Here is a 135,836-nt window from a genome sequence, read left to right on the forward strand (position 1 = left end):
ACTGCGTGAGCGAGGGCCTCCCTGTCCACCACCCATCCCAGCTCCCCACAGGTGGAATCCACTCTGCCTCATGCCAAGGACTGTCAGTACTCCTACCACCAGTGTGGGGTCCTCATGTTACCCAGCTGGAAGGTGATCAGCCCCAGAATCCCCCCTCAGCAGCTGACTTCTAGGACCACCCGTGGTACCCACTGTCTTAGGTCCTAGAAACAGAGCCTGAGATGAGGATCCTGTGATTTATGAGACAGTGGTCTCAGGATTAGGCAAAGGTACAGGTTCAGCTGAAGTCGAACCACGGTCTGACCCTGCAGGGAGCTCTGGAGCATGGATGACATCGCAGGGTTGTCTCTCTTAGGCAGGGGCCAGCTCTTGTACTCCTACATTAGTCAGTCACTGGCTGGGGGTCCCTGGGTGGAGGCTAAGGCTGCCATATTTAGCAAATAAAAATTCAAAATGCCCAAGTAAATTCGAACTTCAGATAAACTATGAATAAATTTTAGTGTATGTCCCAAATATTTCATGACATGCTGCATTTTCTCTGCCAACCCTAGGAAGGGCATAACCTCCCAGGTATTTTTGTGGAGGTGACTTCATAGATCGGGGCAAGTCCCAGGAGAAGAGTACAGCTGTGAGCTGTTAGCAGTCAGCCGTGAGCAGTTGGGAGTGGGTGCAGGCAGGACAGAATTTGAAGTGAACAGGATTGTTAAGTACGATATACAGATGCACCCATGATTGAGTTCTTAAAAGTTAAATAATTAGGTAGTTGGTGTTTAAACTGCTTTATGTTATGTGGAAATTCTTGGTGGATTGGTATATTTAGAGTTTTAGTGATAATGGGGAATTAGATAGGATTTTCAGGTGGGCATCATACTTTTTCTAATTTAAAACCATGGAGTATCATAATCCTATAGAGTAAAATCATGCTATTGATGATCAGCCTTGCAATACATTTTCAAAGTGGCTGTAAAGGTCGTGAGTGTGGTTCACCCACCCCAGGAAATCCAGGGGGGCAGCATCAAACCAAGTTTAGCTAATTGGCAGTTAACGCTGGAGCAAGTCAGAGGCTAGAACAGATCACTTCCTTCAACCCTTCTCAACACAGCCCGGCCACCCAGTCTGCCATCCCCCCAACGAGAACCACAGTCTCTCACAGGTGGGCAACATGGCCCAGGTGGATCTCAAGGGACAGAAGTCGAGGAAATTCTTTGATTGGAGGCAATTGATGGAGCAGAGAAGTCTCTGGGGAGAAGTCCCTGCAGGGCAGAAGATGGGGGGATAGCTGTGGATGATTCTATGAGCAGATCCCAGGATCTAAGGGCAGTTCAGGAGGGGTGCTGGTGCTGTCTCTGGTCACCTCCCCCTTCAGACATCAAGTTGGAGTGTTTGCAACACAGAAAGAAGCAAACACAGATGCTCAAGGTGCCAGATTCCAGCTCCCTCAGTCGGGTTAGGGGAAGGAGATGGGAGCTCTGGGAGCTGGTGAGACTTACTAGCGACCTGACCTTGGACGAGGAACTCAATCCTCCAAAACTTGTTTCTGCCCTAGAAAACAGGGATAAGATGCCACCCCATCCCACAGAGTGTGTGGGGATTAGATGAGAAATCCTGCTGTTCAGACAAGACTCTCTGTTGTTACAGGACCAAGGAGATCTGGGCCCAAGAGGAGAAAGGTCTGTCTTTGGATCAGGAGAACCAGGGTTCCCAAAGTCCTGTGCCCCAGGCCTCAGGTTGCCTTCTGGGCGGCATGTGAGAGCTGGAATGCCACGGAGCAAGGTCGTCTGGCACAAGCCCAGCCTCCCCTTCCTTCCTCTTCAGGTCTCAGCCCAAACGTTATTTGGAGAGCATCACTGTCAGAAACCACCTGTGCTGTCTGTTTCCTGCCCTCTAAGGGGCAGAGCCCAGGACAGCAGGTCTCCAAGCCCCTGTTCCCAGCCCATTGTGGGGTTTCCCTGCTCGGTCGCTGCTCTGCCATCTGGAGGGTAGCATGGCCTGGAGCTGCTCCCTGCAACCAGGCTCTGGTCTCACCAGCCCATTGTCTTGAGATCCCTGGGTCAGCTCCTAGACCATGCCAGAGGCAGAAATGTGTCAGTGGTCTATGTGTGCTCTAGGGGTGGGGACAGATGCTTTCTTGCCCCCCACCAATAGCCAGTTTCCCCAACTTCTTGCTCAGGGAGCCTCCATTTTGTTCAGGGGTCAGGTGGCAATGTGCCCAACGAATGTCCCTGCCTGACCTAACCCACCCACCCTCTTCTGCCGGAGCCAGGTTCTGGACGCAAGAAGCCAGAAGGGGAGATGCGGCAGCAGAAGCCCCACCCCCTTTTGCTTCTGGAAACTTGTTGGGCCTGTCTGTACCTCTTGTGCCTGTGCCAGCCATGAAGGGAAGGCCAAGAGAATCAGAAAAGCTAACCCAGAGCCTGACATCAGGCCGAGACCACCTGCCTTCGGACTATTTATTATGTGAGATCATAAAGCCTACCCATGAGCTCAGTTTTAGTTGAGTATCTGGCACAGTGTAAACAACCCTAACCAACACAGCGGGGTTGACCAGCTGTTCATCTCAGCTTCAAGTGAGAGGAGCTCTACAGTGGTGGAAATGGGTGTGGGGACACAAAACCCAGTTGCTGGAGACAGAGTGGGGCTCAGGAAAGCAGGCAAGGCAGGCGCTGGGCAACAGTCAACCTGAGAGGCGACCAAAACCCAGTGCTGTGCTGGAAAAGGGCTAAAACTGGCTCTCCAGGGAAAAGACCTGAGTGGCTGTTTGCTTCTTTCTAGGTTGCAAACACTCCAACCTGATATCTGAAGGGGGAGGTGAACAGAGTCAGCACCAGCACCCCTCCTGAACTGCAGCTCAGACCCCGCGATCTGCTCATAGAATCATCTAGAGCTATCCCCCACCACTTCCCCTATCCCTGAGACTTCTCCCCAGAGACTTCTCTGTTCGGGCAGCCGCCTGATATCTCTCTGCCCCTCATTCAAACTCCTGACTCTCTCCAACCTCATCCTCTACTCTTCTTTTTAAAATTAAGATATAATATACATACAATAACATTCACTTTCTTAAGTGTACAGCTTGATGAGTTTTGTCAAATATACATGGTTATATAACAACATCAACATCACCATTAAGATAGAATCTTCCCATCACCCCAAATGCCCTCAGTCCCACCCCTTTGCTGTCAATGACCTCTCGCACTCCAGCCCCTGGAAACCATTGGTCTATTTTCTGTCCCTTTAGTTTTGCCTTTTCTAGAATGTTCTACAAATGGACTCGTTGAGAATATAGTTTCTGTGTGTGGCTTCTTTCACTTAGCCTAATGCTTTGCATGTACCAGCAGTGGGTCAATCCTTCCATCCTTTCCATTGCCAAGCAGTGAGTACTCCACTGTAGGGATGTGCTACACCTATTTATCCGTGGATTCATTCACCAGACAATGGGCATTTGGGTTGTTTCCAGGCTTTGGCTATAATGAATGGAGCCGCTGTGAACATTCGCGTACAGGTCTTGGTGTAAGACACGGGTATTCATTTTGGGGGAATAAATATCTAGGAGTGGTGTCATGTGGGAAGTGTACGTTTAAACTTGGAAGAAATGGCCTGACTGTTGTCCGCAGTGGACTGTACCATTTTGCAACCCAGCCAGCTATGTCTGAGGATTCCAGTTGCCCCAGCACTTACTTGGTTTTGTCCACTGTTTAAATTTTAGCCATTCTGATGGGTACGTAGTGGCATGTCAGTGTGGTTTCAATTTGCGATTCTTTGACTAATGACATTGCACATATTTTTGTATGACTATTAGGCATTCTTTGGCAAGGTTTTTTAAAATTGGGTTGTCATCTTATTGAGTTGGAAGAGTTCTTTATGTGTAATGGATTCAGGCATTTTATCAGGCGTGTGTTTGCTGAGAAGGGAGAGGGGCTCTACATGGACTGGACCCTAATGAGAAGCCTGGATGCAAGGCCACATGTGTGTCTGTGACCTGGGTCCACAAGCCCCTCCCCCCACTGCCTACACCCCTGCAGCAGCACTCACCCTTGGTTGCTGCCCCCTATAGTGACGTCCCCCTCCAGCTCCTCCAGAAGCTCAGCGATCAGAGTGGGCCCTGGACACAGCCCCTGGCTTTGAACCAGGCATTTGCAGGGGCAATAAGGAAAAGTAAGTTAGTTTATCCCTCTGTGGCTTTATTCACTGAGTAAAGTGAAGAAACATCACAGGGCTGCCATGAGCATTAAATAAACTAATCCATGTAAAGAGCTCAAGACAGGCCTGGGACAGAGTTTACATGAGCTGTTTTGATACTGTTCTCCCGCTCCATCCATCCCTCTGTTGTCATAAACAGGACAGCCTTGCACCTTCTGCAGGACTCAGCTTCCCGGCCCTGTGTAGCCAGCAGGTCCCACCTGTCATCACCACATTCAGTAGGCCGTGATTAAGCCTCATCAATGGCCAGGCATTGCATGGCATTTCCATATCCATATTTAAAAAAAAAAAAAAAAAAAACTAGCTGGGCTTGGTGTTCTTGTTAGGGGAAGGTTTTTCCTCATCTATTAACATTTCTTCTATTGTTTCCATCTGCTCAGGTTTTTCTGTCTTCTTGAGTCAATTTTGGTAATTTATATTGTTTTGAAAATTATCCATTTACTCTATATTTTAAAGATTTATGGAAGTAAGCCTTATATATAATTCACAAGATTTTTTAGGCTCCCCTATATCTGTCTTTAAGTCCTTTTCTTGTTCCTGAAGGTGTTTATTAGAGTCTTCTCTGTTATTCTTGATCAGATTACCAAGTGTGCGTCTATTTTATTGGTCCTTTTAAAAAACTGGGTTTGGGATTTGATAATCAAGTTTACTGTTGTTTTCATTTTTGTGTTTTCTGTATAACTAGGTTTAGCTATTATCATTGTTGATTCCTATATTCTAATTTTCCTCTCATTTACTTTATCTTCTCTGTGTTGGGGTTTTTAGCATCTCGTGAGAAATGCTTTGCTTGTTCATTTTCCGTTTTTTTTTTTTAGTAAGTGCATTTAAGGGTGTAAATGTTTTTCTGAGTACTGCTTCTGGCTGTTAGCCATACTTTGGACATTTGGTACACTCATGGGTATTCATTTACAAAGAGTCCATGATCCGATACAGATTTCCTCATTGGCCCAAATGCCATTTACAGCAGTACTTTTCCCTCTCCAAGTGCACAGAATGTTTTGGTTGCCCTTCTGCCATGCGCTTCTAGGCCACCTTGGCCTCTTTTGCTAGGTGCACCTCTGTACGCTTTAAGTTGGAGCCATTCAGACATATACATGTTTTTCCAAACACCTCTGACGCTGTCCTGCTGGCCGCTCTCTCTGGCGTGTTCTCTCTCCCCTGCCAGTTCCACTCAAGCACCAATGGCTGCAGGAAAGAGTCTTAAGAAACCCTGTCCTGTTGCCTCCAGAAAAAACCTATCAGTCTCTTTTATGCTCCCCAAAGTCTCTGTAGCTTTACCATTATCAGTTTGTATCACGTTGTTCATTTGTGTCTTCTGCTAGATGGCAAGCTAGGTACTCAAGAAACATGGAATGAATGAGTAATCCAGTGTCCCTTCCAACCTATTTTTGGTCATTGATATCATCATGGTGAGTACTAATTGGGGCACAAACCAATTAGGGCTGTGACCAATATACCAAAACATGAAATACACCTACATAGTAGAATTGTATTTCTCACCCATGTAATTATAAAGTATATGCAGATTTTGGCCACCTGGGAGGTTCTCCTCCATACAGTCATTCAGGAATCCAGGCTTCTTCCATTCCGTGGCTCCACCCTCACCTAAAGCCTTAGCCTTACCTGCATCTAGCCTCGGAAAATTGAGAAAGAACATGAGAGAGCCATGCTCTTCCTAAGAGCCCAGATGTGGAATTGGTATGTGTCACTACTGCTCAAATTCTATGGAGACTTCTCCATGCAAGGGAGGCTGAGAAATACACAAAGCTGGCCAGCCAAGCACCAGTGTTGTTGTCATAGTGGACATGGAGGACACAGGTTTATGTCCACAGCTAGCAACCTGTGCCACAGCCCACTCCTCTGGCCATCCTTTGCCATGTGCACCTTTCTTTTTACACCCGGAATAGACTTCATCTCTCCCTGAAAGAGATCCCCCATGATCCCATGTGCCCTGCATCCAGGTCAAAGCCCAGGGTCTCAAGGTAAGGGGAGCCAGGTACAAGTCTCTCTATCATCTCAGATAATGCTGCTCATGGTCCAGTGGTCTGTGAACTAAAGATGAGCTACCTGTCCATCATGGAAGCCAGGATCCAGGAGAGGGAATCCTTAATAAAAATTCCTGTTTGAAAGGAGAAGAATGCAAAACAAAGATGTGTCCATAGCAATGATGAAATCTCACCAAGCAGGGACCGGGCAGCCCTCCTCACCCCAGCGTGGCCATGTTCCTTGCTAGGATTCTGGTTCTGCCCTCAAGGGTAAAACCCAACCCTACAATGTCATCTGCAGCCTCAGGTCCCACCCTTCGGAGGTTATTCCTGGACAACCATCTTTTATGGCCTGTCTGAAATGGGTAATACCCTTTCACAGCCCACTTCCCACTGATAAAGTTTGGGGTCCCACAGGTTACTTTTTGGCTTAAACAATCAAAGGTTTTTTCAAGCCAGGCTCATGGATTTTTTTCCCTCAAAAACTCAGTAGGCCTCTCATCTACGTATTTGCTCACAGGCAGCAAAATGCACCAGTAACTACAACCAAAGTTCTCTCCTAGACATGGATTTTTTATCTATTTTCTTTCTTTCTTCTCAATGCCTGTCCCCTTCAACTTAATGGCAGGGGCCTTGAGGCATCTGAAACAGATGGGGGTGAGATGGCCCTGTCAAATCAGCCTCTGCCACAGGGCTGGGATGTCTGAATGGCCTTCCCAAGACCTTCCTCAGGCTGAATGGTCTTCCCAAGACCTCCTCCAGTTTTGGAGGAGTCCAGAAGCAGTAAATTTCTCTGACCCTGTTTACAGGCCGTGTGATATCCACATGTCTACAGCTATGCAAGGCACCTGCTGGTAAAAATTGTTGAATGAACGAATGCACATGTGTAGCTGAGTGGTAATTACACTTGGGGGAGGGAAAATCTTGCTTTTACTAAAAGATCAGATAGTTTGTCATTCTCTCTTTTTCTCCTTGAAGTAAACTATGCATAACATAAAATTTGCCATTTTAGTCATTTTTATATGTACAGTTCAGTGGAGTTCATTACACTTACAACATTGTGCAACTATCACCACTATTTCTAAAACTGCTTCATCACCCCATACAGAAACTCAATAACTCCCCTTCCCCCTATATCCCTAGTAGCCACTATTCTTCTTTCTGTCTCTGTAAATGTGCCTGTTTTGACATTTTATGTAAGTGGAATAATACACTATTTGTTCTTTTATGTAATGCTTATGTCACTTGCCATAATGTTTTCAAGGTTCAGCCATGTTGTCGCATGTGTCAGAACTTCATTCTTTTTCATGGCTGAGTAATATTCCATTGTATGTATATGCCACATTTTGTTTATGCATCCACCCATTGATAGACAGGTTGTTTCCACCTTTTGGCTATTGTGAATAGCGCTGCTATGAATGCTGGCATACAAGTATCTGAGTCCCTGTTTCCCATTCTTTAAGGGAATATACTTAGGAAAGCAATTGCTGGGTCATGTGATAATTCTACATTAAACTGTTTGAGGAATCGCCAAACTGTTTTCCACAGCAGCTGCACCATTTTACATCCCACCAGCAATGTGTAAGGGGTCCAGTTTCTCTGAATTTTTGTCAACATTTGTCACTTTCTGTTTTGTTTTTTTTTAAAATACCAACGCCCTAGTGGGTATGAAGTGGTATCTCATTGTGGTTTTGATGTGTACTTCCCTAATGACTAGTGATGAGAAGCATCTTTCCATGTGCTTATTGTCCACTTCTATATTTTTTCCGAAGAAATGTCTATTCAAATTTTTGCCCATGTTTAAATTGGGTTATTTGCCTTTTTGTTGTTGAGTTGTAGGAGTTCTTGATATTAAGCCCTGGATATTAAAACTTTACCAGATTTGCAAATATTTTCTCCCATCCTATGGATTATCTTTTCACTTCTTGATAGTCTTTTTGCACAAAATTTCAAATTTTGATGAAGTCCAATTTATTTTTTCTTCCATTGCCTGTGCTTTTGGTGTTATATTTAACTTCATTGCCAAATCCAAGGTCATGAAGATTTACCCATATGTTTTCTTCTACGAGTTGTATAATTTTAGCTCTTAAATTTAGGTCTTGATCCATTCTAAGTTAATTTTTGTTATAGTGTGAGGAAAGGGTCTGACTCCATTCTTTTGCATGTGGTTATCCAATTTTCCCAGCACCATTTACTGAAGAGATTGCTCTTTTCCCATTGAATAGTCTTGGCACCCTTGTTGGAAATCAAATGACCATATATGGGAGTGTTTATTTCTGGCTCCTATTCTGTACCCCTTGGTCTGTATGTCTGTCATTATGCCAGCATCACACTCTTGATTATTGCAACTTTGTAGTAGGTTTGAAATTGGGAAGTGTGAATCCTCCATGTTCTTTCCCCCCACCCCCAAAGATTGTTTTGGCTGTTTGGGGCCTTTTGAGAGTCCATATGAATTTTAGGATAGGTTTTTCCACTTTTACCAAAAAAACACCATTAGGATTTTTGTAGAGATTACCTTGAATCTGCATATAATTTTGGGTAGTCTTGTCATCTCAATAATATTAAGTTTTCCAATCCATGAACAAAGGATGTGTTTCCATTTATTTAGGTCTCCTTTAATTTCTTTCAGCAACATTTTGTAGTTTTCAGCATATAAGTCTTTCCCCTCCTTGATAAAGTTTATTCCTAGTATTTTATTCTTTTTGATGCTATTGTATATGAAATTGTTTTCTTAATTTCTCTTTTGGCCTATTTGTTGCTATTGTATAAAAGTACACTTTTGTATGTTGATTTTTGTATCCTGCAACTTTGCTAATTTCACTTATTAGCTCAAACATTCTTGTGGATTATTTATGGCTATCTACATATAAGATCATGTCATCTGAAATAGAGATAGTTTTACTTCTTCCTTTCTGCTTTAGTCTGTTTGGGCAGTTATGACAAAATGCCATAATTTAGGTAGCTTATAAACAACAGAAATTTATTTCTCTCACTTCTGGAGGCTGGGAAGGCCAAAATCAGGGCCAGTTAATTCGGTGTCTGGTGAAGGCCCACTTTCTGGTTCATAGATGGCCCCTTCCAGCTGTGTTCTCACATGGTGGAGGGGCTAAGGGAGCTCTCTGTAGCCTCTTTCATAAGGGTATTAATCACCTCCTAAAGGCCTCACCTCCTAATGCCATCTCATTGGAGATTAGGATTTAACATATGAATTTTGAGGGGACACAAACATACAGACCATGCACTTTCCAATTTAAATACCTTTTATTTATTTGGCTTTCCTAATTTCCCTGGTTAGAAATTCCAGTACTATATTGAATAGAAGTGGCAAAAGTGGGTATTCTTGTCTTGTTTCTGATCTTAGGGGAAAAGCTTTAAGTCTTTTATCATTGAGTATGATGTTAGGTGTGGAGTTTCTATAAATGACCTTTATCGTGTTGAGGAAATTCCCTTCTAGAGTGTTTTGATCATGACAGGGTATTGGATTTTGTCAGATGCCTTTTCTGCCTCAATTGATATGACCATGTAGTTTCCTTCCTTTATTCTATGAATGCAGTGTATCACATTGATTGATTTTTGTATGTTGAACCACCCTTACATTCCTGGGATAAATCCCACTTGGTCATGGTGTATACTCCTTTTAATTTGCTGCAGAATTTTGTTAGCTGGTATTTTGTTGAGGATTTCTGCATCTATATCCGTAAGGGATATTGGATGTCTTTGTCTGGTTTCAGTATCCAGACAATGCTGGCCTCATAGATTGAGTCAGAAGTGCTCCTTCCTCTTCAGTTTTTTGGAAGAGTTTGACAGGATTGCTGTTAATTCTTCTTTAAATGTTTGAGATAATTCACCAACACAGCCACCTGGTCCTGGAATTTCCTTTGTTGGTTGGTTTTCAATTACTACTTCAATTTCCTTACTACTTGTTATTAGTCTAATCAAATTGTCTATTTCTTCCTGAGTTGGTTTTGGTAGTTCATGTGTTTCTAGGAATTTTTTCATTTCACCAAAGTTATCCAATCTGTTGACTTACAGCTGTTCATAGTATTCTCTCATCATTCTTTTTATTTCTGTAAAGTTGGTAATCATGTCCACTATCTTCTGATTTTAGGAATTTGATTTGAGTTCTTTCTCTGTCTCTCTCTCTCCTCTCTCTCTCTCTAATAATCTAGCTAAAGGTTTGTCAATTTTATCTTTTCAAAGAACCACTTTTTGGTTTCATCAATTTTTCTCTGTTGTTTTTCTATTCTGTATTTCATTTATATCCACTTTAATCTTTATTATTTCTTTCTTTCTGCTAGCTTTGGGTTTAGTTCGGTCTTCTTTTTTTAGTTCCTGATGGTGTAGAGTTAGGTTATTGATTTGAGACTTTTCTCCTTTAATAAAGGCATTTACAGCTGTAAATTCCCATGTGGACACTGCTTTCACTGCATCCCATACATTTTGCAACCTTGTGTTTTCATTTTCATTCATATTTTCTCATTTCTCTTGTGATTTCTTCTTTGACTCATTGGCAATTTAAGAGTGTCTCATTTAATTTCCATACATTTGTGAGTTTTCCTTCTGATATTCCTTTCTAGTTTTATTCAATGTGATCCAAAAAGATACTTTGTATAATTTAAATTTTAATAAATTTGTTAAAACTTGTTTCATGACCTGAAATATGTTATCACTGAGAATTTTCATGCACACTTGAGAAGAATGTATATCCTACTGCTGTTAGATAGAGTGTTATATCTGTGAGGTCTAATTGGTTTATAGTATTAAGTCCTCTCTTTATTGATCTTGTGTCTGGATTTTCAATCCCTTACTGAAAGTGTTGTGTTAAAGTCTCCAACTATTATTGTAGAACTGTCTACTTCTCCCTTCGTTTCTGTAGATTTTTACTTCAGATAATTTGGGTCTCTGTTGTTTATAATTTTTATATTTTCTTGATGGATTGAACCTTTTATCAATATATAATGTGCTTCTTTGTCTCTTAAGACCTTTTTTTTAACTTAAAATCTATTTTGACTGGTAACAATAGCCACCACAGCTCTCTTTTGGTTACTATTTTTATGAAATATCTTTTTCCATCCTTTTGCTTTCAAACTTTGTGTCTTTATATCTAAAGTGAGTCTCTTGTAGACAGCATATAGGTAGATCATGTTCTTTGTATCCATTCTGCCAGTCTCTGCCTTTTAATTGAAGAGGTTAATCCATTTACACTTAGAGTAATTACTAATAAGGAGGGGCTTACTTTTACCACTTAGCTTTTTTTTTTCCTTATGTCTTAAATTTTTGTTGTTGTTCTTTCTCAGTTCCTTCATTACTGGATTTTCTTTTTAGCTGATTTTTTGTGTTGTTACATTATAATTTCCTTCTTTCCTTTTCTGCATATATTTTTAGTTATCTTCTTAATGGTTGCCTTGGGGATATAATTAACATCTTAGACTTGTAAGAACCTAGTTTGAATAATACTTAATTCCAACAGTATACTCCAACAGTATACTCTACTCCTACACATCCCCATCCCTCTTCCTTTATATTGTTATTCTCACAAATTATTGCATGCTCATTAACATAGATTTATAATTATTGTTTTCCACATTTGCCTTTTAAATCATATAGAAAAACAAGAAGAGTTATGAACCAAAACTACACTGATTCTGTCAGTCATATTTACCTATGTAGTGACCTTTACCAGTGGCCTTTATTTCTCCATATGGCTTTGAATTACTACCTAGTGTCTTTTCATTTCAGCCTGAAGGTCTCCCTTTAGCATTTCTTTTTTCCTTTCATTTTTTTTTTTTTTTTGCGACTGGCCTGGTACACAATCTATTTTTTTTTTTTTTTTATGGTATGATTTTTTCTTTTTTTCTTTTTCTTTTTTTTTTTTTTTTGAGATTTTAAACATATTAGTTTTCACAGTGAAGGACTGGAATAAGGTAAGTATAAATAAAAATATTTATAGTCTAGTAAACTATGCATTGTAATAGGAAATAAAGATACTCAAAAGCCATTAGCAGAGTATAAAGTTATGACATATTAACTTGTATATTAAAGTTGTGTTATATTTATAGTTGTGCTATAAAGTTGTACTTATTTAACCTGTCATATGCTATATCTTTTATACCCAAGGGAGAAATTCTGTTGTTACTTTGGTTTTTTTTTTTTTTTTTTTTTTTTTTTTATTTTATTTTGTCGATATACATTGTAGCTGATTAATGCTCCCCATCACCAAAACCTCCCTCCCTTCTCCCTCCCCCCCCCCAACAATGTCCTTTCTGTTTGTTTGTTGTATCAACTTCAAATAATTGTGGTTGTTATATCTTCTTCCTCCCCGCCCCCCGGTTTGTGTGTGTATGTGTGTATGTGTGTGTGTGAATTTGTATATTAATTTTTAGCTCCCTCCAATAAGTGAGAACATGTGGTATTTCTCTTTCTGTGCCTGACTTGTTTCACTTAATATAATTCTCTCAAGGTCCATCCATGTTGTTGCAAATGGCAGTATTTCATTCGTTTTTATAGCTGAGTAGTATTCCATTGTGTAGATGTACCACATTTTCCGTATCCACTCATCTGATGATGGGCATTTGGGCTGGTTCCAGCTCTTGGCTATTGTAAAGAGTGCTGCGATGAACATTGGGGAACAGGTATACCTTCGACTTGATGATTTCCATTCCTCTGGGTATATTCCCAACAGTGGGATGGCTGGGTCGTATGGTAGATCTATTTGCAATTGTTTAAGGAACCTCCATACCATTTTCCATAGAGGCTGCACCATTTTGCAGTCCCACCAACAATGTATGAGAGTTCCTTTTTCTCCGCAGCCTCGCCAGCATTTATCGTTCATAGTCTTTTGGATTTTAGCCATCCTAAGTGGGGTTAGATGGTATCTCAATGTGGTTTTGATTTGCATTTCCCGGATGCTGAGTGATGTTGAGCATTTTTTCATATGTCTGTTGGCCATTTGGATATCTTCCTTAGAGAAATGCCTACTTAGCTCTTTTGCCCATTTTTTAATTGGGTTGCTTGTTTTCTTCTTGTAAAGTTGTTTGAGTTCCTTATATATTCTGGATATTAATCCTTTGTCAGATGTATATTTTGCAAATATTTTCTCCCACTCTGTTGGTTGTCTTTTAACTCTTTTAATTGTTTCTTTTGCTGTGCAGAAGCTTTTTAGTTTGATATAATCCCATTTGTTTATTTTTCCTTTGGTTGCCCGTGCTTTTGGGGTCGTATTCATGAAGTCTGTGCCCAGTCCTATTTCCTGAAGTGTTTCCCCTATGTTTTCTTTAAGAAGTTTTATTGTCTCAGGGTGTATATTTAAATCCTTAATCCATTTTGAGTTGATTTTAGTATACGGTGAGAGGTATGGATCTAGTTTCATTCTCCTGCATATCGATATCCAGTTATCCCAGCACCACTTGCTGAAGAGGCAGTCCCTTCCCCAGTGAATAGGTTTGGTGCCTTTGTCAAAGATCAGATGGCAGTAAGTGTGTGGGTTGATTTCTGGATTCTCTATTCTATTCCATTGGTCAGTGTGTCTGTTTTTATGCCAGTACCATACTGTTTTGGTTATTATAGCTTTGTAGTATAGCTTAAAGTCAGGTAGTGTTATGCCTCCAGCTTTATTTTTTTTGCTGAGCATTGCTTTGGCTATTCGTGGTCTTTTATTGTTCCATATAAATGTCTGAATAGTTTTTTCCATTTCTGAGAAAAATGTCTTTGGAATTTTGATGGGGATTGCATTGAATTTGTATATCACTTTGGGTAGTATGGACATTTTCACTATGTTGATTCTTCCAATCCAAGAGCATGGAATATCTTTCCATCTTCTTGTATCCTCTCTAATTTCTCTCAGCAGTGGTTTGTAGTTCTCATTATAGAGATTTTTCACCTCCTTGGTTAACTCAATTCCTAAGTATTTTATTTTTTTGGTGGCTATTGTAAATGGGCAGGCTTTCTTGATTTCTCCTTCTGCATGTTCACTATTGGAGAAAATAAATGCTACTGATTTTTGTGTGTTGATTTTGTATCCTGCTACTGTGCTGAAATCATTTATCAATTCCAACAGTTTTTTTGTAGAGGTTTTAGGCTGTTCGATATATAGGATCATGTCATCTGCAAACAGGGACAGTTTGACTTCATCTTTTCCAATCTGGATGCCCTTTATTTCCTTCTCTTCTCTTATTGCTCTGGCTAGTACTTCCAACACTATGTTGAATAGGAGTGGTGAGAGTGGGCATCCTTGTCTAGTGCCTGTTCTTAAAGGAAAAGCTTTCAGCTTTTCCCCATTCAGGATGATACTGGCAGTGGGTTTGTCATATATGGCTTTAATTATGTTGAGATACTTTCCCTCTATACCTAACTTATAGAGGGTCTTTGTCATGAATGAGTGCTGAACTTTATCAAATGCTTTTTCAGCATCTATAGAGATGATCATATGGTCCTTGTGTTTGAGTTTATTAATATGGTGTATCACATTTATTGATTTGCGTATGTTGAACCAACCTTGCATCCCTGGGATGAATCCCACTTGATCGTGATGAATAATTTTTCGTATGTGTTGCTGTATTCTGTTTGCTAGTATTTTAGTGAGGATTTTTGCATCTATATTCATCAAGGATATCGGCCTGTAGTTTTCTTTTTTGGTTATATCTTTACCTGGTTTTGGTATCAGGATGATGTTTGCTTCATAGAATGAGTTTGGGAGATTTGCGTCCGTTTCAATCTTTTGGAATAGTTTGTAAAGAATCGGTGTCAATTCCTCTTTGAATGTTTGGTAAAATTCTGCTGTGAATCCATCTGGTCCTGGGCTTTTCTTTGTTGGGAGCCTTCTGATAACAGCTTCAATCTCCTTTATTGTTATTGGTCTGTTCAGATTTTCTACATCTTCACGGTTCAGTTTTGGGAGCTTGTGTGTGTCCAGAAATTTATCCATTTCCTCCAGATTTTCAAATTTGTTGGCGTACAGTTGTTTATAGTAGTCTCGAATGATTCCTTGTATTTCAGATGAATCAGTTGTAATATCGCCTTTTTCATTTCTAATTTTTGTTATTTGAGTCTTCTCTCTTCTTTTTTTTGTTAGCCATGCTAATGGTTTGTCAATTTTATTTATCTTTTCAAAAAACCAACTTTTTGATTCGTTGATCTTTTGAATTGTTTTTTGGTTTTCAATTTCATTCAGTTCTGCTCTGATCTTAATGATTTCTTTCCGTCTGCTAACTTTAGGATTGGATTGTTCTTGTTTTTCTAGTTCTTTAAGGTGAAGTGTTAGGTTGTTCACTTGCCATCTTTCCATTCTTCTGAAGTGAGCATTTAATGCAATAAATTTTCCCCTCAATACTGCTTTTGCAGTATCCCACAGGTTTTGGTATGATGTATCATTGTTTTCATTAGTTTCAATAAACTTTTTGATTTCCTGCTTGATTTCTTCTTGGACCCATATGTCATTAAGTAGAATGCTGTTTAATTTCCATGTGTTTGTATAGTTTCCAGAGTTTTGTTTGTTATTAATTTCTAGTTTTAATCCATTGTGATCTGAGAAGATACATGGGATAATTCCAATTTTTTTGAATTTACTGAGACTTGATTTGTGACCTAATATGTGATCTATCCTGGAGAATGATCCATGTGCTGCTGAGAAGAATGAATATTCTGAGGTTGTTGGGTGGAATGTTCTGTAGATATCTGCCAATTCCAATTGGTCTAGAGTCTTGTTTAGATCTTGTGTTTCTCTACTGATTCTTTGCCTAGATGATCTGTCTAATATTGACAGTGGAGTGTTCAGGTCCCCTGCTATTATGGTATTAGTGTCTATTTCCTTCTTTAGGTCTAATAGAGTTTGTTTTATAAATCTGGCTGCTCCAACATTGGGTGCGTACATATTTATGATTGTTATGTCTTCTTGATGGATCAGTCCTTTTATCATTAAGTAGTGTCCCTCATTGTCTCTTTTTATGGTTTTTAGTTTAAAGTCTATTTTGTCAGATATAAGAATAGCCACTCCAGCTCGTTTTTCTTTTCTGTTTGCATGGTAAATCTTTTTCCATCCTTTCACTCTTAGTCTGTGTGAATCTTTATGGGTGAGGTGGGTCTCTTGTAGGCAGCATATAGTTGGGTCCTGCTTTTTGATCCAGTCAGCCAGTCTGTGTCTTTTAATTGGGGAATTTAAGCCTTTAACATTAAGAGTTGTTATTGAAAGGTGTTGATTTATTCCTAGCATTTTATTGGTTGTTTGGTTGTCTTAGGTGTCTTTTGTTCCTTGCTTTCTGATTTACTGTTTGGTTTCTTTGTTTGTTGGTTCCTTAGGTTGTAGATAGTGTTTTTGTTAGCTTGTTTTCTCTTCATGAATGCCATTTTTATTGTACTAGCGGGTTTAGATTTTTCTTAGGTTTTTATGGCTGTGGTAGTTATTTTTCAGGAACCAAACCCAGTACTCCCTTGAGGATTTCTTGTAAGGGTGGTCTTGTGGTAGTGAACTCCCGCAGTTTTTGTTTGTCTGAGAAATATACTATTTGCCCCTCATTTCGGAAGGATAGCCTTGCAGGGTAGAGTATTCTTGGCTGGCAATCTTTGTCTTTTAGTATTTTGAAAATATCATCCCATTCCTTTCTAGCTTTTAGGGTTTGTGATGAAAAGTCTGATGTTAACCTGATTGGGGCTCCCTTATAGGTGATTTGACGCTTCTCTCTTGCAGCTTTTAAGATTCTCTCTTTGTCTCTGAGTTTTGCCAATTTGACTATGACATGTCTTGGAGAAGGCCTTTTTGGGTTGAATACGTTTGGAGATCGTTGAGCTTCCTGGATCTGAAGATCTGTGATTTTTCCTATACCTGGGAAGTTTTCTGCCACTATTTTTTTGAATATGTTTTCAATGGAATCTCCATTTTCTTCCCCTTCTGGAATACCCATGACTCGGATATTTGAGCGCTTGAGGTTGTCTGATATCTCTCTCAGATTTTCTTCCATGTCCTTGATTCTTTTTTCTTTCTTTTTGTCTGCTTGTGTTATTTCAAACAGCCCATCTTCAAGTTCAGAGGTTCTCTCTTCAACTTCGACAAGCCTGCTGGTTAAACTCTCCGTTGTGTTTTTTATTTCGCTGAATAACTTCTTCAGTTCAGCAAGTTCTGCTACATTTTTTTTCAGGACATTGATTTCCTTGTATATTTCCTCTTTCAGATCCTGTATACTTTTCCTCATTTCATCATGATGTCTAGCTGAGTTTTCTTGTATCTCATTCAGTTTCCTTAGAATTATCACTCGAAATTCCTTGTCAGTTATTTCAAGGGCTTCTTGTTCTATAGGATCTAGAGTATGAGATTTACTAACTTTTGGTGGTGTACTTTCTTGATTTTTTGTATTTCTGGTGTCTTTTTTTTGGTGTTTATTCATTGTTGCAGGGGGTTTCACAGTCCACCGGTTTAAGACTAATGACTAATAGGATGTTGCTGTGGTTGCCAATTTGGTATGGCTCCCACCGTGACTGCTCAGTTGGCCTCTAGTGTCTTGTGTGTGTGGTTGCCTCGGGTCTTGGGCTTCTCCGGGGATCCACCTTTTTGGTCAGCTTGTACTCTGCTGGGCTGGTGGATCACGTACCACAGGGTGTGTGATCTCTGTTGAGCTTTCACTTTCTGTACAGGACTTCTCCCCGTTCCGTGTGCTCTGGCCCAGGCTGTTAGATCATGCAGTGTCGACCCCACCGGGTGTGTGGTTTCTGTCGAGACTCCGCCTCCCTGGCCGCACGTCTCCCCCCTCTGTGCACACTGTGCTGGGCTGGGGCGTGTCTTCTGCACCCCTCGTCTATCAGCTGGGCCTTCAAGACCCTGCTCAGCACCGCCTCGCCCAGGAAGTCTACCAGGTTTCTGCTAGGCACAGACGACCGGTCTCTCTGGGTGCCTTTGTAGCACTGTGTAGATCTTTCTCGGGTCTTATTCACCTTTGTATCCCCCCGGTATAAACCGAGTCTAGTGCCCGCCTGCAGCCTGCTCTCCGGCAGGTTCAAGCGGACCTGGGAACTCTCCTACCGCACTATTCCCAACCAGAAATTCGTTAGGCTTTTTTCCAAACTGGTGGTCGCAGAGATGGTATCTGCCTCCCAGTAACAGGAAGTTTACCGGGGCTTGAGTCCAGGGTGTGGTGGAGTGACAGTCGGCCCGCCCGTACTTCCTAGCCCTCCCAAAACTGGTCGGGACGCCCCACACCCCCAGTCCTGCCAGAGAACCGCGGAGGGAGTGGGAGAGGAGGCCGGCCCGCAGGGTCCGGAAAGCCCCGCGCCAGGCCAAGCAAATGGGCTCAGTGATGGCCGAGCAGGGCGGAGCTGCCTGCACCTGGGCAAATGGAGGCAGCACCGGGGCAGTGAGTGGCCTGGTGGTGCAGGCGGAAGCCGCGTGGGCATTCACCCCCCGAACAGAGCTGTGCCAGGGATCACTCACAGTGCTGTGCCAGGTCGGGCGCTCGCTCTGTCTCTGGTTTGTTGCCTTCCGTGTTCTCGGCGCTGCCGCCTCGGGCTGTTCAGTCGCGGCGCCGCTCGGGCGCTCCCAGGAATCTTCTTTAATGCCGGCCTGAAACCTCGAATCCTGAATAGGGCAGCTGGCCGCCTTCAGTGCGGCCCCAGCCTCCGGGATCCTGGCTGCATCCACAGCAGCCCTGGCGCCGTGTTCCCTGTTTCAAGACTCACTTTTGCAGCTAAGAATCAGTTCTTTTCCTGCTCCACACTTCAAAGCTGTTGCCTGTAAATGAGGCAGCCTCTCCTGCCGGGGGCAAAGTGGCGTTGAGCCCCCACGACCGGCCAGCAGCAGCAGTCCTCCCTTAAGAGATGGCCAGAGGAAGGTCCACAAGTTTCCCGGCTGCCTGAGGCCCAGTGGCCACCTTTTCCACCTCAGCTACTCCGCGCCAGCCGCCGCAGCCGCCGCCATCTTGAAACTCTCCCTGGTACACAATCTAAACCTATGACGTTGGTGTTACCAGCACCATGCTCTCCCAAGTGAGCTAAATGGCCAGTCCTCCCTTCAGCATTTCTTGTAAGGCATGCCTACTGGTATAGAATTCTGTCAAGTTTTGTTTATATGAAGTGTCTTAATTTCTCCTTTATTCTTGAAGAATAGTTTTGTTGGTCACAGAATCCTTGGTTGACAGATTTATTTTTTTCTTTCAGCCCTTTAAATATGTCATTCCACTGCCTTCTGGCCTCCATGGTTTCTGATGAGAAATAAGCTGTTAATTTCATTGAGGATATTTTGTATGCCATATGTTACTTCTTTCTTACTGCTTTCAAGATTCTCTCTTTGTCTTTGTTTTTCAACAATTTGACTGTAATGTGTCTCAGTGTGATCTCTTAGTTTATTCTGCTTGTAGTTCATTAAGCTTCTTGGATGTGTATATTCACATTTTATATCAAATTTGGGAAATTGTTTCACCACTATTTCTTCAAATATTTTTTCTGCCCCTTTCCATTTGTCTTCTATTTCTGAAGTCCTATCATACTTATGTTGGTATGTTTGATGGAGTCCCACAGGTCTTTCAGATTCTATTCATTTTGCTTCTTTCTTTTCTTTTCTTTCATTTTTTTTCCTGCTCCTCAGACTGGATAATTTCAATTGCCTTATCTTTAGGTTCACTGATTCTTTCTTCTGCCTGCTCAAATCTGCATTAAACCCCTCTGGTGAGTTTTTCATCTCAGTTACTGTAATTTTGGGGTCCAGAATTTCTATATGCTTCCCTTTTAATCATTTGTATCTCTTTATCGTCATCCCCTATCTGTTCATATGTTGTTCTCCTCATTTACTTTAGTTTTTTTGTCCCTGGTTTCCTTTAGCTCATTAAACATATTTAAGACAGTTGATTTAATATCTTTGACTACTAATTCCAATATCTGTGTTTTCTTAGGGATACTTTCTTTCTAATTCTTTTTTTCCTGTGGTTCAGTCATATTTTCCTGTTTCTTTGTATGCTTTGTAATACTTTGTTGAGAACTGAATATTTTGATAAATATAATGTGGTAACTCTGGAAGTTAGGTTCTCCCCCTCCTTAGGAATTGATTTCGTTGCTTGTTGAGGTCTGCAGTTGTTCATTTTTATAGTGACTTTTCCAAACTATTTTTGCAAAGTCTATATTCCTTCTTGTGTGTGGTCACTGACGTTTCCATCCTGTTGTCTCTGCAGTCATCCTGTGACCTGAAAGAGAAATCCTTTAATGTATAGATCAAAAAACAAGCAAAAAAACACAGCATTTATGTCTCTTTAAATCTTCTGACAGATGCTACTAGGAAGACTGCTACAGCCAGAGGGCATAGAAACAAAGGCAAGCTTACTCTGGGCTCTCAGAAACCACCAGATCAACCAAAATGCACAACTCCAAATTTCTGGAAGACAGGTCCTTTCTTCCCACCCTTGCTCCAGCCACCAGCTCTAGGAACATGGGTACTGTCCCCATGGCTATGGGAGGGCTGAGAAATGGGGAAAGTAGCTGGTTCACCCATGCTGCTCACTTATGAATCATCAGAAGCCTCTCCATCAAGCACTCCCATGGTTGCTATAAGCATCTGGTCAGGTTCCAGAGTTTTGAAATAGTTGCTTGTCATAGTTTTTTCCCCCCCGTAACTTGATGGTTGTTTAGGTAGAGGAAACAAGTCCTGAAACTTCCTACTCTGCCATTTTCCATAACATCATCCCATAGACATTCTCTTTTCAGACAAAAAGCTTCAATGATTTAGTGTAGGACTAGCATCTGAGAGGCTGTGCCACCTGGTCTGTCTTCTTAGAACACTCTGAAATAATCAGTAGGAATAGGGGTGGGAGCCTGGAATTAGATCTGCCATAGATCAAGAGCTCAGGACAGCCTGTGTTGTAAACTCTGATCCAAGAACTACAACATCCTTTGGAAACAACAGTAACTACAAGCTATTGAACAATTTGTATGTGCCAAGAGTTTTATCTGTATTATCCTGTTACATCCTCTCAACAGCCCTGTGAGGCAGGTGAATCGTTACCCCATTTTACTGATGAGGAAACTGAGGCCTAGAGACATTAAAGGACTTGTCCAAAGTCCCAGAGCCAGTGAGTGGCAGAGTCAGACTCAGGCTAGGGACATCGTTCTCCTGTGTTACCAGATGCTATCCAGCCTCTCCACACAGGGTTCTGGATGATCCTCCCACCCCCTCACCCTGTCCCCACCCAGTACACAAGACTACTCCCTCCTCCTTCACCAGTACTCTGCCCTTATCCCTTACACGGTACTGGCCCTTAGGCTTCACCCCTGATCCCTGACCCCAGGCCTCCATCCCCATCTGCTGTCAGAAGCCAACACTGGGGCAGAGCAGACCTCGGTGGCTACCACTGTTCCAACCGCTGCCAGCTGGAGCTGAAGCTCGTAAACATCTCCAGCTTGGAAGCAGCCCCAAAGGATACTTTCTGTTCCCCAGCACGTGCTTGGCCCTGAAGAGTTCCTCATCTAGTCATGAAAGCTAAACAGTTAACAGTCCTGGAGTCAGACTGACATGGGGGTGAATCCCAGCCAAGTCCCTTATAGCTGTTGCATTCTAGTAAGTCCCATAACTCTCACGGGCCTCAGTTTCCCCACATATAAAATGATGGCTCCCAGATCAAGGGCCAGTTGTAATCCCTGTAGAGGGTCTGGCACAGCACATGGCATGTGGAAGCCACTGAGCACACACCAGCTGTGTCATTTGACCTTGGCGTGCTCTGTGGTCTCTTGGATCATCTCCCACTTGTCCCTCTGTCTCTGATATCCTGGCCACAGGCCATCACCATCCCGCTCCCCAGGCCTGGGCCTGCCCCTTGGCACAAGGGCACAGCCAGTCTAGTGTCTACCCTGCTGCGAGCAAATACTTGCAACACCGTGCTGACCTGCAGTCCCTATTGCATCAGTGTGCCCATGTATGGTGACCAGCTGGTGCTGAGGGCAATCGGGGGACAGGCTGTGTAGCAGGGGCTGCACTTTGGGCCCCCTGGCATCCTGGCCTCCACTTTCTTTCCCACTGGCATATGGGGCCTGGCATTTGGCCTATTTTACTGTGATCCTCTATCCTTTAGAATCTGGGTCTCAGAGCTTCTGTGCCAAAATAGCAGATAAGGCCCAACCTTTCCATTTTTTTTGAAACTGATTTTTAAATATTACTCCATTAATACACATTCATTGCAGAACAATGTAGGAAATACAGAGAAGCAAAAAAGAAAAATAAATTAAAATCACTCATATTTTCACCATCAAAACAATTACTGTTATCATTTTGCTGTATTTCCTCTGAGGTGTGACTGGTTTTCCCGTGTTAGTCATCTATTGCTGTATGACAAATTACCTCAAATGCAGTGCCTTAAAACAACAAATCTTTTTTTTTTTGTGACCGGTAAGGGGATCGCAACCCTTGGCGTGGTGTCGCCCGCACCGCACTCAGCCAGTGACCGCACCGGCCATTCCTATATAGGATCCGAACCTGCGGTGGGAGCGCCGCTGCACTCCCAGCACCGCACTCTCTCGAGTGAGCCACGGGGTCGGCCCCAAATCTTTATTATCACACGTGTTCTGTGGGTCGGGAGTTAAGAAGCAGCTTAGCTGGAGGTCTGGTTTGGGGTTTCTCCTGAGTTTGCAGTCAAGGCAGGTGGTGGCTGGGGCTGCCTCATCTGAAAGCTTGACTGGGACTGGCAGGTCTGCTTCCAAGGTAGTTCTCCTGATGCCTGCCAAGCTGAAGCCCCTTGTTGGCAGGAGTCCTCATTCTCAGTGGACCTTCCCATAGGACTTGAGTATCCTCACAATGTGGCAATCCAAGAGAGAGCAAGGCAAAACCCATGACATCTTTTATGGCCCAGCCTCCAAGTCACACTGCAGCATGTCTGCATTATCCTACTTGTTACACAGGCTGGAGCTGTTCCACATGAGAGGGGACTATACTGTGGGGTGAATTCCCTAGGAGGGATCTTGGAGGGTGGCCGCCACAACCCCCTTAGATGGTATGTCATGAGCATCTTTCCATGCCAATAGAGGCAGAGCAATCTTACCAGTTTTAATGACTGCATATAAATGTAGTATAAGTTACTTAACCAATCCCCTATAGTTGGATACGTGGGTAGTGTCCCATTTTTTTTTTTAATTGGGGGCTGGTCGGTACAGAAATTGAACTCTGGATCTTGGTCCTCTCAGCGCCATGCTCTAACCAACTGACCAGCCAGCCCATGTGTCCCATGTTTTGATACTAGAATGAATAATCTTGAGGATCCATCACTGAGCTTGTCCTATTATTTCCCTGTGATAAATAAAAATCAAGCCATGCCTGTCCATCAGCTCCTTGAATGCGGATGCCAGCTGGGACACAGAGCAGGGTCCCTTCTGACTCTACCCTTCTTTTTCTCTCCCCATCGAATGCAGAGTTCACCATCTGCTGAGACATCCTAGCCCACCGTTGCACAGCTCTTTTTTTCTAGAAAGCTCCAAGTAGGAACAATGTCCATCCATCCTCCTCGGGACAGCCTCAACCTATTGAACACAAGTGCGTCCCGGGAATCCCTCAGAAGCCATCGTCTCTGAGGCCCTCTCCTTCCTGGCCCCCCTTGTCTGCACAGGTCTGGACAGGTTTGTCCATACAGAATTCTTTGAGGGCAAGGACTGTCTCCTGGTACGCCGACACTTGGCTGTAGTGTCATGTAACCCATGGGAGTCACTTCTTCACCTAAAGAGGAAGCACTGAGACAAGACCAGGAGGGGACTCAGGAGGGCTGGCCTGAGGCACGAGAAGCTGGTCCTGGTGGACTGACCGGTGGGGAAGTGGGGCTGTTGGTCCCCTTTCTGCCCTCACAGGAGCCAGTGAACCGAGGAGGTGACACCAGGAAAGGACTCCGGAGAAGGGTGCTGGTTGCTCAAGTACAAGCTAGAGGGCACTGGCATCCAGCCAAACCCAGCAGGGGGTCCGTTGCCTCTGCCCCGCCTTTGTCCACACCCTCCGCACCCACTTCCCAGGTGACAGAGCTAAAAAACTCTGACCCTCCTTACCAGCGCTATGTGCTTGGCTCAGGAGAAGGGCAGGCCCCCTTGGGCCACTGCTTCCTGGTCTGGCTGGTCCAGAAGAGCACCCGCCCTCAACCCTGGCATGAGCCCTGCCCACGAGCAAGCAGCGGCTCACAGCCAGGGGCCGGCCGGGTCAGTGACCCTCGCGTGGGGTCTGGTGAGGCCACTTTTGCTCTATTTTGGGAAAGCGATCGATCGTTTCAAGGGCTCTCTCAGGGGTGACCACTCTGGCCATTGACGGGAGAGCCTGGCATCCTGACAAAGCACCCTCCATACCTGACCCACTGCAAACTCCAGCTAATTTTAGCAGGGCTTGGCAGGTGCTGGCGAGTGCAGGGCATGTGGGGGTTACTGTCGGGTGAGCCCAAGGAGGGGCCGGGCCAGGGAGACATGGTCTGTGCCCCACGGATGCACCTAAAGCGAGCCCTAGGCCTGCACTAGGCTGTCACAAAACCTAAGCATGACCTCCCCACTTTCTTGTTTGTTTCTTCTTTCAAGGCATCTTGAGGTGGGTTGATAATTTACAGTTGAGGAGTCCTGCCTAAAACATGTATTTTTTACTTGTGCGGGACACATTGGAGTGGCTGTGGGGATCTGCACCTGATCGTGGCTCTTCCATCAGCTTAAACCTGGCTCTCATTGGCCCAACGGGGTGATAGCCACGTGTGCATCGCTGCGCCAACCTTGAGGGACATGCCCACCTCCCACCTCTACCTTGAGCATCTTGAGTCCCCGCACCCTCTGCTCACCCTTCCCAAGTCCTGCAGTGGTCAGGCCTGTGTCCTTTTCTGCAACAGCTTCGGACCTGGCCTTCCTGCCACTGGCATGCCCCTGCTCACCCAAGTGCCATACAGGATTTCCCCGACCCCCCATGGTATGAAATGCAAATTGGACCTTTCCACAGATGAAAATCCATCGGGGATCCCCCTTACCTCCCAGAGCAAGTCCAAAGCCTTGCTGGCACAGGCCAGGCCTTATCGGTACCCCTGCCCTGTTTGAGGGCATTTCAGCTAGAACTTCTGCCCGCCAAAGCAGCCAGGTTGACTTCCCACCCTCACAAGTCCAAGGAATGGAAGATGGATAGGCTGGTTCCACAACTGCCCTCCACCCTCTGGGCAGCAATCCAGGCCCTGTCCCATAGCCCTAGTCAACCTTGACCTACGTGGGCCTCTTCTGTCCTTCTGGCCCTGCCCCCGACCCCATGGCAGTGGGCAGAGTATTTCAGCAGCTGCCTGCTGAGCCCTTCAGTGCAGAAGTGGGGGCTGCTGGCCTCAGGCAACTCTCTGGCCAGGCAGCCCTCACCTTGCCCTCAGACTCCAAAGCTGCAGCCACACTCTTGGCCACAGCAGGCAGGAACATCTCCACTTCCCAAAGAACCTACTTCTTAACCCTCAGAGAGATGACAAAGGATGTGACAAGCAGCCAGGTCCAGACAGCCTTGACTCTGGTAAGGGTCACTCCAAAGCCAGGGGGCCTAGGATTGGGACAGTAGCCCTCAGGGACATGCCCTTGGTTTTGCAGATTACCAAAACCAAGGTTGGGTACCAGGGGTGGCGAGCAGACCCTGGACCCCTTGAAAGGAGGCACACGGGCCTCTGGGGGTCCTGGCTAAGGCAGCTGTGCCTGTCACTGGACCCTCTCCCCACCACCCCCTCCTTGCTGTGGCCACCCACTGTCCAGCCTCTCCAGAAGTTCTCAGGAAATTGCTCCCAGGCTGACAGTGACCCAGGCATCTGGCACCTAGCCTCGGGCTTGGCAGGAAGTGGTGTCCAGCACTCAGGGTCTCCTCATAGCAGTCTGGGGGTTGGTGGCTCAGGGACTCTCTTCCTCAAGAGTTTGTGGGTGGCTGGCCCAGGGTCGCTCACTACTGTGTGCACAGCTGCCCCGGGGGCCCAGGAGCAGAGGGGCTGGGCTGCAGGTGGACACATGGCACTGCGACGGGCCTGCAGCATTTGTCCTCTGGGGCCTGAGGCTCCACCAGTGCTGAAATGGAAGCTCCTTCGGGCCCTCCTTGGTCCATCAAATGCAGCACTGAAAGGTGCCTGCCCTTCTTCCTGTGTTCTGGGGATGGGACCTCAAGCACTGCTCACTGCGTAAAGGGGACAGCCTTCCCGCCAGCTGTGCTGCAACCTGCCCCCATGGCCCTGCCCAGCCAGTTCTGCCTCCCCCATTTTGCCATGCAACCTATACACCCGGTGACCTTGTCCAGGCCTGTGGCCTTAAGGACTGTCCCATTCTGATGGCTTCCAGATTTGTATCTCCAGCCAGACTTTCCACTGAATGCTGGCCTCACATGGCCCTATGCTACCTGGGGCCAATCCCCTAGCTGGCAGGCATGCTAACATGCCTAGACCAAGCCCTGCTGCCCCCACCCCAGCTACCCCATGTGGGTGTGTGTAGCCCCTCCCTCCCAGACTCTGCTCTTCGTCCACCCCCCCACCTCAATCTGTCAGCGAACGTGACTTGCTGTCCTCCCTTCCGAAAAAGTGTGGACTCTTACCACCTCTCACCGCCCCTGCACCCACTGTCCCTGCACTCAGACTGCTGGGATAGCCTGGTGCCCGCACTTGCACCCACCCATGCCTACAGGCCTACCTGCCCTGCACCTTGATGTGATTCTTTCCTGTTGCTCCCACGCAGTGCCTGGCACGCAGCAGGCATCTGCTGAATTGATGAAGCCAGTGCTGTTGGGAGAGTCCTGGGACAGGAAGAGACCTCTGTTTGGTTATCGCTGTGGGCCCTGACTATGTGTGTGCCCTGTGACCTCTGGGGCAAGGTCAGCGAGAGAAACTTCTGCGGGCCACTGGGGTTGCCTCCCAGAGGCTGCCGGGTCATGGCAGTCTCTGTGCTCTGTTCTCCTGGGGATACATGTGGGGTCCTGCGGCTTCTTGGGCCCCCCAGCAGCACCCACATTTCCTAGGCTGCTCAGGAAAGGCCTGCAAGTCTGCGCAGATGCCCAGCGTGAGATGTGTCAAAGAAACACCTGTAGCTGGGGTCTGGGCTCCAGGAAGGGCTGGGGCCAGCCCTGAAATGGGGCCAGAGGCAGCCAAGTGGGGACTGGGGAGGGGTGGGCAGGCTCGGAGTGGCGTCTGAGTTTAAACCCCAGCTCTGTGCCCCCCGATGCTGAGGGATTGGAGAAGGGTTTGCACCTGTGTGTTCAGTTTCCTCGCTTGTGGAGTGGAGAGAATAAAAATACCTGTGTCCCGGGTTTTGTAGGAATGACAGGGGGTGCCCAGGGCAGGCCAGGTGCATGGAAGTGTGGCTCAGCCTGAGTCCCTGCTCCTGCGAAAATCCCTGGGGGCCTGTGAGGCAGACCTCCACCCCACACCATGACCCCGGGGCTGTGAGACAGAGCCGGTGGGAGTTCCCTCCTTGGGGTCATACATTGACCCAGGGCCAGGAGTGCAGGCATCTGAGGAAGGGGCTCATGCCCACCGAGGATGAAGCTCACCTTTGGAGCATGCTCCCCACAGCAGGAGGCGAACCCCCATGTCAGCCACGCCCAGGTGGCTCCAGCCAGCTCCACCACCACGAGGACAGGCTCCCCACTCCACGCACTCGCTTCCCCACACCCCCATTGAGAATGGAGGCCTACTTTTACAAAAACCCATCAGAAATCCTGATTTTTCCCTAAAAATGTCTTTATTTTAAATAGGTTTTAAAGGTTGGCAGCAAATTTAAGCTTCTGAGGATATGACACAGGACATATCAGACCCACAAGCCAGATGCAACTGGATTTACAAAAATGGGTTCAGGGTTGGCCTAAGTTCCCATCTCTCTTTTTCACTTAGCCCGGATGTTCCTCCCAGGCTCCACCTCCTTTACTGTAAGGGCCACAGAAGGCCCCATGGTAAGGTGTCCCAGCATTGATGCTGAGTCCCCGCGGGTGGAATGGGGTCTCCTGTGGCAATAGGAGACACTTCATGTGCTTCTTGTGAAGTGCTTGCTGGACTCTTTCTGCAGAACAGATTCTTAGGAAAGAAACCACTAAGTCAAAATTAAATATTGATAGAAACTCCAAATTGTCCTCTGAACAGATGGCATCCATTTGACCTCATGCAGTGCCCGGGATTCCTCAGGGGGCATGTTCTGGCCCAGAAGGCAGCAGAGCCAGGGCATCCCCAGTCAGTGGCTGGCCCATGGGCCTGGACATGGATGTTGAAGACTTGGGCTTTCCCAGGCCCTATGGGGTCCTTCCAGTCCCCCATACCTGTGACAATAGAAACAACAGCCGCCATTTATCTCCTTCTCTCTGTGTCCCTCCCAGGGCTGGGCCAGTTCTCCATGCAGCCCTGCAAAGGAAGGTCACTCAGGAGTCCTCAGCTTTCTGACACTATAGCCACACTCTGACCAGCCTCCCACATGGGCTCCCAAGCCATCTTTCTCCCCCAAGACTGAAGTGTTGGCTCCTCCTGTGAACAGCCCTAGGCCAGATGAGCTGCCCCAACAGAGGGGCGGGATGGAGCCATTGGGGCCTAATGGCTTGACCCTGCAAGATCAGCATCTCTTTTGTTAAGAGCCCACAGATGTTTTATAATCAGGTCCTTGAACCTGAGGGGGGATGTGGACATGCTGGCAAGGACTTCCTGCAGGCAGCCCTGGAGTGCATGGGCCCCACTGCATGTGCTGGATGTGTGCACCTGCACAGCTGACTTCCATAAGCTCCTCATCTAGAAGGTGGGCAGATGCTGGCACCTCATCCCTGGTGCTGCTGTGACAAGGCTGGGAGGCAGCTGTGTGAAGCACCCAGCTCCCGCCTGGCATAGTGGAGGAATTCAGCAAACATTGAATGTTACTACTGCTAGTTCCTGGCATATTCTACATTTGAAAGTGTAGGAAAGAGACACAGAGGCAAAGGTTGGAACCGTGGGCCTTTGAGGACAGCCTGCATTGTTCCACAGAGCACAGCGGACCGCCAGTAATGTGGTCCACAGGGACAGCCATGGGGGCTGTCCTCCCCTCCACCCCCACGCCCAGAGCTGCAGAACAGCGCCTGCTCAGCCAACACGGGTGCTTGATTCTGTGTCTTTTGTCACAGCCTTTGTCAGCCCCATCCCTTTCTGACCTTCCCTGAGTTTAAATTTTAAGGGTGGGATCTCATTAGGAGAAGTGGTCTTAACTAAGGATCTGTATCTGTCAGCAGTGATTTGGGCTGCAGGAAACCAAACACCTGAGTACCTGTGACATAAGCAGTTAGATTTTGCTCCCATAATCAGCCTGTGGAGGTAGAGGGTTGGGCATCCATCTCTTATAGGCATACTACTAGCAGCTTTTCCCTTCAGACTTGTTTCCTCATGGTTGCAAGACAGCTGCTGCAGTGCCAGTCATCACATTCTTATACAGCTGTGTTTACTTACAAATATAGGGGGGCACTGAATTTTCCCTTCCTGCCGAAATCAGGCTTTTCTTCACCTGCCATGGACCAGAACTGGGCCACATGCCCAACTCTAAACCAACTACTGACAAAAGGGGATAGAATCACTGTGCTTGGATTAGCCCAGTCATGGGCTATAATCTGCTATACCCACTCCCCAAAAAACTTGGGTTCTAAACACAGGAAGAAGGGGCAGCAAATGGCTGTGTTGCCTCTGGCTGGAATTCAGAGCAGCTCCAACCCCCTGAGCTTATGCATAAGACCGCAGGCAGAAGAATGTGAATTTTTGTAAAGAGTGGACACACGACTTTTATCAGCATATCTTTCCATTTCCTTTTTGGTTCAAAATGAAAATATCTTTATGATTATTTTTCTCACCACTGTCCAGATATAACCAGTGTATCAACATGAATATGCACTTTGTGAGAAGGGGACAGACACACACCATCCACCTGCAGCTTACTGGGGTCGCATGGGCAGAGCCACAGCTGCTTTCACGGCCCGTCCCCCTGCCCCCGTGTGGAGGGTGCACTGCCACACCATGGGCCGTCCATACTTGAATGGCAGTGTGGAATCTGCACTGCCTGGGCACAGGCCTCTCTCAGGCCAGTGCATGGAGACCCTTCTCCCTCCGGGGCCTCAGAGCTGTCCACTCTGGGGCTGATAAGCAGACACCCTGATGGGCAACAATATCCCCTCCTGACTGGTGTGGCCGAGGCCATGCCCTGTGCTCTGTTGCACTGGATGGCCCGTTCATTTCCTTGGCATTAAGTTGTAGAAGTAGAATGATGGGATCTTTTAGACAGCAGTGCCAGGGGCACGTCACCCTCCGGTCCTGCCACTCCAGCCCTGTCTCACCAACTCTCCCCTCCTCCTCCCCTTGCCCCAGAGCTGGACCAAGGGAGGTGCTACGAGACCTTGTGCCACAGGGATATCATCAGGGACAAAAGCCACTGTGCCTCTACCGCTTGCCCTTCCCACACTCCCCAGGCTAATTTGTTGAGGGGGCTGGTCTCAGAAGTCTGCCTTTACCATTTTTCAGCTGGTTTTAACTGTGGTCAAGAGTTTGAAATGACCCAGGGTCAGAGGATAAAAGGAGATTCAGGATGTGTGTGGGCGATGCCCCAGGAGACCCCCAGTGTGTGGGCACCTGGTGACAGCCCCACCCGTCCCCGCGCAGGTGGAGCAAATCCTGGCGGAGTTCCAGCTGCAGGAGGAGGACTTGAAGAAGGTGATGAGGCGGATGCAGAAAGAGATGGACCGCGGCCTGAGGCTGGAGACGCATGAGGAGGCCAGTGTGAAGATGCTGCCCACCTACGTGCGCTCCACCCCGGAGGGCTCAGGTGCCGCAGGGATGGGACCCTCACCCCAAGGCGGCTGTCAGCCAGGCCTTAGCATGAGGAACGCCCAGGCCCTTCTAGGTGGCTCGGCTGTCCCCAGCCTTCCTGAGACAGGACACCATGAAGTCCCCAATGTGCTGGGCCGGTTTCTGCCCTCGGCTTCTCTGGTCCAGCCCTGGGCACTCAGGCCCACCCTGGAGCCAGCAAGCCTCAGGAAAACTGGCTTTTCATTTCACAACGAGAGATGGCTCCCTGGGGTCACTTAGGAGACCCCCAACCCAGTCCTGAATCTGGGCCATTGTGCTAGGTCCTTGTTAGGCTCCAGGTGACTCACCGACTTCTCCCCAGTTCACCTTGGCCACTTCCCCTTCTTTGCTCTGGCATCCCCCAGCCTGGCATCGGCAGACCCTTGTCCAGCTCTCTCGTTCCCGTCACCCAGATCCCGCCCAGCCCAGGGCCTGCCAGGGGTTGTCCATGAGGCTGACGTGTTTCTCCCTGTGCCTGCAGAAGTTGGGGACTTCCTCTCCCTGGACCTGGGCGGCACCAACTTCAGGGTGATGCTGGTGAAGGTGGGGGAGGGCGAGGCAGGGCAGTGGAGTGTGAAGACCAAACACCAGATGTACTCCATCCCCGAGGACGCCATGACAGGCACCGCCGAGATGGTAAGAAGCTGGGGGGGGGGTCTGGGGGGTGAGGAAGGCTGCCCAGGATCATAGGGCTCAATGAGTCCTCATGGGAGGGTCCATCCATCCATCAGTGGCAGAGGGAACTGTGGGCAGGAGGATCACCAGCCTCAGAGGGCCCCAGAAGGCAGCTCAGAAGCCTAGGGGGACAGCCACCAGGCACAGCCAATGTGTCCCTGAATCCCACAGTTACCATCTGGCCAGCATCACGGATGGGAACGGGCTGAGGAGGGGTCAGTGGCAGGAGGTCCAGCTGGTTGCACCCTGGCCACTTTCCCAGAGGAAAAGCCCACGTGTAAGGACAGAAATGTGACCTGCCAGCTGGAGAATGTGCCACTCACCCCTTCCCATAGGCGGTCCTTGCCCTCTACCAGTGTGCACACAAAGTGGGGTGACAGCAATCACAATGTCTGCTCAGGCAGCAAGACTGCCGACCATGGCGAGCCCTGGGGGAGGTGGGCAAAGCCAGAGCCCCCAGCACGGCCAGGCACTAAGCCAAGGCTGATTCCCAGAGGGAAAGGTCTCCAAGACAGGAGGCTGCCCGAGGCCACCCGTGGCCACCCGGCCCTCACCACACCTGTAGCTCACTGCCCTGTACATGAGGCCTGGCATGAATCAAGGCAGCGAGAATGGTGTGGGTACCTCCCTGGGCCTCAACACCCAGCAGGGTCAATCTGCAGAGCATTCAGCAATGCCCAGTTCTGTGGACAGGCCCACGTGAGCGGGACGGGGTGGCCAGGACACCTGGAAGTAGCAAAAAAGACTGGGAGCTGAAGATAGAAATCTCAGTGACAGGCAAGGATGTACTTCTGTCCAGAGCCTCATGGGACAGCAGGGCACGCCTGAAGCCAGACTTCCTTGGCTCCATCTGGGAGGGTGGGCTGGGACCAGCCCATCCTGTGTCACTCTGTCCCAGAGGCTGATGTCAGGGGGTTCTGGCAAGGCCCAGGGCCTGAGTCCCAACAAGCACCAGCCAAAGAGGAGAGGGCAACTGCGGGCAGGCCTGGCGTGCGGTGGCAGGCACAGAGGCCAGCGCTCCCCTGGGGCCTGATGGCTCAGCACCCGCTGAGGAGCACCTCAGCACGGGCCCCAGGGAGGGCAGCCGGGCAGCCCATCCCCTGTAGCCCAACAGCCACCGTGGTGCGCCTCTTCCAGCTGTTCGACTACATCTCCGAGTGCATCTCCGACTTCCTGGACAAGCATCAGATGAAGCACAAGAAGCTGCCCCTGGGCTTCACCTTCTCCTTCCCCGTGAGGCACGAGGACATCGACAAGGTGGGCCAGGTGGCGGGTGGCGGGGGGGAATGAGGGTGGACGAATGGGTGGAAGCCCCCTCCAGAGGAACTCTACAGCCCCCACCCCATGTTGGGAAAGATCTCTGAAGGGAGATCTGGATTCCAATCATGGCCCTGTCACGATCACGAGGCTTTGGAAAATAAGCGTAATGTTAGCTGATTCTTAATACGTGCCCTAAGGCTCCCACAACCCTATGATGCTCGTGCTGTGGTCACCCCACGACAGGTGAGGAAACTGAGGTTAAGCAACTTGCCTACAGTGGGTAGTGGCAGGTGGCAGCGTGAGTGGGGCTCCGACTCGCCCATGGACCATTGTGACACGACAGTGCCTCTGGTTGATTCAGAAATGGGAAGGGGCTGAGATTTTACCCTACTGCAAGCTAGCAAGTCAGACTGCTGGCTACACCTACACACACATAAATTATACATACACATACATAAAACGGGAGAACTCTGGGTTAGAGACAAAGCAGCTGGAGCAACATCTTATGTGTTTTTCCAAGTCCCAGCTCCCACAGAGACGCAGTGAGGGCCAGGCAGCACCCTCACTTGCAGCAGGGTGCATTACAGCAGAGAAACCCCGATCTTATGCAGGGCTTCTCCCCTCAGCACCTATCTTTACTCTGGGATGATGTCTTTGGGCTTTATTGTACAGACATTCTTAAATTGGCTGGGACCCAGCCCTGCAGAATATGAGCTATTCGTGGTGAATCATCCCCACCACCCCTCAAAGCTACGTGGCTGCTCCGAGCCTGTTCCTCAACTGTAAAGTGGGGTGCATAACCCTGTGGCCCTGGTCAGGAGCTAGTGAAGGGCTGCAGCCCAGCCCCAGCAAGGGTCAGCAGGCTTCCTCTTCCCACAGGGCATCCTTCTCAACTGGACCAAGGGCTTCAAGGCCTCAGGAGCAGAAGGGAACAACATCGTGGGGCTTCTCCGAGATGCCATCAAACGGAGAGGGGTGAGCGAGCACCTGTGCCTGCCCGGGGGCTGCCTTGGGCCCCCCACCCCAGCACCGCCAGCCTCTCTCCTTGGTCCCCATCACTGCAGTCTCTCTGTATGTTTCTGGGCAGGACTTTGAGATGGACGTGGTGGCGATGGTGAACGACACGGTGGCCACAATGATCTCCTGCTACTACGAAGACCGCCAGTGTGAGGTCGGCATGATTGTGGGTAAGGGCTCCTGAGCCCCTGCCCCTTCCACACTGCTGAGGCTCCTCTGCCTACAGCAGGCTGCATGGGGACCCCACAGGCTGGCGGCCGGAGCAGGGCCCAGTGACAAGCCCAGCTGGTCTTGGGTGTCATGATGCGGGGGCCGTGTACAGGTAGGAAGCATTTCAACATGCTGATGCAGATGGCAGGCCAGCTGCACGTCACCTGGCCCATCAGGATTTAATTAAAACACTGTATCTGGTAAATTGACCAAACTGGACAGATCTGTCCAAGTGGAAGAGGATAAGTGAAAGTGGCGTCATCCCTTCCTGGACGGTCTTACGGCCCGTCCCCTGCCCCTGCCCAAAGTGAAGGCAGGTGCCAGGAAAGGGAGCAGCAGCCCTCCCCTTCCAGCAGAGGGGTCTCACAGCAACCTGGGGGCCTTCTCAGAAGTTCCCACGATTGTCGAAACAAGCGTTTACTGAGGAGCAAATCAATCGGATTAGTTATCTGCTGTGCACACAGGCGTGTGGGTGTTTTTCTGGACTCTCTCAGCCCTGGTTACTGAGAAAATCAGTTTAAAGTTATTTGCTTCTGTGGGCTTGCGGAGCCAACTCTGAAAGGTTCTGTGTTTGTGCTCTTAGTTACCCACCGTATTATATCCCCATCCCCAAATATACACATGTCTTATGTATATCATATGTGGATACTCAAAAAGTTCAGGAAAAATAGAATTAAAAGATAATGCAAATCTTTCCATTAACTTTTTGAAGTACCCTTGTACGTATTTATACACATGCATACATGTCAACATTATAAACATAAATATATCTTTTAAGCTCCAGCCTGAACTTGCTGTCTCTCTTCTCATTTCCTATTTCTTTTACTTCCATTCTCCCCTTTCGGATGGAAAGGTGTCTTTAAGTACAACTTTAATCCCTGGCTGTGCTCCCCCGGCCCTCTCGGGTCCCCAGAGCTGCCTCGGGCTCCCCAAGACTCCCCAACATGCACTCTCCCCAGGCCAAGCTGTAGCTGCTGGGCCCAAGCGCACCCTCCCAGAGCAGAGGTGGCAAGAGATGAGCAAGGCTCACATCTGCCCCACAAACACTCTTGGTGCCTTTGCTTAGTGTTTAAAAACATGTTTATAATTTTAGGATCTAAAAATTGGGAGAATCCATATCAAAGTCTAGATTTATGTTTTTTCTGCAAACAAACTGGAAAGCCAGGCATCATGGGCCCTGATTCCCATTTGGCAGTGACACTGAGCAGCACCTGAGCTGTGTCCCTGGCAGTGCCAGGGGTGTACATCTCATGTAGTCACGCCCCGCTGGGGCTCCGTCCTCACCATTTTGAAACTCATCATAACTTACAAAGGGCTTGACAATTGTCACTTTGCACCAGGCCCAGCAAATTACAAATTCCATAGCCAGTCCTGCCTGTGATAGCCTCTGGGTGCTCCCAAGGGCCCACACGGTGCCTTACTCACTTCTGGGTGCTTCAAACACAGCTCAGGACAAAAATGATCAGATATTTGTGTGGAAAGTGCTGGAAGACAGGAGTGGTGCCTAGACAAGATGATGCCGCAACATCCCACACCCATGCGCACTGTTCCCCTCCATCCTCCCAAAGACCCAAGAAACAACCCAGGGTGGGGGAGGTATTACCGTCCCCTCTTAGGGAAAAGGACACCTTGGAGAGCTGGCCCACCTACCTATCCCAGGCCACATAGCCAGCCCAGGCCTTCCAGCCCCAGGACAGCACCTTTCCACTGCTCCAAGCAACACCGGGAGACCCTTTACACAGGCATGGAGGGCCAAGGGGACCTCTTGCAGGCAGAACCAGGCCCTACTGGGCACACCTGGGGGAAGTGCAGCTGGGGCAGCTGGGAGGGGCCTGACACGGCCACCCCACAGGTACGGGCTGCAATGCCTGCTACATGGAGGAGATGCAGAATGTGGAGCTGGTGGAGGGGGACGAGGGCCGCATGTGTGTCAACACCGAGTGGGGCGCCTTCGGGAATGCAGGCGAGCTGGACGAGTTCCTGCTGGAGTATGACCGCCTAGTGGACGAGAGCTCAGCGAACCCTGGGCAGCAGCTGTAAGGATTCTCCTGTCCCCCCACACACACACCAGCCTGGCTCTCTGGGACAGCAGATGGGAGCCCTGCCACCACAGATAATGGGCTTGTTTTTAAACAGCTCTGGGGAAAAGCAAACTGACGATCCCTTCAATGCAGTCGTGACCTGTCCCCTGTGAACCAGAACAGTGAGGGAGGGGAAGGGTTAGTCATGGATGTGGTTAGATAAGCCTGGACCTCTCCCTTCCAACAGGTGATCTCAAGCATTAGAAGGCTCTGGGACGCCCCCAGCAAGGCTTACAGAGTTTAACCCAGGGTTTCTCCAAGCACATATTTGTCCAGGTTCACAAGGAACGTTAGCATTGTGTGGAATGCTGCAGCTTGGCAGAACCCAGCTTGGGAACCAGCCCGCACAGACCATGGCTATCATTTGTTAACCACCTACTATGTACCAGGCCTATGCTAATTACTTTGTTAGCTTCATCTCTGAGCTCAGGGCCTCAGTTAGCTCAGTAGTATTCAATGTATTCCAAGATGAAAATACAGAGGCTTGTAGATCAAGCAAGAGCATGTTGGTGCCGTGGTGCATGCCTCAGGCTGGGCGCTAACACTCTGAGCCTTAGTTTCCCCAACTGTAACTGGCCAATGAGGACAGCAGCCCCCTACACGGCTGTGGGAGGACTACAGTGATAGGCCGCAGTTTAGCGCAGGACCCCGTATGAGAGAGGTTCCAGGGAGGACTGGCCCAGGTATTCGACTTAGAGGGAAGAGGCGTGACCCTAGGTCCTTGAGCCATGGGGCAGGGTGCCCCACGTGGCGGCCTCGTGACCGTATGGGGGGGGTGGGGATACATAACCGAGCCACCCTGTGTCCAGGTACGAAAAGCTCATCGGTGGCAAGTACATGGGCGAGCTGGTGCGCCTCGTGCTGCTCAGGCTCGTGGACGAGAACTTGCTCTTCCACGGGGAGGCCTCGGAGCAGCTGCGGACGCGCGGCGCCTTCGAGACGCGCTTCGTGTCACAGGTGGAGAGGTGCGTGGGAGCGGGGCGGGAAAGCAGAGGGTTAGGGAGGGGCCCTGCAGCTGGCCCAGCCCTCGCGTGCTCCCACCCCGTGGCACCCCACCCGCCGTGGACACCGTGTCACTTCACCCACGCACCTGCCCCGAGGCGCGGCAAAGTTGTCTCCCCCACTTAGAGCGGAGACCCTGGGCTGAGAGGGAGCGGCACGGACCGGGTTACTGCTGGTCCCTGGCGGAACCGGTTCGCGCTCCCCTCAGGCATCCACGCCCCAAATGCTTTGGCCTGGTGAGGTGGGCAGGGTCGCCCCCACTGCTCCATGGGGGCCCCCCGGCTCAGCCAGGGGAAGACGCCGCTGCTGGGGGGACGGGCTGGCCGGGCGCAGAGCGACCCTCGGCGACCGCCCTACCCCTCTCCCGCCCCGCAGCGACTCCGGCGACCGCAAGCAGATCCACAACATCCTGAGCACGCTGGGGCTGCGGCCGTCGGCGGCCGACTGCGACATCGTGCGCCGCGCCTGCGAGAGCGTGTCCACGCGCGCCGCGCACATGTGCTCGGCCGGGCTGGCGGGCGTCATCAACCGCATGCGCGAGAGCCGCAGCCAGGACGCGATGCGCATCACGGTGGGCGTGGACGGCTCGGTGTACAAGCTGCACCCCAGGTGAGCGCGCGGCCGAAGGGGGCGCGCGCCGGGGGCCCCCGCGGCTCCCGGCTCCTCCGCTCCTCGTCCCCGCTTGGCCTAGATACGGGGCGAGGGTGGGCCGCGTCGGGGCGCCGGCGGGGGCGGCTCTGGAGGACGGGCAAGGAGGCGGCTCGGCAGCCCTGCTCCCTCCCGCTTAGCTTCAAGGAGCGGTTCCACGCCAGCGTGCGCAGGCTGACGCCCAGCTGCGAGATCACCTTCATCGAGTCGGAGGAGGGCAGCGGCCGGGGCGCGGCCCTGGTCTCGGCGGTGGCCTGTAAGAAGGCCTGCATGCTGGGCCAGTGACAGCGGAGGCCGCGGCCGCACTGGACCCGGGCTCCACGGGACAGCGCTCCCAGCCTGGCCGGGGCAGGAGGCCTCGCCTTGTAAGGACCCATCCTGCTGCCACCCGCGGAAGATGCGGAGAGGCCCCCAGGGAAAGCGAGCCGGCCTCTTCTCTCAGAGTCGTTGGTGGGTGGGACAGCCCTAGGGCCCTAACTGGGGTGCGGGCTGGGAGGAGCAGGAACAGAGACTCCCAAAGCCCCTGCCTTTCCTGCTGGAATCAACTACCCAGAAGGGAGTTGCCCACTCAGGACTGTGTTGCATTTCCACACTGCCTGCCTCTCAGCTGCCCGGGGAGCGGGGGCAGAGGGCCCGGCTGCGAGGACGAGGCCTCCCGGGCTGCAGGTTCTGGGATGGACCCTCACAGGAGAAGCAAGAGACAGAACCCACAAGTCTCTGCCCCAAGGGACCCACGGAGGGGAGAAGGCCCAGCCCTGCACTGTCAGGAGCCCCCCTACCTGCTCCCACAGGCAGGATGGCGTCCTCAGCTCCCATGGCGCTGGCCCAGGAAGAAACTGCAGGCAGCGTTCAGCACACCCACAGGGGACCATCCGGGCTCTCTCTTGTCTCACCAGACCTCCCATATGCCATCCCACCCTCTCCATGCCCAACCTGGGACTGTGTGGGTTTTTTAATTAAAAATCGTAAAAGTTTTAAACATGTCCTGTCCACCGTTCTTTGACCTCTGTGCATAAGGACTGTGGGGACAATACATAAAGAAACATGATCACAGGCATGTGGACATGTTGCTGGGCTGAGGTGTATCTTGGAATTTGCCTTCCCCTCTAGCGGTTATGCCTGAGGGAGTGTAAAGAATGACAGACTGGCTGTAGGACAAGGAATGGGCGACGTGGAGTGTCAGAGGACTGGATAGCACACTGCCTGTCCCAGGTCCCAGCTCACCTGCTGTGCAGTGCGTGTGGGAGAGAGTGCCAGGTCAGGAGTTGCTCAGGTCGGGGGACGGGGCTGATACTGCAGCAGGTCAGTCTCAGCAGGGTCCTGTCCCCTCAGAGCCACCTTAGGTTTTGACAGTGAGTGGGGGCCAGAGATACAAGATGTCACATGATTTCTAAGGTCCCCCCAGAAACTCCTGTTGGTGAAATACATATTTTGTGTTAGCCAAGCATAGGACCTAATGTTATGTAGCATAAACACAGTTACATATAAACACTATTTGTGTGATTTTAATTCACATTCATTTTGCAGTGAGGGAAAATGCCTCGCAAATCAGGAACAACTGTGTTTTGTTTCATTCAGAATTTAGCCCAAAGTTGTGATTTTAGAAAGCCACTGCCCCTACCCCAAGATCTCTTTCTTTCTGGTGCTTCTCATGTGGATTTGCTTTCAATCTTCTTAGATCTGTTGAGTCTAAATTATTCATTATAAGATGGTGCAAGCATTATCAGTACTAATGTCCTCGTGTTCAAGCATTCACATACTGGAACACATTTTAATATAAATTGCTTTCTAATTCTCCTTTAAATTATAGTTTTAGGGCATTGTATTGATTTTGTAAAATTCTCTGTGTAGGTAGGTTACATATCTGAATTGAAATGAATGCATTGAGATAAATGAGTAAAGGAGGTGTCGTATGTTAGGCAATTATGTTTTAGCCAATGTCTAAGACGGCAGCAGGTGGATGGGAGGAACACCCAAAACGGCTGCGGAGAGTTTCAGGTCCCTAGAACAGCACATTTTCCGAGAATCACAAAAAACCCCTCCCCCTTCTTCCTCCACCACATCCCCTTCCTGCGCGCACGAATTTCTCCACCTACAGAAAAATTGCAACTCAGCTTAAACCCCGCTCGCTTCCCTCCTCTTCCTTCTTAGCCAATAGGAACACTCCAGCTCAGCCTAACTGGATATAAAAGGCCCAGCCCGACTCTCCCTGCTGCTGCTCCCACTCTCGAGAGGGCAGCCTGCTTGTTCATTTTGCCTGCCTAATACACTTTGGTTGAGTTCCTGTCTCCTGGTATGTTTCTTTTGTGCTTGGGCCGGGGTTTTTTCCTTTCACCGTAAAATACAAATACACAAAAGGGACATTGGGTCTGGCAATCAGAGTCCTGTGCTCCACCAGCCGGCCACTGACAGAGGTGCATGGAGGGGTGGTAGATGGGGCCACGGATGCAGCAGCCTTGCATAGCTGGCTTCGGGGTGGGGAGAGCCCAGCCAGCAGGGCTACTCCTGCTGCCTTGAGAAAGTCCAGAAGGTCCCCACTTCCCCACTGCCTGCTTGGCCCTTGAGCCAGCCAGGCTGCTGCTCTAGAACAGCAGGGGTCACCCGGCTCCTCACTCCACATGCAGCACCACCGGAGGGGCCCCAGGGCCCACTTTCAAGGGGGTCAAGGGGATGCTTGGAGTCTAGAACCCCTGCCACAAAAGATTCATGCAAAACAAAACACACAGGGCTGCCTGTCACTGGGGCTGCCGGCCTGCTGTGCCCCAGGCCAGCAGTCCAGAGACTAGACCCATCAGCCACCAGGCAAATGGGAAACGTGTCACCTGAGCTCCTGGCTGGGGACATCAGAGAGAGGTTCCACAGGAGGTGCAGTTGAGATGGGGCTTGACAACAGCAAGATGCCAAACAGTGGAGGTGGGAATGTCCACAGAGAGGCACCCAAGGCAGGGCAGACCATGTGGGGAAGGCAGTGGATGCTTTCCTTCACCCCCCAGAATTGGCCCACAGCCAAGCAAAGGCTTCTGCGTCGGGCCACAGACAGTTCAGGGCTGCTTTCTGTCCCTTGGTCAGAGAAGCAAGAGATCAGATCTAAGGTCTTCACAGAACTTCTGGGAATCCCTAGGAGTCTCAGGCCAGAGACCAACCTCAGAACCACCCACCACCCTTCCAAGCCAGGTGGGGCCCTGGGCCAGCCCTCTCCAAGCTGTCCTCTTGGACTGGCCAGGATTCTGGCTGGACCTGCAGGAGGGGCAGTCAGATGGGGGATAAAAGGGACGCTTCATTCAGTACCTAGAATGATGAGAGCTTTGAGCCTGCTCTGATCTGGGAAGACATTGCACCACGTCCTGCAAGGATGGATACCAGGATGTTACATGTGGGGGATTGAAGGTCACCAGGAATGCAGCTGGAATCTGCTTGGGGCCCTCGTCCTCCCCAAACCCAGGCAGGGGCTGCCAAGTTTGGGCCTATCCTCTACTCGTCTCCTTATTTGGACCTCCAGGTGATAAGGCTGAGACATAAAGGGGGCTGGGCCTGCGACCATGACACAACCAAGATCACAGCAGCCAGACCACTGCAGAGAGAGAATGGTAGGTGCCCGTTGCTGGCCCTGGGGCTGGGAGAGCAGAGCCGGGGCTGGGAGAGCAGAGCCGGGGCTTCTGTGCCTGCATTGGGCCCAGAGAGGTGGTCTCCAGTGCTAGGAAGAAGACTCTGACCCAGGAGAGCCCAGGAGTGCTCTGGGGCTGTGCATGGGTAGGGAGGGGAGACTTTGGGGAGCTGGGGAGAGGACTGTTCCCCACCTGTGGTGTTGCAGGCCAGCAGGAAGGCAGGGACCCGAGGCAAGGCCGCAGCCACCAAGCAGGCCCAACGTGGTTCTTCCAATGTCTTTTCCATGTTCGAGCAAGCCCAGATCCAGGAATTCAAGGAAGTGAGTGCCCCAACCCCAACAGCCTTGGACTGCACCCTGCACCCCACCCCACATATACACCCCCCTTCTCTGTAGGTCAGTGGTCCTGGCCCCTGACCTTGCTCTTCACACCACTCAGGATTCTCCCTGACCTCCCACCTTCCCTGGGGCTGGGGGCTGCTCCCACCTGAGGGCCCCTCACCTCACAGGCCTTCAGTTGCATCGACCAGAACCGCGATGGCATCATCTGCAAGTCGGACCTGAGGGAGACCTACTCCCAGCTCGGTTCGTGCACCCACCTCCCCCGCCCAGCCTGCCACTGCTCACTCAGGAACCCTGTTCAGAGCTGTGGGGCCACCCCCTTCCTCCACCCTCCCCTTCTCCTTGCACCTCCCTCCCCTTCTCGTCACACCTTCCTTCCCCCTCACTTCCCCACCCCCAGCTGCCTCTGCCTCTGCACCCACTGGGACTAGGAAGGAGGCGAGGGCAGCCTGGGCCCTTCTCGGGGACACCCAGGGTCCTTGTGTGCATCTCATGCCCACCCCCACCAGGCAAGTTGAGTGTCCCAGACGAGGAGCTGGATGCCATGCTGCAGGAGGGGAAGGGCCCCATCAACTTCACTGTCTTCCTCACCCTCTTCGGGGAGAAGCTCAACGGTGAGCCTGGGCAGAGTGGGGCTCCCTTGCCAGGCAGTGAGCCTGGACTCCACCTGGACTCCACATGAGCCCCACATGAACCCATGCAAATCCCACATGAACCCCCAATGAATCTACATGAACCCCCAATGAATCTACATGAACCCCACCTGAACCCCGGCTGAACCTGCCTAAAACCCACCTAAACCCTACCTGAACCTCACCCGAACCTCGCCTGGACCCCACCTGACCATGGCCCACCCAGAGAGTGTGGGGCCCCCCTCCCATCCTCTGCCCCAGCATCCTGTGGGCACTGGCCACCCCAGTGCTGACTTACAGTCAGGAAATGTGCTTTCAGCTTCCACTCCCAAATCCCAGATCCCAAATCCCAATCTCCCAGCCGGGCCCACCTGCCTCAGGAGGACAGCCCCTCTGAGCCCCAGGAACACTTTATATTGGGGATTGCCCCCCACCTCTTCTGGGGCATGGAGGGCTCCCCATGTGCCCTGGGCCCCCACCAGGTTGGGGCCTGGGAGGCCGGGGACATGGGTGCTCACCTGGTTGCCTCTGCCTCCCAGGGACAGACCCCGAGGAAGCCATCCTGAGCGCCTTCCGCATGTTTGACCCCAGTGGCCAAGGGGTGGTGAACAAGGATGAGTAAGTGTGAGCCACCAGGCGAGGTGCTGTGCTGTCCCTCGTTGAGGGCCGCCTGTGCCCCATGGCCTTCGCTGCTGTCTGGGGGGCAGCCAGCCCTCCCCTGGGCCATGGGAGCCTCCAGCCCATCCCCCACTCATGCCCTCCCCTTTGCCCCCAGGTTCAAGCAGCTTCTCCTGACCCAGGCAGACAAGTTCTCTCCAGCCGAGGTGAGGCTTCCCAGCCCCCTCAGTGCCTGTCCCCGCACCTTCCCGGGGCCTCACGGGGCAGGCAGGGCACTGGGGAGGCTTCGGGAGCCCACTGCCGTGCAGGGCTCAGGGCCCAGCCCCAGCGTGGCAAGTGCCAAGAGGGTTATTTGGGCCATTCTGAGACCTGGAGGGTGAAGACTCGGAATGAGGAGAAAGGGAGGGTGCACCAGGCAGTGGCTGTGTCTGAGGACCTGGGGTGAGAGCACAGTGGGGAGGCTTCATGCACAGGGTAGGTCTGTCCCTGTGGCCCCCATTTGGGCCATTACCCCAGAGTTCTGGGTTTAGTATTGAAGCAACTAAAGCCTGAAGCACGGCCCCAGGGGGTAGAGCGAGGGGTCACCGGTCCCCCTCGGGTCACAGCTCTGCTGGGCTGCCTCTCGCTGGTGCCTCCCCAGGTGGAGCAGATGTTCGCCCTGACACCCATGGACCTGGCAGGGAACATCGACTACAAGTCCCTGTGCTACATCATAACCCATGGAGACGAGAAGGAGGAATGAGGGGCAGGTGCTGGGCACGGGGGGCTCGGGCACCTCAATAAACTCTGTTGCGGAATCAGAACTGCAGTGGTGGCTTGTCTGTAACAGATGGGGCAGGGACCAGCCAGGGGGATCTCAGGGGCCCTGCACAGGCATTGCTGAGATAATAACTACCACACTTCTGGGGAGGTGGCCCCCCACCAAGTCACCACGACTCACCCCACACTGCCAAGTGAAGTATGAACTATGATCATGCCCACTGTACAGATGAGGACACTGAGGCCCAGAGAGGGCGAGCCACACCTCTGGGAGAGGAAACGGCCAGATTTACACCCGCCTCCACCAGGCCCAGGAATGAGCCCCAAGGTGGGCACTGCCTGCTCCTCGTGGCTGTGCAGAGAAGAGGCTGCTATCTGGGCACTCAGCCAACTCTCTGCCCTACAGCCCAACTGGGGGTGGCAGCCCTGGGATCTCCCAATTGCACATCCTCCCCTGGGCCCCTGCCCACTCCCCCTCCCAGCATACCAGCAATGGTTTGCTGGGCCCTGTGTGAATGGCACGGAGGAACCCATTTGAAAATAGAAGCGAACTTCTCAGAAATGCAGCTAGGCACTCTGACATGACTGGAAATGGGCACCGAAGGAGGGGTCAGAGCGCATGCAACTTTTCAAAGGAAATTTTTAGAAACTGGCCTCATGCCTCGCAAGTCCCTCACGCACAGTGAGGACTTCTCGAGAGAGAATTGTTAGCAGCCCCATCCCCACCTCATATGCAGAAACTGGGCACTGGAGGAGAGGGGGATCCCCATCATAGGTAGCAGAGGGGCAACAGGGGACCTCCAAAGTACCTGAGAGAGAGAGACAGAGAGAGAGAGAGACAGAGAGAGACGGAGAAAGAGAGAGACAGAGAGAAAGGGAGAGAGAGAGGCAATGACAGCTCCAACAGCAACCAGACTCAGCGTGTGCAAAATCTCCCTCCAGCAGGAGCAGCCCAGTGAGAGCTCCCTGCCCCACTCCTGCCCCCCCCCCAAGCCCTGCTGCAATCCTGCAGCCAGGGAGGTGGGAAGAGGAGAGCAAGAAAGGAGCCACTAATCACATTCCCTTCCTGAAGGCCCCAAGAGGAAAGTGTTTTCACCTGGAGAAGTGTTCAGTTTTGATTTTTATCTGGGACTTGACTATTTTAATTAAGTTGAGATTTGAGATTTAAAGTAATCATAGCATTTTCTATCGCTAACAAGTGATCACAAAAGCCATGGAACTGTCTCAGTTTCCACCCCGGGTGCAGGCCTTGAAGGGGCAAGCCCACTGAGCAGGCTTGAAGGGGCAGCAGGTGAACGCAGTCAGGTAGCTGTTGGGCTTCTGTCAGACATGCGTCTGCTGGTTCAACAAACTGATTTCATAAAGTAAGGCATAATTTTATAATCCAAGCTTCCACAAGGAAAAATTGTGAAAGACTCTAAAATGGACCACAAAGATCATAGGTGTCTTGTTTTCTGATTCGCTGGGGTCTTTGAGCTATTTCGCAACTCTGTAAATTGTAGATAACTGATAGCAAGCCATGATTCTCATCCGCAGACACGCAGATAGACGTCCAGTGGAAATACAACTGACCTTTCCTTCTCCTCTGTGGACGAAGCCAACTCTGCGTCTACTAAGCAAATTTATCTCAGCACTTCTGTCTGCACATGCGTCTGCTCTTTGAAGTCTCCTCTGAACCAGTTGTAACGTCTTACCGGTTCACTCATGATTAAGGAATAAATAAAATCTTTGGCAGGTGTTCATTTTATTTTGTATGTGAGTCATGATTTTGCTTTGAACAAAGTATCCTTTCACACTCCTGGTGTGATTATCTGATAAGGTCAGTCCCTTCTGCACCAAAAATGCCTGTATGAGTGTGAGTTTGGAGTAAACTCAGGACAGTGTGTGTCTGAGTGTGTGTGTGTGGGGGGGGGGGGGGAGGAAGAGGTGGAGAGGGAGAGAGGTGAAAGAGAGAGACAGAAGGATAGAGAGAGACGGGGACAGATGCAGGACATGAATTTGGCCTGTGCTGCCCGATGAGGCAGCCACTGGCCACCCCTCAGCCACTGAACACTTGAAACGTGGCGAGTGTGAATTGGGATGTGCTGCAAGCATGAAACACACACCATATTTTGAAGATTTAGTACAAAAAGGAATGCAAAATATCCCATTCATAACTTTTATATTGATTATGTGTTGCAATGATAATATTTTGGGTGTATTAGGTTAAATTTCAAAAATTACTAAAATCAATTTACCTATTTCTTTTTACCTCTCTAATGTGCCTACTAGAAAATTTTGAATTGCATACATGGCTCACATTTCTGGCTTTCATTTCTACTGGACAGCGCTGAGGCAGACTGTTGAATGTGTTTGTTTAAGCCTGTAGTTTTGGGGAAGCTTCGAGATGGTTCCTGGATTCAAACACGCCAGCACTCTCTGCAGACAGTGCTTCCAGCAGGCACCAGTGGTTTTGGGTGGAGCTGCCGCTGAGTGTTCTGGCAGTATAGGCAGAAGGGGGAAAAGGCTGTTTCCAGAGAGCAGACTCAGTAGGTAAGAGTGTGGTGTTGTCAAGGTCAAGGGTTCAGAACGCTGTACTGGGCCATCAAAAAAAAAAAAAAAAAAAAAAACTGAAAAAATTGGAAAACACCAACTGAAAAAAGAGAGAGAGAGAAAGCAGAGATCATGCAAATTCATGTTCAGAGGCCAGATTTTTTCCTCGGGTGAAACCTTGGTAAACACCTGAGGATGTCGGAGGGAAGGTGGTGTGAGGTGGCCATGGCTAGGGAGAGCCCTGGGAGGGGCCAGGCCAGATCTATGTGGTCCACCTGCTGAAAGGGGAGCTACTCCCCGGAGGGCGGATGCCCCTGGCCAGGCCCACAAGCCACTCCTGTGAGCCGTGAGCCCTGCATGGTCCAGGCCTGGGTCCTACCTGCCATTGCCAGGATTCAGCTCCCAGTTGGAAAACAGACACAAGAAAAACAGACACAGGACCCGAGGGGCCCACAAGCCTTGGACTGCGCCTGAGCTCTGTGTGACTCAGGGACAGGCTTCTTGCACATTCCCAGCACCCGCTACACTGTGTCATGCGGATCCTCAAGGGGAGCCTCATCAGGAGGCTGCATGCAAACCCGCCCCCTCCCATCCTTCCTGTTTTTCTAGAAGCCTCAGAAGCCTGAGCACACCCCCCTCCAGGCCAAGGCGCTTGCTCCAGATGTCCCAGAGCTCCTAGTCCTCAGGGTCCCTTCCCCAAAGCCCACCCTTGGATCTGTGCCTGGGCTTGAGCCCCCCGCTGTACAGGAGGAAGTCCTTAAGCCTCTTGCCCTCTCTGGGACCATGTGCAGAGCCTCCCCATTTCTCTGGAGGGATTTCCCTCGGCTCCTACCCCTCCACCTCTTCTGCCAGGAGCTCACGTTCAGTTTGACAGTAGAAGCACCGGCCCACCAACCCGACCTTCTCTCCCCCGTCCCCACCCCAACACCCCTGCTGACCCAGATGCCAAAGGCCTCGGGAGCCTCTTGCCTACAGTGTGGCCCCTCAGCCCCCAGCGCGACAGCTTGTGGGCCTAACCTGGTGCTCTGACTCGAGCTAGGGGAGGGTCCAGCTGTGCTGACCAGGTGCCCTCACCGGCCTTTGAGTGGTCTCAGGCAGAGATGGCCAAAAGGGCAAATACAAATTAAAAGTAAGGGGCTGGCTGGTTAACTCAGTTGGTTAGAGTGCAGTGTTGCAACACCAAGGTCAAGGGTTCGGATCCCCATACCAAAAAAAAAGAGTTTAAGAAAATCAAAAATAAGAAAAAGTTAAATCTCCCTGGTGCAAAAAAAAAAAAAAAATAGACTTTCCTCCAACCCTTTTCTTAGAGCATTTCAGAAAACTTGGGTTTTTTGGCCTCTTTTTACATGAATCTGTTTAAAAGCTAAGTAAGCCTCTTGCCAGTTTTACAATCCAGGAATGTTTCCTTGAGGACATGGGAGCACCATCTAAATGGTAATCACCGAGGGGGGTGACATTGTCATCTCCCAGTGTCCTGGGAAGGTGGAGCCTAGCCTTAGCTGGGCCTGCTCCAGTTGTGAACATACCTCCAGTCTTAAAGGCGTGAGTTTATTTTTTCCTTTGGATAAAGGCAATTAGCAAACCCAGAGGGATCAATCCCCAGAGGGATTTAGGGTGAACGATGTGTGACTGCTGGTGCTGTGGAGTCCTCTTACTGTCACCGTTTCTCTTAACATGGATGGAAGGGGTTGCCCGTGTCTCTGCGGTCTCTCAGCGGGCTGTCGGTCCTGAGCCTCGCAGTCTGTTTAATGCTCTTCAATAATTAAACTGTTTTCTTTCTTGAATACTTTTGTGGAAAGGTTTTCTGGGTTGGCAGGAAATTTTGTTTTTAATTATCTCCCCAACATGGCCTGATGTTGCATTCCTCTCAAGAGCCTCAGTCTTGCCAGGGTAGGGCGTGGGGCTAGTGGCCTCCTCTGGGGACAGCTGGCCCAGCTGGCCAGGTGCACAGCACGGCTGCTCCCACAAGGGTTAGTACTGTGCCTTTAGCCCCAGCCTGGGCCCCAGCCCCTACCCTGCCCCTGCCCCTGCCCCCCACCCTCCCTCTCTGCACATTCTTTCTTTAGTTGAGTTAACCCCACTGAAATGTTAAAGACAGCCTCTTAAATTCCTGCCCTGGCATGAGAAATATGTGACCGCATGTGAAATATGTGACCCTCTTGCTTCTCCAGCTGGTGTGGGCTGTTCTGCAGTTTCGCCGTCAGTGCCTGATGGGCGCCGGTTGCCCTGTAAGCTACCTCGCCCACCCTCCAGCCCAGACCTTCCCCCGCAGGCTGAGAGACCCCAGCCTGGCCCCTGACTGCCCTGCATTTTGATTTTAATTCCTAAGCATGCCGGAGGGTCCAGTAGAGTTGGAGAGACAGTAAGGAACAGGTAGGCCTACCCACACATACCTCTTCCTTTGCACCAAAACTTCTAGACTCTTCTAGACTGAAAGGCTGGGGTGTGGAGAAGTGAGGGAGGCACAGCTGGGGGTGGGCTTTGGCCAAGGTAGAGGAGTGGGCACAGTCCCCTCAAACCCCACTGTGTACACACGTGACCTTGACCTGTCTGGGGCTCAGTTTCCTCAGCTGTGAAGGAGGGGCTGGCTTGGCTGTTGATGACCCCTGACAGCATCTGCTCTGCTCTGCCAGGTACTCCTCACCAGCACGTGGCAGGCTGCTCATCCCGACCGCAGCCCTCTCACACTCCACAGTAGCTGGGTTTTTAGCTGTGCGCCTGGCCCTAGAATAAAGACTATGCTTCCACCTCCCTTGCTCGCAGGTGTGACCAGGTGTGGTGGCAGTTTTCTCCTTAAGAGAGAGGTGTGCACACCTCCCTCCCACCTGCCGCCTGGCCCATGGCTGGCCCACAGCTCCCTTGGGCTGTGGACATGAGGGCCACAGCCACAGGATGTAGGGCTGACACGGGAGATCACACATCTCCTCACCCTCGTGTCCACGTCCTACAGGAAGAGAACAAGTGCCACCTGAGGGCAGCCGCTGTCGTTGGAGCCTTTATAGTTACAACAGAACCTAATTCTAACTAGCACAGTGTGACTATTATCCCCACGTCCCAACAGGGAAACTGGGGCACCACGTGCTTAAGCAACCTGTCCAAGGTTACACACAGCCCAGAGGTGGCAGAGCTGGGTTTGACCGTGCTGTTGGTCTTTGCATAGATGGATCCCAGAACAGAACCCAGGCAGGTCTGGAGCTCCCTCTCCAGGGGAATGAAGTGCGGCACACAGCCTGGGAGACCCCGCAGGTGAGCTGTGTCCTTGCACCTGGAAGTTTCCATGTTTCACACTTATCCGGGGGCTTCACATGAAGATGTCTGAATTGCACAGCCTCTTGGCAGCACCCACCCTCTCCGCCTCTTCTTCTGAGGTCAGCCCAGAGCGAGCTCTCCACAACGCTGACCTTACTTCAGAACCACCGGGCACATCCACAGGGTGGGGGCTGTGTGGCACTGGGTTAAAGTGCAGAGGACCTGTGGGTGGACTGGTCTCCCAGGCAGTCTCATCCTCCCCAGGTGGCAGAGGCCCTGGAAGCCACAGCCCTGTGTGCACACCACCAGGGGGTCATCACATGACAGTTAAAGAGCTCAGCGTATCACCTAGCGCAAAGCTGTGCCCGTCAAGGGGCTGAGGTGTTCACCCACCATATGCAAGCTGAGCTCACTCTCTTGGATCCCCAAGGCACCATGCTGAGGCAAAGCCCAAGATCAAGATCACTTGGAGAGAGAGACCTGGCCCCTGGCCCTCCCATCTGAGGCTGAACATTTGGGAATGAGACGCCAATGGACCCTCCAGCCCAGCCAAATGGCCATGCCCAAGCTCGGGCAGAAGAGACAAGCTGCCTGATCAACCCACACGCCGTGAGAAGTGAGAACCACGTGGTGTTTCTGAGCTGGCCAGATTTGGCGTGGTTTGTCTTGCAGCAGTAGATAAGTGGCACATCATCTCGGCCTGAATCCTGATGAAGACAAGCAAAGCACTGACAAAGGTTTAAGACTAACCAAAGGTCAGATGCTTTTCTTCATTTTAACCTTTAGTCACAAGAAACAGAGGCTCACCCCACTGGCTCACCTCTTACTGTAGCCCAGGCACCTGCAGGTCTCTGGTTAGAGTTACCTGGGACCAGCCCCCCGAGAGCAGGGAAGGTGCTGAGGTCAAGCAAGCTCAGTCCAGAAGGTGCTGGAACAGCTCTGGCCACACTGTTGAGGCTGCAGCCCTCCCAAGAGCCTCCCTACCCTGAAGTGACCCCACCCCCCTTCTGGGCCTTCTGGTCCCTCTGGCCCCTTGTTCCCCAGCCCCTCCCCACCTCTGTGGCTTCAGGCCTCAGTCCAGGGGTCACCTCCTCCAGGAAGCCACTCCAGACTCAAGTCAGGGCAATGTTCCTCCCAGGGCTCAGATGGCCCACCCTGCTCAGCCCTATGCTATGGCTTCCCGTGAGCAATGTGAGGGCAGGAAACGTGCTTGTCACCTCTTCCTCGGCACAGAGCAAGTGTTCTATGAATGAGTGAAGTGACATTGTGAATCTCCAGACCTGTGGAGGCTGAGGACCTGGCGTCTTTATAGACTCTGTGGGTCCCTCGAGTTTGCCACTCGTGGCAGTTTATTCCCAGAGGTTTCTCTCTGGGTCGCAAAGTGTGCTCCGCTGAAGGTGGTTGACAGGAGACCTGTCCTACCAGCCTGAGACAGTGCATGGAGGTGGCAGCTGCAGTAGGAAGGAGCTCGTCTGATGCCTGTTGTCTGCTGCCTGTGCATGCATGTGTGTGCATGTATGCGCATGCGTGTGCACGTGTGTGCATTGTGGGGGGAGTGTGCGTGTGTGTGCGTGTGCGTATGCATGTATGCCCTGTGTGTGTGTGCATGTGTGTGTACACTTGAGTGCATGTGTGTGCGTCCTGTGGTGGGTGGGTGTGGATGTGTGTGTGAGTGTGCGTGTGTGTGTGTGCATGCTTTAGTGCATGTGTGTGCGTCCTGTGGTGGGTGGCTGTGGATGTGTGTGTGAGTGTGCGTGTGTGTGTGTGCATGTGTGTGCACGTACACACAGTGCATGTGGAGAAGAGAGACCCATCTTGCTGGCTTCTCTCCTGGCTGTCCTCTTCACATCCCCACCCCCACTGTCCACACACTCTACCCTTAGCTGCCCCTTGCCTCCAGGACTCATTGTCCTGTCTCCACCACCCCAGGTGTTTAGAACATTTGCCAACTTAGTCCTGTCGCTCCCAGGATGTGCTGCTGATGTGCAGAGCCACATGGCTCCAAAATAGAACCTTATCTCCCCTGCCTGCCCCTTTGCCGTCAGAAACACCTCCTCCATCCTTCTCACAGGACCCTCTGAACTCTCTGCCTCCTCCTGCACCTCCACCCTCCAAGCGCTGCCCTAGGCTGGCCACGGCATCCTGGCCAGCTCTGTGCGACTCTCCACAAGGGACGGCCTGCTCTGAGCCACCTGAGCTCCCCACCAGGGCCCCACCTACAGCCCCCTGCTGAGAACTCAGCTGTAGGGATGGGCAGTGGCAATCCATGGGAGATGGGCCCCTACCTCGGGACAGGAGTGGGTGGCCACATGGTCAAGTGAGCTCATTGGAGTCTCTCTCCAGAGAAAAGCCTAGGCTGGACTGAGCAGAGGGATGGCCATCATTCCAGAGGGACACGGAGCAGCAGCAGCAGGTCTGTGGGAGAAAAGGGGCAGGAGAGTGGGAGAAGAGAGGCACAGGCCCTGAGGCCAAGGAAGGGACAGGAAAGGGGCCACCCTGCCCTTGGGCTCCACAGGGCTGTATCCCTATAATGATGCCCACCTTTTGTTGGAGCTGGTTTCTGCCTTCGGCCTAGCTCTGGGGACCAGACCCTCCTTGCTGCCTGGCCTGGCCCTTCTGGCATGTGCCCAGGTCCCAGCCTCTCAATCAGCCCCACCTAGTTCTCATCTATGTCACCTCCAAGTAACTGTCCACACACACAATCCAGCTGCCACCCTGGACTGGCCCCGGGGATCTGCAGCTGTCTGCTTCCATCCTCTGTCAACAGTACCTTGAAGTGGACCTTGAACTTGTCAATGGTGCCTTGAAGGGGTCATTTAACCAGCCCAGCATCTGTCCCCTTCCCAACAGCACTGAGTCCTGTGGGGAGGTCTTTCTCTCAGAGTCTGTATGGGTTGTGTGGGAGGGTCCTGGTAATCACCCCTGCAGAGGAGTGGGAACCCAGACCCTCAGCAGCACACAGGCAGTAGTCTCTCAAGCCACGCCCAGTGGGCTGGACCACGTCTCCCAGATTCTGTTTCAAGACCTCATAAATCCAAGGGTAGAGGGAACGCAGGCATGTCCCTCCCAGGACTAGTATCCACATGAGAGAATCCCAGAGAGGAGGGGATTGCTGTGCTGCCAGCTTCCTGGCTCTGCTCCCAAACCGGGTCCTCCAACCCCCCACCACTTCTGCATGTCCCTGATATCCAACTAATCGACTGCCTCTCATTTACGTTGCCCACAACCAAAGAATACACCTGCCCTGAACCCACTACTCAACTGTAGCTGGGTCTTCCCAAGGTCAGGGCCCAGCTGTCATTTCCAGCCTCAGTCTCAAACAGTGTACTACGCCCCACAGTGCGAGGATGGCACCACTTCGATCTTTTGCCCACTGCGTCCTGAGCCATGTTTTTCATAGTCAAAGAATAAACTCAACATCTTGAGGCTCAGAGCACTCACCTCACCCACCGGGATCTCCCTCTGTGAACCCTCACTCCCCGAGCTCATTAGACCTGGTCCACTCCTTCACCCCTTTGCTCAGGCCTCTCCCCTGCCCTGGTCTGCTCCACCTATGGCCTCCTGGACTGCCCACCCTGGGTGGTGTGGCCTGAATACATCCATTTGGCCCAGCCAGTTTGAACGAGCCTATCTCATCCCATGGCCTGGCCTGTCATTTCTGTGATACTCTTAGCTCTTTGGGGAAACCAAGGGCCATCTAGTCTGCCTCTTGGCTCATACTTCAAACCATAAATGGACAATGAATATTTAGAGATTGCTATGATTTGAATGTTTGTCCCCTCCAAAACTCACATTGTTGTAGTAAGCAGGACTGAAGCCATGTTAGGACCTAAAACCACCTGGGCTGCATGCAGGGGAAGGGGCGGAATTTAAAAAGGACAGTATTTTTCTCTCTACTCTTTCTTCCCGCACCTTGACATTTTATCTTGCTCGCTAAATAGGAAAACAAGGCTGAGAAGCTAGCAGTACTCTGCAAAGCTAACAGTTCTTTCCCTGAGACTTGTAGAGCTTTGAGAAATGATCAAGGCCAAATGAGTGGAAGCTGATCTTGGGCAGCAGCCAAATCAACCAAAGCTCTGCAAAGTGAAACTGCACAAAAGACTTTGCAGAAGAGTTGATTCTACTCCAGAGCAAATCAAAATCTTACAGGGTCCTGAGATAACAGCAAAGATGAAAGCAGGAACCAGATGAGGCCTTGGCGAGACCTTATACCTGACTCACAGACATGGACTCCTCATAGCTCAAGTCTCCTTCTCTCCTGCTTTTCACCTCCCACATTCCATTCCCTCAGCAACCCCCCCTTTAAAAATCCCTCAGTATATCTGAGTCTTTGAGGTAGAATAGCCTACCATCTCCTTCAGCTGAACATATCTGCTTTTCTAAACACCAACCATTTGACTTCTGAGTCTTTTTTAATTTCCTTCTCAAGGGGGTGGGCAGCTGGACCTGAGTTCAGTGACATTGAAACTCAATCACCAAATAGTAGTGAGAGGGTGGGAAATCTGACTATCGTATTTGAAAGGTGGGGTCTTTAAGAGGTGATTGGGTCACGAGAGCTATGCTGTCATAAATGGATTAATCCATTCATGGATTAATGGGGGAATGGGTAAATGGATTATGGGTTATCATGGGAGTGTAACTGGTGGCATTATAAGAAGAGGAAAAGAGACCTGAGCTAGCACACACTTGCCCTCCCACCATGTGATGACCTGAACCACCTTGGGGCTCTACATAGAGTTCTCACCAGTAATAAGAGCCTTGCCAGACATATTGCTTCAACCTTGGACTTCCCACCCCCCAAAACTATAAGAAATAAATCGCTTTCCTTTATAAATCACCCAGTTCCAGGTATTTTGTTGTAAGCAACAGAAAAGACTGAGACAGAGGTATTTGTGATAACTTTTTTCCATTTCACACTAATTTACAAATTTATCATTAGGACTATAGAAGAAGCAACTTTCAGAAACTCAAGCATCATTGTCCTAATATTCAAGGCCAAGGGTTTGGATCCCCTTACCAGCCAGGCAAGAAAGAAAGAAAAGAAAGAAAGAAAAGAAAGAAAGAAAAGAAAGAAAGAAAAGAAAGAAAGAAAGAAAGAAAGAAAGAAAGAAAGAAAGAAAGAAAGAAAGAAAGAAAGAAAGAAAGAAAGAAAGAAAGAAAGAAAGAAAGAAAGAAAGAAAGAAAGAAAGAAAGAAAGAAAGGAAAGAAAGAAAGAAAGAAAGAAATTCAATCTTTCCCTTATAGGAAATTTAAAATATTCATACAGTGTTGAGATATTTATTGTCTTTGCCTGTTTGACTTCTGCAATGTCTGTTTACACTGTGGAGTCCTAAGGTACGAAGGAGGGAATGTGAGAAGAGGGGTCATAGTCTTATTTACAGAAAACAGGATATAGTCTAGTTAATCAAGGCAAAGAGAGATTTATTAAAGGACATCAGGGAACTGTCAAATTCTCTGGGATTCCAGAGACATGGGGTTTGCTACTACACAACCAGGGACAACACATCCAGGAGAAACACAAGAGTCCTATGGACTGTTGACCAAAAACAGCAGTGCCACTGCCTGCTGCCACTCACATGCTTCTGACTGGATGTCAGGACTCCTTCACGGCTGCCCCAGAAGACACAGATACCTGAAGAGATTGAATCTGCAGTCAAAAAACTACCCACAGGGGGCTGGCTGGTTAGTTCAGTTGGTTGGACTATGGCCTTATAATACCAAATTCAAGGGTTCAGTTCCCAAGACTGGCCAGCCACCCCCCCAAAATAACTAAAAAACCCCCAAAACAAAAAAACACAATTGGCCACAAATAAAAGCACAGATATACATACCTTTGCCACTGAACACTACCAAACATCCAAAGAAAATTAATACCAATTCCTCACAAACTCTTCCAAAAAGTAGAAGAGGAAAGAATATTTCAAAGCTCATTTTATGTTGCTGATATTACCCTGATACCAAAACCAGACAAAAATATCACAAGAAAACTACCGACAAATATCTCTTATAAAGATGGATGTAAAAATCCTCAAGAAAATATGAGCAAACTGAATCCATGAATTCAGAAACTTATAAAAAGAATTATGCATTATGACCAAGTGGAATATACCCCAGGGATGCAAGGTTGGTTGAACATTCAAAAATCAATTAATGTAACACATCATATCAATACAATAAAAAACAAAATCATATGATCATCTCAAAAGATGCAGAAAAGACATTTGACAAAATCTAACACCCTTTCATGATACTCTCTCTCTCTCTCTCAACCAAGAATAAAAGAAAACTCCCTCAACCTGATAATGGACATCTGCAAAAACCCACAAATAATATAATATTTAATAGTGAAAGACTGGATGCTCTCCCTCTAAAATAAGGAGCAAGACAAGGATGTCTGCTCTTCTCACTTCTATCCAATTTTGTACTTGAGATTCTAGCAAGGGCAATTAGGCAAGAAAATGAAATAAAAGTCACCATATTAGAAAGTAAGAAGTAAAATTATCTGTATTTGCAGGTGACATGATCAGGTATATGAAATTCTAAGGAATCCACTAAAAAACTATCAGAATTAATAAATGACTTCAGCAAAGTTACAGGATACAAGAGCAATACACAAATATCACTTGTATTTCCATATACTTGCAATGAATAATATGAAAATAAAATCTAAAAAACAATATCATTTACAATAGCATCAAAAGAATATAACACTTAGGGGAAAACTTTTTTAAAAAGTGTAAAACTTATACTCTAAAAACTACAACACATTATTAAAAGAAATTTTAAGAGATCTAAATAAATGGGAAAACATCCATGTTCACAGATTGGAAGATCTAACATTAAGATGTCAATACTCCCCAAACTGATCTACAAATTCAAAACAATCCCCATTAGAATCACAGCTGACTTCATTGTTGAAATTTACAAGCTGATTCTAAAATACACATGGAATTGCAAGATACACAGAATCAACAGAACAATCCTGGAAAAGAAGAATAAAGGGAGGACTTACACACTTCCCAACTTCAAAACTTAACAGAAAGTAATGGTTGTCAAGACAGTGTATACTGGCACAAGTATGAACATATAGGTCAATAAACAGAATTGAGAATCCAGAAATAGAATTGAGAATGCCAAAGTAATGAAAAAAAATAGTCTTTTAAACAAACGGTGCTGGGACTACTGGATTACCACATGTAAAAGAATAAAGTTTGATCCTTACCTCACGCCATATATAAAATTAATCCTGAATGGATTAAAGATCTAGTGTAAAAGCAAAAACTATATATCTTGTAAAAGAAAAACCCACAAGGGTCAATCTTCATGTCCTTGGATTTGGCAAAGGATTTGTAGATATGACACCAAAAACACAAGGAACAAAAGAAAAAAATAAATAAATTGGAATTCATCAAATTGTAAAACTTTTGTGCTTCAAAGGACACCACTAAGAAAGTGAAAACACAAACCAAAGAATGATAAAATATTTGTAAGGCATTTATCTAATAAGAGATTTGTAACTAGACTATATAAAGAACTGTTACATATGGGCCGGCCCGTGGCTCACTCGGTAGAGTGCGGTGCTGATAACACCAAGGCCACGGGTTCGGATCCTATATAGGGATGGCCGGTTAGCTCACTGGCTGAGCGTGGTGCTGACAACACCAAGCCAAGGGTTGAGATCCCCTTACCGGTCATCTTTTAAAAAAAAAAAAAAAAAAAATCAGTGTCACCTCAGATTAATTTTTTTTCCTAAAAATATCAGTGAGTGATTGAAGAGTAATGTCGGGGAAGATGGTGGAGCAAGAAGAACCAGGAATCTCTCCCCACCTAGACAATGACTGTACTGGCAGAATCTGTCTGACGCAATATCCCAACTGTATTTTCTTAGATTCTGTATTTGTCTGTTCAGCATCCATTCAGCACAGTGCCAATTATATTAACTATATTTTCTTATTCTTGATGCACTGGCATTGGTGGCCTCATTAACTGAGGAGAGACGGCCTCTCCCAGGGCCAGCCAATTCTTATACATAGCAAAGTGCTCAGCCGGCCAGGAGTGCACCTTTTATATCAAACCAACAAATTCTGAGTCTAAACCCCAATAATTCCTTACCTAACTGTCAACCATGCCAATACTTCCCCTGCCGTAAACCAATCCATGGCCAGGTACCAGGCAACTAAAGACCACCCTATGCTCCAAAGCCTACTGGAATTGTTCAAAAGAACCAGTCCTAAGCTGCTTACTCTGTTCTGCCCTTCCCATAAAAACCCTACTAAAGGCTCTGGCTTCCCCTTGCTCCTGTCTTCTGTCTCCTGATAGACACTGGTGCTTCCCATGCAATCCTGTGTGGCATGTGGTAACCCCTCCCCTGGGAACTGTGAGTATAAAAATCTTTTTCCTTTCAAGCCCCATTCTCTTTTCCTGTGTCTGCACTGAATTTACCACACCACACCCAGAAGCTGTAGTCTTAGAACGGGTAACTATTTTGGAAATCTGTAGTCTATTCCAAGACTTGCAGCTTCCAAGGGAAGATAGATTGCAGTCAATTTTGATCAGTTTCAGTCCTTAGAGCCATGGAGGCTACCCATCCCCAACCCACTCCTGGCAGGCAACTGTCCCAGTGTTCCTAGAGTAGCTTCAGGAGCCAGGGTAGGCAATAAAGAACTTGTCCTCCAAACTTCAAGGATCTGAATTCTGCTCATGGAGGTACAACACAGAGGTGGGTAGCAGTTGTTGCAACCCCTACCATCATTATTTCAAACCCCTCCAGCTTAAGTGGTTGCACGGGATTTAAAAAGCCATCGCCTGTTTTTGTTTTGGTTTTTTCCTTAATTTTTCCTTTTTTTCCATTTTGGGAGCCAGACATTTAAGGATTAGGGCTTTTTTTGTTGCTGTTGTCTGGATTAGGACATTCAAAAGCAACTGCACATACAGGGGAATTTAGAAAGTCTGTGCATATGCCCAAGGAAAGACTGGCTCCGAAAAGACCTCAGAAGACCTTAACCTTTTGCCACAGGCTGACCTCCAGCACAGAAATAGCAGAAAACAATTTTTTAAAAAAACAGCAAACTTGGGCCGGCCCCATGGCTCACTCGGGAGAGTGCGGCGCTGGTAGGGCCGAGGCCGCAGGTTTGGATCCTATATAGGGATGGCCATTGTGCTCACTGGCTGATCGTGGTGCAGACCACACCCTGCCAAGGGTTGCGATCCCCTTACTCGTCAAAAAACAAAACAAAATAAAACAGAAAACTTGTAAGATTCAATTGTCCAGTTTTCAACAAAAAAAAAATCACAAGGCATACAAAGAAACAGGAAAGGAAAAAACAAATCAACAGAAACCACACCAGACAAAGTCAGATGGCTGACTTACTAGTCTTTACTTTAAAACAACTGTCTTGCTGGCTGATTAGCTCAATTGGTTACAACAGGGTGCTGATAACACCAAGGTCCAGGGTTGATCCCTGTACTGGCCAGCTGCCAAAAAAATTAAAAATTCAAAAAATTAAAACAACTGTCTTAGACATGCTTGAAGAGCTAAAAGAAGATGTGGACAAAGTCAAGACAATGATGTACAAATAAATGGGAATACAAAAAAGACAGAAAACTTTTTTAGTTTTTTTGTTGTTGTTTTTTTAGGTAAACAAAAAGATTCTGGAGCTGAAAAGTACAATAACTAAAATGAAAGATGCACTATAGGGATTCAAAGGCAGATCTGAGCAGGGAGAAGAAAGAATCAGCAAAGTTGAAGACAGGACAATCAATGGAATTATTAAATTTGAGGAACAGAAAGAAAGAAATTGAAGAGAATAGAGCCTAAGGGACCTATGAGACACCACCAAGCAGACCACATACCCATTGTGGGAATTCCAGAAAGACAAGAGAGTGAATGGGGCAGAGAAATTATTTGAAGAAGTAATGGCTGAAAACTTCCCAAATTTGATGAATGACATGAATATGTCCAAAAAGTTCAATAAACTCCAAGTAGGATCAACTCAAAAAATATCCACACTGAAGCACATTATAATCAAACTACTGAAAGCTAAAGGAAGGAGACAATCTTAAAAGCAGCAAGAGAAAATTGGCTCATCACATACAAAGGATCCTCAAAAAGACTGTCATATTTCTTATTGGAAAACTTGGGAGGCCAAAAAGCAGTGAGTTTATATATTCAGAGTGCTGAAAGAAAAATAAATCCTGTCAACTGAGAATCCTATATCTGATAAAAGTCTTTTAAAAATTAGCAGAAAATGAAGACATTCCGGGTAAACAAAAGCTGAGGAGTTCATTACCATTAGGCCTGCCCTATAAGAAATTCTAAACGGAATCCTACATGATGAAATGAAAAGACACCACTCACTCAAAGCCAAATAAAAAAATAAAGATCTCTGCTAAAGGCACCTACAGGGGCAATTAAAAAGCTAGTATTACTGTAACTTTGGTTTGTAACTCCAGCAAGTGGTTTACAAATCCGCCAAGTGGGATTTACTCCTGAAATGCAAGAATGGTTCAAAAATAAATAAATAAAATGTAATAGACCACATTAACAGTAGGGGAAAAAAACCCACATGATCATCTCCACTGATGCAGAAAAAGGACTTGACAGAATTCAACACCATTTCATGATAAAAAATAAAACATCTCAACGAACTAGGAATAGAAGGAAACCCCCTTGAACAAGAAAGTCCATATATGAAAAACACAGTGAACATCGATCTCAATAGTGAAAGACAAAGCTCTTCCTTTAAGATAAGGAACAAGACAAAGGTGCCCATTTTCACCGTTTCTATCCAACACAGTATTGGAACTTCTAGCCAGAGTAATTAGGCAAAAGAGATAAAAGGCATCCAAACTGGGCGCGGACGCCGCAGGACACGAGGCAGAAGCCGGGAGTCTCGGACCCGAGTTCCCACGCTGTCCCCACGCGCCTCGGCAGAGGAGCTGCTCTCCAGCAGGGTTCGCAGCCCGTGGCCTCCTCCTTTCCAAAGGGACCCTGCTCGCGCGTCACCATCGCTCCAAGTAGGACGCTCTGCGGAGAAGCCAAAGCCCAACCGGCTTCACCAGTGACACGGACCAGAACCACAAGGCGGGGCCTATGGGCGGGGCTTGACGGGGCGCCGCAGCTCCGAGACGCGCGCGCACGCTCACGAGGCCCCGCCCCGCGTTGCCTGGGGAACTAGGAGCCAGGCTCCGCGCTTGCACGGCGTCCAGAGGCCGCCGGCGGGGATTGGTGGAATGCGGCACGCGGTAACGGGGGGCGCGGTGCACGAGGATTGGTGGGATGAGGCGGTGGGCGGGACAGGCGCGCGGGGATTGGCGGGATGCGGCGCGCGGCTTGGTGAGTGCGGTCTGGCCGGGCTGGGGCCACGGGGGTTTCGCGGCCTGGCGATGGGGTCCGCGGGGGTCGGCGGGGCCGGGCTACCGAGGCCGGGGGCTCGGTTCTCGGCTGACGCTTCGCAGGTGTCGCCTGGAGCTGAGCTGGGGTCCCGGCACGCTCGCCGGTGCTGCGGGTCCCGCGCGAGCCTGCAGCTCCCCACGGCGCGGCCTGGCTGCAGCCACCGTCGCACACGTTTGGGCCGAAAGTTAATTCATATTCATTCATTCGACAAATACGTAGAGCCTGTGTCCTATACCTGAGTTGTCCAGGAGAGAGAATATGAGCCAACTGTGGAACTTCAAACTTTGTAACAGGTGTAGTAAAAAAGTAAAAAACAGGAGAAGTCAATTTTAGTAGCCCAGTATATCCAAACTATTATTTCACCTGTATGTGAAGAAATTGTTGAGATAGCCTTTGTGCTACTGCTCAGATCCGGTGTGTATCCCACACGTACACCTCAGCTGGACTGGCTACATCTCTAGTGATCAGTAGCCCCAGGTGGCACGGTGCGGTTCCAGGTGCTGGTAATACCTCCAGGAATAAAACACATGAGCTCTCCTGGAGCTCATGGTCTAGTCGGAGGAGGCAGACAAAAAAATTTAAAATAGTTTGTTAGAAGGTAAAGGCTGGAAAAAACAATAATTGGAGAAGCAGAAGCACCAGGGGAATGTCGCAGCTGTAAATCAGATGGTCAGGGGAGGAGGCGACACTTGGGTTAAGACCTGAAAGAGACAAGCGGAACAAGCCTCGGAGAGCGACACAAGGTGGAGGAGTAGAGACACAAGGTGGGAGGGGAGGACTGAGGTGGCAGATCTCACAGACGATTGAAAGGACTTGGGACTTTATTCAGTAAAATGGGGGACCTTTGAAGAGTTTTGAGCAGAGCAGTGACTGATTTATGTCTTAGTTAGTTTAATTTTATTATTCAGTAAGGCTTGTTACTTTATGGTGGGCTTATTTAGTAATAAGGCTGGCCTCATGCCTGGAGATGGACAGTTGCTGCAGAGCTGGATGGAGGCAGACCAGGAGTTCTATTTGAGGCATACTAAACTTGAGACCCTGGTAGTTATCAGGTGGAGAGGTGGACGCCCAAGTCTGGGGTTTGGAGAGAGCTCCAGGTGGGGGAAACACTCCTAGCTTTCCTTTCTTCCTTTCTGGATGAGAGTTACAGGGCAAGACCTCAGTATCCAGACACAATAAATTTCCATATGGATGGGAGGTCTGGTGTCAACTAGAGCTGGGACCCTTCCGGTGCAGTGTGGTCAGTGCAGTTAACACATCAGGAGAGCTGCTGCTTTGGGGACGGCAGGGGTGCCAGGAATGTCTTTGTGTCCTCACAGTGTTCTTCCTTGGCCTGGGCCCAGCCGTCTGGACAGAGCAAGCCGAGAGCGTGGCCATGTTTTCCGAGCAGGCTGCCCAGAGGGCCCACACTCTGCTGTCCCCACCATCAGCCAACAACGCCACCTTCACCCGGGTGCCTGTGGTGACCTACACCAACTCCTCCCAACCTTTCCGGCTGGGGGAGCGCAGTTTTAGCCGGCAGTACGCCCACATTTATGCCACCCGCCTCATCCAAATGAGACCCTTCCTGGTGAGTCGGGCCCAGCAGCACTGGGGTAAGTGAGAGTTTCCCTCCACCAGCCCAGAACTTAGAACTGTGCGAGAAGTGGAGCATTTCTCTAATTTATCCTACTCTACATTTACCTTAGGAAAATGAACTTCTTTATCCCTCAGTTTCATCTTAAGGTAATGAAGATGAATTAAGTGATTTGTGGGTTTAAAGTTAGGTTTAGTTCAGAGGCTGGTCCAGGGTAAGGGCTCAATTCTGGCAGTGATGGTGATTGGCAGAGGGAAATATTCTGTCTTTGGTGCAGATCATTCAGCGTTTGCCCACGCTGTAGCTAGAGAGCCCCTCAGCAGGGCAGGCCTGGCGCCAGGCTCCAGGAGCCAAGGCTTTTGCAGTGAGATCATGTCTTCCTCATCTTTATTGTCCCTGGCACTAGGCTCCGTGAATCTCAGCCCCTGCCACACGTTAGAACCACCTGGGGAGTTTTAGGAAGCTCATCTGATCCCACACCAAGCTACAGGGTCAACTCTTGATTTATTAGAGGCCGCCAGGATAACGCGGCCCAGAAATCTCATATCTAGATCAAATTTGTTAGGAATGTTTTCTGTTCTCTACTTCTCGCAAAAGTGTTGTTTCCCTCTCCTCTACCACACAAGGGATCCTTCCTCTGCCTCCCAATAACCTTTCCCTAACTTTCCTTTAGGCCCTCGGGACACCCTCCTTAGGCCCTTCCAGGGCCCACCTGCTGCTCAGGCCCAATGTCAGTGCCACCTTTTAGATTTTTTCATGCAGTACCCTCCTCTAGTACCACATTTCTCTTCCAGTTACTGTAGATGCTGACAAAGCTCCCCAGTGATGGGCAGTAGCCATTTCACTGCACCAACAGACTGTGGTCGGGAGTTCAGACAGCTGCCACCATGAAAGATGTGATTGGCAGTGGGGCAACAGCATCGCTCACTCACAGGCTGGCAGCTGATGCTGTTGCCCCAAATACCTACATGGGGCTTCTCGTGTGGCTGGGGCTTCCTCACCAAAGCTCACCATGTCTCTCGGAATTGGTCTCTCTCCACTCCCCTGTTCCCTGAACGTGCCAAGCCCTTCTTGCCGTGGGCTTTTCCCTTTGCCTGGCACTAGTCTTCCCATGGTTTCTTCTCACATCTCAACTGATGTGCCATGTCCTTCAAGAGGCCACTCGTGGCCACCTTGACTGATCAGGGCTTTCTCCATGTTTTCTACCTCAGCTCCCTGTTTGTTCATTCTGTTTGTCACATGGCTAATTCCTGGTTTATTGTCTGTTGTCTCTCTCCTTCCTGGATGGTAGGCTCAGCTAGGGCAGGGGCTGGCCTCTGCATCCGGTTTTGATGTTGGTGCCAGCGCATTTTTACAGGGATGTGTGGTCCTGCCCAACACTCAGGGACATACATTTGGATCCCAGCTGTGTATTGCTAAACCCCTCTGTGCCTCAGTGGGGGTGATATCTACTTTGAGTACATTGTCAGGGTTGGATGAGTTACATGAACAGTGCTTAGGGCCCCCCAGGGCAGAGTGAGAGCACAATAGGTGGGGATCTGGGGTCTGTCGTTTCCGCTGGTGTCTGGCATTGCTCTCCAGTGCTGGCGCCCTCCTTATCTTGTTCTGAATTACTCCCCTCTGTCTGCTCTAGAGGGTGTAGAGCTGAGGAATGTTAGTTATTCCAGGGCAGGAGGGGCTCAGGTTAGGCTGGAGTCAGCTGGGCCAAGGGGTTGGGCGGGCACCCACATTACGCTGTCACCTCCTCACAGTGTCTTCTTCAGCCTGGGGTCTGTACTGACAAGTCTGTGGGCCTTCAGGACTTACATTCCTTCCTCCTGCCCACCCTAGCCCCTCCCCCCGCACCTTTCTCCTGAGTGTACCGAACCCTTCCCTGTGTTCTTGTTTGCCCTTGAGATCCTGGAAAGGCACTGGGAAGATGGTGTCCAGGCATGGTGTCTGGGCTGCCTGATTCCTCAGGGAGTGAAGCAGGTGTAGGAGATATGAAGTCTGAATTTGGGGTGTCTGTTTTCAGAGGATGATGGAGGTGTGGGACTGGGTGGAAAAATCCAAACTCTTCAAGGAAATTGTGATATTTTTAGGGCAGGGCTATGCTGAGATGTGGCGTGCCTCTTTCTAAGAGTCAGTGTTATAATTTAGGTGTGAGTGAAATAATACTCTCTACTCGTTTCCTGTGGCCTCTGTAACAAAGCACCACAAACTGCATGACTTAAAACAATGGACATTTATTCTCTCGTGGTTCTGAAGGCCAGAAGCCCGAGAGCAAGGTGTCAGCGGGGTGGTTCCTTCTGGAGGCCCTGTGGCAGGGTCCTTCCTAGCCCCTTCCATGTTCTGGTGGCCGCTACCCTCCAACCTCTGCCCCGTCTTCACATGGCCCTCATCTCCGCGTGCCTGTCTCTCTCTGCCTTTTTTGAGGACACTCGGCATTCAGGGCTCAGTCACATCCAGAGTGGCTGTCATGCTGAGGTCCAGGGGTTCTTCCCTGGATGTTCTCTCCCTCCTGGAAAGGCCACTGGGTTGCAGCACTCCAGTGAGGCCCTGTTAGGTGTCCCATGGTGGAGGGCTGGGCATGGCCTCCGGGGGCTTCGCCAGGGGTGGGGCCTCCTGGTCTCTGAGTCTGTGCCCCTCGTGCCCCAGGCAGTGGAGTCAATGTGAAGAAGCTGTGTGAGCTGCAGCCTGGGGAGCAGTGCTGTGTGGTGGGGACTCTGTTCAAGGCCATGCCACTCCAGCCCTCCATCCTGCGAGAGATCAGTGAGGAGGTGAGACCCGTGGCTCACACAGGGCGGGGCAGCCTCAGCCTCCCTTTGAGCACCTCCCTAGGGGACACTGATAAGCCACCCACTATAGACCCAGGTGATGGGGCTGGGCCTCTGCCCATGGTGGGTGGGAGAGCAGTTCCAGAGGGGTGGGGGGACTTGGTGGAGCCAAGGTGGGCTCTGGCCCCAAGACCACCTTCTATCTCCACATTCCAGCACAACCTGCTCCCCCAGCCTCCTCGGAGCAAGTACACCCACCCAGACGACGAGCTGGTCCTGGAAGATGAATTGCAGCGCATCAGACTGAAAGGCACCATTGATGTATCAAAGTTGGTCACAGGTGGGGAGCCCTGTGGGGCTGTGTTGTGGGTGTGGCCTGTACATCGAGGCCTGGCATGGAGGTAGGGGTATGTTCAGGCAGTAGGAGTCCATAAGGTGGGTGAGACCTGGCTGGGAGATCGGTCTCCTGCCTTTACCCTAAAGCAATGACCACAGGGAGTGGGCTTTAGTCCTAGAGTTCTAAGTGACAATTCATTGGTGGGGCTGAGGAGGATTGGCTGGTTTTGACCATTTGGGTGACTGGAAAGAGGTTGTAGCACCTGGGGTTCTCCCTCCTGGGGGCCTGACACTGCTACTCACCAGGAACAGTCCTGGCTGTGTTTGGTTCTGTGAGAGACGATGGGAAATTTCTGGTGGAGGACCATTGCTTCGCTGACCTTGCTCCACAGAAGCCCGCGCCCCCCCTTGATACAGACAGGTGAGGCACTGCTCTCAGGGGCTGGGACCCTGGCACAGTGCAGGGGATCTGGGAGGAGCTGCTTCCCTTCTCTGCCCTGGAGGACCCCATCTTCTACCACAGGTTTGTGTTGCTGGTGTCTGGCCTGGGCCTGGGTGGAGGCGGTGGTGAGAGCCTGCTGGGCACCCAGCTGCTGGTGGACGTGGTGACGGGGCAACTCGGGGACGAAGGGGAGCAGTGCAGTGCCGCCCACGTCTCGCGGGTCATCCTCGCTGGCAACCTCCTCAGCCACAGCACCCAGAGCAGGGATTCCATCAATAAGGTACAGCACCCACCTGGCTGCATCCAGGTGCTGGAGAGTCGGGCACCTGAAGGTCTTGTGGGTCTGGTGGGAAGTGCCCTGTGGTTCCTCTGGGGACTCACCCTGCTCAGACCCTTTTTTTGAGGAGAGTGGAGCCAGACAGCAGTGAGGGTCGGTAGGACAGCTCTGAAATCTTCCTGCTGGTGGAGCTCTGCTCTGCTGTCCTCAGAGCATGAGACCCAGGTGGGCTCTAGGTGTCCCTCTGATCTGAGGTCCACACAGGGCCTGACAGCCCCCTGGGCTTCTACTTCCAGGCCAAGTACCTCACCAAGAAAACCCAGGCAGCCAGCGTGGAGGCTGTCAAGATGCTGGACGAGATCCTCCTGCAGCTGAGCGTGAGCAAGCTTGGGGGCTGGCAGGGTGATTGAGATCCCAGGCTTTGAAGCTGCCATCAGGCAACAGTGGGCAGGGATGGGGAGGGTTTGTGACAAAGCGGGAGGTGTGGGCTCCCAAAGACCCTGCGAGCTCCCTGCCCTGTGCCCTCCAGGCCTCGGTGCCCGTGGATGTGATGCCAGGTGAATTTGATCCGACAAACTACACGATCCCCCAGCAGCCCCTTCACCCCTGCATGTTCCCTCTGGCCACTGCCTACTCCACGCTCCAGCTGGTCACCAACCCCTACCAGGCTACCATCGATGGAGTCAGGTAGCCACACTTCAGTCTAGCCCAGCCTTTGCTTCAGGAGGCACAATTTGGGGTGGGAGGGGAGGGAAGGGGAGGGCCTGCCTGGGCCACACCCACAAGAGCACCAGGTGAGCGCTGGGTTGGCCACTGTGGGTGGAGCCATGATGGCGGCCCCTCCCCAGCCAGGGGTCAGCCAAGCCTTGCCTTGCAGATTCCTAGGGACATCAGGACAGAATGTGAGTGACATTTTCCGATACAGCAGCATGGAGGATCATTTGGAGATCCTGGAGTGGACACTGCGGGTCCGTCATATCAGCCCCACAGCTCCTGACACCCTAGGTAATGGGGTGAGCCACATAGGGTGGGACCAAAGGGCCAGGAAGGCCTGGCAGGGGCCCTGACACTGGCAGGGTTCCCAGCATGGGTTTGCACCTGCCAGCCTTGCCAAGGCCTATCTAAGGAAAAGTGCAGAGGCTTGACACTTGTTCTGGAAGCTACTTTGGAATCTTAATTCTGTCTGTGGCCAAGGCCTGCTCAGGGCTGATGGCCTTGGGAGTATATTTGAAGCTTGGGCTGGCAGGGCACAGTGTCATGCACCCAGTGCCCACCCCAAAAGACAGAGGCAGCATGGGCACCTTGACCTGCCCCTGGGGTCATGTGGCAGTGTCTGGAGGCACTTTTGTCATAACTAGGGGGGCTGCTCCTGGTGCTTACAGAGGGGAGGGATGCTCCACATCCTGTGTGGGATGGCCCCCACCACAAGTCTGCCCAGCCGTTGTCCTGTGTGGGACAGCCCCCACCACAGGACTGCCCAGCCCCAGTGTCCTTTGTGGGACGGCCTCCACCACAGGACTGCCCAGCCCCAGTGTCCGGTGCGGACAGCCCCAGCACAGGACTGCCCAGCCCCAGGCTGCCTGGTGCTGAGGCTAGAAGCCCCGCTCAGCAGTAGGCCCTCCTCCAGGTTGTTACCCCTTCTACAAAACCGACCCATTCATCTTTCTGGAGTGCCCTCACGTCTACTTTTGTGGCAATACCCCCAGCTTTGGCTCCAAAATCATCCGAGGTAAGTTTTGTCTTCTGGGAGCCCCAGGCCTGGGCTGTCATGAGGGATTTGCTCTTGCCTGGAGACAAGGCTCACAGAGAAGACAACCTATATTGCACAGTTCCCCTGGTCCCCGTGGGATGCATAGCCCAAGGTCTGCCAAGTGGCCATCATGGTATTGTGGGGAGGGAAGCCTAGCTGACGAACCAACTGGGCCGGGGCTGAAGTGGCCCTGAGCTCATGTGCTTCTGTCAGGGCTGATGTCTGGTCTTCCATCGTCACCACCCCACTGTGTGCTGACGGGGAACTCTCCTTCACTTCTGGCAGTTTCCCTTTGAGAGAGGCCTCACCCAGAACCTAATGTGGGTCCCACGGGGCTTCTTTGCAGGCCCTGAGGACCAGACGGTGTTGTTGGTGGCTGTCCCTGACTTCAGTGCCACGCAGACTGCCTGCCTTGTGAACCTGTGCAACCTGGCCTGTCAACCCATCAGCTTCTCGGGCTTTGGGGCAGAGGACAATGACCTTGGAGGCTCGGGGCTGGGCCACTGACTCAAAAAGGGAGCCTTGGCCAGGGAGGCCTGGGTGGAGGCCATCTGTTCCCAGCAGCGTCAGCACTGTAAATAAAGCCTGGCTGTTTTCTGGTGTTGAGCCTCCAGCTCACGGGCACTCTGGGTAGTCTGCTCTTGCCGGGGCCCCCGCCCCTGCAGCAGACACAAGCCTCCCTCCTCCTCCCTTCTCCCTGAGCTGGTCAGAACAGCGGCAGTGCCATGACCTTGTTTTATTGGTGTGACCTTGGCTCCTTCAACCTGCAGCCATCCCGGCCTTCATGAGGCTGGCAGGCGGAGCAGGAGCCTCTGCTCAGATGCTGGCTTTTAAGTCTTGGTTTTGTTTGCGCCCCCTCGGGGGGCAGGACCAGCCATTCCTGCTGGGCCACCTAGGGGCCATCGTGCTGGTGGGTGATGTGACTGTGGGTAGGGGCTCGGGAAACACTGCTGTAGCTTGAGCTGGGCCAGAGCCTTGGTGGGACCCTGATCTCAGAAGTCCCCAAAGTTCACTGTGTAAGTCTCAACTGTTGTGAAGGGGAATGCCCAGCCAGTGACCATCTCTGCTTCCTCTTCCTCCTCTTCCTCCTCCTCCATCTCTGCCACCTCCTCCTCTTCCACCTCTTCCATCTCTGTCTCCTCCTCCTTCACCTCTGTCTCCTCCACAACTGGCTCCAGCTCAGTCCCAAGCTCTGTCACCACCTCTGTGTAGGTCTCAGTCTCCGACTCCTCCCAGCCAGCGGTGGTCAGGGGCAAAAGGCCCCAGAGCCCCAGGGTAGTGCTTGGGGTGGATGAGGGGGTGGGGGTGGGGGGCAGCGTGGGGGGCACGGTCGGGCTGGCAGTGGTGGCGTTGAGACGCCGCAGCCGCATCTGTTCTCGCATCCGCAGCCGGTACCGCAGGCGCCGCTGCTGCAGGCGCCGCTGCTGGGGGGTCATGGGGCGCGATGGGTCGATGTGTGGGATGGGTCGGTTCCCATTCATGGCCAAGATCTCCCGGATGCGCTTCCAGTTGGAACGAGCCAGGATGAAGTTGCACTGGGTGGCCCCAATGTCGTAGTCCACATTGCAGGTCTTGGCACTCGGGGTGTAGCCTTCCGCGTGGGCTGTCACACGGTACTCACCCGGGTTCAGGATGCGCCAGTAATCACCACCACTTGCTGCACAGGGAGGACGAGCCCAGCTGCCCAGAGACCCCAGGCCCGCAGCCTCCCTCTGAGGCCCCCTCCCAGGCCCACCCTCTCTGGCAGGGTCCAGGGCACCTGGGACCAGCTGGGCAGGCCTTGTGCTTGCCTTGCCGAGACCATACACAGATTCGGTCCCCTTTGCTGCTGCTACTTGGGGAGAACGGGGGAAGGCAGGGTAAAGGTGCACATACAAGGTACCTGTCTTCACACCGTGGTTGATGCCACTCACGGAGATGGTGGCATTAGCAATGGGGATTCCCTGCTCATCCGTCACCACTCCCTTAATGCCACGATGCACCTGCAGGAAGGAGGCAAGGTCTGGTGGTCCACATGGAGACCCCACATGCCTGCGGCTCCCTCTGCCCCTCCAGGGCCCGGTCCTGGCACTTCACCCTCCTCTCCCCAGGTGCTGCCCAGGCCGCCTCACCTGCTCCATGAAGGTGAGCAGCGCCTCCTTGTTGTTCTCCCACTCGCCGGGCAGCTCGCTCTCGTGAGGGAACTTGTCACAGCCCAGGTAGACAGAGAGCTCCAGGCAGTTGGTGTGCAGGTAACTGAAGTCATTGATAGCTAGGCAGGACAGACTACAGTCACCCCCTCCCCAGGCCAAGAGCCCCACGACAGCCCCTCCCAAGCTGACTCACTCCCCGATCGGGGGTTCCACTTGGCCCCGTTGACGATGCCCATGCTGCCAGTGTAGTCCTGGGCCTGGCACCCTCCCCGGTAGGGCTCGGTCATGGTGAGGTGGGCGGAGGCATAGGAGATGGCCAGCCAACGGAAGATTGCGTGGTCGGGGGTCTCCTGGGCCTCAGATGCCTCGTCCTCGTCCTCTCCCCGAGCGGCCGCCATGGCTGCAGCCAACAGCTGCTCCTGGGTTGGCGTGCGCACCATGTCATAGGGGTAGGACACCAGCCGCTCTCCGCCGTTGAGGTTTGCTCCCAGGACAAAGGGGTTCTTCTCCATCCAGGCGATGATGGCCCGGACCTCTGTGGACACCTAGGGCGGCCGGCATGTGAGGTCAGGGCTGCAGGCTCTGTCACTGTGCCCCAAGGTCCTCCCACCACCTCTGTCCGGTCCAGGACCTTCTCATTCTCCCCCATCCCCCATAGCCTTGATGCCTGGAGCCCAGTCACCTGCCAGCCCCTCCAAGCCCTGAGCTCCAGCGCCTGGCTGGGACCCCGGGGTCTGGGCTGCTCCCCGCCTCACCGTGGCATCTGGGGAGAGGTAGCGTTCGGGGATGGGCAGATTATTGTTGGGGACCCGGTAGGGGACCCATTTCCTCTCCTCGGCTCCCCAGAGGACAGAGTTCAGATCCGGGAAGTCCTCAAAGATGTCAAAGCCCTCCTCGGTCCACAGTCCCAGTGCCCAATTCCCAAATTCTGAGCCCTGCAGGGAGCCGGCAGTCGGTGTCGGGCGTCTACCCCTCATTCCCCCGCCGACCCGACCCTGCCAGCCCCACCCCCACCCACCATTTGCGCGGCCACCTCGTAGCCATCAGGGTTGAGGGAGGGCACCAGGTGGATGCGTGTGTCCTGCACCAGGCTGCGCACACGGGGGTTACCATCGCGGTACTCGCGGCACAGGTACTGCATGAGCAGCAGCAGCAGCTCTCGGCCCAGCACCTCATTGCCATGGATGCCAGCTGTGTAGCGGAACTCAGGCTCCCCTGCAAGGGCAGGAGCCTCAGCGAGCACCCAGCCTCCCGAGGCCCAGGGTGCCTGAGGAAGGACCAGACCCACTTCATACCCAAGGGGCTAGGGGGCTGGAGGTAGCTGAGGCTCGTAGGGCCCAACAAGACAGGCCCAGACCCCCAGAGGGGTTCTAGGAACAGGTGGAGGTGGTGAGCTCTGCCCATCAACACCGCATGCCCAGCTGCAGCACCAGGGCCCTGCCTCTGACCGGAGGCAGAGGGGAGGCCAAGCCCCATCCTGGCAGCACTCAACCCAGACCTCCAGGGCACAGGGCCTCACCCAGCTCGTGCTCCCCAGGGTTGTCCGAGATCTCCATGGCGTAGATCTTGAGCCCTCTTGAGCTCTTGCCCAGGCTGTATGTGCGGGTGATGGTGGGGCATTCCTCATTCACAACCTTCATCAGCTGGGCAGGGCAAGGAGACAGAGTCACAGCCCACCGCCCACTACTCTATGGGGAAGTACAGGTGTGGCGGCCCATGCAGGTAAACCCAGCCTCCTTCCTAAGGTGAGGGAGGCCACGTCCCTGGAACCAGCAGGGGCTGCCCAGGCAACAGGAGCCCCGGGCACAAGCTCCCCGTCAGCCTCTGCACAGGACCCACCCCCAGCCTCGGGACGAGTGTTTCCAACCTGGCGCATGTCCTTGTAGCTGTGGTGCCTGAAGTCCAGGTCATCAGTGGCCACCACCTCATTCTGTGCGTAGTAGCTGTGGATGGCTACAGAGTGGTAGCAGGCAGGGCCATAAGCCAGCTGCCTGCTGGCCACCCCCAGCCATCCCTACCAGCCCCTCTGCACTCACGAGACACAGGGCACCCTAATACTTCCAGGCGCATGCACAGGCTGCCATTCCAGGTGATCGGGAAGATGCGGATGAAGCGGGCCACCACCGGCTCTGGGAGCTCGCTCAGCACAGGTGTGTCCTTGTCCACATTCCCGTGGAAGGTCTGAGGAAAGCGAACCTCAGAGCTACACCCACACCCCCATACCCCATGGAGCCCACCCCCAGCCCAGACAAGGGGAGCAGAGCTGAGGACTTGGGCGCCCACCATTTCCTCGTAGCCGTTGGTGTACATCACCCACGTCTGGCTGTCATTGCTGAAGCCCACGAAGAAGGTGGTCACAAAGTCGTCACTGTGGAGCGGACAGCAGTCAGGGCAAGGCTACTCCCATCCCAGGCCCTCAGATGGCCCAAGTTCCCCTCTTCTGGGCCCCAAGAATGTAAGAGCTGGCAGGGCTGAGGGGCACAGCCCAGGTGTCACGTGGCCGTGGGCGGGCCATTTGTCCCTGACCTCATGAGCTCATCTGGACACAGGGCTCTGACTGGCCATAGCTGAGGAGTGGGAACAGGTCAGCCCCTCACTGATCTTTTTGGCCTTCCTGGACCCACAGGAACGTCCCAAATAGGACTCAGACCTATGCCTGGAGCCACCCGCCCCTGCCAACCGCCCGTGAGCCCAGCCACGTACTGGATGCTAGAGTCTCGGCCCTGGGTGATGATGCCTGTGAACCGAGTAGTCCTTCTGGTGTCCACCTCGATCCACTGGGTCCTCCCGTCATCCTCAGCACACCACGCCCCATCATAGTAGTCATCCTCGTTGGCACCGGCCTATTGGGGACAGCGAGGAGGCTGAGCATGAGCAGAGGAGCCCCCTGCCCCGGCTGGGAGATGGGCCCACCCCAACACCCACCTGCATGTTGAGCCGGCCGCGCTGTGCCCCCAGGCCGTGGCGCAGCATGGAAGAGGCTCGGATCTGGTTGTCCTCGATGCGGTGCGACTCCATCCCAATGGGGGGGCACTCTGGGGACATGCAGCCCATGCTGGTGGCTTGCTAGCTCCTCCTCTCTCCACCAAATCCAGAGCCAAGGAGCCCCCAGTCCACTCCCTTCACCTCAGGGGGCGCCAATCAGAGGTGGCTCCGGCTGGCCAGTGGTTCCCTGACCTCCACAGCCCCAGCCCATCTCAAAGTGACTCAGACTCAAGCCAGGAGCTTCAGACCAGCCTGTCCTTCCCTTCCCTGGGCCTCAGTGCCCCATCTGCAAAATGTGCTGGCCATGTCAGCACTGGAAATCATAAGTGGAGTCGCCCTGGGGCCCTCCATCACAGATGTCATCCAGATGGGGTCATCTGCACCTTGGCCCCATGGGGATGTCAGTGAACGTGACTATGGGCTGCACTCCCCACCCAAGGCCCTGGGTCCTCCTCCAGCCACCTCTACCCCAGCTGCTAGGGGCCCCAAGGAGCCACCACCCTACTGAAGCAGGTCGGCCTTGGGCCCAAGGCAGAGGTACAGAAGACTAAGCGAGACTGTCCTTGGCTTCCAGGACACCCCTGCTGCACACCAAGAATCTAAGAGCAGGAAGGGTTCTGGGGGCCCAGAGCCCCATCAGGAAATCTAGGCTCAAGTCCATGTGTGGCCTTGGGTGGGTCATTTGTACCAGCACCCCCACCCCGTGGCCCCAGCCCCACCCCACCCCTGGCCCCCACTCACTGACTCTCTCCGTGGGAATCCATTCCTCTTCCGAATCCTCACCCTTCCCAGGCCCTGGGAAGTAGAAGAGAGGTGATGCTGAGGGCCCCAGAGACGATCAGGAGTCCAGACACTGCCCCACAAGGTTGAGGCCAGCCCCGGCCCCAGCCACACACCTTTGTGGTCCTTGCCCTTCTCCACAGCCCACTTGTCTGTCTCCTCCTCCTTGGGACCGCTGCCCTCCTTTTTGGGTTTCTCTGGAGAGTGCAAAGTAGGAGGGGCCTGTCAGCCTGGCCCTGGGCTTTGGGGTGCACATGGGTGGGGGTCATGCTGAGCTGGGGGCAGGGGGATGGGAGTCAGGCCGAGGTGGGGGGAGGTGATTGGGGGTCAGGCCGAGCTGGCAGCAGGGTGGCGGGGGTTAGGCTGAGCTGGGGGCACGTGGACGTTGGGGGTAGGTCTGGTGTGGAACTGCTTGGTCCCACTCACTCAGCCCCTCCTTCTCTTCGTCCGTCTCGTGCTCAGCGTCAGGCTTCTGGGGTGGGAGAGGCGGGAAATAATAGTCCACTGCGGGGAGAGTGAGATGGGCTGAAGCCGGCCCGATCCTGCTCAGCGGGCTTCACAGGAGCCCAGCAGGGCAGGGCTGGGCAGGAGTTGGGGCGACAGGCTGGGAGAAAAAGAGAGGGTCCTCTGGGGTGTGGAGAGGCAGCCCAAGCTCAGGTGGGACAACCAAGACCCTGCTGAAGTCACCAGCCTGGCCCCACCAGGGGGGTTTGGCCTGAGGAAAAGAGAAATCAAGGCTGGGCAGAGAATAGTCCCAGACCATGGGATGGACCTCAAGTGACCAGGAGGACTGGGGGGCAGGGGAGTCTTGAGCAGGGCAGAAATGGGGCCAAGGGTTGGAAAGATTGAAGGGCACCTGGGGACAGGGGAATGGTAAGGACAAAGCCCAGCAGGGGAAGGAGTCTGAGGACTCCACAGTGATGGGCGGACATGAGGGAGAGGCAGGTGAAATCCCCTCTGGCTCCCTGAAAGGCGTGGGATGATGGTGACGAGCTGGCAGGAAGCCAACCAGAGCACGGGACAGCGAAGGGCTGGAGCCCACATGGGTGACAGGGCCAAGGGCGAGACCTAGGGGCACCCCTGCTGGGGGCGAGAGCAAAGTCAGGAACCAGGAAAGTGTCAGGGAAGGACCAGTCTGAGGGGAGAAGAGGACAGACAGGGCATCGAGGCCAGGTGGGCACATGGGGTGGGCAAGGGGCATCAAGATAACTGCGGCCACAGCTGGAGTTGCATGGTGGGTCGGTCACCATGGCACAGTCTCCGGACCACCCTGCTGGCCCCGGATGTCCACTTGCCTGTGTCCCTCAGACTCTGAGGTGCCGGGTACTCACTGTCATCGTAGTTGGGGATCACGTAGCCACCCCCATAGTCGGGGGGTGGCAGGGGCGGCAGAGGCTTCAGAGGCGGCTCTGTGGAGGTGGGGAGGTGCGGATGGGCCCAGAGCCCCTGGCCTGTGCACCCCCCCCACATCCTATCCCCACCATCCTACCGATCCTCTCCTCCTCCGGGGCCTCGGCCTTCTCCTCAGGGCGCTCCGGCCAGAGCCGCTCGGGCCTCCTCCTGCTTGGCGGCGGCCTGGGCTTCTTCTGCCGCCGGATGTACTCGACTGAGGGGGAGGCACGCTCTGAGCGGGGCCCAAGGCCGGGACAGAGCCTCTGGGAGGACTGTCAGTGGGTGCCCCAGACCAGGGGCCCAATCCCGACAGGGACCATGGGGGTCCTACTCACAGTCCTCGTAGTCCTCCCTCTCTATCTGGTCATTGTAGTCCAGTGTGGGCAGCTCGGTCTCCTCCTCTGGCTCTGAGGGGAAAATGCTGGTGGCTGCCCAACACCCCCACCCAGATCCACTCTGGGAAACCCCTTGGTTTCAGACCAAGCCGGGGCAGTTGGTCACCCTGAGACCAGGTGGACAGCCACTCACCAGGCTGGTGCTGCCGTGCCTCCACGTGCGTCTCCTCTCCTGGACCCTGCCGGGTGTTTGGGAGGGCCCCCCCTACAACACAGAAGCCCCAGCGCAGGTGGACAGGAGGACTGCCTGACCACCTTGACAGCCTAAGGCCACCAGCCACCTCTGGAGACTCCACAAGGCCCTGTAGACACCCTCCTGAAACCAGCTCAGCCCAAGGAGGCCGGGTTCTCTGGCTCTAGGTACCCTGCTGGCATTCCCTGGGGCCAGAGAACCTTCTGGGGAACCCTGCCCTGCTGCCTGGGAGGCCCTACTACAGAGCTGTCCCCCACAGAGGAAGGCAGGAAGGAAACCTGCAGGCTGTGTGCCCAGGGGCATATAAGCAGGGGCCCAGGGAACAGAGACCCCACCCATGAGGCTGCCAAGCCCTCCCCCTACCCAGGAGAGGCTGCAACACTGACAGAACTCATCAATGAAATGGCCAAGTTCATGATAAAAAACAGGCCCCAGAGCCCACCTTGTCCCACCCTCAACCCTCCCTGACTTCACCCGAGTAGGGAGTCAGAGCCCCATGACCCCAGAGGAGCCTGGCACCAACCTCCCTCCTGGGGCAGCTCCTCAGGGCTGGGAGGCGGGGGCAGTGGCCACTCCAGGGTTTCTGAGGGGTCCAGAGTCGGGGGCTTTTTCCCTGCCAGGGGCCTCTTGGTGGCCTTAGGTGGCTTCTCCTTGGGCTTCTTGGTAGCCTTGGGTCGCTTCTCCTTGGGCTTCTTGGTGGCCTTGGGTGGCTTCTCCTTGGGTTTCTTGGTGGCCTTGGGTGGCTTCTCCTTCCCCTTCTTGGGCAGCCTGGGGGACCCCTCCAGGGGCTGCTTGGTCGCCTTGGGGCCTTTGTCCTTCTTGCCTTTCTTCCCTTTGTCTTTGGCTTTTTCTGGAGGCACTGCCCAAGATGCAGATCAGGGCAAATTAACGGAACCCACCCTGTGCCCCACGCAGCCCTGCTTAAGATGCCCACAACCTGGGTCCTGGGGCTCTTGTCAGTCCCCAGTGCAGATTAGAAAACAGAAAGGTTAGGTCACTTGCTTGAGTGGTAGAGCTGTAACTTAGAACTGGGCTTTCTGTCTGCAAGTCTGGGGTGAGTCTCTAAAGACTGATAGAGACCCTGATCCTCCACCTGCCAAAAATCTCAACAAGGGCCTCTCACAATCTGCTCCTTCACCAAATGTCTACTCGGCCAGTCACAAAGCACTATTCTGTGCTGGGCGTGGAAGGAGCAGAGGAACTGAGTCTCCAGGCCTGGAAGAGCACTCAGTCACCTCTGCCAACATCCATACAAAGTAAACGACATGGGCCTAAGGCCCTCCCTGAGCCTCCCTACAGGGGCAAGAAAAGCTTCCAAGGAAAGGGACACTTGGTGGGTCTTGAAGCCCAAAGATGAGGAAGTGGTCTGGGAGTGGGTTGGAAGGATAGGCGGACCTGGGTGCCACACAGAGGACAGGGAGCTTGTGGATGCTCAGTCATCTCAGGGGGTCTGGGAGAGGGAGCAGGGGCCGCGTGTGTGGATGCCCCATGGGAATCCTCCCAGGACGCTAAGCAGGAGCTATGAATGCTGTTCTGAATTTCACAGGGGGTGAGGGCACGAGGGGAGTTTGGCCAAAACACAGGAAAAGTTACAAAATGCTGGCAGCCAGGAGAAGCGGGGCTAGAGCAGCATGCAAGCCCGGGACAGCAGGCCCAGAGCAGCTGGAGCGGGACTGGCTGGAGGGTGGGGAGAGCTGGGGCTGCAGGGGTGGGGCTTCCGACCTCAGGAATGATGGATGGGGCCTGGGAGTCTCCTGGGAGAGAGATCACAAGACCCTCTGCCACCCTCCAAGGGCCACGACAAACAGTTAAGATTTACTGAAAACGTATTACGTAAGTGGCTCTGGACTAAATGCTTTGGGGATGCCTCACCTAACGGTCATAATAACCCCTGACTACCCACGGCCAACCCCACCAGGAAGCCTTGGGGGGAGATGGTCTTCTGCAACTCCCTACCTGCCCTTGTGCTCCTGGAGTAAAGGTAAGAGGGGGAGGGGGCACCCCGAGGCTGTGCCACAGAGGGGCAGAGTGGCCCCGGTAGGACGGAAGAGTGGTGACTGCACAGCCCCCTGCGGCTCGAGACCAGTTCCTTTTGGTGCCTGGGGGTCTGAGGACGAGGGACTAGGACAACCCGAGCCACTGGCCCCCAAAAGTGCCCTGGCGCCCTGTGCTGGATGTGCCTCCGGGCCGGCGAGGCTAGTGAGGCTAGCAGCCAGCAGTGACCTCGGCCTGGCACAGTGTCCCGCCAGACATCTGGGCTCGCGGGTGCCTTAGAAAGCCAGCCCTCACGCGGGGCGGACTGGGGAGTGGCCAGACCTGCGGAGCCCCTCCGTCCTCACCTGAGGTGCCAGCCCGGCCACCGTCCGCCCCCCGCCCCAGGCTCCTACCTTCGGCGGCTGCCTCCGGTCGCGCCCCCGCCTTGGCTTTGCGGACGCTCTGGGTGGGCTCGGGAGGCGGCGGGGCCTCCACGTCGTCCTCCCGGGGCTCGTGCTCCAGCTCCGACAGGAAGCCCTCGAGGAACTCCTCGATTTCGTCGTCGGTCAGCACCGTCTGCGGACGCCCCCCGGGGCACAGCGCCAGCAGCGCCAGGAAGCAGCCGAGCAGGGGCGCCCCGCGCACGGCCGCCATGGTGCGGCACGCGCGGGGGGCTCGGGGGTGGGACGTGCGGGCAGGGGCGCTGGGGGCTCCGGGGAGGGGCGGGAGGGGGCGGGCGCCGGGGGCTCCGGGGTGGGCGAGGGAATCGGGGGAGGGGCGTGGGGGGGACAGGGGCGTGAGGGGATCTGGGAAGGGGCGGGAGAGGGGGTCCGGAGTGGGTGAGGGGACCCGGGGAGAGGTGCGGGGTCTCGGAGGCTGGCGGGGCTCAAGGCTGTTCGGGGGGCTCCGAGGCGCTGGCGGCGACTGGGCGCTCTGGCCCCGCGTGGCGCGCTCCCGCGCGGACCGCCCTCTCCAAAGCGCAGCGGCGGCTGGCCGGGGCGGGGGCGCCGGGGCTTCCGGAGCCTCTCCCCACCCCCCGGGGAGAGGGGAGGAGGAGGAGGAGGAGCTGGGCGTGGACAGAGGGGCTGCGGGGCGGAGGGGGTGCGAGCGCACAGTGGCAACGCAGGGCGCTTGGCACTTCCCAAAGCGCGAACTGTGGCCGGTGTCCAGGGCTCCGAGGCCAGCGCCTAGGGCGGAGGGTCTGGGGGGAGGGAAGGTACGTGGGAGGGACTGGGGTGCCTACACCAAGCCGGGATTCCCCGCCCGCTGTGGCCGCTGAGCCCGCCAGGGTGACTGGGAACTCCGATAGAGGAGCTGCAGCCTCAGACCTGCGGGACCCTCTGCCACTCAGGGGGCCACGTAAGGGCCACGAGGGCGCAAGGGCAGACACCACATCCTTCCCATTCTCTGGAGCACCTGCTGCACCCAAGCGGCCACCTCACTCAGTCATCCAACCCACCTCTCCTAGCTGAGTGGGGCCAGACCCTGTGCTGGGCCCTGGGAGGAACAGCACTGTGGAAACTCACTTTCTAGCTGGAAGGCAGGTGCAAAACTGCCCTCTGCGCAGTCCGCCTGCTCTGCTGGGGGTAGGAATCCCATGTAAGGACATTCCTTCACTGCTGGCCCACCCCCAGGTCCCAATATGAACAAATAGCCATTTCTCTCATATGAACAAATCGCCATTTCTCTCCTTCCCCATAACAGAACCCATTTTAAAAAACCCTGTTTGCAGGCTGGCCAGTTAGCTCGGTTAGAGTGCGGTGTTATAACACCAAGGTCAAGGGTTCGGGTCCCTATATCCACCAGGCACCAGAAAAAAACAAAACAAAATAAAGAAGAGGTTGGATTTAAAAAACTGTTTACAATAGCTCCAGCTACCACATGGACCCAGAGGGCACTGAGTTTGGGCATCAGAGGATCCAGGATCCCTCAGGGACTATTCTCATGGTGCCAACATAGGGAGATTCGAATATGTACCTGGTGTTTGCCATAAGGCTTCTCTAATGGCAAATGTTATCTGGATCTAAATGGCCATCACAGCTAAGGCTGGAGCTCCCAGAACATTTACCTTTGAAGGAATGAGGAAGCAAGAGAAGGCACAAATGCAGCCGTGGGTCAAGTTCAGGGGCACGTCAGCCCTAATCCAAGGTTGTCTATAGTCAATAGGAAAACCCAGGAGATCCTGAGAGTATCGACAGGGCAGAGTTTGGACCCTGGGTGAAAGGGGAAGAGGAAGTCAGTCAAGAAGCACTTGGGCCCTGGACCCAGCCCTGGGCCAGCCTGAGCAGGCAGCAGCCAGGGAGACTGGGGTGGGGGCGCTGGGCTCAGGACCTCAGGGAGGCCTCACCTAGGCTCTCAGAGAAGACCCCCAATTCCCAACAGCCAGGGCCCCATGTGAGCCAGCCTCTGCCTGCCATGTGTCCCCAGGCCGGTCCTGGCGGCTGCCAGGATGAAGCAAACTCTTACCCACCACTGTCCTCTTCAAACCTCTGAATCATCATTCTCAAAACTTTTTCGGGGAATTTGCTCCATTGCCCCCAGTTGAGTGTGTCAGGCCAGGAGGCCCGAGGCTGGTGAGGGACTGTGAAACATCACTTCCCTGGGAACAGCTCTCCTGTGGATTGGATTTGGGCCCAACCTCCTGTGCCGGGGAAAATAGAAATTAAGAAAACAAGAAGGAATAGAAAGAGCCTTTTCCTTGGCCCCAGTGAATCACCAACAGGAACATGAGTGACAGCCCTCCTGGGGACCTGGGCTCGGGTAGAGCCAAGGGACTGGAGGCCCTCTGTCCCCGAGGGTCTAGGCAGGTGGAGGGGGCCAACTGTTGTTCATACCAGGATGGTGTGCCTCCTCGGGATGGTGGGGCCGAGACCCCCACTCAGCTTGAAGTCCTTCACCCAGAGAGTCCTTTGGCCCTGTGTCCAGGGCTCAGGCTGGGGCCTGGGGCAGGGAAGGCCTGTAAGGGGACCCCTCACCTCTGCTGAGGAGCACAACATCTAAACCAGAGTCCCCGAGGTGGCAGCCAAGGCAGTGGGAGGCTTATGGCCTCCTGTGGCTTCAGGGTCCCTTGCCCCTGCCATGCGGCAAGGCATCTGTGTCTGCATCCCAGTGCTCTCCTGACCCACCCTGGGGAATCTGCTAGATACCCCGCAGACCCCACTTCACCACACACCTCTAGCTCCCCTCATGGACGTGGCAGGGACTGCTGCAGCCTTTCTCTCCCTCCCAGCAGGGGTCTGCCCCAGGGACCACACAGCAGGACTGGCTGGCCTGGGAGAGGGATGGTGATGCCTGTCCCTCATGCTGCTAGAGTGAGGTGGGAGACTTGTTGGGAGAGCTGAAGCTGACTGGTGGAAGGGCAGGGAGAGGAGGGCAGCCTGGCCAGTGAGTCCTATGTAGCTCTGAGGGCTGTCCAGAAAGAACCCTGCCAGGTGGGAGGCCCCAAGAGAGAAACCTCAGGAAAGAGAGTTTGAGGTTGGGTCAGGGGCACTCCAGAGGTCAGGGTCGAGGCCACTGCCGAGACGTGGCGCTGTGCAGAGGGTAGGGGCCAGCAGGCACAACTGTCACATCGGGACACCAAGGCCTCTTTGCCCAGTGCAGTAATGCCCCTCCCCCGCCCCCCAGCCAGTGGAGCAGAAGTGGAAGGAAGGCACCCCCCTCTTCCCACAGTGGGTCAATCCTGGGGTCAGGGAGAGGAGGGAAGGATGCTGCCAAAGGATGAGAACTCGAAGCTTTGATGTAAACAGAGTTTGGCTAGTCAATGCTGTCAGAAGATCAGCCGGTGCAGGCAGGAGGGGGCCCAGAGCCAGTCAACAGGCTGTGACCTTGGATAGGCTGTAAGAAGAGGGGTGGCTGGATGACCACTGATGGGAAGGAGCTGCTCATTTGGATGTCACCATACAAGCAAGGCTCAATGGTATCTGTCATTGCACTAGTCAGGCCTTGAAGCAATGCTGTCCTAACCTTAGGAGGTGTGAGAGTCAGTCCCAAACCTGCAGTCCACTTGCTAGTGACCTTGGCCTGGTCTGCTCCTCTCTCTGGACTTCAGGGTGACCACACAGCTTCCTCCTGCCCTCACTTAGTCTCCACGTCCAGGGAGTGCTGTGGCCCCTTGAGGAAGACCCAAGCCCGGTGGCCTCTCTCTGAAGATGCTCTTCTGGCCCCATGCAGGGGAGAGCCCCACTCTAGGCCCTCTCAGGGAATAGGTTGAGTCTAAAGGTTTCAGCAGAAATTCTTCGACTGCACTCTGCACCCAGGGACACACATCTCAGCTCCTGAGTTCATGAGAATATGCCCCTGGGCCGTCTTGCCAGGACCTGCAGTGCCATTTCAGTAGGAATATGAGTGAAATGTCACTCACACCATGTCACTGTGACCAGAAAGTTTCAATCTTATCTGCTCCACACCACAGGCCTCTGGGGTAGACAGAATACCATCCTTTGACCACCCACTCCCAGCCCAGCTGGCCCCTCAGCACCAGCCCCGTCACCTCTGGGTTCCAGGGCAATTTGTACACAACTCCTCAGGGTGTGTATCCCTGTTTGTGGTTCTTCGGTTCATTTGGAGGGATCTAGGGAGCTTTCAGCAAGGGCCGGCCTGAGCGTGGCCCACAGATTCAGCAATCACAGATGTGTAACCTTCCTCTGAAACACTGGAGCCAGGTTGGGGGGGAAGCAGACGGGGTTGGGCAGGAAGTCAGCAACTACAACCCCTGGACAGAGGGCACAGGCAAGGGTCCCAAACTCCCCAGCAGAGGCTCCCTAAGGCATCTTAGGTCCTGGCATAGTGGGTGGCACGGAATGGGCATTGAAGTAATGCTTGTTGGGAAAGTGTATGTTTTCCCATTTCTAAATGTGGAAACTGAGGCCCAGAGAGGAAAAGTGACTTGTTCAAGTCACAAGCATGTAAGTGACGGAGAAGATCCAAGCTAGGATAACAGGCTGAATGGCCGGGCTCCATAGCCTCTGGCCTCAGGCAAAGGGAGCACCGGTTGGGGAGGGGCGGCTTGCCTCCTCCTGCTGAGGCCCGGGCTGCAGCTGCTGGGCCTCCCATGAGCCACTCTGGTGCCTCAGCCTGGCCAGCAAACTCACCTGCCAGCAGGCCCTGGTGTGCCTGAGTTCTAGCTGGGGTGGCTGCAGAACACAAGGGGACAGAGGCAGCCCAGGCCTGGGGGGCTGGGAGCAGACTCTCCCGAGCTGCCCCAGAGCCCAAGGCCTCCAGGGGCCCCATGGCAGCAGTGGGAAGTGTCACCTCTCCCACAGAGTGATGGAGATGCAAAGGATTACTCAAAGCCCATTTCTTCTGAGCAGTGAGAAGCCCTGAAGGGGTTAATTTCCATGAACCCAAGAGAGGAATTCCTCACAGAATTAACACTGAACTGGGGTCTTCTCTCAGTATTTATTCTCCAGGCCAGAAAGTTACAGAAAAGGAACATAGGTGGTTACAAAAGAACAGTAAGATAATTGTCATGGCAACAATCATTAGGTTTAGCTGCACCAAGGACATCTGCCCTTGGAGCCAGCAATTTTGCTGTGTTACAATTCTTTATCTACAACAGAGACTTTAGCCTGGGGAAAGTTTTTTGTCTTTTGCAAGCTTAACATTTCTTTTTTTTTTTTTCAAAAGATGACCGGTAAGGGGATCTTAACCCTCAACTTGGTGTTGTCAGCACCACGCTCAGGCAGTGAGCTAACCAGACATCCCTATATGGGATCTGAACCCGGGGCCTTGGTGTTATCAGCACCTCACTCTCCTGAGTGAGCCACGGGCCGGCCCTGCAAGCTTAACATTTCTATGTGTAATTCCTTTTTTTAAAAAAGAAAGATGACCAGTAAGGGGATCTTAACCCTTGACTTGGTGTTGTCACCACCACACTCTCCCAAGTGAGACATGGGCTGGCCCTCTATGTGCAATTCTAAAAAGTTAGTATATACCTGAAACTACAGGGCCTTGGAAGCTAGGGCCTGTGAAATACACTTGCTTTATTAATGTTAGTATCCTCCACAGGGAAGGTTGGGCCTCAGGAGGAAGGGAAGCCATGTGCACTGAACAATGGCCTGGGACCGGCCCCTCCCTGTTTCTCCTGGAGTCCTGGGTCTGCCTCCAGGGGCCAGAAGGGAAGGCACCAAGCCCAGTTCGTTCCTCCCTCTTGGGGGAGGGGACCTAGAAATGCCCCCTTCTCTGCAGCTCAGGTGCCTGGACTTTATTATGTGGGGTCAGCCTGCTGGGGCCCACAAGGAGGAGTGGTTCCCAGAGTGGAGGGGACCTGGGGTCTCCCAGACAGTGTTCAGCCATTCTTACAACTGGCAGAACAATTTGCTTGGTTTCCAGCAACTCGAAAACCGCATATGATTTTCCACAGTCCGGTGCTCCCCAGGCCTGGCTGCTGAGTGAGCAGAGTTCATGCTGAATTCCTTCCACTCACCACAGGGCAGACAATGGGCCCAGCTGTGGGGAGACTCGGCTGGGGTGGAGGGCACCACAGCAAGGCGGGGGCAGTCTTCCAGCACCGATGAGTAATTCTGCAGCTTGAAGATCTGGGAAGAAGGCATGTGACAACTCAGTATGACAAGCAGTCCAGTGTTAAGTCAGAAGGAAGGAAGAGACGTTCAAAATGGGTCTAGTGGGAAAAATGTTTGACCTTACCTCACAGCTTTATCAGAATTAACAACATGCAGATTAAAGATGGAGGTGTTAGAAGAGAAACCATGGAAGTACATACGGGCATCTGTGTTTATATTCTTGGTGGGGCTCAACTTTTAAGGAAGGATAGAGAATTTAGGTTGCATAAAAGTTTCGCCTTCTGAATATCACAACATACTGAAAATGAAATTAAAAAGCAAAAACAAAAAACAAAACTGGGAAAGGATCTACAACCCCCAGATCAGGCAGTGGGCATTCTTACCCTCCTGTAGTTTTAGGAATGAGCTGTGGCCTCAGACTAACCTGCCACGAACCCCCTCTGCACTCCAACTGCACGTTCTCTCTCTCTGAGCCTCAGTTTCTCTCCTCTGTACAATAGGATAAAAATGACACCACCAGACCTCATAAGAATGGTGTGAGGATTCTCTGAGATACATCTGGAAAGTTGTGCCTGGAAAGTAGTGAGTCTTAGATAAAAGGAAGCTGCTAAATAAAGTTCTTTACATTTTAAAGCTAATTTGGCTTTTTTCCCCTTTTAAAAGTGAACTAAGAGACATAAACAGGCAATTCACAAAAGAAGAAACATTAGTGGCCAATAAACATATGCAAAAATGTTTAACCTCACTAAAAATTATAAAAATGCAGATTAAAATATATGGAATACTATTTTTTTCTTTCTTTCTTTCTTTATTTTTTTTTGGCAGCTGGCTAGCACAGGGTAAGTACTATTACTATTTTTTCTATTATCAAATTCTCAAGGATCAAAAACCTCCCAGCATAGGTGGTACTGGGAGATAGGTGTCTGAGCACTGTTGGTGGCAGGGACTTCACACTATTCAGGAGGTCACCTCATTTAGGGTCTCTTGGCTGAAAAGAACAGAAGCCCTCAAAGTGTAGGCAGACTCAGGGAACAAGAACAGGGTTAAGCTGCAACTGTTCATAGTTGTTTTGCAGGAAGCAGCGACTGGATAAGTGAGTTTCAGTCAGGAGCTGAAGAGCTGAACTTTGTTGAACTTTTCTCATTATAACGCTAAATTCTCTGCTCAAGGAGGAGCTTAAGCCTCATTAACCTGACATGGGGTGTGTGAACAAGCACGATGTGAAACTGAGCATTGGCCAACAAAATCCCACCTCTACATGCGATGACTTAAACAAAATTTTTGTATCTTCATGTTTGTATTAAATAAAAGAGGCTGTAACTTTCTCTTTCCAGAGACACTGATTTGGGAACTTTCCCCGGTGATCTCCCTAACGTTTTTCCTTTTGGTAGAGTTTATCTGATTTGTTTTTGGGGGTGGAGGGGCAGCTGGTTGGTATGGGTACCAGAATCCAAACCCTTGTCCTTGGTGTTATCAGCACCATGCTCTAACCAAATGGCCAGCCCTGGTGGAGTTTGCTTGGAATATACTCTCCTGGAGGCAGACACTCCTTGAGTTTGGTGACAAAAGCAGCTGAGCCCCAACAAGCCAGCCTGCTGTGAGTGATGGAAAACCCAATGTAATGATGACTACAATAAGACAGAAATTTAAATCTTGCTCACATAAACATCATCCAGAGGTAAGCAGTCCAGAGCTAGTATGGCAACCCAACAACCGTCAGAGATTCTGGCTCCTTGCATTGTATTGCTCCCTCAGCATCAACATACATCTTCTATCTCATAGTACAAAACAGTTGCTTGAGATCCAGTCATCATCGCATCATCCCAGCCAATTTTTTTTTTTTTTTAAAGATGACCGGTAAGGGGATCTTAACCCTTGACTTGGTGCTGTCAGCATCACGCTCAGCCAGTGAGCGAACCGGCCATCCCTATATAGGGATCCGAACCCGTGGCCTTGGTGTTATCAGCACCACACTCTCCCGAGTGAGCCATGGGCAGGCCCTCACATGCTCTTCTTTTAAAAGCACTTTCCAGAAGCCGGACAAAGCTCTGTGTTCATTCTATTGGCCTTGGTGGAACTCAGTCACAGGCTACACCCAGGTACAAGGGAAGCCGGGAGGTGTAGTCTTTCTCTGATGGCCTGTGCTGGCTACATGCCAGGGGTTCTGTTACTAAAGGAGATAATAGACACTGAGGAGTAATTAACAGTCTTTGCTACAGATGATTTCTTTCTTTCTTTTTTTGCTTTTGTGTCTTATAAGATTACTAAAATTTTAGGAAGGTGTAAGAAAAAACAGTTTCTGGTGGAGGAAAGTGTAAAAGCTGAAATCTCAGGGAAGTGTGAAAACAAGAAACCAACCACGGTATTAGCAATTTTGCAGCCAGTTTGTGTGTGAGATATTCACATTCCTGCCTGTTGCTCTGCAGACTCAGCCCAAAGCCCAGCCAAGGAAAACAAGACTTGGGCAAACAGCTCCATGGGAGGAAGGGGACCCCCGGAAGGCACCCTTCCCCAGATGTCTAGTTCCTGCCATTAGAGAGGGGTACCAGAATGCCCCCCAGGCCACTGTGGTACAGAGTTTTCAGCGCTAACACCTGTAGCTGCCTGGTCTCTATCTCCAGCCTCCTCTTGAACTGCCAAGCTTCTCAAAGGGGTTGTTCACGTTTGAAGGTTCCACTTCCTCAGCCCTGGGCAGCTGTTTCTGCACCTGGCACTCTGACCAGGCCCCGGGGATCACCAGGGCTAATGGGCCTGCCCAGCCACTGCAGTCCTCTCGGTGACAACTCCTCCTGGGCAAGGTTAGGATTAGGGTTGCCCAAACTTTGGACTGGCTCCTCTTCCTCCCCTTCCGCTTTCATGTGGGGGTTCCAGGGATGCCATCGGCCCCTCTCTCTTCTCACTCTGCCTCCTCTCCCTCAGAGTGTGATGCACCCCTGCTGTTGAGACTCCCACCTGCCCATCTCTGCCCTGACTTCCGAGCCAGGACCAGCTGCCTTCTCTCTGAGAGCATCGCAGGGGCTGGGCCTCCGTAGGTCTGGGCACTTGGTCTCACTCCTCTCTGCTCACCACAGCCTGACTGCCTGCCATGTTCCAGGCCTCCTCTTTGCTTCCCCATTCACTGCCCACAGGCCACTGAGAGGGCTTGGGGAGCTACCTGTGTTCCTCAAGGAGGAAGTCCTACCCTTCATGGCCCATAAGTCCTCGCCTTCACCTTACCTCCGCCTCCTCCCTCTGGCCCTGGGGCGAGCCTGGAGCCCTTCTGGACTGTTCCCACCCAATCCACACCATGGTTAACCCCACCCACAGCAGACCTGGACCCCTGCCCCTTTTTTAAAATTACCCCTGCATAGTCCTGCAGGCAAACACCTTCCCAGAGGGTGAGGAAGTCGACAGGTGGTCCCTCCTTCCCAGCCCGCTGATGGGCAAGGGAGGGGCAGACAACCAGAGAGTCAGGGAGCAGGACACTGAGCCCACCCTATCCAGGTCTGATGGAAGCATCAGCTGTGAGGCAGGGGTGGTCACGTTGCCCTCACTGTCCTTGAGATTCTGTTATCGACAGGCCAGGCTCAGCTTACCCTCTCGCACTAAACAAATGACTTGAAAGTCCAAACGTTGGTGCAAGGATTGGGAGGTTTATTCAGATGACTGGTACTCAACTAAATGTCTAACCAAGCAAACAAACAAAGAGAAAAGAGGAGAGTGGGGTCCAGTTTATCCTAGTCCCAATCAGCGGGGCCAACCTATTCCACTGACACAGTAATTGATACAAGCAGTTCTCCCCACTGCTGCCAGCACAAAGAAGAAAGGTACCTAGATATAAATCAGAGGAACAAAGCATAGCCAGGAGCCCTCCACGGTGCACCTATGCAGAAGAGCAGAAGAGAGCTCAGAAAATCAGAGAAAGGCAATGGCTTCTGGACTTCCACTCACTGCGTGGCGTGAGAATGAATCCCCAGCACTGTCATGACGGGAACCTGCTCAAGCAAGGTCTTCATGGTGCGGGACTGGCCTCCCACCTCTGCTAGTCACCTGTCAGGGCAAGCCGCTGCCGGCCAGAGGGAGCAGCTTCTCACAGGGTGAGAGGAGTTTAAGCTGTAGTTGTCTGGCAGTCACTTTAAAGAAAAAGAAAGGGGCAAAAAGGAGAGTAAAAGAGAATAAAGCATTGCCTTGTCAGAATTTAGGCCAGGGACTCCAGGAGAGACTTACCAGCAGCAGAGACGTGGGAGCAAAGTAGTCCCAGTGGCTACTTGCCTCTTGCACCTAGAGTCTTCTCTAGTGCCCAAAACTTTCCAGTTTTTGTCAGTGACTAAATTAGGCTCTTGGATTCCTAAGTCATAGAAATGACCAATGTACCCAGCAGTCAAACAAGCAACGCTTTATTAAAAGAGGAGATAGATTTATGCATAAGGGAGGTAGCGACAGTAAAGCTAGCCCCCCGAGGGGAGCTGTTCAGGGTTGTTTTTTTTTTTAAGTTTATTTATTTATTTAAATTATTTTTTTACATGCTGTGATGTTGTGGAGTAGTTGAGGGAAAGGAGGAGAGGGGAAGGGGGAAGGAAATAGGGTGGGAGAAGGAGGAAGAGGGGACACGGTTGATGCCTGTGGCACCCCCCTCATTCCTGCAGGGGAGACCAGGGAGCTTCCAGCAGTGTCTTGGTCATTGCTGGGCTGGTTGTGGGAGTTGGGGGGGCATGGCTGAGGCCCTCTTCCCCTCACTGCCCCGGCTTGGGAGAGGCCAAGGCACTACCTGAGGCAGCTTGGTGGTCATCGCTGGGCTGCTTGCATGTGTCGGGAGGCATGGCTGAGGCCTCCAGCCCTCCCCTCTCCTTGGCTTGGTAGCCCAAGGGATTTCCTGTCCCTCTAGATTTTATAGGTGTTCTTTGGTGATGTGAGACCTTTACTAGTCAATATCAAACTTTGTCTCTGGTCTGTGAGTATTTTGTATTTTCTTCCAGTTCAGTGTTGGATTATTTGCTGTTCCCACCACTTAAAAACTCTGCACGGGAACTAATTTGTTGTCTTTTGCTTACCTCTAAAATGGGGGAACTTCCTATGGGGACCAGCACTTGAACTCTGTGGTTGAGCTAAATCATTGCTTTGCTGCCGATTCCCTGGGGAAGGCTTTTTGTGCAGCTCAGTTTTAATGGTTGGCTTTATAGGTACTTCTGGGTCTCATGAGATCTGGTGCACCTGGGTTGTGTAGACACTCTGGTCTGGGCCTGAATCTTTTCATAAAACAGCACCCCATGCAGTTCTGCATTCCTGACCAGTCTCCACTGAGTGGTCCTGCACTGATTGGAGGGCAGATTAGCTTTCCTTGCTGTGCCCCAGTGTTCCCCTGGTGGGCCTGTCTCCCATCCCCCATACTCCAAACACTTCCCATGGGATGGGCTGTGTGCCGGTCCCTGGCAATGACTCACTGGCCTCTGAGTGGCCCCTTTTTTTATAGTTGTTCTGGCTCTTTGCTCCTATGTGGGTCCACGGGAACCCTGTTAGTGGTCTTGCTGGCCTGGGGGCCACCAAGGTCCTCTTCTCCCCTGGAGCCTCCATGCAACTTCACCTGAAGGGCACAGCTGTGGCTTTTGCTAGCTCCTGCTCCATGTGCTCACCAGCTCCAGCCTTGAAGCAGCCAGGGCTCGAAATGGTTGGAGCGGATCTTTCTTTCTCTCATTGTGGCTTCTCCTGCTTTCATGAACTCCATAGATCTCTCTTCCTTTCCCGCTGAGCTCTAGTGACCCCAGCTTTGCTGTTGTTGCTTTTTAATAGTTCTAAATTGGTTGATTTATGGGAGAGAGTGACTCTGGGCACCGTCTATTCCACCATCTTGACCAGAAGCTTTCTGGAGTGCAGCAATTCAGGTCTCTCAGATTGTACAGCTTGTCTGTCAGCTTCACCAGTTTGGCCCTGGGACTACTGTGGGGTGCCTGCTCCACCTGTAACTGCTTTCTCTCCAGCTTGGGCAGACTCTTGTCATCTGTCACCTCCTGCACCCGGCTCTGCACAGTTTCTGAGTCTGGGAAGTCCAAAGTCCATCTGGGGGTAATGACAGTGACCCAAGGGTCTCACATTGCAAGATGGTGGAAGCAGAGAGCACAGAGTGTTCAGGGTCTTTTATAGAGAAAGGAGTTAAGGGGTACAGGCCAGGGTCACTGGGGGTGGTCTGTTCTGTTCTTCCTGGTTCATCACGGTGCTCACTCATTTAGGGCTTCGGTCCTTGCTCCTGCTCAGTAGGTCCAAGATGGTGCTGGTGGTCATCATCATCACCCGAGGAGGGTCATTGTAGGGTCACCTTGAAGCTTTGTGCTCATGCGGCAATTCCTAAAGGGGTCTTAAGGTTAATCTGTAACTTAATTTTTACAATTATAGTAAACAAGCCTTGGGGAGCGGTTTTGCACCTCCGTAAATATCTGTTTCCTCTCTTCTCTCAGTCTATTTTATCAGGGCAGCCCATGGGGTAATCATGGGAATCACGTTCCCTGGAGGTCTCATGACTGAGGAATGGAAAAGTAACAAAGTGTCCTCTGCAGAGAAAATGGAGTCAGTTTGGTTCACAGGCTTAGCCTTACTCTGTTTCAATGCCACTTCCCAAAATGAGTTTGTGCTCGTGCAGCTTGCGGGGCCACAGGTGCACGTGTCATGTGCAGCCTCTGGTGCCCAGTGCTGGGCTGGACACCACGTGGTCCTGCCAACCTCCCTGTGGGGTCTAGAATCCCAACAGCGAAGCCTCATCAGAGGAAGGCTCTGCCTCGGGCAACTGCAGTTGCCTGACAGGAAAAAGGTAGGGACTAGGAACCTCTCAGAGTGCCAGTCCCACGCACGCCGCACCGCACTGCAGTGTCCAGACAGTGCCTGCCACCACCTCAGCTGTGCTGGTGAAGCCAGTGGCAGCCTTGGGCTCAGCTCCCCTACTGGGCAGAAGCCCTTGCCGAGGCCGGTGCTGGTCACAGCCACTGACTGTGTTGAATACTCTTCCTTTTTAAAAGTTCTTTGTTATGCAAGTAATGTGTGCTCATTGTTGAAAAATTGGAAAACACAAATAGGCAAAACAACAAAACTATGTGATGAGTTTGATTAAATTCCAGAGTGTGCCACTCCCTGGAGAGAACAACTAATAGGCCAGACCTGGAGAAGCCCGATGGAGCCGGGCAGCTGGGTTCACACCCGACACCACTGTTCACCAGCTGTGCAAGCTTTGGGAAGTTGCTTGCTCTCTCTGTGTCTCCATCTCCTCCCCAGCAAGACAGGGACATCAATGTCATTCACCAATAGGAGAGTCCCAGGCATTGATGAATTGACACATGTAAAGTGCTTAGAACAGTCTGGCAGAGAGCACTGGGCAAGGCTTGATCTAGTTATGCATACGTGCTTAAAATTTTTTATTATGGAAACTTTCAAACATATGCAAAAGCAGAAAGATGATACACCAAGCATCACACCCTGTCACCTGCACGTGCAATTCAATTCATGCCCATCTTGTTTCATCTGTTTTCCAACCCTTTCCTCTACCCCAAGATAATTTTGAAGCAAATCCCAGACATCATATGATTCTACCAGGAAATATTTTATTGTGCATTTCTAAAAAAAGGACTCTCTCCCTCTCCCCCTTCTCTCATAACCTATTATTACTCTTGAAAATTTCAACCACAGTTCCTTAATATCCAGCATCCATTCAGAGTGCACACTTTCCCAATTGCCTCATACATTTTGTTTTTTGCAGTTTCTTTTTGATTGCTCTACCCCTTAAATCTGTTTTAATCTTCTAGCTCCTACTCTATCTCTCTCTTCTGTTCTTGCATTTATTTGTTGAAACTAAGTCGTTTGTCCTTTAGAGTTTCCCAAGTTCTGGATTTTGCTGATTGCATTTTGTGCCACATATTTTAAACTTAAATGAAACTATTATATTTGTTGCAGATGGGAATTCAGTCCAAAAATGCAGAATGCCACATATGCAACTTAATTTTTCCTTGAGTGGTTTCAATTCCATTTTGAGCACCCCAATCCACTGCAGCTGTGTGGGGTTCTTTCTTCCCTATTCCCAGATTTCCCAGGGCACCAGGAGGTGAGTTTGGGGGTTACCTGTGTATCTGGCACCTGCTCAGCCATCCACATCTGACTGCAGAGCCACATGCATAACCAAGAGGTACCCGGGTGATCTTGCATCTGTTAGCTCACATCAGGTTTATACATCAGCCCTTTGCAGGAGCCTCCTTATTTTTGTTTTATACGTGAGGAAACTGGGATTTGCGTCAGTTAAGTGACTTGAATAACTGTTGGCAGAAGTCAAGAGCACCTTCAAGATGATGGGAGGTGAAGGGCCATGTCCCCGAGGGCAGCTGGAGGACAGGAGGCTCCCCTGACCCCATGCTCTAGTAGAACTGCTCTGGTCAATCCTCCAGAGACTTGTCACTTCCAAGTCCTCATCTTGAGTGACCCATCAGACATCAATGCCATTGTTATACTTTCCTCATTGGAAGCTTTTGCCACATGGCTTCTGGGAAACTGTCCTTACCCAGTTGTCCCCCTGCTCCTTCTCACTCTCCGTCCTCCCTAAATTTGGGGAGACCCCTGGGCTCAGTCCCTGCACATCTCTGCACCTTGCCCATCTTTGGTGACTTCCTTGCCCCTGATGGTCCCCCATTCATTGCTGCAGCCCTCGCCACTCCCAGGATGCTGGCCTCGTCTGTCACATGGGATCCACAACACCTTCCCTTGGTTTCTAAAGAGGTCTCAGGGTTACCTCTTTGAAACCACACTCCTGAGCTTCTCCACAGACTTCCCCACCTTAGGACGTGGCAACTCCAGCCTTTCCACTGCTGGAGCAAATCCTTGCCTCTTTCTCACGGCCAGATCTGACCATTGATGAATCACAAAGTAGTCTGTAGCCAGCATTCTTCACCTGGCCCAGTCACCTCCCACTGTCTCGTGTCAGCATGGCAGCCTTTTAGAGGGATCTCCTGGCTCCTGCCCTTGCCCCTTTGTAATAAAGCTGAGTGGCTCTGCGCAAAACCTCCTCTCTCACTCTGAGTAAGAGCCAAAGATGCTCAGTGGCCTGTAGGGCCCCATGTCATCTGTCCTCACTTTCTGCCTCTCTCCCCTGTTCACCCCGCTCCATCTGCACAAGTTCCTGGCTCTTCCATGAACTTCCAAGCACGGCCTCGGCTCACTGTCCTCCCTGCCCAGAATGCTCCTCCTCACCTCCATGATGTCACCACTCAAACGTCATCTTCCAGGTGGGCCCTTCCAGGCCTGGGTGTTCCCTGTCCTGGCCTGGCTTCAAGGCACTTGGCGTTTGTCACCAGCATCTCAGCTATCTACTGCTGTGGGAAAAACTGCCCCAAATGGAACAGCTTCCAGCAGCGGTGATGTGTGTTCCTCAGTTGGCTGCTTCCACATGGTGTCAGCTGGAGTCACCCATGCAGTGGCAGTCGGCTGGGGCTGGTGCTGGCTGTCACCTGGGCACCTCTCTCTGTCCACATGGCCTCCCAGGCTCTTTATGTGGCAGCTGCAAGCCCTTGTATGGCTAAGCCCACAGGTGCCAAAACATCACTTCTGCTGCCTTCTGTTGGCCAGAGCAATTCCCAGGGCCAGTCCAGAATCAAGGAGACAACACTAGACCCCACCTCTTGTTGAGGGAAGCAGCCAAGTCACTCTGCAGGAGGGTGGCCGTGTTTGTGATGGCCAACTCCTCCACCTGACACAGGATACATTCTCCCACTGAATTGCCATCTGTCTGCTCCGCTGGAACACAGTGAGGGCAGAGCTTCTGAGTGTCTCAGGTGCTCCACCCCAGCACTTAGGACACAGCACAGTTGTGTTAAGTGACATTGGAGGATTGCTCTGAAGCCACATAGCCAATATCTAATCACAGTCTGCCTCTTCAGAGCGTGGCAACCTTGGAGACATTATTTTGGCTCTAAACCTCAGTTTCCCTATCTGTGAGATGGGACAATAACAGTAATGCCAATTCCACACAATCAGAAAAAGATTACAGATATAGCACAACAAATAACGAGCACAGTACGGGGCCCATCTGAGCCCTCTGCAACTGTTAGCACCTCCCCTCCCCTCCCCATCCATCTGCACAAGGCCCTGACTTCTGACCTGGGCTCTGCCTCTGACTAGGACTTTGGGGATCCCTCCTAGGACATCTTCCTGGCTATCACCGCACTCCCTGCTTTTTCCCTTGATCTTGACCTTGGCTTTGACTTTCTCTGTATGCAGGGGCAGCTCATTGTCTCCCTGTGCAGCTTCTCCGGACTCTCTACCCCTCCACTCCGTGGCCCAGGGTTTCTCCTTGAGCCAATAAACTGGAACTCCCCATGTTTGTCTCTGTCTTTTATTTCAATGATAACTGCAATAAATGGGAAAATACCTAAATAAATGACAATGGGTCTGTTTATTCAATAATGTAATGACACCATAGTCTGCTCTAATATAAACGAAATAATTTGTGGTGGAAACAGTAGACAATTTTGTCAACTTGCCACAAAGTTGGGGTCAGCAAAACATCCCTCTTCTCATAAGCCTTCCTGGCCCCTCAAGTCCTTCCCCTGTTACCAACCACGCCTGAAATGCTGGCTGAGCCAGGGCTGGTTGGACAAATGAACCCAAAGAGTCTTCATTTTAAGGACACATCACTTCTCCACAATTCTCTGGCCAAATCTTTGTGGTGGGAGGGAGTCAAGGATCTCCTCTGCCCCTCAAGGCCAGCCTTTCGCTCCAGGTCCTGTCCTGGGCCTCCAATTCCCTCACCCCATTCTTATATGGAACCTGTCCAGCAAGCAGAGATGCACACCCTCCTTGAAAAGCAGTAATGGTTTCTCAAAAATAAAGCCTCTCTTCCTGTTACATAACCAACCAGGCCCTGGGTCAGTCATAGCCCCCAATTGTAGTACATCTATTGTCAAAACCCAAATCCTACGTCTCTGTGGATCTGCACAGACAAAGCAGGCTGGCCACTTGCCCCAGGTCATAGGGTCCAGAGGTGAGCCCAGGGCAAAGCTAGACCCAGATCAGTGGGTTGAATGGTGGCCCCCAAAAGTCACGTCTTGTCAAAACTTCAGAATGTGACCTTATTTGGCATAAGGGTCTTTGCAGATGTAATTAAGATAAGACTCTTGAGATGAATCGTCTTGATTTAGGGTGGGCCTAAATCCAATGACCAGTGTCTTTATAAGAAAAGGGGAAGATACACAAACACAGAGGAGACCCAGAGGGAAGGTGGCCATTGTAAGCAGGGGCAGAGATGAGAGCAAAGCTGGCACAAGCCAAGGAATGTAGGATCCACCAGAAGCTGGAAGGAGCAAGGAAGCCTCCCCCTAGAGACTTGAAGGGGTGAAGTCTTGCTGACACCTGGACTTTGGACTTCTGTCCTCTGAAACTGGGAGAGAGTACATATCTTTTGTTTTAAGCTGCCCAGTTGGTGATCACTTGTTACAGCAGTCACAAATACGAATACACCTGGTTACCCTGCAATGTGGTAAAGTAGGTCAGAGAAAGCCCAGGGCCAGCACAACTGGGCCAGCAGCCCTCAGTCCAGCCGCATCAGCGGTCTGGCTGCATGCTGTCCGGGATACTGCTGGAAAGCGGCCTGCAAGGGGGAGGCAACCAAGACTGGAGGGCGGGCCCTGGAGCCAGGGCAGAGTCCTGGCCCTGCAGGCCTCTGGACCAGCTGAGCACAGGTGTCCACAGCACCACAGTGAACTTCAAGGGAGGCACTCCACAGGGAGGTTTTGTGAGGGTCAGATTCATCTTGGAAAAATGCAACTCATACATCTGGGAAGAAATAATACAAAGCATAAGTAGGATATAAGCAGGAAGTGCCATGGCTCAGGAGCAGGGGAGGGGACTGGAACCCTCAGGGCAGCTGATGGAGCTAGCCGGGCGTGAAGGGGTTCAGCTAGGAGGATGTTTGTGCAGCCTCCCTGACCATTTGGTTTCAGAGGGGAGCAAGAGGCTGGGGACTTGGATGTTTGGGAACCCCTGAGCCAAGTTTACAGGAACAGCCCAGTCTAGGCAGAGGCTGAGGTCTCTGCTTCCCAGTATGTGTGACAGTGGCCGGGGGATCCAGTGAAGGGAGGAAAGGAGCACCCCACCCACCCACCCACACTTGGCCCTGTCCGCTGCTGCCCAGGCTGGCCTTCACCCTCCCCTCTCTCAAAACCTCCCTGGGCCTGTGTCCTGGGGAGGACATGGAGCAGGCAGAGGGATCTTGTACAATTCCAGAGATAATGCTGGCCTCAGAGCCAGGAGACCGTGTGCACATCTTGGCTGTGCCGCTCAGATGTCCACAAAATGAGGATGGAAACTTATTTTCCCTTCCTTCCTTTCAAGTAATTCATGTCCTTTGTGGATATTTTAGAAAGTACAAACAAAATGAAAAAATTTTAAATCACTCACAGTCCCACTAACCACTGCAAATATTTTCTTAGCCATGTCGTCACTATATTTTCCATGTATATTGCATATAAAAAACGTGTTTTTACAAAACCAGCCTCACATTACACACACAGCTCTCTGCTTTTATCACATAATGATATCAGGTCGTATCTCAAGGGCATCTTTTGGTGCCAGTGAATATGGCTGTACAGCAGTGGTTTTAAAAGTCAGGATTATTGAGGTATAGTTATCATACCATAAAATTCACCCCTTTTAGTGCTTAGTTCTATGAGTTTGATGATCATAGTCCTGTAACGCCCACCACAGTCAAGAGAGAGAACATTCCATCTCCCCCAAATTCCTTCTTGGCCTTGTGCAGTCAACTCCTGCTCTGACCCACAGCCCCTGCCAATCACTGGTCTGTTTTCTGTCCTATGGTTCTGCCATTTCCAAATTGTCGTATAAATGGGATCCTAACATATGTAGCTTCCACTATGCAGCTTACTGCATTGAAGACTCACGCAAGCTGTCATAGGGCCAGTTCCTCGCATCTTGGTGCCACTTAGTGCTCCACGGAGGGGATGCACTGGTGTGTAAAGCCAGCCCCCAGCTGAAGAACATGTGGGGTGTTTACAGTTTTTAGTGGTATTAGTAAAACTCTACAAAATCATTTGTTTTTGGCGGCTGTCTCCTATGGGGATCCAAACTCTTGACCTTGGTGTTATAACTCAGTGCTCTAACCAACCGAGCTAACCAGCCAGATCCCCTGAGAGTGGCAAACCCAGCCCTTTATTCTGCTCCTTCTCCAGTGATACATCCTGGGCTGTCTCACTCAGACATACACACACCACACACATCACACTCGGCAACCCAGAGCAAATGCTCCATCTCGGAGACAAAAGGTCATCTCATGAGCAGAACATGTTCCCAACTGCCACACTCCCCGCTATGGCAGGCCACCTCTCCCCAGCATATAGGGCACACCTCGTCCTGCTGACCAGGCGAATTTCTCTCTCTCACATCCCCTCTGGCCAGGCTTCATGCTGACTTCCTGGGCCCCATGTGGTTTGCAGCAACCACTCAGAGGGCCTGGCCGATTTCTTCCAGTGTCACTTGGACGAAATTCCTTGCACAAACATTTTTGCACAGTTGTTCAATGTTTTAAGTTTTAAAAACGGCCTCTGCCTCCCCAGGAGAGAACAAGGACTCTGAGGGGAGTCCAGGTGCCCTGGCAGAAGACAGGGGACATTAAGAGGAAAAGAAATGGTTTTAGTGGATAGACAGCTGAAGGGACCAGCTCTGGGGACTTTTGGGTAGAACTACTCCCTGAGGAGGGCAGGAGCAAACCCACAGGTGGAGAACATAGGCTCTGACCTTAGGAGTCTCCCGTCTATGCTGGCATGAGGAGAGGGTGGGGAGACAGGGGTCACACCTCAGGCCTCCTCGCTGCGGTGTGTGGGTCTCAAGGTCCAGGAAGCTCTAAAGGCCTGGAGGGGAGGACAGGTAGTTGCGAGGCTGGGAGGTGGTGGTGGGTGGTCAAGAGGACACCTTGGCTGAGCCACCTGCCTCCTTCCCCTCAGCCTATGCCCTGAGCCCACCGAAGAGGATGGTAAAGGGTTGGAGCATAGGCTGGTGTACTGGGCTGCAGGAGTCTGGGGCTCAAGACTGAAGAGGGAAAAGAGGATGGATCAGTGACGAGGAGAGGATGGGAAAAGGTGTTACATGACCCAGCCTGTGCCAGGCTAGTCTGAGCAGGGCTAGGCTGCTCTAACAGATTCAAATGTAGTACATCAAATAGGATAGGTCTTCCCAACTTGATCGATAGATTCAATGTAGTCTCAGTCTTGGAAAAGGAATTGCTGGGTCGACGTATGTGATTTAGTTTTCATTTCATTGGATACGGTTGCCAGATTCGCTTCCAAAAAGTCCCTCCTGCAAACGTCCGATTCTCTCACACTGTCAACATGTACAAACAATTATTTAAATGTCTGGTAATCTGACAGGTGCAGATATTCTCATTTCAATTTGTGCTTCTCTAATGACTGTATAACCTGGGCCCTCCAGTCATACATTGCTGGACTAGGATTCCTTCTGAGAGTCACCTACTTGTGTTTTTTTTTGCCAGTTTTCCCTTAGATCACTGTGTTTTTCTTATTTACCTGCAGACAATTTTGTATTTATGAGAATTAGTCTTAATTTCAACATATGTCACAATTTTTCCCGGTTTGTCTTTTGACTTTAATTTTTAAACACATTTTAAATTTGTGTGAAGTCCAGTTTATCATTTTTTTCCTTTAGCGGATCCAAGTTTATTGAGATACTTGAATCATAAAAACATTCATCGACTTTTTTCCAGTATGTTTTTCATTTCTTTTTTAGATTTAAATGCCCGATCCATCTGGAATTTATCTTGGTGTTAAGGGCTGAGGGAGGGCGCCAATTTCTATTTTTCCAAGTGGCCGGCCAGTTGTCACAACGCCACTCGACTGGAAAACCTTCCCAGTGTGTTTGCAGCGGCCGCTATACCCGCGCATTCGAAACCCGCGTGTCTGCCGCGCTCCGCGGACCGGTCGGCGCCCCTCTCTGCGTTTCCCTGAACCAGCCCCGGGCGCAGGAGGAGCAGACAGGGCCGGCGCGCGGCCTCCCGGCCGAGGAGAAGCCCCCCGACCTCCCCTCCACCCGCCGCCGCCAGCGGAGCCCGACGGCCCGTTTCCGCCAAGGTGATTTAAATAGAAGGCGTGTCATCCAGTGCTATTTGCATAGAGGCGGGGCAGAGCCCGGGACCGCCGCGGCGCGCCCACGGCCCTAGGGGCGAGTCCCACTGAGAGGCTCATTTGCATAGGGTGGGGCCTGGCTTGGAGCCCGCGCGCCACTTCCTCTTCCAGCTGGCTTCCTTCCGGCTCCCGCTCGCCTTCCTTCCGGTTTCCGCCCTCCTTCCTTCGACTTCCGCTCGCCTTCCTTCGGCTTTTGCCGGCGTTACCCGCGATCGTGGCCCTGATGCTCCCGAAACGGCGGCTAGCGCGGGCCGGGTCCCCGGACGGCGGTGCTATCTCCTCAGCGCCCTCGTCGGCGCGCTTCCCCGGCGTCGCCATCTACCTGGCGGAGCCGCGCATGGGCCGCAGCCGCCGGGCCTTCCTCACACGCCTGGGACGATCCAAAGGCTTCCGCATCCTCGACGCCTGCAGGTGCGCTGCCCGGCACGGCAGGCCAGTGTTCAGGGTGGGGCCGCAGAGGCAGCTTCGTGGGGACGGTGGAGGAGGCCGGCCACCTTATTTCGCATGCCGGCGAGGCCCCCTAGTGCTGCAGGTGGGATAACTGGCACGCCTCCCACGGGGCAGCGGCACCTGCACATTGGACTCCAAGTTAGTTCTGGCACCTCATGGTTGTGTGACCTCTCCTTGGCCCTCTGTTTCGTTTTCTGTAAAGAGTGCTATTAATTAGGGCAGGGAGTGCTCTACAGGATCACTGTGAGAATCAAAGCCAGAGGTTGTTGTGTTTTTTTCTTTTTAAGGATGACCGGTAAGGAGAGCTTAATCCTTGACTTGGTGTTGTCAGCACTAAGCTCTCCCGAGTGAGCTAACCGGCCATCCCTATATAGGGATCCAAACCCATGGCCTTGGTGTTATCAGCACCACATTCTCCCAAGTGAGCCACAGGCCGGCCCTGCCAGAGGCTTTTAAAGAGCCATACAGGGGTTGTAGGAGTATTTACAAAGTGACCTTCTGCCTTGGGTCAGTTCCCTGTCGCCCTGTGAGCCAGACTGACTTCTCAGGAGGCTCAGACTCTGTGGGCTCCCCTGTCCTTAGGCCTGAGGAAGTAACTTGACTTGGGCTCTCCCATAGGGAGGGAACCAAGAGGAGCAAAACTTGCCCATACAGAGACTCCGCCTAGAGTAAGAGAGCTGGGGGTTCCCATAGGGTTGAGTTTGGGAGAGCCAGTGTCTTCCTCTGCCTTTTTTTTTTTTTTTTTTTAAATGTACTTAATTAAATATCACCAGGGGTTGGTAGTGTGCCAGGACCTCCCAGGAGAGGATGATCGTAGCAGTTTAGAGTGTGGGGGCACTGTCTGTTTTTACAACAACACTGTCTATTTTTATCCTCCAAGGTAGGTAGAGGAGGAAATCAAAGTATAGATACTTTCCTTCCCCAAATCATGCAGCAAGTATATGGCAGAGCGGGGGTTCAGACCCAAGCAGTCAGGCTTGAGCATCTGTGCTTAAACCCAGCACTTAGACAAAGACTGTCTACCCCTGCCTTTCAGGAACTCCTTTATCTGAGATGGACAGGGAGACAAGTTAACACAGAGCCAGCTGGGCTCATGAGCACAGCTCAAGCAAAAGCCACAGTCCTGAGGGTGCTTAGGGGTGGAGGTGTTCCTTCCCTGTGGGAGGGGCTGGGAAGGTTTTCTGGAGGATCTGACATTTGAAGAACAAATGGACAGTCACAGTGCAGGGGACACCAATAGCAGAGGCTTGGAGGTGTGGAGCCAGATAGGGCTCAGGACCTCACCTCACCTCCTCCCTCTGCCCAGCTCTGAGGTGACACATGTGGTGATGGAGCACACTTCGGCGGAGGAGGCTGCACGCTGGCAGGAGCACAGCTTGATGGCTGCTCCCCCAGGCTGCACCCACCCGGCTCTGCTGGATGTAAGCTGGTTCACTGAGAGCATGGCAGCTGGGCAGCCTGTCCCGGTGGAGCACCGGCACCGCCTGAAGGTGAGCGGGAGAGGATTAGTGTTGGAGAAAGCCCTGGTACAGGCTGTAGCTCAGCTGGGACTGGTGACATGGCAGCAGTGCTTCAGGTTCTTCAGAGGAGGTAGGCAGTGAGGGCTCTGCCCAGACCACCAGAGGGCCCTGAGAAGCCAGTAAAAGGGCCACGATAGGGACGGGGTGGGCAAGGCCATCCCAGTTTCTGTTCTTACCACTGGTGCAGGTTCTCTAGGGGTCCACTTATTTTAGGCATTGTAGGCCCTTCTTCCTCACCAAGTAGCCGATACTGTGAAACCAAGTAACATGACCCACGGGTCAGCAGGACCTGTCCTCAGGATGCTGTAGGGTTCATGGCCTCTGCTCTACCTCAGTGGGTCCCAGTGGGGACACATACGTGAGCTCAGGAGCCATGCTGCCTTCATTAGAGTTCTGGTTCTGCCTGGGAGCCATGAGGCGTGGGGCAAGGCCCCAACCCTCCAGGCCTGAGCATCCCTAGCCCACTTGATTGTGAGGATCTGGGGAGATGGAGTCCATGCAGCATGTGCAGCTGTGAGAAGAGTGCTCCATAAGGCAGCCAGTGTTAACTCCTGCTGATCTGGCCTCAAGAGTCCCATCCTCAGACTGTCCTGCAGGGTAGTGCCTCCCTCTGCTCCTGATCAGAGTTGGCCACCTCTGTTCTGTGAGCTGCAGAGGTGAACGCCCCAGGAGAGGCAAGGCTCCGGTGCTGCCTGGCTCTCGTGCCAGCCCTGCAGCCTCACATTGATCTGTCATTGCCTATCCCAAGGTGGCTGAGCCCACGAAGGGGCCTCCAAGCCCTGCATGGATGCTGCCCTATGCCTGCCAGCGCCCCACGCCCGTCACACACCACAATACCAGCTTCTCGGTGAGCCACTGCTGTGAGCATGGTCCCAGCCCTGGGAACAGGAGGACGGGGGTGGCAGCCGGCAGATTGGGGCCAAGCGCCCTGCCCACCCTGCCTCTTACCAGGGCCCTTCCCTGCAGGAGGCTCTGGAGACACTGGCGGAGGCAGCGGGCTTTGAAGGCAGCGAGTGCCGCCTCCTTTCCTTCTGCAGAGCAGCCTCTGTGCTCAGGGCCCTTCCCGGCCCTGTTACAGCCCTGAGCCAGCTGCAGGGGCTGCCCCATTTTGGAGAACACTCTTGCAGGGTTGTCCAGGTAGGTGTTCACCATACTGAGCAGGGTGGGGTGGGGAGACCTTAGGCCTGGTAAGACAGCAGGGGCCTGGTGATCAGAGGCCAGCTTGGAGGGACAGACAGACGTGGGTGCAGATGCTGCTACAAGGCCCCAGCAAGCCACCTTCTGCACTCGGATTCCTCCTTTGTAAATCACCCACCTACCTCAGGGCACTGAAGACTCAGTGAAGGGAGCTGCAAGGGCCATGGCAGGGCTGCGGGCTGGCATTATCATCAGTCCCAAACCACCCTGGACGGTGGAAGAAAGCCCTCTGAGTACAAGCATCTCTTTTGAAAATACAAAGTAATTGGTCATCTGACGTATTGAGTTGTCCTTCTGTGCACTTTTATTGTGAGAATACGTAGTGCCAAAAGATGCTTTTAAATGAGGTCATATGAATACACTCACATTTTGAAAAGCAAATGTTTGTATATCCTGGGGCTTGATGTTCGTCTGAGAGATGATCCATGTTTCCCAGCACCCAGCTGTTGTAACTACAGACCCCGAGGGGCTCTGGGGCTGTAGCTCCCACCCCCCAGTTGTGTGGCAGCGCTTGGGTCACCTCCCTGGGTACAGTCTTCATTTCCAAGTCCTACCAGACCCTGCCAGGACAGAGCCCCTCTCTGCAGGGTGCTGACCCTAACTCCCTGTCCCCTCTCTCTGTGGCCCCTCAGGCTTAGACTCTTGTTTTGTCTCCCCCCCAGGAGCTGCTGGAGCATGGAGCTTGTGAGGAGGTGGAGAGAGTCCGGTGTTCAGAGAGGTACCAGACCATGAAGGTGCGCGGAGGGCGGGGGGGGGGGGCGGGGACCCCAGCAGGTGCACACAGCCCCTCAGCCCTCTGCCGGGAAGAACAGCATAGTCCTCACCTTGTAAAGGGAAGCTAGTGGGGGTGGCTGACCCCATCCATTCGTGAGAGAATGTCTTGCCAAGGAAGTGGCAGCTAAGCTGATACCTGCTATGTATAAGGCTGCCAAGTGGAGACAGGCAGGGGAGAGTCTTGTTTTGAGCACAGGGAATTTTCTAGATTACTCAGCACCATCTGTTCTTATTGGACTGTTTTTGATGGAATATTCTCAAGTATATTGCCTGTTGTGGCACCTTAGAGGACACTGAACAAAACACGGCCTTTTCTTGGCTATCACGGGGACACTGTGAGCTGCTTACACCTGCACTATCTCATCTTGATCCTGTGTGTGTTTCCTGGTGTTGTCGGCCTGCCTGTCTCCACAGCGCAACTTCCCTCTGTCTGCTAAGGAAATGCCATCCGAGCTCTTCTGGATGCCTTGGTTGTACCTGCACTGACACCCTTTCCGCCACCTAGTTTTGTAGCTGGAGCTTGTCAGAGCAGTGGGAGGGTGGGCCACTGGTGCTGCAGGAGGTTGCACAGAACGTTGTCAGGATTGGCAGGGAGGGCTTCCAAGAGGGAGACTTGAGTGATGTGTGAGGGACAGCTGGGCTCAAACAGGTAGAGAACGGGGCAAGGGGCATTGGTGGGGACAGCGGGGCCAGATGAGCAGGACCACTGCTGTAAGTGTGGGGCGAGGGGCCTTGGGGAGGTGGGAAGGCCATACTGGGTGAGCAGACGCAGGGATGGGGATGAAATGACCTTGAAGTTGAGGAGGTTAGTGAGTGGTGTCGGTCCCACCAAGGGTTTCCTGGGCAGAGGAGGGAGAGGTGCTGAGAGACATCTCCCTCCTCCACCTTGCCCTACCTCCTGGGTACCCCAAAGTCCCAGAAGGCATCCAGGGTGGCAGAAAATTAGTAAGTAGAAGTTGTTTTTTAAAAAACAACATAATTGGGTTAATCTCAGTATTTTTTAGTTGGGATTCTCATGGTTACAAGTGACAGGGACCCACCTAATACTCTTGGTTCAGAGAATCAAAGAGAGGATGGGCCAATCCTGAACAGAGGGGACCTGGGCCAGGGGGCTTGAGTCCCACCAGGCCGCCCTCCCTCCTCCCTGCCTGTCTGCCAGCAGCTTCGGTGGCTTCATCATCTCTTGCCATCCATCCGCTTCCTCCGTCGGCAGGACACAAGGCCACAAGGTGCCTCTGACAGCCCTCGGGCGCCTCCACCCCTGCACTGGCTTGACCTCAGTCTCAGTGCCAAAGTTCCTGGGGAGGGACTAAGTGGCCAGCCCCGGGCAGGTGACATGCTTGGCCGGGGCACACCCTGTGTGGGGGAGATGCATGTGAGAGCGGTGCCCCCAGTTCTTCTGCCAAAACCACTCTCTCGTTTGTTAGCTCCTCCCTGCTGTTTAAGGAGAACCACAGAAATAAGTTCCAGCTGCTGTTGGTTGGGAGTGACCTGGCTTTCCTAGTGAATTAAGAGCCCATCGTGCTGGTTTGTCAGGGGGACTATTTTGGCTGTGTTGGAACCACAGGCTAGAGCTGTATAAGTTCTGGGGAGAGACCTTTTATAGAGGAGAGGGCAGGTAGCTCCCCAGAGTCTTTTGGCAAGTGGCGAGTGGCCGCAGAGCCCCCAAGTCCAGCTTCGGGCACGCTGTGGCTCCTGGGGCTGCAGCAAGGCATGTGTGGGTTCAGCCCCAGTGAGGGGGGTGGGTAGGCACCGCTCCAGGTTTGCATCCTTGTGTGTGGCCTCAGGCAGGTTGCTTAAATTCGCAAAACGCAAGGGGGATGGCACCTCCTAGGTGCACAATGACTTCACGAGGCAGCGCTGCCACGTCCAGCTATGACACCCCCTACCCAGAGCCACGTCCTCATCTGCATCTCGCCATGAGAGCTTTGCTCCTGACTGTGTTGTGTTTTTTCCTCTGCACAGCTCTTCACCCAAATCTTTGGGGTCGGCGTGAGGACTGCTGACCGGTGGTACCAGGAAGGGCTGCGAACCCTGGATGACCTCCAAGGACAGCCCCAGAGACTGACCAAGCAGCAGAGAGCAGGTGAGCCTTCCAGAGAGGCCTGGGCCCTGGGCTTCCCCAAAGCCCCTGGATCTGAAAATTTCCTTCACCCTGCAGCCCTCAGCACTGACACACAGAACGTGCTGGTTCCCTGGACGACAGGGAACAGGGGTGGTGCAAAGGGGTCTGGGTGGCAGGCCAGCCATCCTTGTTTGGTGGGCTCCTAGGGCCTCTATCCAATGGATTCAAGATCTATTGCAGCCCTGCCTCAGTGAACAGTGATGGTCACAGCAACTGCTGTGACATTCTGGGCCTTATGTCATTGCCTCCTGGTTAGACTTTGACCTGGGACTAGGGACAGCCTGGGCTTCAGCACATCTGCCACCCCAGCCTATTGACCAGTCTGTATGGAGGGGGCCTGCAGGGGGAGGTGACACCGTGTAGTGGGAAGAACATGAGCTTTAAAGCTTGTTTTTTTGTTTGTTTGTTTGTTTGTTTTTTTAAGATGACTGGTGAGGGGATCTTAACCCTTGGCTTGGTGTTGTCAGTACCACGCTCAGCCAGTGAGCGAACCAGCCATCCCTTTATAGGATCCGAACCCACAGCCTTGGTGTTATCAGCACTGCACTCTCCCAAGTGAGCCGTGGGCCGGCCCTCTTTAGAGCTTGTTTGGGTGCTGTCTGGCATTCACCATGTAGATGACCATGGCCCTGAGACTTAACCTGTCTGAGCCTCAGTTACGTTTACTGTAGAGTGGAGAAGGGATGGCAGCATGGAGTTCCGTGAGCTCCTCTGGCAGGTGCCCAGCAGATGCTCTGTTCCCTCCATGTGGCCTGCCTGGCCACTGCAGCCGTACTGTCTGCGACCTCCCCTAAGTTGAGGGCTTGGCTGAAGGAGCCCCCCAGCCCAGCAGGCACTGCTGGCTCACTGCTTCTTTCCCTGGGCTTCTGCCTAGTGCAGAAGGGAGTGAGACCCGCAGCACTGGCTCCCTGCCATGGCCTCGCCCCATGACCAGGGCTGGCAGGGACGGCCAGCAGCGTTTGCATGAGCTCACTCTGCCGGGCGCTGCTGTTCCTCCCATTGAACCCGCCCTTAGCTGCATGTGAGCATGAAAGGCGCCTCTTGAGAAGCGAGGAGACAGCAGTAGGCTAAAGCGAGGTGTTCCTCGTGGCAGAGCCATTTTCACATCTCACTGCTGCCTGGTCCCATTTATAGATGGGAAAACTGAGGCATCAGAAGGGACGGTCTGTTCTGACCATGTCAGCATCACTGTCCTTATATTTGGCTGTAGTGTCATTTTGTAAGATGTTACCTTTGCAGAGAGCTGGGTAGAGGGCACATGGGGATCTCTCTTCTTTCAACTGTATATGAATCTACAATCATCTCAAAAGTTTAGCATTTGAAAGGGCAGATGGGATAGTGTTGTGCTTAGACTGGGATGCCATTCTGCTCCATGCTCCAGCCTCTTGCTCCTCGGAGGCCTCTCCCTGTCCTGCAGCCATGGGCCCCAGGTGACCTCCTTGTGCTGGTGAGGGACAGGCCGGGTGAGTCAGGAGAGCCGGCACTGCCCACAGGTCTCCAGCACTACCGAGACCTGAGCACCCCAATCTGGCTGCCTGATGTGGAGGCCCTGCAGCAAGTAGTGGAGGTAGCCGTGGTGCAGGCCCTGCCCGGGGCCACCATCACACTGACTGGCAGCTTCCGGAGGTAAGGGGGGCTAATGTGCCCTTCTTGCTTGGCTTCAGACCCTTCCCCAGTGAAGGGACCTGAGGTGGGGACACTGAGATGGGCCTTCCCACTCACTGGAAGGGACATGCCCTTGACTTGGGGCCAGAGAGTCAAACTGGTCCCCTCAGGGGGAATTCGCAGGGCCATGATGTGGACTTCCTCATCACCCACCCCGAGGAGGGCCGGGAGGCAGGGCTGCTGACCAGCGTGATGTGCCGCCTTCAGAGCCAGGTGAGTGGCTGCTGACTGTGCCATCGCGCCCAGCCTCCTGCTCTCCACACCATGGTGGTCCCGCCCATGCTTGCCTCTCGCCATAGGGCCTTGTCCTATACCACCAGCACCAGCACAGCCACTGTGGGTCCCCTGCCAAGCGGGCCCGGCACAGCCACACCATGGATGCCTTTGAGAGGAGTTTTTGCATTTTCCGCCTGCCTCAACCCCCGGAGACGACTGTGGGGGATGCCCCTAGGCCCTGCCCAGCCTGGAAGGCTGTGAGGGTGGACCTGGTGGTTGTGCCCATCAGCCAGTTCCCCTTTGCTCTACTTGGCTGGACTGGCTCCAAGGTAGGGTGCGTGCTGCTGGGTGCGTGGGCTGGGGCTGGGCCAACCCTGCTGAGGACAGCTGCTTCCCCCCAGCTTTTTGAGCGGGAGCTGCGCCGCTTCAGCCGGAAGGAGAAGGGGCTGTGGCTGAACAGCCACGGGCTGTTTGACCCTGAGCAGGTATGTCGCTGGGGACTGGGGCAGGAAGCACCTCCACAGCCTGCTCCCTGGCCCACAATCTGAAACGGCCCCACACCCCTCCAGCCTAGAACCCACAGGGCCTGAATCTGGGCCTCAACACCCCCATCCTGGCCTTCAAGAGTACATCCACCTCGGCACCCCTTCCTGGCATGGTGGCCCTGGGCATGGGCCTCTCCCCATAGGGCCTTGTCCTATACCACCAGCACCAGCACAGCCACTGCGGGTCCCCTGCCCAGCACAGTCAGCAGCCACTCACCATCCACTGAAGCCCCCGTTCCTCTTCCAGAAGGTGTTCTTCCACGTGACTTCAGAGGAAGACATCTTCAAACACCTGGGCCTCGAGTACCTTCCCCCAGAGCAGAGAAACGCCTGACCTGCCTGCCAGCCCCTACTTCCACTCTTAGGAAATGAGAGGCTGCCCCAGACCCTTGTCCACTGAACATTTCCAGGCAGATGTTCTGCCACCTCACGTCACCCCTCCTGAGCCGGCGTGCCCTCACCAGCATGCTGCAGGGCATTGGCTAGGCGGGGGCCGTCAGCTGTGTCATCCTGAGTTAGCTTTCAGCCTCCCCATGCCTCTGGGTCCTGTCTTGGACAGGATCTGAGCGGTGCCCACTTCATGGAGCTGTGGCAAACCCAGTGGTCGTGAGTGGCCCTGCCTGATGCATGTCTGTTCAGTCGAATTGTAGCTACTGTGACTCCTGCAGGCTCCCTACACCCCCACTCAGAAGTGCCCTGCGTTTGAGCCATAAGGTGGATGCTGTGTTTCATGCCTGTGAGGAGTCCACTCAGGGTGTAAGGGTATGCCACTGGCATCCAGGGAGGGGCTGTGAGGAAGAGGACTTTGGGTGCTGGGGCCTCAGGACTGCAGCCCCCAGCCTGGCGTCCTGCTTCTGCCTTGAAGGACTGCTCTCAGCACATTCTTAAACACAGGGCACCTCCTGCTGCTCTTGCTCAGAGCCCTCCAGCAGTTCCAAACCCAGTCCCTGCCAGCCGCATCTGCACTCTGCCTCTGCCCACTGGTCCAAGCCCTTCTGGCTCACTGCTTTCCCACTTTATGTGCCCCAGGCCCCACATGCCCGGTTCCAAGGGCTGGACATGCGGGTCACACACCCGGTAATGTGCCGGCTGTAAGGCCTCACCCTCACCAGCTCAGCCACCTGGAGTGACTCCCCCCACATTCCCCTCCCCCGTCAGGTCTTGAATCAGAAGTCACCCATCCGGTGAGGACTTCCCAGAACTGTCACCACTTAAACAGTATTTTTTAAATGCCATGCAGAAAAATAAAGTGCCATTCAGTAAAATTGACTCATTCCTCTTAGCCACCACTGTCAGGATGCAGGAGGTCCCGCCCCAGACACATCCCCCACAGTGTCCTGTTGTGCTCACATGTTCCCCAGCCCTGACTTGCTCCTCCGTTCTCTGTCCCTGTGGTTTTGCCTTCTCTGGAATATCACATATGTGGAACCAAACCATATGGAACATTTTGACCAGCCTCTCTTCCTCAGTATAATGCTCTGAGCTTTGTGCAGTGGTTGAGCGTGTCCGCAGTCTGTTCCTCTTTGTTGCTGTGCAGCACTCCAGGCCAAGGCCACTCCAGCTTATCTGTTCAGCTACAGGAGAATGTTTGGGTTGTTTCCAGGTTTGGTGATTATGCATAGAGCTGCTGTAGACACACATGTACAGGCTTTTGTGTAGACACGAATTTTCATTTCTCGGATAAATAGCAAGGTGTAGGACTATTGGGTCATATGGTAAGTATAAGTTTATAAGAAAGAGCCCAATTGTTGTCCAGAGGCCTGTGTCATTTTGCAGTCCATCAGCAACAAGCCACCCATGTGAGTTAAACAGTTTCCCAGTAGCCTAAATTAATGCCTGATTAATATTACATTGTATGGAGATACTATATTTTATTTATCAGTTCATCAGTTGATGGACATTTGGGTTGTTTTCACTTTTTGGTCATAATGCTACTGTGGACATGTTTTAATTTCTTTTGGGAGTAGAATTGTTGAGTCATTTGGTAACCTCTATATTTAACTTTTTGAGGAACTGCCAGACTTTTCCAAAACAGCTGCATCATTTTATATTCCCACGAGCAATGTATGAAGATTCCAATTTCTTCACATCCTTACCAATACTTGTTGTAGTCTGTCTTTTTAATTATAGCCATCCTAGTGAAGGTAACATGGTATTTCTTTGTGGCTGATTTTAATTTCCCTAATAACTAGCAATGTTAAGCATCTTTTCACGTGCTAATTGACTATTTCTTCTCAGGTCCTTTGTCCATTTTTGAACTGGGTTATTTGTCTTTTTACTGTTGAGTTATAAGAGCTCTTTATGTATTCTGCATACTAGACTCATCAGATACATGACTTGCAAATATTTTCTTCCATTCTGTGGGTTGTCTTTACTTTCTTAATGGTGTCTTATAAGCTCAAAAGTTTTTAATTTCATAAAGTCCAATTTGTTTTTTTCTTCAGTTGCTTGTGCTTTTGGTGTCATACTTAAGAAATCATTTCCATGGTGAAGGTTTACCCCAAGTTTTCTTCTAAAAGTTTTATAGTTTTTGCTTTTACATTTGTTATCGATACATCTTGAATTAATTTTTATATAGGTGTGAGCAGATAGGGGTCCAACTTCACTGTTTTGCATGTAGAGATCCAGTTGTCCTAGCACCATTTGTTAACTATTCTTTCTCCATTGAATTCTTTTGGCACCCTTGTCAAAAATCAATTAACCAAAATGTGAGAATTTTTTTCTTGGACTGTCAATTCTACTCGATTGATCTATGTGTCTACCTTATGACAGTACCATGCTGTCTTGATTACTGTAATTTTTGGAAATTGGGGAGTGTGAGTCCTCCAACTTTGTTCCTTTTTGAAATTTTTTTGGCTATTCTGGGTCCCTTGATTTTCCATATGAATTTTAGGTTCACCTTGCAATTTATGCAAAGAAGGGACTTTGATAGAGATTGCATTGACTCTAGATCAGTCTGGGGAGTACTGCCAATTTTACTTAACAATATTGTCTTCTGATCCATAAACGTGGAGTATCTTTCCATTTATTTAGATCTCCTTTAGTTTCTTTCAACAACGGCTTATAGTTTTTAGAGTGTAAGTTTGATACTTCATTTAAATTTATTCCAAAATATTTTATTTTTTTGATGTTATATTAAATAGAATTGTTTTAATTTCATTTTCAGATTATTCATTGCTAGTATATAGAAATACAGTTGATTTCTGTATTCCTGGAACCTTGCTGAACTCTCATTTATTAGTTCTAATAGTCTTGGTGGATTCCTTCAGATTTTCTTCTTTTTAAAATTTTTTATTATTTCTCCTTAGGATTTTCTTGGACAAGGTGATGCCATCTGTGAAGAGAAATAGTTTTATTTCTTCCTTTCCAGTCTGGATGCATTTATTTCTTTTTCTTGCCTAATTGCTCTGGCTAAAACCTCAACTTCAGTGCAGTGTTGAGTAGAAGTGGGACATGCCTTGTCGTTTTCCTCATCTCAGCCTTTCACTGTTAAGTATGTTCTTAGCTGTGGGTTTTCATAGAAGCCCTTTATTAGGTTGAGGAGGTTCCCTTCTATTCCTAGTTTGCTGAGTGCTTTTATCATGAGGGGTGTTGGATTTTGTAAAATGTATTTTCTGCATCTATTGAGATGACCATGTTTTTTTAAGGACAAAATACTCTGTTGGTGGGTGTATTACATTAATTGACTCAGACGTTGAAACAACACAGCATTCCTGGCATGAAGTCTTTTTTTTAAAATTTATTTTATTTATTGAACCAAAATCGATTATACATATTTTGGGGGGGTGAACATTGAGATATGTTGATTAAGTCAATATTACTAGCATATATATTGTTACAAATAATAATTATTCTTTATGCCCCTGGTCCAGTCTCTCCCCTTCCCCCATTCCCTCCCCCTCCCCCCTTTAATTGCCCTAGATTTCTTCTCTCCTTCTGAAAGAATAATGGTTACTCTGTTAATTTGTTGCCTAGATGATCTGTCCAATACTGATAAGTGTGATCAGGTCCTCCAATATTATCATAGAGCAGATGCTTCTTCTGTCACTCTAAAATGAGTTTTGTGGAAACAGACATCCTCTTCTTTTCTTTGTCTCTGCTGCTGACTCTTCTTGTGTGAATGCACTCCAGTGGTTGGCGGACCATCTGCGTGGTGGTTGTGGCGTCCATGGTTATTGTGGTGGCTGTGGTGGGCTACCCATGTGGAGGTGCTGTTTTTGGTATGCTCCTTGGCACTGGCGGTATGCCTGGTTGTGGGTGTGTTTGGTCCCCTTCTCCGTGCCTTGGGTCCCCAGGCGGACCCCAAGGTGCTGGCACGGTGTGCCTGGTTAAGGGGAGGGCAGTCTGGTCCTCTTCTCCATGCCTTGGTTATCCAGATGAGCCCCAAGGTGCTGGCGTTTTGTGCCTAGTGTGGGAGGAGGGTCCGGTCCCTGGCTCTATACCTCAGGTCACTGGGTGGGACCTGAGGCACTGGCTTGGTGTGCCTGGTTGTGGAAGAGAGGTCCAGTCCCCTTCTCCATGCCTCGGGTCCCCAGGTGGGCCCCAAGGCACTGGCGCAGTGTGCCTGGTTGTGGGAGAGAGGTCTGGTTCCCTTCTTGCCTCGGGTCCCCAGGTGGTCCCTGAGGTGCTGACGTGGTGTGCCTTGTTGTGGGAGGAGGGTCCAGTTCCTGGCTCCATGCCTCGGGTCACTGGGTGGGACCCAAAGCACTGGCTTGGTGTGCCTGGTTATGGGAGGAGAATCCAGTCCCCTTCTCCATGCCTCAGGTCCCTGGGTGGGCCCCGAGGCACTGGCGTTGTGTGCCTGGTTGTGGGAGGAGGGTCCGGTTCCTGGCTCCATGCTTCGAGTCACTGGGCGGGACCCAAGGCGCTGGCTTGGTGTGCCTGGTTGTGGGAGGGTGGTCCAGTCCCCTATTCCATGTCCCAAGTCCTTGGGTGGGCTCCGAGGTGCTGGCATGTTGTGCCTGGTTGTGGGAGAGAGGTCCGGTCCCCTTCTTCATGCCCTGGGTCCCTGGGTGGGCTCCAAGGTGCTGGCATGTTGTGCCTGGTTGTGGGAGGGTGGTCCGGTCCCCAGCTCCATGTCTGGCGTAAATTCTGTCGCTTATGGGATATATTCGTTTTTCTGTTGTTGCTAGGCTATGTTTGCTAGTATTTTGTTGAAGATTTTTGTATGTATATTCATAAGAGATACTGGTCTGTAATTTTCTTGTAATGCCTTTGTCTAGGTTTGGTGTCAGGGTAATACTGCCCTCATAGAATGAGTTGTTACCTTTTACTATAACCTATGTACATCCCATTATATTTAAAGTGAGTGTCTTGAAGACAGCGTAGAATTAGGTTATTTTTAGAAATCCAAACTGATAATCTGTCTTTTAGTTGGCATGAGGAGACCATTTATGTTAATACAACTATTGAAATGTTTAGATTTAGGTCCACCATTATGTTATTTTCTGTTCTTCATTTCTCTGTTTCTTTCCTGCCTTTTTTTCCTCCTGACTTTCCATTGCACTCTCTCCACAGACACACACACAAGTGTGCGTGCACACACAGTGGTTGTTCTAAGGACTATAATATACTTAACTTTTCACAGTCTACTTAGAAGTAATATTTTACCACCTCAAGTGGAGTGTAGAAACCTTAGCACGTGTAGGTCCCTTTGCCTTCTCCCTTCATGTTATAGTTGTGTTACATCCACATACACTGAAGCCCCCATCAGAGAGTATAATTTTTTTCCTTTCCTCCTCCCACCTTCAGTATCATTTTTAATTCAGCCATCTCATATATTTTAAAGAATTCAAGACGTGAAGAATAGTCTCACATTTATGTGGCTTCTTACCATTTGTGTTGTCTTTCCTGCATTTCCAATGTTCTGAGCTTCCTCTGGTATCATTTCCCTTCTGTCTGAAGAACTCGCTTTAACTTTTTTTTTTACAGCAGGTACTGTGGTTATGAATTCTCTTAGTTTGCTTTCATTTGAGAATGTTTTTGTTTTACCTTCCTTCCTAAAGAGTATTTTTGCTGGATATAGAATTCTCAGGTGACAATTCTTTTGTTTCAACACTTCAGAAATACTGTTCTACTTCCTCCTGGCCGGCATGGTTTCTGGTGAGAAATCCACAGTTTTTCAGAAAATAGTGCCCTACATGAAATGCATCATTTTTCTCTGGCTGATTTTAGGGTTTTTTTGTTCTTTAATCTTCAGAAATTTCATTATAATGTCCAGGCTTGGATTTTTGTTATTTTTGTCAATTTATCCTGTTTGTGGTTCACTGAGCCTCTTGATTTGTAAGTTTTTCTTTTTCCAAACTGTCATCAAGTTTGCTGACTCTGTCCTTTGTCATTTGCATTCTGTTATTGAGCCCATCCAGTGGATTTTAAATTTTTGTTATTGTATTTTTCAGTTCTAAAATTTCCATTTTGTTACCCTTTATATCTTGTTTCTTACCTGATAATTTCTATCTTCCCATTCATTTTAAGAGTGTTCACCAATACACTGAAGCCTGGTTATGAATAGCTGCTTTAGCATTTGTATCTGATAATTCCAATACGTCAGTCCTCTTGCTGTGAACATCCATTGATTGTCTTTTCTTCCATGTTGAGATTTTCCTGATTTTCATACACTGGGTCATTTTGGATTATATCCTGGATATTTTGAATATTATGTTGAGACTCTGGACCTTGTTTAAATCCTAAGCAATATGCTGATTGTTTAAAGTGTTTGCACTACTAGTCGTGTTAGTCTCATGTGTACTCTGGTTGGCCTGGGACTTGCAGTATGAATCTACAGTCAGGCCCCACGTGCACAGCTGGGCAGCGACTCCACGTGTTCACGTGTAGCTCTATTGGATCACTCACTTAACCTTCCCTGCTCTGTTCTCTCCTTTCCGAGACGTCCAGCCAGAGATCTGGAGCCTTTGTTTCCCCACCCTGCTGCATACTTCCTGCAGCTGCCACCAGGGTGCAGCGCAGAGGCAGAGAGCAGCAGCAGTGGCTAGTCAGGGCCCTGAATCCTCTGGTCAGAGTCAAACTCCCCTCCCCAGGTTTCAGGTGCCTGCCTGGCTGCCGTCACTGCACCCTTTCATGTTATTGCCCAGGAGTTGGGTGGGGAAGAAAGGAAAAAACGGGGGGATTCCCTTAACTCTGACTTGTAGGAGTTTTGTTTCCTGCTCCTTGGACAGAGATTCTCCTGGAGCCCTTTTGTCTACACTGGATGCACTTCCAGGTTTCAAGCTGCTTTCATGTCCAGGCTGGGCAACATTGGAAGGAAAAAATGATAACCACGCCACTGTTCAGTAGAACTTTGAGTCTGGCCTTTTCTCATCCACGTGCTGCTGCTTTTCACGACCCCCAGGGCTGCCCATGTCTTTCTGGGACTGATGGTCATGGCCGGTGGGAGGGATGGGTAGACAGTGCTCCCCCACCTCCCAGGACCATCCTGTGACACACGGCTCCCCACCCACCGGGCCGCATTCCTGGTGGAGGCCCCGAGGGCAGTCCCGAGTTTCCCACTGCTGTGCCCCAATGCTGGGAAGCCCTGGCACACTCGAGAGGCCCCGCAAATGCCTGTCATGTGAATCAAAGAGGAGGCAAGCCAGAGCCCAGGCTCAGAAGCCGTAAACTCTCCTCTGGGCTTCCCCGGCCCCCACAGGCAGCAAGTGACTTTAAAGTGCGACCATGCTCCAAACTGCAGTGATTCCCACTGTGGGGGGACACAAAGCCCACCTCTGCACTATGCCCACTGCTGCCCCAGCCTGTTTGCTGCTCTATGGGGATCTGGTCTTTGCTGGCTCCTCTGCCTGGAATGCTCTCTCCATAGGACTCAACATAGCTGAGTCCTTTGCGTTCTGCTGTTTCCACTTAAATATCACCTCAGAGGGTTGTCCCTATCCTCAAGCCCTGCGCCCCACCCACACACCCCTGAAAGTGGCTGCCCCTCCTCACCTCTTTTCCCATCCCATTACGTCCCTTCCTTCTAAGTACTTGTCACTGTCTATAATAGGCATGTTCAGCTACTGGTAGGATCCCTCTCCCCTACTGGAACATGGGCTTCTCATCTGGTGTCTGTTGGACCCTAGGGCCTGGCCCTCAAATACATGTAGTTGGACCAGCGGGTCAATTCCTGGTGTGGTCAAGGGGACAGAGACCATAAAATTAGATGTGGCTTCAATCAGGATAGATTTGGAGCAATGAGACCTGTGTGTGGTGCTGCTAGGAGGAATGGGTTACACCTCCTGTTGGCCTTGGGGTCTCCCCTGCCCACAGGAAGTTCTCCCAACTCTGCCCATTGGGACTCTTGGGCCAGCCTTGGAGTTCAGGGTCTCAGAGTCTCCACCTCATGGGCCAGTGGGATGGAGGAAGGCCTGTGAGGGCCTCTTGCACACTCAAATCAGTCTCAAGGTGGTGGCTGACCTCTGCTGGCCTTCTACCCACCCTTTCCTATTATCAGAAGCATGGCAGGGTGAGACTGTGGCCACTGGGGTGAGGTGGGAGAAGGGGGAGGCCCTGGAAGGGGCCCATGCCAGGGGTCTGGCCAAGGACCCCCTTGTGAAGGCTGCAGCTACAACTTTGCTCCTCAGGGTTTCCTCACCACTCCGGCCCAAGTGGCCCTTGCCCCACAAACCTGAATGCAGAAGTCCTGGGCCTGGGCTCCACTCCATGCCATCCCCCACCTGCACCTCAGCCCCTCTCTGGGCGCTCCTGTGAAGCTGAGCATGTACTCAACCATCAATGGCTCACTCCCTGAAGGTGGGAGGGCCCCTCCAGTGGTATGAATCTTGGAATTTTTTACTTTTCATGGTAGTTTCAGCTGGAAGGGGTAAGCCTGGCTTGGGCGAGGAGAGGTGGGGTGTGAGAATGTGGCAGAAGTGGACAATATCTTGAAAAAGGGACCCCAGAGCAGAGAAGGGGCCCCATAACTTTCCTGGTTGTCCTGGAAACCCACCTGCCCATGCTGCTGCCTGGTACCCTCTCCTCTCCTGCAAGCCTGGACCTTTTCCCCCAGAGCTGCACCCTGCACCTGCTCCCCTGGCTCTGTCCGTTGGTGGGCCCCTCTTAGCTTGGCCCCCAGGTTGCCAGCTCCTTCAGGGATCAGTCTGTGGGCAGGGCTGGACAGAGAGAGGGCCTGCCATGGAGCCAGGGAGGGGTCAGGACATCTGAGGAAGGTTTCCACCAGTACACAGCTCTCCACACCAGGATAAGCAGAGCAAAACCACAGGGGAACCTCTTGGCAACTCACATGTATACATACATACGCATGTACACACATGGGGCCAGTTTCCTTATGGAGATGTAGGCTTGTCCACAGTTGTGTTATGAGTGACTAGGAGGAAGGAGGTGGAATCTTTCTGTGTGCCCCTTCCTGAGCAGGAAAGGGTGATTGCGCCACAGAGTCCTAACCTCAAGGAGTCTCCCCTAGGGAATTTCTGCCAGTCCCTCATCCCTCAGGCCCTGACGCCTGCCCTTCGTGCCCAGCCCTACTTGGCAGCCCCACCAGCTCAGGCTCTGGGTGCCAGCTGGTGTGGACCTGTCACTCGAGCCCAGGCGGGGATGGCTGGTTGTGGGGGCTATTTAAGTCCAGCTCCCTGGTCTGCCCCTCCCAGCAGCTCTGCTACTGGCCACCTGCTGCTGCCTGTTGTGCCTGGAATGCTGATTGGCAGTTGGCTGGGGTGGGGGCTGGGGATGCTGTTATAAAACTGGGATGATTGGGAGGCAGCCATCCCATCCAGAGCCCCCGTGTCCCGCTGCTGTCATGGCCGCCCACCGCCTAGTGATGGTCCGGCATGGTGAGAGCACGTGGAACCAGGAGAACCGTTTCTGCGGCTGGTTTGATGCAGAGCTGAGTGAGAAGGGGGCCGAGGAGGCCAAGCGGGGAGCCCAGGCCATCAGGGACGCCAAGATGGAGTTTGACATCTGCTACACGTCGGTACTGAAGCGGGCCATCCGCACCCTCTGGACCATCCTGGATGGCACGGACCAGATGTGGCTGCCCGTGGTGCGCACCTGGCGCCTCAATGAGCGGCACTACGGGGGCCTAACGGGCCTCAACAAGGCAGAGACAGCTGCCAAACACGGTGAGGAGCAGGTGAAGATCTGGAGACGCTCCTTCGACATCCCGCCGCCCCCCATGGATGAGAAGCACCCCTACTACAGCTCCATCAGCAAGGTGGGCCGCCACAGGGAAGGCCTCCAGGAGGCTGTGGGGACGGGAGCCCAGGTGGGGGGCCAGCTGCCTAGGGGGGGGAACAGCACTGTCCCTATGTCCCCCAGGAGCGTCGCTACGCAGGCCTGAAGCCGGGGGAACTGCCCACTTGCGAGAGCCTCAAGGACACCATCGCCCGGGCCCTGCCCTTCTGGAATGAGGACATCGCCCCCCAGATCAAGGCCGGCAAAAGAGTGCTCATCGCAGCCCATGGGAACAGCCTGCGGGGCATTGTCAAGCACCTGGAAGGTGAGGCCCATCCTCAGGAGGGTGTGAGAGGGCAGTGGGGGCCATGGCCCAACTTCTTATTTTCAGCCAAGTACCCACTGCCTGGTTGAGGGAGCTTTGCAGACGTGGGTTTTCAAACTGGATTGAAATGGGAGGGCTGAGAAACCATTTTTTAAAGTTTTCTGAAACTTCTGTCTCCTTTCTGTGAACACTGGGACACTAGGTAGACCATTTCCTTCTGAAGGCTGTGGGTGAAGACCTGGGTTCCCTCCCCAGGGATGGATCGCAGTTGAAGCCTGCCACGGTCAGAGGTGGGGCAGGCGCCGAGGGTGGCATCTTGCCCAAGGACAATCAGCTTGGAAGAGGAAGGCTGAGACTTAGGGCATCTGGCTCCGACTCCGGGTTTGCTGTTGGATCCTGGACAAACCACTTCAGTGTGGGACCTCAACCCTTTATGGGGAGGTCATGGGCTCCTCCCAGTATGCCTCCTAATGGGGGCCTTGGGCCCCACTGTCCCTCAGGTCCCCAGAAACCCAGCTCCCATCCCACCATCTCCCTCCCCACACCCCTCCAGGCAAAGGTAAGACCAGTCAAAAGAAGGGCGCAAAGGTATGGAGCAGCCAGACCCCATCCTACTAAAGAGGGGACAAATGGGCCTGCGTGTGCATGGGTGTGGGGAGGCCCTTCCCAGTGACAGGGTCCTCCCCATCTCCACCTTAGATAGGCCTTGAGGACTCTCAGAAACCCAGAAAGTCATAATTAGCACTTGAATGGCCTTCAAGCTTGAGATCAAGGAAAGGCAAGAAGGGAGTGGGGTGTGCCCCAAATCTCCCACTCCCAGGGGCTGACAGGCAGCTGGCCAGAGCACACAGACTGCCGGGCCCTGGACTGGCTAGCCCGCGTCTGCTCTCCCTCACGATGCCTGCTCCCCACGCCCCTCCCTCCTGGGGGCCTCTCACAGCCTGGTCTTGGGGAAGAGGATGCAGCACGATGAATGTAACTGGATTTCAGTAGGAGCCGGGGTATCCCTGACACCATAGAGAACATTCTCTTAAGCCCTCCTGCATGGAGGGGGAGGGGGGCGTGAATACCAAAGGTCAAGCTGCTATTCCTGGCACCGGGCTGCAGGAGGCAGGCTGGGTCGGGTTTCCACAGACATGGCCTCCCCTCAATCCCTCTCCTCACCTGCTCCTTTTCTCAGGATATCTACAATTTAGAACACTCTAGTAACCAAACAGCTAATGTCTTTCCAAACCTCAACTTCAGTCTGGCCAGAGTTCATGTCAGACCGAGGAGTCAAAGGACGGCACCACCACAGGTCACGGCCACTAGGGCAGGGACAAGGTCCTAGTTTTACCACTGGGCTATTTCTGTAGGCTGCTTGCCTTGACCTTTAGGTACTTTTCTGTGGCCTTGCTCCCAGGACTGGAAGGGTTGATGCAAGCAGATGGCTCTGTGGCCCACAATGGCTGTGGTGTCTGCTGTGTGGACAAGCTGGGGACAGAGGGGCTGAGGATGCCTGCTTCTCTGTACAGGGATGTCAGACCAGGCCATCATGGAGCTGAACCTGCCCACAGGAATTCCCATTGTATATGAGCTGGACCAGGCGCTGAAACCCACCAAGCCCATGCGATTCCTGGGTGACGAGGAGACAGTGCGGAAGGCCATGGAGGCTGTGGCGGCCCAGGGCAAGGCCAAGTGAGGGGTGGGCTTGGGGCAATAAAGACACCTCCTCCCAGTGCCTTGAGTCCAGCGTGGCCAGGGCAGCTTACCCAGCTCGCCCCCACCATTAGCTGTAGGGACCTCAGGGAACAGAGGCACAGCTATCCCCCCAAACCCATGTCACCAGGAGCTGTGTCCACCCCAGGAATCTGCGCTCTGAACAAGACCCTATGGTGACCCTGAAGCTTCAGGGCCACTTGGTAACCCTGCTCTAGAATCAGGGTGCTTGGGGCTACTTAAGGAGAAGAGCCCGAGTGACCTAGCCCTCCCCACAGGGAACAAGGACCACAGCCAGGACACTGCTTTCAGCCAGCTTCCTTCAGAGGACAGGTGGTCCTCTGCTGTCCCTGCAACTCCCAGAGTGGCACCTTGAGCCCCAGGGACAGACAAGCCTGCAGGTGGCTTGAAAGCTAGCAACACCCCAGACTCATGGGGCCTCTACAGCTGGGGTGGGCCTGCCCAGGACATGCTGGCAAGAAATGGGAGAGGCCTGAGGAGCAGGTGGAATGAGCCCTCAGCACAGCCTCCACCCTAGGCTGCTAGCATGTGAGGATGGGAGTCGAGCATGTCTGCCTAGCACCTCCCGGGGCACACGAGGGACCTAATTCCCCTGGGGCTCAGTGGGTGCCAGGCACCTCACTCCACACTTGCGCATGGGCAGAGACTCCTTGAGGCAGGGAGCGGGGTGGCCCTTGGTCTCTCCAAGAGGAACTGAAATGCAGGAAAGCTCCACTTCAGTCACATCCTAATGTTTATGCCACTCCAGGTGGCAGATCAGCGGCTGCGGTGGTCTGAGGGTGTGTGTGCTCACACCCACGTGCGCATGCACGTGCACACCCCAGGCACAGGGCTGGCTTCCACATGGGAGCATTCAGGCTACAGCAGGGCAGGTCAGAACTGGGAGCCTGTGGGGACCAAACTGCAATTCTTAGACCAAAAGCAGGTTTCTTCTTCAGATGGGCTAGGATAGAAAATTGGGGGATGAAATAGGATTGGGAGAGGGCAGCAGACAAAGACCCCTGCTGAAGCCAGAATCAGCGTGAGGCACACGGGGGCCGGCAGACACTGAGTGAACCACACTGAAGGACATGCTGTGTCTGCTGTTGTTTTCACAAACCCAGAGACAGGAGCTGGGTCATCTGGTCCCCACTTCCCACAGCCAGGCAGAGGGATAGGGAAATGGAGCAGGGAGCACAGAGCAGGCTCCCAGACGACCTACCTGCTGTCAAGACTATCAGATCCACTCTGACTCTTAACTTTGGTCATAAACTCTGCTAAGAGCAATTCTCTAAGTTCATTGTTCCCAAGGGTCCATTCTAAACAGCTGTAGCCGCCACCCATTAGAAGCAAGAGAAAAAGAAAAAAGGCAAATGCAGGAGGCAGCCTGGAGCATGGATGTGCCTCCAGATGCCCTGCTAAGATCCCCCAGCCTGCCAGTGGCTGCTCTCCTTGGTGGAAGTCACCAAGGGGCTGGCCGCAGGCGGGGCCTGGCTAATATCCTTCTGGGGACAAGGGCCAGGCTGGCTGGGAGGATCTGGGGGGCTGCAGGAAGCATGTTTGGGAATCACCAGGTTATTGCTGCATGTGGGGTGACAGAGACTGAGCCACCCAGGCCAGAGGGAGCCATGAGGCCTCGTCTTCATCATGGGTCCCATTCCTGGAAGAGTGCCAAACATCAACTCTCAGGCCTCCTCTTCCAGCAACAAGGAAGCCACATCTGGGTTGGGAGGGAAAGACGGCCCTCAGCCTCACTCGATGAGCTCCACGTAGTTGGCAGGGAACATGCCAAAGTGGCCATCTGGCCCATAGCCACGCCACCAGCCTTCATCGATCACCTCGATGCCCGTGATGAGGTTCTCAGGGTCAAAGGAGATCTCCGTGTCGTCAGCTGCAAGGAGGGTGAGCTCAGGTGCTGTGTCAGGACTCTACGACCCCCACCCCACCTACTCTGGCAGCCCAGCAGCTCCACTGCTCCGACAGTAGGGCTCACTGAGGCCACTGCCATCCCGCTGGGCCTTTGCCTGTGAGGGCTGCACCCCGTGACGCTGTTGCAGCGGCCACTCTCCCAGGGCAACCTTTCTACAGAGCTTTCTGCAAAAGGCTGGAGGAAATACCTGCCAGCCTGCTCCCCACCCAGGGACTTCTGGGGAACCAGCATCCAGGCCTGGTCCACCTCTCTGGTCACACCTCCAGGTTGTACAACAAGATGGCAACTGGGATTCACACCAGTGGACAGCGAGTAGCTGCCCAGAGCACACAGGGAGGCCTGGGCTGTGCAAGACAGAAGCTTCAGAGCCATGGTTGTCCCTACTCCAGAGGTGCTTCCACTTCCAAATTTGCCTCCCACCATCCCCTCCCCCTCCCCCAAGCCCCAGACCCTCTTGTCTCCTAACCTCTTGTCTGTGGTGGCTGGACTGGGGCACCTTACCTGCCTGGTAGTCATACAGGGCCCGGGCACAGAGACCTTGCCCACTGAGCCCCTGGCCCCGTGTGTAGTGGTCAACATGCTCAGAGCCAGCACCTTCCTGCTGCACCTGCCCAGGGACAAGAAAGATGTTACCCCAGACTCAACCCCATACCACTCCCTGCCCTCCCTTGCACAGCTCAGTTGTGGGGGGTGGGGAGGGGGACAGCACTGGGAAGGTGAGCAGCCCTACGGGACCCGCCCCAGCCCTACAGCATGGCAGTCTCCCCGACATTGCAAATCCCCCAGGCTGTGGACCACAAGGCACTCTTTCCACCTAGCATCTACCAGACAATTTGTGGCACAGGGCAGCTCCAAAAATTACAGGAGATAAACCACACGTGCTTTAAAACCCATCATGGGACTGGCCAGTTAGCTCAGATGGTTAGAGAGTAGCCTTATAACAGCAAGGTCATGGATTTGGATCCCCATGTACCTGGTGCCAGCCACCAAAACCAAAAACAAAACCCATCATGCTGTGCCCCAGAAAATGCAGTGTTCCTGAGCGTGCCTTACAGCCCACTCCCACTGCAGAAAACTCACCAGTGGGGGCTCCTCATAATAGGTCTCCTGCTCCGGGGGTTCCTCGTACACAGCCTCCTCTTCTGCCTGCACCAGACACAGAGGCGCACTGGGCGCTGGCTCCTCATGGAGATCTGCACCGGAGAACGTAGCAGGTTCTAACACCACACACCCCTCTTCCCCACCACTGCTCCCCCAAGACCCCCATGGGGTGACAAGTGCCTTGCCTGCCCTGGGCCTTGAGCTGGTGGGAGTTGGCTCTCTGCTGGAGGGGGTCTCCAGCTGGGTGAGCTGCTTTTGCAGGAAGGGACTCCTCAGCTTGCCTGCAAACCCCAGTAAACAACACACACATTACTCCAGAAACACCACCTGGTAAGTACAGACACACACCCTCCCACTACCACCCAGATGCTCAAAGCTCACAGGGGCTTGCCCTGGCTCACGCAGGTGCAGAGACCCCAGGGCTATATGCTGAGTGCTGGGTTGGTGGACAGTGCAGTCCTGTGTCTTCTGGGGGCCACAGTGGTGACCGATAAGGTCACTGATGAAGTCAAGGGCAGGAGAGGACACCTGAGCCCCAGGCTACTCTCCCAGGCATCCCTCCTCCTCGTTCACTCATCCCTGTCACCCTCTGATTCATGTCACTAGTCTCAGGGGGCCCTATACAGGACCTAGGCCCCTCAGCCCACCCCTGCCTCACCCAGGCCTGAAGAGAGGTCTCACCTGGCTGAGGGATAGAGACAGAGGTGGTGGACATTGCCCTCTCCTTCTGCTTGAAAATCTCCCTTGGGTGTGTGGCCTGCAGACTGGGAGACTCCTGGGGGGAGCACATAGTGACCCCAGCAGTGAGCAAGAACCTCCACTACCCCTCCCCAGACAGTAGCCCCTGACAGAAGCCAAGGGGCTCACAGGGCCTCCCCAGGATGGGGCTGTGGTCCACGCCGGAAGCTTCTGCCCTTGGCAGTCCTCTCCACTGTGCCCTCTGAATCGCACAGATGTGCCACAGTTCCAACCTGTCCCATGCTGGCTTCAGGGCAGTCTCCGCACAGGTCTGGGCCAAACCCCAGCCCAAGGCGTGACTGTGATGGGTCCCAGAGCAAGATCCTGGAACCTCAGGGAGAGAACGTCCACATCTTACCTGCTCCTCTCGGTTCCCTGAAACCACATCTTGCTGCTGCTCACACGTCCTGCTGGGGAACGTGGAGTGGGGAACGCTGAGGCTCAGCACAGCCCCTCCCAACGTGCCCCCAGGAGCCCCCCAGGGCAGGCGGAGCTCACCTCCCAGGGCTAGCTGCGCTGCCCTGCTCCTGATAGCGCTGCTCCCGGAGGGCGGCCTCACGCAGCTCCCGCTCCCGGCGCTCCTGCTCCAGCCGCCGCTGCTCCTCCTCAGCCCGCCGCTTCTCCTCTAGCCGCCGGTTCTCCTCTTCCTTCTGCAGGGAGAGCCACCGCCCACTCAGCCCCTCTCCGGGACCAGTCCCGTCAGCCCAAGAGCAGGCGCTGGAGCCGCTCACTTGCTAGCTCTGTGGCTGAACCCATCTGCGCCTCAGTCTGAGCCCACATAGATGGAGCGAGAACAGCTGCTCTGTGAGCTTGCTGTGAGCAAGACCGAGATGCAGGAAGCAGCACACGCAGGACGTGCACCTGGCACACACAGGACATATGCTCAGGCAGCACTCACTTCAGCTTTGGCCCAGAAGCTGTCTTTGCCAACCCTCTTGATCTCAGAGACGGCGTTGGTCTTCTGGTACACTGAGCCCTGTGGGGACAGAGCAATAGCTGGGGTCCCGGGCCTAGGAGCAGGACGTTAGGCCCACAGGCACCAGAATTCACTGGACTCACCAGAATGCAGGTGAGAACTGCCATGATGGGAGCCAGCGGAGGCGACAGAGCCTTGCCCAGGGACCCTCAAGGAAATGGACAAGATGGCCTGAAAGAGGCCCAGAAAACTGTGCCAATCCTGGACAACACTAGAGGGGTCTGTGGTGGCACCCGGCCATTGTGGTTGGGGACCAGGGCAAGAGAGGCCTCTGTGGCCACCTGTAAACTCCTGGGGACCGGGCAGTTCTGAGGCAGGCCTCTGGCAGGGAGCCACTCCTCAGACAGCTCACCAGCACAGCAGTGTCCACAGCGATCACCACAGATCCCAACTGCACATATGAGTACCCAGTTCCCAGGTCATCAGCCCTGCCCAGTGCCAGGGCCACAGGCCTGCAGGTGTCTCCTCATGACACGGATGGGTCTTCTCTGGTTTTGGGCTCTGCCCTGATACCACCTGAAGTTTCTCCACAGCAGCTACCACCAGGGGCTGTCCAGGACATGCTGGCACCAGGGCCTCGAGAGCAGCTGGGCTATCACAGCTGAGTGTCCCTGAAGAGCCTCTACTCTGACCACACACAGTCTGCTCCAGACAAAGGCACCAGACAAAAGCTCCAGCTGGTCCAACCACCAGGTGGGGCTGGCACCCACCATGGCTTGGGGGTTACCACCTGTGGAGGCTAGGAAGGCAGGGGCCTGGCCAGCCTGGATGCTGGGAACTACACCCTCCTTAGCCCCTGCCCTTGGGCCCTAAGCAGCGAGGGAGTAGGCGATAGGTGGGCAGCACTCACCACGGGGGCTTGGGGCCCCGCGTCCTGGAAGCGGCCACTCTCTTTGTGGAAGCTGTAGTTGGCGCCCGAGGCCTTGGCCACCTTCTGCATGATGCACTCGGGCTCCACGTCCTCCTCAGCTCGCGCGTTGATGGTTATGTGGGCCCCCTGCGATGGGAGCAGTACTTGAAAGAAAGGCTTTGCCAGCTCAGGCAAGGATGGGACAGGCTCCTATCATCCCACACAGCATAGACCACGCTACATACAGGACCAGTGCTCAGGAAACTGGAGGGCACCTGTCTGGCAGCTTGGAATTGAGGCACAAGTTTCTCTCAAGGGCTCAAACCAACCAACTTGGAGCAAACCCCTCACGTGTCCCAGCTCACGAGGGCCTGCCCTCCACACTGCGCCCAGTGGCCCATCCTGTAGGTACAGCACATGCCCTGCTGCAACTCCACAGATGGCCCAGCAGGATCTGCATGAAAGGCTTTCCACTGAATCAACGAAAACTAACTTTAAGTGCCATCTGGAAACAAGCACATTTTCTATAAAAAGCAAGCTGCTAATTTCTTTCTGAGATGCCAGACCTGTGACCTCATTCTCTGACCCTATGCACCCAATAAACTTGAAATCCTCTCTTTCAGCTTCCAGATGGAGAAACTGAGGCACATCTGAAGTTTTGGCAGCTCTGGAGATCAAAGTCTTGAGTCTCTTGCCCGTAAGCAAAGAAATGAAAAAGTCACTGGGCATGTATACAACAAACACTTTCAATATTTAAAAAGGTTCTATTAGAGCACTGACATGAATCCATGCAGAAGCAGACTGGAAATGGATGCATCAAAGGGAGTAGGCACACGCAAGAGGTGGGCACATATAACTTTCTCCCTCCTCCAAGTCCTGACAACACTGCTAGATTGTTTGCAGTGATCATAAAACAAAATGGAACCAGGGCCTAGCTTGCCCACTGGCCCAACTGCAGCGTGGTCCTTTACTATCCTGCCCCACAAGGCTAGCCTCCTGCATGCTTGCTAGAGTGGAGCAGCCTCTGGCTGTGCCCTGCAGGCCAGACACAGCACGAGTCAAGGGCACACTGCTGACCCCAACTCAACTCCCACTCACTTGCCCCCAGGAACCTGGGGGAGTTTGGTCCTGTGAGGCGCTCACCTTAAGGAAGTTGGCCATGGTACTGACGTGGTTGGCGCACACTCCCTTCCGCACATCATTCACGCCCTCACCTGTCTGCAACACAAGCACACCCAGCATGACTCAGGCCTCCCTCACAACTGAGGATGGGGAGTGAGTCCCTCCCCTGGGGACCTGGAAGCTTCCCTCTGTCCCAGAAAAGAGAAAATGGCAACCCCAAAGCAGAAGCAATTCTCCTATGTCACACAGATGAGTCCCTGCACCTCCAAGGGGCTCAGGGACATTCTCTGGTCAGGACAACTGCTGGCTTCCACTATGGGGGAATTTCCCAAGTGGATTCTGCTCTGTTGGAGCCCCTGCACTCCTGAGCACTCCCTTGGGACCTCTGCTCCATCACAACTACTACCCTGAAGGGGCTAGAATTTCTTGTGACTGTGTTTATTCCATTTTGCAGGAATAACTGGGCTTGGGGGTGAATGCTGCACAGCAAGGCTGCAGTTATTCTTTGGGCTGCAACGAGTTAATCAGCTATTTTGCTCATTCACCAGCTCCAAGCTATTCTGTTGACCAATTAAGTTGCACCAGTAAAACATCGTGTTCCCGATGTCAAGTTAAAGAAGGAAAGAAGACAGTGGAGTTTCCCAGGCCACACCTAGATGAAAACTTGGAACCCTGCCTCCGCGGAGCTCCACATACCCAGTTGATGAGAACAAACTTGGGCAGGCCAGAGTTGGGGTCCTTCACTCTGCAGAAGGCATACATCACTTTCCCGCTGTTGAGCTCTTCCACCATCTCCTCCAGGCCACCCTCTGTAGCATAGTCACAGGAGGGTCAGAGGTGGTCCCAGCAACCCTGCCCACCCCAGCACCTAGTCCACCAGGAAGGGGGCCCGAGCCACCTCTAAACCAGGGCTTTTCATTCTCACCTGTATCAGAATCATCCAGGAAGTGTGTGGGGTGTGTCTAAAATCAGATTCCCAAGCTCCACCCCTACTAAACTGATTTATGACAGCTGGATCGGACCCTGAATTTGCATTTCTGACAAGCACCTCAGGTGATTATTTTACTCACACCAGTTTAAAAACTACTCTAAACCTACAGGTAATTCTGGAAATAAAAAGTGTCATTTCTGCTACAAACCAGACTTCCAAATGGAGGATGCCTACATCAATTTTACTGTTAGCTGGACCCCACAAAGAGCCCACAACAGTAGGACCTACTGAGTCACTCCTGTCTGGATCCACATGTTTACTGAGACTCCAGGGCCACCAAGAGGATCAGGAGAGATGAACCGTCCACAACCGCACAACTGGTTCAGCTCTCACGGACTCTCAGAGGAGAGGGTGATGGGGGTGCCAGGAGTGGGCTGCCCCCCCCGTTTTTGGTGGCTGGCAGGTATGGGGATCCAGTGTGGGCTACCTTAAACCATTCTACCCTGGCCCTGGGGCTTAGTCCCCCAAACTTTCCCAGGTTGTACGGAGGAGCTGGAGCTATATTTTAACTACAGGGCTCCACAGAACCTGGGGCAGCCATGAGTCCCCATTCTGGGGACAGCAACTTGCTGCATTCTCAGCAGAGCCCTTTTCTGTTCCACTGGGGATGGCAATAGGAAAGGAGGTTGCTGATCCCTACAACTCCCAGTCACCCCCTCGTCATGTGAGACTACCATTCAACAGAAATCCTTCTAGAAAGAGGATGCATCAGGAAGAAGAACTCAAAAGAGAAAGGGGCTTTACATCAACAGCTACTAAAACTACACTTGCTTGGCCAAGCACAGAACACTCTCTAAGCACTCACTGAACAATGAGGCCACCAGCTTAGGACAAAGAGAGAGGCCAGGCAAGCTTTGGAGGAATCAGGGGTGTCAGCTGGAGGCCCTGCGGTTCATGCCCCACCATTGCTGGCCAGCCTTCTCCAACAGCCTCTGCCCAATGCCACCCAAGAGCCTGTCCTTCCCCAAGAGTCTATCCTTGACCATCTGTGGTGACATCTCTGGCCCCCGGTTCTGACTGTTGCTGTTCCATGTCCTGATTGAGGGTCCAGGAAATGTCCCAAGGGAGCCAACATGGAGGTGGGTCTGTGGAGGCAGGCTTGGACTCAGAGCCCACCCTCAGTGGGGGGAGGTGTTGCTGCAGTCGAGCTACGTACGGGGGACACCTGTGTGCTAAGTCCCTGTCCTCCCACTGTGATGGCTGAAATGCCAACCAAGGAGGACTGCTGACAATCACAACCCTCTCCCCTTTGTGTGCCTCACCCTCCTGGTACCCCAAGAGCCCATCTGGGGTCATACTCACCCCCCATGCCAGCCACACGGATGTCATTGCTGTTGCCTTCATAGGTAAAGAGAGCCCTGAAACAAAACACAAGTGGGCTCTGTAGCCGGCACCTTGGGCCCTGTCTGCTGTCACTGCACCTAACATGGCTTCCTGTTGCACCCAGGAGAGCTTGCCTTAATAGTGTGGTCAGACCCAGGCCTCCTCCCACCCGCTCTGAACAGCAAGGCAGGTTCTCAGTGGCTGCTATGCAGCCTTGTAAGCTCTGAAGCCAGGACGACTTACCAGGGCTTGCTGGCAGGGACAGAGCCACGGAGATGGGAGCACACCTCCACTCTGAAGAAAATATAAGCTGTGGTGTTTTACAGACTTTCTATACATTCATGTGTGAACTACTCATCTGGATATTGGTAGATGAATTTGAAAAGACAACAGATATCTACATATTCTTGAACTCAAAGCACCCAAAAGGAGAAGGAAGAAGGAGAAATACATGTGTGGGGCACTCTGAAGGCTGCCCAACACGCTTGTGGTATCTGCCCTGTCTTCTGTAAAGCCTGACAGGTGGGCAGCAGGCCTTTCTGGCCTTGAGACTCTCCCAGCAAACATGGATTTTAACAAGCTGTGTGCAGCATCAGAAACCACAAGGGCAACAACCCAACATGAAGTCACCTAATCAAAACTAACCACCCACCAAGCCCCTCATGGACAGGCACCTGAGGGCAAGTTTTCTATCTAGTGGGGCCATAACTCTCCTTAGGAGACACTGGGACCATGCCTTTCTCCTCCTGTAAGATTAATTATTCATAAAAACTCTGGAAATGATTCTGGCTCATAAACTTGTGCCCTAGAGGTGTTGAGGAAATACAATAAATTTTATCAAGTCTGGACCGTGGAAGGTCCCTTACCAGAACAAAGATTACTCAAGGAGAGCACTCTAGAAGAAGTGATCTCCAATAGGTAAGCTTTGTGTGGCCCTCCCCACAGTGCACACATGGAGTCCAGCCATTGACATCACCCCCCACAAGCAATGATGGTGGACACGGTGTGGGGGGCACTGATCCATCCAGTGTCTGTCATCTCTCCAAGCTCTAAACATAGGCCTGCTGAGACTGACTGGAGAGAAGCCCCAGGGGTAAAAAGTCAGGCAGGAACTATATCAGCTACGATTTGGCTTCCCCAGGGCCTTGCCAGCACCACTGCAGAGATGCCTATACCGGAAAAAGACGGAAGAAATTAGACCCAGGCCCAGCAGATCTGGTTGATGGGAAGGAGACAGAAAACAGAAGACAAACACTCAAAGAAAAGACCACGGAGAAACAAGGAGAAAAATTTAGGAGCTGGTGGCTGTTCAGGTGGAGCTGGTGGAACTCACTGGAAGAGAGAAGCCTGTTCTTTTTGATGGCCACATAGCCCCAGTTCCAGGAATCTGAACACTGGCACAAGCAGCAGAGAACAGAAGACAGCAGCGCAGCTCAGCTCTTCCAAGAAGGAATTGGCAGCTGTTAAGAGCCAAGCACTGTGCCTGCCACCTACCCCTCTGACTTCATCCCTCTCAACCCTGGGCTCCAGTCTAAGCCATCTCCATTCCCACATTCAATCAAGTTCTGCCCTTCTGCTGCCAGGGAGTGAAGTAGGTGCAGGAAGTGACTTATGACAGGTGAGAACAAATCATGACAAGATCTGTGGGGGAAAGGCACAGGAGACAGGTCCAAAACGGAGAGTTTATGCTAGGGCTACTCCCGCGCCATCTGGCCTCAAGCCCTGACTAAGTGCCACCTGCCCTGTGAGTGAAAACTTTTACAAAGCACCAAACTGGAGACCACTTCTTCCTCTTCTGGTATTCCCTACCACTTTTTCTGTACAGCTCTCAGTCCGTCCTTCATCTGATCATCTACTACATATAACAACCCTGCACCAGGTACCAGGGACAGAAACAAGGCCCAACACAACCCTTCTAGTGAAGACATAAAAGTGAAAAGAAAACCCACGAGGGTTTCTGGCATGTTTTCACTATGTGTCTGAAGGAAGTCAAACAGGGAGATGTGAAAACGTGACCGCAGCCAGGGAGCTAGGAGTCAAGGAAGGTGCTATGGGTCAAATGTGTCCCCCAAAGTCCATGTATTGGAAACTTAAACCCCACTGTAACAGTGTTAAGAAGGTGGGAAATCCTATTATGGTAATTGAAAGGTGGGGCCTTTAAGAAGTGATTAGATTATGAGGACTGTATCTTTGTGAATAGAGTAATCCATTGATGGCTTAATGGGTGTGGTTCTGATGGCTTTATAAGGAGAAGGAGTGAGCAGGTTAGCTCTCTCTTGTTCAGTCATTCACCATTTGACACCCTGTGTTGCTGTGGAGTCATCACCAAGAAAAAGGCCCTCACCGGATGTGTTCCCAGGACTATGGACTTCCCAGCCCAGAACTGTAAGAAATAAATTTTATTTCTTTATAAATTACCCTTTTATCGATATTTTGTTATAAGCAACAGAAATGGACTAACACATAAGGCAATCTCATGCAGAGAAGGGAAAGCTGGGGAGCCACCTGGGATGGTGCAGAAGTGTGCTCCAGAAAGAGGAAGCAGCAAGAGCCAAGGCTCTGAAGAGGAACAAGCATGCAAGTATGAGGAAGGAAAAATGGGCAGAATGATGGTAAACAGGTGTGGCCACAGTGCTAAGTGGGAGGGGTGGGAAGAGCTGGGTCATGCAGGGCCTGTTGGCGGTGGGGAGAGGAGTCTGGATTTATTCAGTGTGCAACAGGAAACCACTACAGAGGTATAGACAGGGAAGTGACATGGTCCAGGTATTTTGTCAGCTAGTTAGTGGGGACCTGCCACACAGTATCTGCTGAGTAACTACCTTAATAGCTGTGACAGTGAGGGTGGAGGCTGAGTGGTACGGTTCCTGAGAAGACTGAGGAGGAAGAGAGACCTGGAAAGAAGATCAATTAGGAGACCCAGGAGTCTCCTAGGAAAATCAGTAAAGGCTAAACTGGGTGATCAAGAACATGTAAAGGAGCAACACCCATAACTGGACAGGACTGGAGAGAGGCAAAGACTCCTCTGGGTTCCAAAGCCAGGTAGCCTTGTGTGGATGTGAAAATGGGGCACTCTCTGTGGAGATATTTTGGATAGGGTTTAAAGTAACAAGTGGGATCTCTGAGTCCTCTGAGAAACACAAGTGGGAATGGGAGGGGGCAGGGTAGGGGCTGATATCTAGACACTCTCTGGAGAAAAATAACAGTCACTAACATGGGGTGAATTTCCTGAGGGATTAGAAAGAAGGAAAGAAAGAAACCCTACCAAAGCAGTTCCAAGACATCCTTCCATAGTCAGATGCCTCCCAAACAGAGGATGCACTGTTTGGCACAAGTGCCATAGGGGGCCCCCATGGTGACTTGGTTCCAGACCCAACAGGAGAGTCTGCAGAGACTCTATAGAGGCAGGCAACTGGTATTCTGAGATGTTTCCCTGAAGCTCGGGGCTGAAGGCAAGGCAAGGCTACAACATCCTCAGTGTTAGAACAGTACACTGTATGAAAGCCACTGTATGCTGGGCACCAGGGGAGTGCAGAGGAGATAAGAGAGCACTTATACAAGTGGACATGGCCCAGTCACAGCAGCAGAGCCTTGCCCCAGGCAATGGGAAAAGGCTCCAAGTAGACCCCAAAGGGCAGACTCAGTTGGGAGGGCCTCAGTGCTGACCACAGGGTGGCCCCAGCATGACCCAACTTCCACAGTCCAGTTTCTATTCCCCAAAGTTGGTCATCTTAATCGAGCATACACAGCGTATTTCTCAGAACTAGAAATGCTCAAAATTGGTCTGTGAAAACAATTTAAGCAAATGGGCAAGCCACAGAGAATTTCCATATATAGCTATGCATGCTCACAGACCAGAGAGCTGACCCTGTGTGGGGGCTAACCAGGGTCACCGCAGAAACTTCAGATCCAGGCTTCCGGTACTGTAAAGCCCCCTCAACTGCAGGACGAGATCTACACACTGACATCCGAGCAGAGGATGTCTTAGGGTGGTGAACGGAAGCTGAGACCTTTTTCCAAATAGGTAGCCAGCACCCTACTTTCATTTCTTCATCCTATTCTCATCTTCCCATGGCTCAAGCACAGGAAAGAGTACTCTTCCTGGAGATACAGAGGTTCTGAAACCCACATTCACAGAGAATCAGAGACCCAGACCCGTAAAGCCTCCAGGACAAGGCTCACATTCCCAGCCCAGCTGCTCGACTGCTCTCAAAGCCGACCCTGAACAAGGCGTTGGATGCAGCCGGGCGTGGCTTCCGCCTTCTCAGGGAGGATTGTGCAGGACCCTTTTTGCCAGGGAAGTCCCAGGGATGGAAAGAACCCGGCGAAGCGAGCAAGCACAATCAGCCCGAGAACACAACACGGAAGTCCTAAAACTCAGCCGGGTGGCGAGCGGCAGGGGGAGGCGCTGTGGGCTCGCCGAGTCCCCCCAAGCCGGGTTTAACCCGTCCACGCACGGGAGGTCGAGGGGTGACGAGGGTGGAACAGCACCCACGCTGGGCGGTGGGGCGGGCAGGCAGACGAGCCCCGAATCACCTGCGGCGGCGCCCTCGGCGCTCGCGCCCCCCGATCTTCCTTCCCCTGGCCCGCCCCCAGTCTCGCCTCGCCGCCCACCAGTCAGTCGGGGACTTCTCGGTGACCACCCGCACGTAGGCCTCCTGCAGCGCCGGCCCGTTCCGGCTCAGGTTCACCGCCATGGCTCGCCTCACTGTCCCCTCACCACCGCCGCCGCTTCCCAGCCGGCCGCCCCTGACGGCCGGAAGCCTCGCCTCCGAGGGCCGGAAGCCCCGCCCTTGCGGCCGGAAGCCTTGCCCCTGGCGGGCGGAAGCTACTCTCGGCGGCCGGAAGCGAAAGTGGCGCGGCAGGGATGAGTGGGCCCCTCCCGGCTGGGCGTCGGAATGGCCGGTGGCGCGTGTGGGTTCCGCCAGTGGACTAGAGAAATGAGGGAGTGCTCAGCCTTCTGTTCGCCCTCAGGGTGGGCTCCTGGGGCGCGGCCGAGCGCGTGCTCTGGTGCCGCCCAGCCGGCAGCTCGCCATGCAGAACTGGCTGAGGGGACCCACCAGTCCTGCCCTCTAGTATCTGCCCTCACGGAGCTCCGTGCACATTCTTTTCTAATTCTTGTCACAGTTAATGTTCTTATTTGAGAGATCTTGGGTGCATGAGCCTCCCTCCAGATGGACCTCCCCTTCCCCCCTGCCCCAGTCTGTGTGTGGACCCTAAACAGAAGTTTTATCTAGGAATGAAGCATGCATAAATTAATGAACGCACAAATAAATGAATGCGAAGTGACGATCTCACCACTACAAACCTAACTCAAAGTACTTTTGTGCTTCCTCGCTCTCACCTGCGTTTTCCCCCTCTACAGTTTGGTTGAGGCCAGGGTAGTGGAAGAATGCAGAGAACAAACCTTGTGCTTCACTTCCTCATCTGGGATGATTGGTCCTCCTGGAAGGAAGGGGCCCATAATACCTCAACCCGCTCTCTTCCTCCAGGAAGCAACAGTCCTTTCCATCCACAGATGTGCCTGCGCTGACTGAACTACCTAGAGGCAGACGTGTCAAGGCCCAAGGCAGCTCACAGCTTCCTTTCCTGCCGTGGAAAACAACTGCCCCATCTTTTTAGAATACAAATCCTCAGTCACTTAGGGCAGGATGTGCTTTGGAATTCAGAAAAGTTATATCACATATATCCTGTATAGTGTGTAAGCCCTAGGACAAGATCTGGTGCAGATCATTCATACTTCTGCAGTGATGTGTGTGAACAATCACCTAAGTGGGCTATAAGAAGACTATATATCCTCATTTAGGTTCAGGTCAGGTTTTGCAGCCAAACGAGTGACCAAAATCTTAATGTGTCAGGGTCTGGATTGTGCAGATGAGGGCTTATGGACCTATTTTGGCACAAACACTGTTCATTTGTTATGTTCATTTTTATTTCTGTTCACATCATTGTTGCCTGTTGTCTTAGTCTGTTTTATGCTGCTATAACAGAATACCATAGACTGGGTGATTTATAAAGAACAGAAATTTATTTCCTTACAGTTCTGCAGTCTGTGAAGTCCAAGATCAAGGTGCTAGCATCTGGGGCAGCAAAAGGGCTCTTGCTAGATGCTGGAAAAAGGGCAAAGAGAGGGAGAGGGAGAGAGAGAAAAAGGGAGAGGGAGAGAGAGAAAGAGACCAACTCATCCTTTTATAAGGAACCCACTCCCAAGATAACAGCATTAATCCATTCATGAGGGCAGAGCATTCATGGCTAATCACCTCTCAAAGGTCTTGCCTTTCAACATGGTCACCTTGGGGATCAAGCCTCCAACACATAAACTCTGGGGAACACATTGAAACCTTAGCACTTGCCTTACAGGCAGAAGCTCTGATATCTCTGATGGGAGAGCAGTTTCCTTATCCCAATGTGGAGAAGTCTCAGGTCCTGGCAAAACATTCCTTCCCTTCAGCAGCTCCGGTCTGCAGCCCTCACCCCTCACATCAATCAATTCTGGATCTTCTCTTCCATAATGCAGGTCTCCCCACTTCTCCACTTTGACTTGACTATTGTGTTTACATCAGAGAA

At 52.1% G+C, this 135,836-nt stretch overlaps 7 protein-coding genes across 14 annotated transcripts; 5 read left to right on the forward strand and 2 right to left on the reverse strand.

Annotated features, from left to right (window-relative positions):
• The first annotated feature begins 25,581 nt into the window (after positions 1 to 25,581).
• GCK (glucokinase) lies at positions 25,582 to 38,100 on the forward strand. Its single transcript, XM_063087323.1, has 10 exons — positions 25,582 to 25,629; positions 30,737 to 30,899; positions 31,404 to 31,558; positions 32,735 to 32,854; positions 33,737 to 33,832; positions 33,945 to 34,044; positions 35,937 to 36,120; positions 36,975 to 37,130; positions 37,543 to 37,776; positions 37,956 to 38,100. The coding sequence occupies exons 1-10, from the start codon at positions 25,582 to 25,584 to the stop codon at positions 38,098 to 38,100; spliced, it is 1,401 nt and encodes a 466-aa protein (XP_062943393.1).
• A 3,532-nt stretch (positions 38,101 to 41,632) lies between these two features.
• Positions 41,633 to 43,753, forward strand: MYL7 (myosin light chain 7). Its single transcript, XM_063087522.1, has 6 exons — positions 41,633 to 41,740; positions 41,929 to 42,004; positions 42,271 to 42,375; positions 42,933 to 43,011; positions 43,169 to 43,217; positions 43,652 to 43,753. The coding sequence occupies exons 1-6, from the start codon at positions 41,705 to 41,707 to the stop codon at positions 43,751 to 43,753; spliced, it is 447 nt and encodes a 148-aa protein (XP_062943592.1). The 5' UTR covers positions 41,633 to 41,704.
• A 17,090-nt stretch (positions 43,754 to 60,843) lies between these two features.
• On the forward strand, positions 60,844 to 68,684 carry POLD2 (DNA polymerase delta 2, accessory subunit). 2 transcript variants are annotated; one of them, XM_063086457.1, is made up of 11 exons: positions 60,844 to 60,886; positions 62,266 to 62,541; positions 65,160 to 65,281; positions 65,495 to 65,618; positions 65,921 to 66,035; positions 66,138 to 66,336; positions 66,630 to 66,710; positions 66,863 to 67,020; positions 67,211 to 67,338; positions 67,961 to 68,062; positions 68,430 to 68,684. In XM_063086457.1, exons 2-11 carry the CDS (start codon positions 62,322 to 62,324, stop codon positions 68,588 to 68,590), a joined length of 1,410 nt encoding a protein of 469 aa, XP_062942527.1. In that variant the 5' UTR covers positions 60,844 to 60,886; positions 62,266 to 62,321; the 3' UTR covers positions 68,591 to 68,684. The 2 variants fall into 2 exon arrangements, with proteins under 2 accessions (XP_062942527.1, XP_062942526.1); XM_063086456.1 differs by lacking the exon at positions 67,961 to 68,062 and having other exon boundaries at positions 60,850 to 60,886.
• Positions 68,685 to 68,822: 138 nt separating this feature from the next.
• On the reverse strand, positions 68,823 to 78,623 carry AEBP1 (AE binding protein 1). The gene is made up of 21 exons (XM_063086321.1): positions 78,348 to 78,623; positions 76,484 to 76,819; positions 75,901 to 75,972; positions 75,708 to 75,779; positions 75,470 to 75,586; positions 75,312 to 75,389; positions 74,407 to 74,484; positions 74,097 to 74,177; positions 73,942 to 73,995; positions 73,141 to 73,250; positions 72,919 to 73,058; positions 72,499 to 72,583; positions 72,252 to 72,396; positions 72,083 to 72,168; positions 71,735 to 71,858; positions 71,234 to 71,430; positions 70,971 to 71,150; positions 70,409 to 70,760; positions 70,195 to 70,334; positions 69,966 to 70,065; positions 68,823 to 69,740 (listed from the first exon to the last, which is right to left on the reverse strand). The coding sequence occupies exons 1-21, from the start codon at positions 78,586 to 78,588 to the stop codon at positions 69,076 to 69,078; spliced, it is 3,453 nt and encodes a 1,150-aa protein (XP_062942391.1). The 5' UTR covers positions 78,589 to 78,623; the 3' UTR covers positions 68,823 to 69,075.
• A 21,145-nt stretch (positions 78,624 to 99,768) lies between these two features.
• Positions 99,769 to 109,424, forward strand: POLM (DNA polymerase mu). Of its 4 annotated transcripts, none has more exons than XM_063086887.1 (11): positions 99,769 to 100,018; positions 101,364 to 101,547; positions 102,326 to 102,424; positions 102,544 to 102,714; positions 103,437 to 103,508; positions 105,514 to 105,634; positions 107,167 to 107,299; positions 107,449 to 107,551; positions 107,638 to 107,883; positions 107,956 to 108,039; positions 108,347 to 109,422. In XM_063086887.1, exons 1-11 carry the CDS (start codon positions 99,831 to 99,833, stop codon positions 108,431 to 108,433), a joined length of 1,488 nt encoding a protein of 495 aa, XP_062942957.1. In that variant the 5' UTR covers positions 99,769 to 99,830; the 3' UTR covers positions 108,434 to 109,422. The 4 variants fall into 4 exon arrangements, with proteins under 4 accessions (XP_062942957.1, XP_062942958.1, XP_062942959.1 ...); XM_063086888.1 differs by having other exon boundaries at positions 107,942 to 108,039; positions 108,347 to 108,432; XM_063086889.1 differs by lacking the exon at positions 107,167 to 107,299 and having other exon boundaries at positions 107,427 to 107,551; positions 108,347 to 109,424.
• Positions 109,425 to 117,752: 8,328 nt separating this feature from the next.
• Positions 117,753 to 120,260, forward strand: PGAM2 (phosphoglycerate mutase 2). The gene is made up of 3 exons (XM_063086838.1): positions 117,753 to 118,258; positions 118,363 to 118,543; positions 120,058 to 120,260. Exons 1-3 carry the CDS (start codon positions 117,794 to 117,796, stop codon positions 120,222 to 120,224), a joined length of 813 nt encoding a protein of 270 aa, XP_062942908.1. The 5' UTR covers positions 117,753 to 117,793; the 3' UTR covers positions 120,225 to 120,260.
• A 717-nt stretch (positions 120,261 to 120,977) lies between these two features.
• Positions 120,978 to 134,031, reverse strand: DBNL (drebrin like). 4 transcript variants are annotated; one of them, XR_010022628.1, is made up of 14 exons: positions 133,884 to 134,031; positions 129,252 to 129,307; positions 127,655 to 127,767; positions 126,980 to 127,054; positions 125,837 to 125,983; positions 124,909 to 124,986; positions 124,509 to 124,660; positions 124,369 to 124,420; positions 123,954 to 124,047; positions 123,458 to 123,553; positions 123,252 to 123,364; positions 122,673 to 122,778; positions 121,464 to 122,132; positions 120,978 to 121,149 (listed from the first exon to the last, which is right to left on the reverse strand). XR_010022628.1 is itself a non-coding variant. In XM_063086158.1 (13 exons), the coding sequence occupies exons 1-13, from the start codon at positions 133,964 to 133,966 to the stop codon at positions 121,993 to 121,995; spliced, it is 1,302 nt and encodes a 433-aa protein (XP_062942228.1). In that variant the 5' UTR covers positions 133,967 to 134,031; the 3' UTR covers positions 120,978 to 121,992. The 4 variants fall into 4 exon arrangements, 3 of the variants coding, with proteins under 3 accessions (XP_062942228.1, XP_062942227.1, XP_062942229.1); XM_063086158.1 differs by having other exon boundaries at positions 120,978 to 122,132; positions 124,369 to 124,417; XM_063086157.1 differs by having other exon boundaries at positions 120,978 to 122,132.
• Between the last annotated feature and the right edge of the window lie 1,805 nt (positions 134,032 to 135,836).

This window comes from Cynocephalus volans, chromosome 2 (assembly GCF_027409185.1).
Source record: "Cynocephalus volans isolate mCynVol1 chromosome 2, mCynVol1.pri, whole genome shotgun sequence".
Classification (NCBI taxonomy): domain Eukaryota; kingdom Metazoa; phylum Chordata; class Mammalia; order Dermoptera; family Cynocephalidae; genus Cynocephalus; species Cynocephalus volans.

What these genes read in the sequence shown, in the direction of transcription:
- AEBP1 (XM_063086321.1), bottom strand. Translation starts at nt 78,588, where the DNA reads ATGGCGGCCGTGCGCGGGGCGCCCCTGCTCGGCTGCTTCCTGGCGCTG. An exon ending in GCTACAAGGACATGCGCCAG is followed by an intron (nt 71,859 to 72,082) that starts GTTGGAAACACT and finishes TGCCCTGCCCAG; the next exon opens with CTGATGAAGGTTGTGAATGA. An exon ending in TGCTCACCTTCATGGAGCAG is followed by an intron (nt 70,066 to 70,194) that starts GTGAGGCGGCCT and finishes TCCTTCCTGCAG; the next exon opens with GTGCATCGTGGCATTAAGGG.
- MYL7 (XM_063087522.1), top strand. Translation starts at nt 41,705, where the DNA reads ATGTTCGAGCAAGCCCAGATCCAGGAATTCAAGGAA. An exon ending in CTTCGGGGAGAAGCTCAACG is followed by an intron (nt 42,376 to 42,932) that starts GTGAGCCTGGGC and finishes TCTGCCTCCCAG; the next exon opens with GGACAGACCCCGAGGAAGCC. An exon ending in ACAAGTTCTCTCCAGCCGAG is followed by an intron (nt 43,218 to 43,651) that starts GTGAGGCTTCCC and finishes GTGCCTCCCCAG; the next exon opens with GTGGAGCAGATGTTCGCCCT.
- POLM (XM_063086887.1), top strand. Translation starts at nt 99,831, where the DNA reads ATGCTCCCGAAACGGCGGCTAGCGCGGGCCGGGTCCCCGGACGGCGGT. An exon ending in CTGACTGGCAGCTTCCGGAG is followed by an intron (nt 107,300 to 107,448) that starts GTAAGGGGGGCT and finishes TGGTCCCCTCAG; the next exon opens with GGGGAATTCGCAGGGCCATG. An exon ending in TTGGCTGGACTGGCTCCAAG is followed by an intron (nt 107,884 to 107,955) that starts GTAGGGTGCGTG and finishes GCTTCCCCCCAG; the next exon opens with CTTTTTGAGCGGGAGCTGCG.
- GCK (XM_063087323.1), top strand. Translation starts at nt 25,582, where the DNA reads ATGACAAAGGATGTGACAAGCAGCCAGGTCCAGACAGCCTTGACTCTG. An exon ending in TCCAGACAGCCTTGACTCTG is followed by an intron (nt 25,630 to 30,736) that starts GTAAGGGTCACT and finishes GTCCCCGCGCAG; the next exon opens with GTGGAGCAAATCCTGGCGGA. An exon ending in CTCCACCCCGGAGGGCTCAG is followed by an intron (nt 30,900 to 31,403) that starts GTGCCGCAGGGA and finishes CTGTGCCTGCAG; the next exon opens with AAGTTGGGGACTTCCTCTCC.
- PGAM2 (XM_063086838.1), top strand. Translation starts at nt 117,794, where the DNA reads ATGATTGGGAGGCAGCCATCCCATCCAGAGCCCCCGTGTCCCGCTGCT. An exon ending in ACTACAGCTCCATCAGCAAG is followed by an intron (nt 118,259 to 118,362) that starts GTGGGCCGCCAC and finishes TATGTCCCCCAG; the next exon opens with GAGCGTCGCTACGCAGGCCT. An exon ending in CATTGTCAAGCACCTGGAAG is followed by an intron (nt 118,544 to 120,057) that starts GTGAGGCCCATC and finishes TTCTCTGTACAG; the next exon opens with GGATGTCAGACCAGGCCATC.
- POLD2 (XM_063086457.1), top strand. Translation starts at nt 62,322, where the DNA reads ATGTTTTCCGAGCAGGCTGCCCAGAGGGCCCACACTCTGCTGTCCCCA. An exon ending in TGTATCAAAGTTGGTCACAG is followed by an intron (nt 65,619 to 65,920) that starts GTGGGGAGCCCT and finishes GCTACTCACCAG; the next exon opens with GAACAGTCCTGGCTGTGTTT. An exon ending in AGATCCTCCTGCAGCTGAGC is followed by an intron (nt 66,711 to 66,862) that starts GTGAGCAAGCTT and finishes TGTGCCCTCCAG; the next exon opens with GCCTCGGTGCCCGTGGATGT.
- DBNL (XM_063086157.1), bottom strand. Translation starts at nt 133,966, where the DNA reads ATGGCGGTGAACCTGAGCCGGAACGGGCCGGCGCTGCAGGAGGCCTAC. An exon ending in TGTCTCTATCCCTCAGCCAG is followed by an intron (nt 123,554 to 123,953) that starts GTGAGACCTCTC and finishes TGGGGTTTGCAG; the next exon opens with GCAAGCTGAGGAGTCCCTTC. An exon ending in ATTATGAGGAGCCCCCACTG is followed by an intron (nt 122,779 to 123,251) that starts GTGAGTTTTCTG and finishes GTCCCTGGGCAG; the next exon opens with GTGCAGCAGGAAGGTGCTGG.